Consider the following 144,179-nt stretch of genomic DNA (forward strand, 5'->3'; position numbering starts at 1 on the left):
CCCACCCCCCCACAGCCCTGCTTGGCTGAGCAGGACACAGCACCAAGGTGACCAAATAATTGGTTTTATTGCTCATTAGGTGTGTTTATCCCTGGTGCTGCAGAGTGCTGGGAGCCCTGCAGGTGAGGGGGTGATTTCGGCGCAGTGCGGAACGCTCTGCGGGCTCGGTACACGGACACGAGATGGACAGGGAGGGAGCACCAGCAGGTTTCCAACACTGACAGCAGCAATTGTGAGAAATGCTACTGCTGCTATCAGCCTGGCTTCAGACCAAGCTGCTGCTGTCCAAGAAAGCTTTGCCTGCTAAGTTTTTAATGGTGTGTCAGTTCTGAATGTGACAAAGACCTCTAAGCATCACTTACACTCTTTTTTTTTTTTTAGCAAACCTCTCACCCTGTCCTTGCAAGCCCTCCACTCTTTCCTTGTTTTTCCCTTATAGGCAGTCCTGAAAAACAGCCTGTGAGTAGCAGCAAAGGCTTCACTGATTTATTTACTGTACTAGTGAGCTGGAAAAACCCCACTAAATTTTTTAATCAGCATAAACCTGAGCTTAGACCTATGTCAGCAGCTCTGTCTCCTTTGCTTCCTTTCAAAGGAAAACACAATATCCCATCAGTGCTTCCCCTTCCAAAGTCAGAACAAGCCAAAGGATGCCCAACAGAGTGGGAGTCCATCTGCACAGCACTTGCCTTCCCCCAGCACTGCACAAGGTCGTACTCTGCTCCCAAATGAACATAATTACATCAGCACCTTCCCTGAGCTAACAGGGCTCTATGGATTCAACCCTGGCATGGTTTCTGATCCCATGGAATAATCCCAGAGAGATCTCTGAGAACTTTTCTTTTGCCCACTGGATCTTGAATGTGTGAATGGCCTATTGAAGCAGTCTGTCATAGGTAATGAGTATCTTGGACCAAACCACTACACTGGCTTATCCTTACCTTTGTTAAATAAAACACCCTGTCATAGTCACCAGCACTACTTCTCAAAACTTCCTGAGATAATCTCTCAAATAGCACGGAATTTCCTCCACATGACAACCAGAACTCGAAAACCCTCAGGCTGTCGCCGTCACTAACGCTATCTCTGTTGGAGTGTTGAGAAGACAAATTGCTTTTGCTTTAGTGGAGGTTCTGATTCATGAGAAAATGCACAGAGCTCTCATGTAAAAACTTGGTAAGAGCATCTTTTTTGCAGTCTGTGATGATCCTTGTATTGAAAATAGCACAAATCCTTAGAATTTTTTTTTTCTGGAGTAGATGAAAGCAAAACAAAAACCCATGCAAGCTCTCTGGCATTTGAAAGAGGAATGAGGTAAATCTTTTGGGAGAAAGGAGTGCTTCTCAGCTTGGTTTAGTTCTGCAGACGAGACAGCAGAATAAAATCTTGAATAAAATCCAAGAAAAATTCAGCAGTGATGTTTTTCCCTGCATGTAGCCTGTCAAATTCATCCCAACCCTTCCCACACCTGAAGCTGACCTCTGGAATATGGCTAAAAATGTCTGTTGTTTTCTTGCAAAGTGCTTTATGTCAGCTTAGTTGTACTGAAATAACAGTAAATTATTTTTATTTGGTGCTGCATTACCTCAGAAAATACACCCTTTTTGGTAGAACGTGTTGCTTATGGTAAATGTCATAGTAAATGATTTTTAGCATTTGTTTACAGATATTTATTTGAACTAACATTTTCTTAAATGTACTATACTAAATAATTCATTAGAGGCTTGGCCATTAAGTAAAAGAAAAGACTGAGGTAGCTCTGGCTTAAATTGCAGCATTCAGATTTGACTGCATCTTCATTATTTCTGTACAAACTCAAGGTTCTTAAACAGCAAATTCTCCTTCCTTAAAAATTGCGGAATCACTGAAAGGTCGGGGTGGGAAGGGACCTCTGAAGATTGTCCAGTCCAAACCCCATTTTTAAAAATGCATCAGAAAACCATAGTTTTAGAATGTCTTTTGTACTAATTAAGCCAAAATGCATGAATTATTAAACATGCTCATTTGCAGTGCTCATGCACTTGAAAGGTTTGCTTTCATTACTAATAAGGCACAAACATAGCTGAAAAGAGGTAATTAGAGCATCAAAGGCAATGAACCATCCTGAAACTTCATAATGCTTTGCCCAAAAAAAACATCATTCAGCTAAATAGCAAGAACCCAAAAAAATGCCTACACTGTTGTGTCCAGAGGATAAGAACCAAAGTCTTCCCAAGTAACTCCAGAGATACAGCAAGAAGCATTTTTTCTGCTCAAAAATACCTTAAGAATTGATGTAGGAATGGCAAAGGTGAACCCCTGTGGTTATAATTCAAAGATTGTGTTTTGAAGTCAGAAACCCATTAGTTCTTCTAAATCAAAGATTTTTTTTTTCATCCTGTAAGACCCTTTCAACCCTAGCACAGAGGAAAAAGTTGCATTCTCAAAATTTTCCTTTGCTAGTGATTTTAATAATGTGCTGTGCTGTATAAGCATTTGCAGGGAGAGATGCTCCTCACAGATAAGAAGGAGCACTGGCACTTTTTATGCTGGGAAAATGTGTACATCACATCAAATAATGAGGGCTCTGCAGAAGCCATGTCAGAGATTGTGCTCTGAGTACCCAGCTTTGGAGAACAAGTTACACTCTGTGGTTTCTCATTACTGAAATCCTAGTGGAACTTTGCCCCCAGACATTTTGAAAATTGCAGTAAAATGACTGCATCTTGTTTACACAGATTATTGACTATGCCTTCTTATGTAGATTTAAGAAGGGGGAAAAAAGGTCTTTTTTACATAGCCCGAAGCTCTTCAATACACTTGAGAAATGTCTAGACAGCAGCTTGAAAACCAGCCTCCATCTCTGTAAGGTTCAGTGCTCATCTTTTTTATAGTCCACTCATACCCGTGGCTCTCAAGAAGCAGCAAATGTGGCAAGGCACAGAAGCAGCTCCGTGAGGTATCCATGGGGAGCTGCTGATAAGCCACGCTCCAGCTGCTGCTCTGCACCAGCTCCTTCCTGGAAAGTCCAAAAAAGCAGAAAATGCAGCAGAAAGAGGGAGTGAGTGCAAAATGGCCTGGCTGGTGTTAACAAAGCAATGGCAGCCCCTCACAGGCAGTGTTGGGGTGACAGCACCTTTGGGAAAAGGCTGGTTGTTGAGGGAAATAGATTCATGGAGTGGTTTGGGTTGGAAGGGATGGCAAAGATCATCCAGTTCCAACCCTCCTGCCATGGGCAGGGACATCTTCCACTATCCCAGGTTGCTCCAAGCCCCATCTGACCTGGCCTTGGACACTGCCAGGGATCCAGGGGCAGCCCCAGCTGCTCTGGGCACCCTGTGCCAGGGCCTGCCCACCCTCCCAGGGAACAATTCCTTCCTAATATCTGATCTAACCCTACTCTTAGTTGAAAGCCATTATTCCTTATCCTATCACCCCATACCCTTGTGAAAAGTCCCTCTCCAGCTCTCTTAGAGCCCCTTTAGGCACTGGAAGTGGCTCTGAGGTCTCCCTGGATCCTTCTCCAGGCTGAACAACCCCAGCTCTCCCATCCTATCTCCACAGCAGAGAAGCTCCAGGACTGGGTTCAACATAGAAAATTTTTCCTCTTCTGCTGGGGCTGAGGGACCCCTCTGGAGCATAGGAGTAGGGGAAAACCCCCCCTTTCTGACCCCAGCAGTCTCTAAACATGCCTGGCAAGAGGGAAGTCATCACTTTGGCATTGTAATTACTCACAGAGTTCTCTGCTGTCGCGATCTCTGAGGTGCATTTTGCTGCCCATCTTCACTGGGGCCCTGGCAGTGAAACCCCACACCCCAGGCAGCCAAACCAAGCTCCTCAAAACCTTCATTAGTGGGCAGGAACAGGTATGGGGGGGCCTCACACTCACTCCCACACTCCTGTCTCGCTCCCACTGGGGAGGAGAGGGGTAGGAGCAGGGCTCCTTCTCCAGGATACGGCAATGCTGCACAAAAGCACAGCCACAGGGAGCAGTGACACAAGCACTTCCCATCCTGGCTGTCTCCTCCCCACACGGGGAATGCTCTTTGAAGCAAACCAACCCCACCACTGCATTTTTGGAAGGTCTTGGGCTACAAGGGGATGCAAAAGCAGAACTGAGGTGAGCAGGGGGTTGGGGCCTGGGTGCCAAGGGGGCAGGGAAGGTGTTGGACAGCACAGGTGTACGCACGGGCAGCTTGGCTGAACGGATAAGTGCAGTGAGTTGGTGCCTCCCTGCTCCTGTGTCCATGTCCTGATGTCCTTCACCCCAGCAGCAGCAACGTTGCTGTCTCAGCTGAAACAGGTCTGACATGCAGAATGTGCTTGGCATGAAAGGTACTGGAGGAGAATCAGGCAAACCAACGAGTAAAACCAATTGAAGTTAACACGACTCCTTTTTCAAGAGGCAATCAGCGTGATTATCATCACAAACCTCCCCCTCTCCCTCCAACTCCACGGTGTGTGTCAGCCTCATCTTGAGATACTCCCATCTTACTCCACGGGGGTAAAACACCACGTGACGTGAGCCTGTGCTGGAGATGCATCCAGAATAAAACATATGGTGTCAGACTGTGCCTGAGGGATTTCTGTAGGAATAAACACAGTTTCTGGCCTAATGCAACTCCTCAGCAATTCTCTGTCTGTGACCTGGAATTATGGATAGAGCAGATGCTGTTGGTCCTTTAGGTAAGACTTGCAGTGCCTTGACTGACGTGGGAAAGCAGAGGACCTGTTTTGTTTTAGGTCATGGGACAGCTTTTAGCTGGGCTAGAAAAAACCAAAATTGTTAGACATTGTTTTATTACGAAGAACTGCTTTCCTGGTCTGTTGTTTATGCCACTGGCACAGGTCAGCTTTAATTTCTCCTGCTCTAAATAGCTCATGGAGAGCTACACAGGTGGTGTGGTGCCAAGAGTTTCCTACTTTAAACATTCAGGATGCATCCCATCTGTAGATGAGACTCTGGGTTTGATATCAACCATAAAAAAAGAAGCTCCATACCTGCAGGGATCTCTAAAGAAAGGAAATTACTGTTCTGAGTACTCCTGTAACTGTGCTTTTTTTTCACACATAGGTGAGGTTACACCATCAAATATTTTTAGAAGGGAATGTCATTATGTGCCTGATTGCTTCTCATTTCCTTGAAGGAATGTCATGAATGACTAACAGGCCCAGGAATCAGGGGAAATAATGAATAAGAGGTTTTCTTGACAATACAGAGCAGAAGGAAGGGTTGATGCAAGAGCCCGGGTGCCAGTCCCAGTGCATTTTGTTACCACAAAGACAGCAGCATCTTGGTAGTGGTAAAAAATTAGTAGTGAATTAAACAGAGTGATGATGGTTGGCAGTTATATTTTGTTGTATGGGGACAAGAATGTTTCTGTTTTATTCAGAAATCTCTTTAAGACTACAACCTTAACACAGTTGCATCCATTTTAAAGAGTTTAGTCATTCTACTCAAGATTGAGGCTCATTAAGTGGAGTTGTGAAGGTCTCCATTTAAAATGTAAAATAAAAATTGGAAATTTACTTAGCCTCCACATTTTCCAAGTTTTTTGACAAATTAAAGCCAAGACTTTTCCTTTAGGATTTTGAGAAAAAGTTGTTGGTTTTTTCATTTTATCTCCTCCATGCCTTGAGTGCATGTAAAGCACATTGCACTCCTCATTCTATTGTAAATGATGCCTTAGATCTTGATCTTTGTGTTTTTCAAATCCTGTACTGCTTAGAGTGTAACTCTGAAGTTTCTTGTGGCCTGTTGGTTTCTGCTCTCTCAGGCTGGGTAGACATAACAAAGCCTCTCTGGGCCTGCACTCCAAGGTCACCCAGACCATCATAGGCCCAAAAAGTATAATCCAAAGAGCTTCTAAGGGGGGCCAGCAGAGGGGAAATTACATCATTGAACTGAAGCTTTAATTGGAGAATTAACCCTGATATGCAAATGAACCAAGCCTATAAAGTGTGAAGAACTCGTGACCCGTTGTCCATCTTGGGGTCCATTTTGGCAAAAGCCTCTGGCTCCCCAGGGGGTACCTTTGAAGGCCTTTCAAATAAATAGCTATTTTATTCTTTTACTCCTGTCCAGTCTCTGTGTCTAGGAGGCCTCTTAAGGCATCATGAAAACTAAACATTAACAGTGAATTCTTGTGGATCTGCCCAAAAAGAGTTTGTTTCATGATTCTGTAAGATCATAGCATGGTAAATGGCTGACAAATAATCTATCAATTATAAATTCTGATCACAGATCCTCCCCTTTGATGGCCAAACCATCTCGAGTCGCTCCCCCCGGGTGAGCGCCACACAACACACGACCCGAAATGAAGACTCATTTCTCCTTTTTGCCTCCCCAGGTGATCTCATGCATTTGCCACCCTACCTTAGGATGGACTTTTTATTGAACCGTGGCGTGCAGGGCACGAGCAGAGACCTGGGTTTGGGGCAAGCCTGCTTGGAGCCACAGAAAAGCCGAACCTTGAAGCGTCCCACCGTGCTGGAGCCGATCCCCATGGAGACATCCTCCACGAGAGATGTCCAGTCATGGCAACCTGGTGCTGTGGCAACGTTACCTCAGCGAGAAGGAGCTGAGCTAGGACAGGCTCAAGCAAAAATGAGCAGCTCCCAAGAATCCCTGCTGGACTCCCGGGGCCACTTGAAAGGCAACAACCCCTACGCAAAATCTTACACCCTGGTATAACGAAAAGAGCATGGCTGGACAGTGGCTGTAAATATTTACACTGAAAAACAAAAAAATCCAATGAAAGCTACCTTTTTTTTATTGAATTCCAATATTTATAATTAAAGAAGAAGATTGCCAAAATATTTGACAAAAAAAAAATAATAATATGAACGACAGACAGTGCAAAGACTCTCTTGCTTTTTTTCTGTCTGAGTGTGAGCTTCATCTGACTGGACATCTGAATTTTTGGGTAAAAGAGTCCAGTTTTCTGATCTTCACAAGCGTTTGTGTTTTTACTGATTTTCTACGAAGTGCATGGAGACTTAACAAAAACATTTTAACCAGAAGTTCCATCAGACAAGATTTAAAAGGGAAAAAAATCACAAAAAAAAAAAAAAAAAAAAAGAAGAAAAAAAAAAAAAGAAAATCACCCTCTTTGTGAATTCAACAGGAACATTGATTTGGAAAAACAAAAAGTCTTTTGTCATGTTTGCACTTTTTTTTTTTAATTAGACAATGGGTCCTTGATTGTTCTTTTTTTGTTGTTAATTAGGATGAGTGGTGTCAGTGGAGTGAGGAGATTGATTTGGGTTTTTTTTTTAATATTAATTTAATGAGACACTCTTTGCATTTTGTCTATGCGAAATAAAAGGGTCTTCTGCCTTTATTTGTGATGTCTGCTTCCATCACCTTTTGCTGTGGCTTTCCCTGAGTGTGATAATCATGTCAGTGCCGTCCTCTGAGCAATGTCTTCTTGTGCCTTGGGAAAAAAGAAAAGGAACTCAGGGGTCACATTTTTGGAAAAAAATTGGGGTTCACTCACCTTTTTTTGCTGCTGTGGGGCAAAGAGCCCTGAGTGCTCTGAACCAAACCCACCCAGGACTCTCAGCATTTGGTCCATCTCCTGCCAGGAGGTTTTGGTTCAGCTTCAATATTTTTTGGATCAGAAGAAATGCGCTGACGTTACTTCCTCCTTAGGAATGGATCTTTAGCCCACTTGGGAGCAGCTCTTATGGAAATCCCATTGCTTACGTAAGGACTGGGGCGGGGGAGGGAAAAACCCAACTTTTCCCATAATAGGAAAAACGGGGGGAAAAAGTTTTTCCAGGTCTTTCTCTAGAAGAAAAAAAAAGCTTGTTACGTGGGAGCTGTCAGCTCGTATTACTTTGTTGCATCTTCTGATTCCAGGAGAAGTAATATTGCTTGTTTCATGCAAAGCATAAATGATTGAATACTACAGTCGGTGTTTTTAACACAACAGCCCTGCAGCCGCCTTGCTAAGTGCCTCCTTGTGTGTGTCCTGGCCACATCTAGCCAAGGGAACACGGAGCAGAGCATCCCAAATTAGTGCCAACACGCTGTTCAGCACTGGCTGGAGGTCCCAGCCGTGGTCTGACAGCAGCAGAGCTCGGAGTGCTTGGGCAGGATGGGAGCTCCCTGCGATTTCCCCGGCTGTGGGCACTGCTGATGCAAACATTTCTGCACGTGCTCAACTCAAATAGTTCCAAAATAGAAAAGTGCAGCAATGCATGGTTGTTTTGTCACTGATTTTAATGGAATTATGCTGTTAAAAGGGCACTAAGTGAGCACAGTGCTTTAAGTGTTTTGAAATGAATCAGGTTGCACTTGCATCCTTAGTTTTGCAATGCTCAAGGGCTAAAGCTCTACAGAACCCAACAGAAGAGACCAAATTAAGACATCCTCAAGGTATGTACTTCTTCTAGACCTGCAGATTGCTGAGATGTCACTCAGTTAAGGAATCATTTCCCATCTAGTCTGCATGTTTGACCAATATGGTCGTAAAACATTAAAAAATTTAAAAAAGGACACCACCAAATAACCAAACCAAAACAAGCCCAAAAAGCCCCCCTCCAAAAATATCAACATCCAACCTTTTGCCTCCAAACCAAAAATTAAAACTAAACCATTAAGAATTACCCATGAAATATTTCCAAACAGAATGAAGTAACTATCTGTCAGTGCTATGGTTTAGTTGATATGGGGGTGTTCAGTCAAAGGTTGGGCTCAGTGATCTTGGAGGTCTTTTCCAAGCTTAATGACTCCATGAAAAAAAGATTAAGCTACTCATTTGCTTTGGTTTGATGTGTTATTTCTTTTTACTGTAGAGAAAAATGATGTTAATAAGAACCTAATTAAAACATGCAGATAGAAATGTCTTCTACTATTTCCCATTGAAAAAGCACAGAAAATGCAACTTTTATAGAAGATTTTGGGGCAATTCAGTCCTTTTTTATTCCCTCAAAAGTCTTTCTGCTGTGCTCAGCTTGAGGTGGATGGGGCATTAGCACTGCATGCAGAAATAAAAATTGATTTACGCAGTAGCATTCAGGACTTTTGAGTCTCCAAACACTTTCATATTCTATATTCAAAGCTTCCTCCTTGTCCTCTGTAAAAAGGTGAAAAGCTTTTGGACAAAACTGAGGTTTGATGCATTTGTTCCTGTGGCTCTTGGCTTCCCAAGCACAGGGGTGGTGGGTCCTGTGGCTGCCCATCAAAACTTCAGTGACAGGCAAGAATGAGCCAGTGATGAAGGGAGGAAAGAGCCACGTTTTAAACTCCTGGTGCCTGCTGATAGTGGAAATGTTCCAACATCTCCCTACATCTACATTTGGCTGATGATCTGGTAAAGTGTCAACCGTCCTTGACTTAATGAGACTTCCTCCTCATCTGTATTCAATGTGCCTGGTAATATCCATCCTCCTTATGAACTGAGGATGCCTTTGGGCCATATTCAAATAAATTCACTGCAAGTCTCCTGCTGGTTGAAATCAGAGTGGAACCAGGCTGCTGCTTCCCTCAGGAGGCTCGGAGCTGCAGGGAGCCTGGCTCTGTGCCCTGCATCCCGACGGATCTCCAGTGTGTGCAACTGTAAACATGTGCACGGTCCCCTTGGCTTGGGGCTTTATTGGCTTTTCATCTTCCCAGCAGCACTGGATAAACATGGAACAGGAGCTCTGAGGGACTGCCTGTCCTACTCCCATCTAGTCCAGGTAGAAGGAATCTTTTCTTGGATCAGTGCAGCCGGGAGCAGCCGAGCCCATGCTGGATGCACTGATCTGCAGGACCAAGGGGACAGGAAGAGTGCTGATGTGTCTCTGCCAGCACCATTTTAAATGCCAGAAGAGAACCATCAATATCCATGGATCCTGTATGCCTGTATCCTGGCACGTGATATGCTTAGAATCATGGAGTCATTAAGGTGGGAAAAGAGCTCCAAGATCATCGAGTCCCAGCTGTGCCCGATGCCCACCTTGTCCCCAGCTCAGAGCACTGAGTGCCACCTCCAGCCCTTCCTGGGACACCTCCAGGGATGGGCACTCCAAACCTCCCTGGGCAGCCCCTGCCAAGGCCTGAGCTCCCTTTCCATGGGGAAATTCCTGCTGCTGTCCACCCTGAGCCTGCCCTGGCCCAGCCTGAGGCCGTTCCCTCTCCTCCTGTCCCTGTTCCCTGGCAGCAGAGCCCGACCCCCCCGGCTGCCCCCTCCTGTCAGGGACTTGTGCAGAGCCACAAGGTCCCCCCTGAGCCTCCTTTGCTCCAGCCTGAGCCCCTTTCCAGCTCCCTCAGCCGCTCCTGGGGCTCCAGCCCCTTCCCAGCTCCCTTCCCTGCCCTGGACACGCTCCAGCCCCTCCAGGGCTCTCCTGCAGGAGCCAGAACTGGGCACAGCCCTCGAGGGGCCTCTCAGTGCCCAGCACAGAGGGACAATCCCTGCCCTGCTCCTGCTGGACACACAATTCCTGACCCAGCCCAGGGGCCATCAGCCTTCTTGCCCACCTGGGCACACAGCTGGGCTCGCCACTTCCCCCATTGCACCAAATGCCCACTTGGAAAATATTCATAGAAGTGAAAACAGCAGTTGGCATCAGCATGAGATTTCCAAAGAAAAGCCCTGAAGGTATCAGAACATCAAGGTATCAGTGCAAGCACATCTTGCACAAAACTGTGACTCCATCTTGGTCCCGAGGGCGATAGGAGACTTCACTTCAAAAGATGAAATTAAGAGCTAAAATTCTTCCCTGTCTTCCATCTCCTAGAAATCATACCTCCTGAGAGAGACTCACTCTATTTCACGTTACACTTTTCCTCATACCCCAACCTCAGCTAACCCTTTAATGACTCACAGATAGCAATTAAGTCTCCCTTTTTGTCTCAAATGAGTTAGCAACTCCCTCACTCCTGCCTTTTCTAAGAACCCTTTTATCCTTTATTCCATTACTGTTTCATTTAAATTGTCTGATTAACACAACTGCAGTTTAACTCAGAAGAGTTTTTTCCCTCTCCTTGTTTTCAGGTTGAAACTTGTTTTTCCTAACCAGAACCGAAGAAATTTTGACAGTTTAAATGTTTATCTTTTGGTCATTTATTTTTTTACCCAGGTGAGTTCCACAGCAGTGGTACCAAAGCTATGAAGAGTTAGGAGTTATGAGCAAGGTGAGGTTTTATTACACCAAATAATGTAGTTGAAAAACAAACAAAAGAACCCTGAGCTGCCATTTGGGATAAAAAAGAGTCCAGAGGAGCTTTGTGCAACCTGATTTCCCATTTTCCCAGGTAGCTGAAGGGATGATACCCATCCCGGGCTTGCAGGTGGGCAATAGGTCTCTTCCTGAATCCTTTCATTCAGTAATTAGGGGTAAAAGTCTCCAGACTTTGACCTCCAACACACTTTGCCAGCACAGTCAGGTGTGTACGAAGATGAGGTTTAGCTTGAGTTTTCATTTTGGGGGGTGTTTTTTTAATTCTGAAAATATGAATGGCAAAAAGGTGGGATGAAGGGGCAGCTGGATGGGCAAACTCTGCCAGCACATCTTCCTGAGCAGGCTGAGAAACTCTCCCAGAGAAGGAAGCTTTATTTTGAAAGGAAGGAAAGGTAAAAAGAAGGAAAAAAACCCATACAGCCTGTTCATAATTTTAGTGCTAGACGGGTTATTTTAGGTCACAGCAGTTGCTTAATGGGCTCTCTTGGTTGACTATGAAGCATTCCAGCAGGGAAAAAGAGAGTGCTTTTCACCATTAATTTTCTCTGAGCTTGCCTGAGCCTCCCAAGGGAAAGCTCCCCTCCCTCCCCAGAATGAAAATGCCTTTGCAGGAGCCCAGCACACGCTGCTCACTCTGCTGGGGAGTCGTGCAGAGCTCCTCCCTGGGGATGGGGTTGTGCTTTCCAAACTATTCCTCCTTTTTCCACAGCGAGTGTTGTGCTCATTTGTTTCAGGGTTTCAGGACAGAAGGTGCTAGAATGGACACAAAAAAAAGCTCTATAACTATTTTTAGGGTTGACAAGGGCCCTGCAAACTTCCCACGAGGAATTCAGCATGGGAAAATTTGGCACAGGACCTCCACACCCTGCAGCACCCTCCCTCTTGGCTCTGCTGTCCCAGGTGAAGGATTTTCCCCTTCACAGGCACCTGATTTTCAGGCCAGATGGTGGGCAAGGGGACAAGTGACAGGGATGACCCTGAGACAGCTGACCAAACACAGCACAGCCACGGTGAGAGGGGACAGATTTCCCTCCTGTTGGAGCAGCCATCTGAGCATAAAATGTAGGCCTGTCTCTGCAAAGTGCTTGTCAGGGGGAAAGCTGCTGCAGGTATTTGTTCTGGTGCTGCTGGGCACACACAGAGAATTTCTAGCCAGTGGTTTTTTAAATTAGTTTTTTATTAATGGGAAATATATGCACATAAAAGACTTTGAAATCTCTGGGACTGAGTGTGAGAGAAACTGATCCCTGCCCTTGCCCATGGGACAGTAATGCCAACACCAATTTCTGACAGCACCTAAACTGAAAAACTTGCTTTGAGTTACATTGGCAAAGTCACTTGTTTTACATTGGAACCATCAAGTTTTCATCCTCTGAGCCTGTCAGAAAGCACAGCCCTCCCCCTCCACAGTTCAAACCTTTGGACTCTTACTTAATTGGAAGTGAGAAAGATAGGTGTTTCATAAAAGGATAGCACATAGTGGTGAGAGAAATCCACAACACAATGGCAAGAAAAGGTGGGAAACCTGAAGAAATGCTGTCATTAAGGCACCTTGTCATCACAGCAGTAATATGATTTTGGAACATTGCCCAAGCTCAGTCAAGCTACATCTTTGCACCTTTTCTTTGCACCTGAAGTTTCTCCTTTCTTTAGGGGCTTCAGTCTCAGTGGGGTAGCAAAATCAACTGATTCAAGAGTTAGGCAGGGAAAGCAGATGTTTCAGGGCTATTTGTAGTGCAATGGATGTTTTGGATGGTGTGGGGAGGGAAGGGAGCATTGCAGCAGGGGCTTGGAAATAACGAGCACATATTGAAACAGGTATTGCCATAAATTTTCCTTGCCTGTGGCTGATCCTGCAGATTTTCCCTGAGGAAAACACACTGGGTTCACAAACAGCTTGACAATCATCTCTCCTCCCACACCCTTCCAGGTGTCATCCTTTCTCCCCATCCCATCCTGCCCTCAATTTTCAGAGCATTAAAGAAACTCAGTGCAGCTGCCTCTGGATCCTAGGGAACATCTTCCTTCATCTCAGCTGGCATCTCCAGCATCTCCCAGTCCTTCTCACACCCCAGGCTGAGCTCTTGCAGCCCTGGTGCCCACCACCCTGCTTCTGTAGAAGCAGAGAAGTGGGGCCAGGGGCTCCCCTGTGTCCAGGACAAGTCTCAGACCATTCCCAAACATCCTGGAGACAGAAGGACAAACAGCTCAGCTCTGATGGATAAGGGTCAGTCCAGAGGCTGGAAATCAAGCAGCCACCCTGCCTGAAGTGCCTGGCTTGCCTGCCTTGCCCAGAGCTGCAGCTCCCAGCCCTCCTAAGGAAAGCACTCCTGTTTTATTGGAGAGGATAAATAGCTTGGCAGTATTAAAGGCTTCACCTCTATCCCCAGGTGGGGATAGGTCTGTTGGAGCCTCTGTGCACCAGTGTGTCCCACTGCCACCTCTGGCCTGCCTGGTGAGCCACAGAGATGTGCAGGAAAAGTGGGAGCTCACTGGGACTCTGTTGGATTTAAATAAAATTATACCAAAAACACAAGGCAGGACCATTTCTGCTCATGAAGAGAAGCATTAGAGAGCTGCAAGGCTCTGCTCTATACCAGATTCTTCACCTCTGTGTAATTGCTCCAACATTAGTAATAGTAAAATTATATGCTTCCATAAGAAAATTTAAATCAAATGTAACCTAAATCAATTTGAACTTTAAAACACTGAGCTCATACCACTTGTTCTTCCTATAGAACAAATTATATTTAAGCCCCAGGGTCAGCAGCAAAGGGAAAGCTTAATTAAAGTTGATAGCAGACTATATAATCACACCTGAACCTACATACAAATAGATGAAGAAGCACCAGGAGCCATTTATTTTATTCTGATATCCTTGCCTGGGCTCTAATAAGATTTTCCTTTTAAAATGGCAACAGCTTCAGTTGCATTTCATCTTACACAGTACAGGAGGAATGGATACCTTGGCAATCTGCTCTCCACCAACCACAAAAGCTCGTTCATTAGTCTCTGACACATTGGGCCATAGCTCTTTGCACTTCTAATTAAAATATCATCTCTGAAGGTGAACCCTCTCCAGTATTGGTAAGCAGAATCACCTCAGGTGGAGGAGCCAACACGCTCAGGAACACAGAATTGATGAGGTGCTGCTAAAAATAACTCTGCAGCTACCTTGTCACTTCAAAGAGAACCAAGACAACGCTCCAGAGAGAGGGTGAAGCTCGTTTCAGATTTTATTTGAGGAGGATTTGGGACTGAGTAGCTTGCAACACGCGGGGTGGGTTTGGGATTTGGGCTGCTCTCCCCTGGCCCAGGGCTGGAGTCTGGCACAGCTGGATGTGGTTTTCAGAGCAAACAGGGGGAGTTTCTTCTCTGGAAAGGGGTGGGACTGTGGGTTATTTGTGGTCAATGTGGCACTACAGGGCCAGGTGTCACCTGCTGCTGTGAGTGGCTCATCTGTGATTCCGGTGTGTGCATCCCCACTCGTGCCCTTATCCAGGATCATGGGAGAGTGACCATCACAGCCCTTTCACTGCCTGGCATGTGGGGGCAGGGAGCAGGGAAAGATGCTGAAACCACAGCATCAGCTCCTTCCATCCATGTCACTCTCCAGGGTTTGTCTCAGCCCTGTGTGGGCGCACAGGCAAATCGGAATTTTTCTGGCCCACCCTTTAGCCAATATTGCCCTATCCAGGAGACAATGTCCTCTGGTTATCTTTATACATTTTTATTCTATTCTTTCCCCCTCACAGCAAAAAGTTGAGCTCCTTAATCCATTCAGTGGAAGATCACAAGTCAGAGACTTTTAGAGACAAAAGCTCAGGGCAAGGTGAAGGCAGTAATTTACACTGAGTAGAACTAGAAGAGAAGGAAAAGAATTGGATGAAGTCTGAGTGCTAGAAAGTCTCTGCATCAAATCTTAAAGGTATAGCAAGCCCATGATTTCCCTTCACAGCTGTGAACCACTTCTCAAGCCCACATGCACCCAGCAGGTCTCTGGGAGCTGCATTCAGAGCTGTCCCATCCCTCCCAGAGCAAACAGGAGCCCCACAGCCATTCCCATAGGTGGCAAATGGAGATGGTCAGTGTTTGCCTCCTCAGGAACATGCAGAAAACTTTATGCCAGAGAAGACAATGTCATGAAGAATGTGTTTGGCACAAAAATTACTGCTACTAGTTATGATTATTCTCAGTAGATTTGTTCCAGCATAGCCTGATGTTTAGGGATTTTGCTGGAAAAGATCACTCAGTGGACCCAAAATTTTCGTGCCAGTCTCTCATTTTCAGCTTAAAAACAACCTTGTCTCCTGCCAGTTGAATTAGCAGGCCCAAGATAAATGAGAGTTATCTGCATCTGAGGCTCTGAGGCCAACAAACCATCTCCTGGCATTCCAGGGCATCTCCCTGTTAGTAGCCTCTTTCTCCTGGATTTGGGGTCTAGCAGAGGCTTGTGGGGATTCAGTTGCTAGGTGGGGGCCTTTGAGAGTCCCTTCCCAACACCAGGGCAAATCTCCACCCTCTGGGTGACCTTGGCAACTTCCCTCAGTTTCCAGGAAGCAGCCCAAGCCACCATCTATAGCCACAGCAGGCCGGGATCGGAAAATAAACATTTGCATTTATGGTTGTGCAGGCTTTTTCCTTATAAAATGAAGTAAGGCAAATTTCAGAATTTCCATTCTCCTGAGAAGCTGCACACCTCTTTTCCCTGAGAGGCAAACAAAGGATTTCCAACACTCCCATTAAGAACTGAAAGTGGTTTTGGCCACATCCAGTGATGATCACATGGACAGATTTTCTCTGTGCTGCTTTGTCTGGAAACCAGAGCAGCCAGGACAAGGCTGGACAAGGACTGGGGCTCAGCAGGCTTGGTGAAACCAGCCCTTCCTGAGCCCAGGGTACCAACAACTTTCCTGGAGTTCAGTGAGGGTTCCCAAGCAGCACTTTTTTAGCTGTGCATGCTGGGCCTGACAGAAGCTTGAAATTTTGCCATGCAAGTTAAACAGTGCCCAAGTGACCAGGCAGCTGAACCAGCAGAGCTGGAGCTGGTGCTGACATGGTTGAACTCAGCAGGGAGATTGAGATCCACAGAGCTAAGGGTACATCCCACTCCCAGGGGCAACCTCCAAACACAAACAAAAAGCAGAGTTCCTGGAGGAAAACAGCACATTATGTGCAAGAGGATGAAACCATTTCCAACACATGAGATCTGGAGCAGCGTTTGCAGCTCAATAAAGAACGTTAGCCCAGATCATGTAAGAAAAGAGCAACTCTTGCCCATTACCTAGCAATATATTGACTTGTTTCTTACGTGGTTCCATAACAGAAACTCATCTCCAAAGCCTCCATACTTCCAGTTTTACTTCCCAGTAAAACACACATCTAGTTCTGACAGGGCAAAATCCATCTTGTTTTTACAGTCACTGAAGTCCCAAAGTCTTTAGTAGGGGTTTAGGATGAGAGAAGCAGCAGGTAAGTGGGTAATAAAGACAGAAAGTGACCCACCTGGGGAAGAAAACCAGCAGAGACCAGGAGTTAAGACACTGGCAAAATCCACCACAACTTTAAATTCACCAAGGTGTGCACAGCTGATGTCTGTGTCAGGTCAGGCTTGACAATACAGCTTCTATCTTTTGCAGTTTTAAGCAAAATTGAAAAATTCAGCATTTAGAAACAGGGGCAGTGCTAAATATTATTGTGACCCCGAGAGTGACACCATGCAGCCTCAAAGATGGCAGAACACTACAGTCAGATGTCTCTGAGCTTTTAATTTAGTCTTATTTGCACTGAAAAAGATGGTACTCCCTGCTGTATAGGCACAGCAACAATTCCTGTACTAAAGGCTCCGGAGCTGCAGACCTCAGAGGGGAAAAGCTGCTGGTAAAGTTTTTGTTGGCACTTCTACAAGACATTGTCAGGAGCATAACCAAATAACTCGGGAGCCTGAGTGCTTTATAGGCCCCCCACAACATCATTGTGGAAGGGAGAGCTGCAGGGATTAGATGATTTCTCCAAAGTCGTTCTGGAGACACGAGATTTCAGCCTTCATTGCTTTGCACAAAGGGCTTGATTTGGCTCAGCCTGAACCCAGTGGCAGGTTGCCCAAAAAAGTTGTAGCTCAAAGAATATCAGGATCTTGGAATGGTTTGAGTTGGAAGGGACCATAAAGATCATCTCTTACAGATCAGCCTGGCCTTGGAGACTTCCAGGGATGAGGCAGCCACGGCTTCTCTGGCACATCTGAGCCAATAGTTGTTTAATAAATGAGGAGAAGACCAGAGGAAAGAGCCTTAAGCTGAGACAGGGGAAATTCAGATCACATATTAGAATCAAAAAACTCACCATTAGGGTGGCCAGGCATGGAAATAAGTTGCCCAGGGAGGCAGTGGAGTTACATCCCTGGAGGTGTTTAAGAGGCATCAGGATCAGGTGTTGGGTGATGTGATTTAGTGGTTACAGTGTCAGTGCTGGGTTAACAGCTGGACTTCATCATCCTAAAGGTCTCTTCCAACTTTAATGGTTTTATGATTCCATTTCTAGGAGAATTGAAATGGAGGAGAGGAGAGGAGAGGAGAGGAGAGGAGAGGAGAGGAGAGGAGAGGAGAGGAGAGGAGAGGAGAGGAGAGGAGAGGAGAGGAGAGGAGAGGAGAGGAGAGGAGAGGAGAGGAGAGGAGAGGAGAGGAGAGGAGAGGAGAGGAGAGGAGAGGAGAGGAGAGGAGAGGAGAGGAGAGGAGAGGAGAGGAGAGGAGAGGAGAGGAGAGGACTGCAAGGGGCTCCCTTTCTGTCAGGGAGGGTGGATGTCCCCTCTGTTCTGTCAGGGAGGGTGGATGTCCCCTCTGCCATGTCAGTTTTCCAGAGCACAGCTGGGGATTCCTGAAGTTCCCCGTGCCAGTTCTCAGGACTCTTCTTGCTGTCTGACAGTGACATGATCTTGGCCAGCCCTGGCTGATACATTACAGCCATTCACCTTGGCTTTTCACATACAGAATGCTCCAAGTATTTTCCAGATATGACCATAATGTGAGGTCCCAAAAGCCAGGTGGGGTTTTGTCCTTCATGTGCAGACATTTGCTGCTTCATCTCACCATGACCCCGTGCAGAGAAGCTCAGGGATCTTTGTGGAACACTTGGGCACTGTCTGACAGCATCTGTGAAATGAAATTAGCATCAGGAAATCTCCAGGGAGACAATGAATAATTTCATGTTCATTTCAGCCTCTGAACAGTGAATTTGAAATAAAATACAGGTAGTAGAGAAGAAAAACGTCCCTTTTCCTATGATAGGAGTGGGCTGGGGGAGGGGGGACAGAGGGTGGTGGAGTCAAAACCTGTGTCATAACACATTCCATCATGGAAGAGCAAGAACCATTAATACTGCAGGGGTATCTAATTCTGGCCTTTCTCCACTTCAGATGGCTGCCTTTGCAACCCAGTTATTTTTGATGTGCTTTATAGTGTGCAGAAAGTTTCTGATGGGTTCCTAAGCAATGACCTTGCCTGAAAAGATCATTGATGGCATTTTAATGACTTTCAGATAACTTTTTTATAGCTGAGGTTTCCAACCAGCAGGGTAGTCTTGGGTCCACACCTAAATACATTCTGTCTGAAGAAGTGTCATTTTAAAAAAGCAGTGAAGGATGCCAATTACATCTCAACATTCCCCAGAGTGCTGGAAAATATCAATACATATATATACATTTGTTAAAAAAAAAAAAATCTCAACAAAACATCAACAAAGTATGTTACTCTGGGGAACAACTTGCAAGCCTGACTTATTTATAGAAATTGAAATATTTTCTATAGTTCTAGGAAAAGGTTGCTATTTATCCCTCTTTTTTTGCTATAGTATTTACTACATGATTTCTACAGACATTATTTGCCTTATGGAGGTAATTTTTTATGCTGTCTGAATATATTCAGAACATTCAGTATATGAACATAACCAGAATATATTGTGAACATATTCAGGATACATTCAGTAGGCTTTTACTGCAGGACACTTTTATCCCAATACTTTTCATTATCAAAATAACATTTTCACATATACAGAAAACATCCCAGCATTTTCAACAATTGGTCACATCAGAAGATTTCAGGTATAACTTAATTCTTCAAACGGCTGAGCAATCCCCTTAGAAGAAAATTTAAAGGACAAACACAGAAATTTCTTTGACACATGCAGCCAAATGCCTTCCAGTTGCAGAGACAAATCTGTATTTATGATGGATTTCCAGCATTAAAATGTCCCTGGCTGGCAGAGATGGGCTGGGCTGTGCTGGGTTTTCCTGGGCACTCAGCTCCAGGGATGGTGGATGAGACAGTGGTGCCAACCTGCTGCTGGTGGCACTGGCTGGTCCCTGCTGGGGATGCTCCAGGAGCAGTGGCTGATGCCACCCTGCACACAGAGGAGCAGAGGGGCTGATGGCTGTGGTGGGGAACTCACTGAAGTCATGGAAATGCTGCTGCAGGCTGCTACAGCCACGTGCTTTGGGGCTTTTATTCTTTTTTAAATGCAAAAAGCATTTTAAAGGTTACCATCTCTGTGACATTTCCATGTCTGTGTTCTTGCTGGTGGTGGTGCAGCTGAGAAATTGGAGCCAAAGTGTGATTCGAATAACTGTTCTCTGAAGTCCTCACGTTTTCTCTTCTTGGCTTCCTCTGAGAGCTGGGCAGTGCTCCTGGGGCTGCTCAGAAGTGCTACAGGATGCTGAACTCTATGGGATGCTGAACTGGACCCCTCACAACCCAGAGAGCATCTGTCAAATGGCAAAAACCAGCTCCCAACAAAGAGAAGAGCAAACAAAAATCAGAGTGTTAGGTACAGCTTTTAAACCCCTGTGATCATGAGAGAACATCCCATGAGGCTATTCCATGTTTTATGAAACCTTTAATAATTGTCATTACACTTTGGAGGGGGCTGCTCACAGCTGTTCTGTCCCAAATTTAGCCTCCAAAGAAGCTGTAATTCCTGCAAGAAAGCTTCCCCTGAACAGCTCCTGCAGAGAGAGATCCCTGCCTCCCTTCCCTGTGACCCATAACATGGGAGCTTGGGCTACAGGCCCAATCTCCAGCTGGTAAAACTGAATGCCACTTCTTTTCCAGCTGAGGACAATTCATTGATTTACACTACAAATAAATCCAGTCCTCTCCTTTTATTTTACTTTTTTTTTAGGGAAACAGAAATATTTTTGTTTCTCTGTAGAACACACACTCTTTTAAGTTACAGGCACCTGTGTATGCACACACATTCAAATGTATGTGTGCTTGCAATATAGACAGCAAGGCTTCGGATCAAACACAGCTATTAGGTAATATATTACTTTATACATAAACATAATTGAGGTGAAGGGCACGGGGAATAACTTTTGTTAGACCAAAGGCTGGAAAAACAGAGAGGTTTCAAGGCAGAGGAGTTTTTTTCAGGTCATTTTCAGGGCTCATGTACCCCCACACTTGTCTTTCTTCCCTTTTTTATGTTAGGTAAGCTAAAAATAATTGTATTTGTACCCCCCAACCCTTTTTTCATCTCATAGCCTGAACCCATCCTGGTTACCCAGGGCTAAGCACAAATTGTTGCTTTCTCCTGGACACATCACAGACCTGACACAGCCCCCATTTCCTCTCTTTTTTACCTTTCTGGGGTTGTGTTTGGGTTGTTTGTCCTCCCACAATCCCAGAAGCTGCAAGGCACAGCACAGCTCCTCTGCCTGGGGACTGTCTGGGGCCTGAGATCTGCTAATTTCTGTGGTGACTGAGGAGAGAAGGGTTAATTAAATCTGTCCATCAGTAGGTGAAAACCTTCCCTGTTTTTTTTATAATGGGAAGATACACAAGTAATTGCCTTTCCATGTGTCACCTCCTGTATCAGGGCTGCTGGCAGGCACAGGGCAAGGAGGAATCGTCCTCTGGGAGTCAGAGAGAAAAGGGGAGAAAATTTGGGGGATTTGTCCAGTTTGGAAAAGCATCTGGGAACAGCCTGGGAGAAATTCATCAGCTCTGCAAGATGAAGCTCAGAAACTGAAGCCTTTTTTCTTCTCTAAGAGCTGGCTAAAAGTAAACCAGATTCTGCTGCAATGAATTATTAAAAGCAGTTCATTTAACATCACTGTGATTTGGCTGGGGTACAGACAGGGCAAGTGGTTTCCCGAATCTTATTGACTTCCCTAAGTGTCCTATTAGAGGACAAAAATGTGAGTTTGTCAGCAAAAAGATCTGCTGGACAAAAGAACACAGAGGAAAATGCTCTTTGGAGGAAGAAGAGAGTTAAATTGGAGCTCCTGGCAAACAAACAAACAAACAAAAATTTTAAAACTGCGATATTTTATTTTTGAGTGGCTCAGTAGATAAAAGTGTTCTCTGATATTTGTGTCATACATCAGATTCTCCCTCTCCTTTGCCCTCTTCTGCCCTGGTCAGTATTTTAATGAGTCCTATTTCACCATCTGACTTTAACAGCTGACTGGGCAGTAACATGCAGGGCAGAATTCAGGGAATCACAGAATGGTTCTGGTTGGGAGTGACCATAAATATCATCCAGTTCCACCCCCTGCCATGGGCAGGGACACCTCCCACTAGACCAGGTTGCTGTGAGTCCCATCCAACCTGACCTTCAATGTTTCCAGGAATGGGGCATTCACCACCTCTCTGTTCCAGTGTTTCACCCCACTCATCATAAAAAATTTCTTCCTTTTATCTAATCTAAATCTTCCCTGAGTTTGAAACCATTGCCCCTTGTCCTATTGCAACAGGATCTGCTAAAATGCTGCTCTGATTCTTCTGAGTTCTTCCAGCAGAATTTTTACTTTCTCCAGTTGTTCCTCTGTGTAGTTCAATTTCTCACAGCCTTATTAGCTTTGTCAGCAGGGCTCTTCACTTCTGGGTTTTGCAGCCACGAGTCCCAGATCATTCACAAAACCAGGGTGTGCCTAAAACTCAGGCTGTGAAGTTCAGTCTCCAAGGCAAAGCACCCGATAATTCAGGATGGCCAGAACATCTTGGAATGGATCTCACATAAAAATGTGCAGGTAACTCACGCTCCTAAGTGCTTTAATAAATGGATAATGATGCAGAAAGGCTTTAGGGCTCCTCTTTTCTCTCCTTCCATTTTTCTGTGCTTTAATACATGACAGCAAATAATAACTATCTCTGAAACAATTGGTTAGAGAGAAAAAAAAAAACCCTGTAAATACACTTTACCAACTGAACTGTTTAATAAAGAAAATTTAAATACACAATCCCTGAAGACAGATCCAATACATTTTGCATTGCTGCTACTACCAGGAAACAAGTAAAATATGCAAAGAACCATACCAAGTTCATATCTGACTAAAGATTCAAAGGGCTCTGTCAAAAACTATTACCACAAACATTTGTCAAATTTTTGTTTCCTTCTAATTCCCAGTGATGCCATGAAGATTTTTGCCTTTTCTTTTATACCTCTGTTATACCTTTTTACAACTTCTGTACTCCTAGTGCTTTTTGCCTCCATTCTTGGACTTGTTTGTCAAGCTGAGAGACTCAACATTTCAGAAGCTTGGTAGCCAGGGATCAGTGTGCCCCAGAGCCCAAGGTCCTCTCCAGAACACATTCTGTAAACCAAGAGAGAACCATCCAGGGGAAGGTTCCTTGGGGAGGGGGGCTCACTCGAGCCTCTCATTGGGGAATCTTTGATAGATGTGCTAATTAGTAAAACCCATAATGTTATACCCAATGTTGGGGAGATAGACCCAGCAGGGTGCATCTCGATGCACATGACCTGGACGTGTGCACCTAAGGATCCTTAAAATAAATCCCAAGGTAAAATCCCTTTTCCCCTTCTAACCGTGTCTGACTCTTGGTTTTAAGACCAGGAAAAGGCATCACCAGCAGGACAGTCCAAAAAATGTCTGTGGAAAACTGTTGCATCTTTAACGTGAATTGTTGACCTCTGTAAGTCTAATCATGGAAAAGGCTCTGGATTTGTAGAAATCCTGGTGCTCTGTACCAGCTGAGTGAGAACAGCTGCTGAAATTCTCCATTTTCATCTCTTTTCTTCTTCATTTTTCCTCATATTTTATTAGCACTTTGTACAGCACTAAGTGATGGGATCTGTGGTGAGGGGTCTGCTCCTGTGCCCCTGTGCTCAGGTGAGAGCCCACCTGCAGAGCTGCCCCAGCCCTGGGACCAGCACAGGGAGGCCGTGGAGCTGCTGGAGAGAGGCCAGAGGAGGCAGCAGGATGAGCAGAGGGATGGAGCAGCTCTGCTGGGAGGAAAGGCTGCGAGAGCTGGGATTGTTCAGCCTGGAGAGGAGAAGCTTTGGGCTGAGCTCAGGGTGGCCTTGCAGGGCCTGAAGGAGCTGCAGGAAAGCTGGAGAGAGACAATTCCCAAGGCATGGAGGGCCAGGAGCCAGGGAATGGCTTCCCAGTGCCAGAGGGCAGGGCTGGATGGGAGATTGGGCAGGAATTGTTCCCTGGCAGGGTGGGCAGGCCCTGGCACAGGGTGCCCAGAGCAGCTGGGGCTGCCCCTGGATCCCTGGCAGTGCCCAAGGCCAGGCTGGACATTGGGGCTTGGAGCAGCCTGGCACAGTGGGAGGTGTCCCTGCCCATGGCAGGGAGTTTGAACAAGACCATCTTTAAGATCCCTTCCAACCCAAACCATTCCATGATTCCATTCTCATCTGTTCCTTTCCAAACCATGATGGCCAGTCAGGATTTTTAACATCTAGGGGCAGGAAGGCCCTTGGGAAGCCCCACAGCTGTACATGGGATGCTGTGCACACTAAACCTTGGACAGGTAGAAGACATATGGTGCTTTTAATTTCCCTAATGATCCTTGTAGTTCCCTCAATCTCGTCAAGAATCAGGGTAAATTAGTTTCCTAAAGAACTGCATTTTGCAGCTAATGGGGAGTCCTTGGCTACCACATGATTATTTCCTAAGTGGGAAAAAAAAAATGCACATTAACATGAATATTCAAATGAGATTGCAAACCATTAAAGACCCATTTGTTCTACAAATAGAGCTGCAGTGACTTTTTGAATAAATTCCTTGAGAAAAGCAGTTTTCTATAGATGTGAGGGGCCAGAAATTATTTACTCACTCACAGAAAAGGAGAGGTATCTGTTGTTTTGAAAGAGTGAGACTAAACACACCTAGGAGATCAATCTGTTTTTCTGCCTGGATTTTCAAAATTGCTGTTTTTTGCCATTTTCAACAGAATAATCAAGTCCCTAGGTGAACTTGAATAAAATTCTGTGTTCTTTTGAGTTTGATGGACTGGTTATTTTTAGTCAGGTTTAGATGCTAGAAGCAAATTGAGGTGTTTTTAGAGAGTTTGCACAGATCCTTAAGGATTTTTATAACACTTCAGAAGCACAGGGAAAAGCATTCCACTGCACTTATGATGCTTTCAAAGTATTTTAAAATGCTTTAATGAAAAACTTGACAAAATCTCACCAAGAAACAAGAAATATGCAAGAAAGATGGAGAGAGATTATTTACAAGGGATGGAGTGACAGGACAAGGGGGAATGGCTTCAAACTGACAGAGAGGGGGGTTAATTGGGATATTGGGAAGAAATTCTTCCCGGTGAGGGTGGGAAGAATAAAGGCACAAAAATGTTGTGGCTGCCCCTGGATCCCTGGAAGTGTCTTAGGCCAGCCTGGATGGGGCTTGGAGCAACCTGGGATAGTGGAAGGTGGAACTAGATGATCTTTAAGGTCTTTTTCAACCCAAGACATTCCATGATTTTATAAATCTGTATATACATATATGAGTATTTATATTCACATGTCCATGTGTACTGTAACACAAAAACTGTTGTTAAAACAAGAAAAAAGAAGAGGGGAGCCCAGGTCAGCATCCTCAGACCACTTCAAAGTGCTTTGGCCTGCAAAAATGACACATTTGGGTTGTACCCTTGCATATCCAACAGTGTTTGCGTGCAGCCAAAGGCTATGGGCATTTGTAAACCACAGCTCTCAGCTAATAAACATTGCACAGGCTCCTGGTGCACCCTGCAAATTTTCCTTCCTATTTCCTCCTTCTTTTCCTCCTGATTTTGCTGAGGAAATTTACACAGGGCTGCAGAGGCACTAAAACACGAGGTTTGCTCTTTCCTTCACCGAGGCAAGCTGGAAGCGCGTGTTTTCCTCGTTAGCTGGCTTTTACTGCTTGGAAAAGGGATATTGCAGTCTCAGTGCACAACTGATGCACGGTGCACAGATGCAGTGCCTTGGAAAACATTTGCATTGACTATCATGATGCTTTCCTAATTAGATGCCTCTGAATACAGATCTATTTCCAGCACGGTTTTTACGTCGAACTGCACAACAAATTCAGTTCAACTGGCAGTTTAGCTTATCCAAATGCCATCCATGGAAGTTAGCTGAAATAAATTAAAGAGGCAGTAATGTGCTCGTAGCGTTAACATTAGCATTTTGTGGCCTTTAGCGAGCTCAGGCAATAAACAAACCCGAATTGTGAAAACTTTCCTGCTGATGTGGACAGAAGGGTGTCTGATGGCTGAGGGCTGATTGCCGCCTCTCATCAGGCCCTGCCGTCACTCGCCTCTCCTGACAAGGCTCCTGAGAGCCTTCAGGATGCTCAGAGAGTGTTTTACCCTCCCAGAGAGGGTTAAAGGTGGGAAATCAGTGGGTTCATGGGAATTCCATGTGGTTTAACAAGGCCAGGTGCAAGGTGCTGCACATGGATTGGGGCAACACTCAGTATTGGCACAGGCTGGGGATGGAAAAATCAAGAGCAGCCCGGCCAGGAAGGACTTGGAGGTGCTGGTGGATGAGAGGGTGGACATGGCCCAGCCTGGAAGCCCAGAAACCCCATGGCCTGGGCTGATCCCATAGTGTAGGCAGAGGTGAAGGGGGGATTGTGCCCCTGTGCCCCTGTGCTCAGGTGAGAGCCCACCTGCAGAGCTGCCCCAGCCCTGGGACGAGCACAGGGAGGCCGTGGAGCTGCTGGAGAGAGGCCAGAGGAGGCAGCAGGATGAGCAGAGGGATGGAGCAGCTCTGCTGGGAGGAAAGGCTGCGAGAGCTGGGATTGTTCAGCCTGGAGAGGAGAAGCTTTGGGGCTGCCTAATTATGGCTTTTTAGTGCCTGAAGGAGTTGACAAGAAACCTGGAGAGAGACAATTTCCAAGGCATGGAGGGACAGGACAAGGGGGAATGGCTTCCCAGTGCCAAAGTGCAGGGCTAGATAGGATATTGGGAAGAAATTTTCCCTATGATCGTGGTGAAACACTGGAATAGGTTGCCCAGAGATTTTGTGGATGCCCCTACACTGGAAATGTCCAAGGCCAGGTTGGACAGCACTCTGGCCTAGTGGAAGATGTCCCTGCCCGTGGGAGGGATGTTAGGATGAGATGATCTTTAAGTTCCCTTCCAACCCAAACCATTCTATGATTCCCTGATTCCACAAAACAGAACAAAGGAAGGTAAAATGGGGGATGGATGTCAAAGCAACCTTGCTAATAAGCTGATGGAAGGAGCAGCTGGGGATGCAGCAGGTCCCCCTCCTGGCTGCTGCCTGCAGTGATGGAGGTTTGCTGACAGAAACCAGCCAGCATGGATTGCAATTAAGGGTTTTCCCTCTGGTTGTCCTTCAGCAGAGAGCTCGTGTGAAACACTGGCTGCAGGGACAGCGAGACAACCTCTGTCAGGATTTCTGGTGAAATTCAGAAGAAACCTCTGTTTTCTCATATCATCCTACTCCTTCCACAGCTGATGGAAGCAAAAATTGCTTTTAAGTACCTGGAGCTGCAGATATAAATTATAGCTGAATTAGGGTTTTAAACACTGCCTCAGGCTGGTTTCCTGGAGTCTCAAACAGGCAGGGACATATGTGGCAGAAAAATACCTGCTACCAAGAGAAAGAGGTTTTTCTAGAAATTACCCACCATAGAGAGAAACGTGATTTTGCCCAGGAATTAATGTCGTGACTGTATCAGATAATGGCACAGTGAAAAGCAGGCACAAAAGGGATGGAGGAGCTCTTCTGGCAGGACAAAACAGTGCCAAAAGCTGAGCTGAGTTGGGGGTTAGATGAGGAGAGAAGGAGAAAAGGAAAAATGTCACCTTTATGAAAGTCCAAACTGTGTGGAATTGCTGTCATTTTATATCAAATTGCCTCTTTTTCTTCTTCCTCCCTGAGGAACATGGATTGCTTCAAGTATTGGGACTAAAGAAGTACTGCAGCAAAGGAAAAGCTTGAAAAGGAGTTATTTAAATAGGTGAACCCTATGCTTCCCCAGGAATCACGTACTGGAGCCCCAGACTGGGGTAAAGAAGGAGAGCTGCTTTCTGCCATGGTTGAAGCAGATTTCCTGCCCCAGATTTAACTTCAGATAAATGGGTTCTGACAAGAAACCATTTTCTTGTCTGACAAGAAATCCTTGGGCAGAAGGGAGCAGGGGACAAGGGTGGTGAGTTTATGGCTCCTGGGGCCTCTGCCATACCCTGCTGATGAGCCTGGGGCTGATGGAGCACGGGAACAACAGCCAGAGAGGGGCAGGGACCTGGGATGAGCCAGAGAGCGATGGTGAGAGCTTCCCCCACCTCCCCTAAAATCATGGAATGGTTTGGGGTGGAAGGGACCTTAAAGCCCATCCAGTGCCACCCCTGCCATGGGCAGGGACACCTCCCACTGTCCCAGGCTGCTCCAAGCCCCAATGTCCAGCCTGGCCTTGGGCACTGCCAGGGATCCAGGGGCAGCCCCAGCTGCTCTGTGCCAGGGCCTGCCCACCCTGCCAGGGAAGAATTTCTTCCTAATATCCAATCTAAACCTGTCCTCTTTCAGTCTAAAGCCATTTCCCCTTGTTCTGCCACTAAATGTCCTTGTAAAAGGTTTCTCTCCACCTACTGAGTGTCTGAGGTGGCCACATGCTGCTCTGTTTCCCCCAAATGAGGTCATTGCTTGAGAACAAATTCCAGGATGTTATCACAAAAATTTTACATCTTACCACCAAAGAGCCATCAGTATTTCATTAATTTATATAAATACGCCTTCAGCCACCACGAGGACTGCAACTCCAAAGAGCAAACATTTTAATCCTGTTCCAGAAGATTGCAGTTTGCTCAAGCACCTGCCAGCTTTATCCTGGCAGGCCAGGCTAGGATTGCTCTGGCATTTTACTGTGCCTTGCTGTTTGATGATCAATTTATCCCATAAATTTTTTTTCGGGCAATAAATACTCGCTGTATGTGGCAAAGCATCTGGAGCCACTTGTTAGTCCAGCACACAAGGGATGGCAGAGCAGCCAGCACACCCACGGTCTAATTTTGAAGCTAGAATTTATTTCTTTTCTGTCAGCTGGTCAAGCTACATCCTTTCATGCACTGCAAAAGTAACTTTTATAGTTATGGTGCACAACTTTTAAAAGCAGTAATGGCCCATCAATGAGGCGAACAGAAAGGAGAAAGGGCATTGCAGTTCCTGCAGTGGACAGGTTTGCACAGCAGAGCAGAGAACTGCCCTGAGATTTAGCACAGCTCCAGCTGAAGCCATTGACAGCTCCTTGGCGTGCTGCTGAACCAGAGGGGCTGATTGCCAGGCAGCCTGCAGAGCAGGCCAGTAGCAGGGATCCAGCAGAGCTTGGGAGAAGAACAATTTAAAACCCACTTTTGTTGCCTAGAAATGTGGGAATACAGCAGGCAACATGATTGCTGTACCATCAAAAGCACAGCCTGGTGTTGTCCAGGCTTGAGCTCATCTTCTAATTAGACAATAACAAAAGGTTGTTTCCCAAGACTTTACACACCTTAAAAAATAAAAACCTTGATAAGAAGTGCATTTCTTGCATTACCAGCAATGTATCAGCTGAGGAAGGTAGCAAAGGCTTGCTGAAGAGAGTGGAGCTTGGTTTGGTGTGGTCCCCAATGACTCAAGTTAAAGCATATCCAAATGTTTCCAAAGTTTGGTGTACAATTATTTCAAAGGGGGGATAGGTTTGCATAAATCCAAGGCTGAAGTGGATGGCCAGCAGTGCTTGCAAACACAAACACCGTGGCACCAGAGAGCTGTCCTGGTTGGGCCTCGTGTGCTGATGCGCAGCTGGGAGCACTGAAGTCAACTTTTGGAGAGATGGAACAAATGGAAAGCCTTCAAATGGAAAAGGGAATTACTGAGTGCTTGTTTAGCTCAGGCACTGCAGGAACAGCAACCACGCTCTCTCTAAGACAGCAGTTCAACTTTAAAGAAGACAGGACAGGAGGTTTCTGTCACGCTTCCCTCCTGCCAGCAGATCGCTCCTGTCAGCCTTGATGAAGGGGAAACTTTGAGGCACAGAGTGCTCAGCTCTGCACAGGAGAGCACAAAGAAACTGAAAATTCTGCAGATAAAGCGACTCTTTAATATTAATTTGTATTTGCTAAGTTGTAACTCCTAAGCCTCGTAAAGATGGTGAAGATGCAGATGGGCTAATGCAGCTTTTTTAATAGTAAAGATGATGACAATCTTATAATTAGAACAACCTCATCTTGTACGTGCTGAAGTTTGACACAGCACATTACTGAAGGTTAAATTACAACAAAGTTCACCTGAAAAGTTCAGAAGAGTAAAACTTCTCTAAAAAAATTTGTAAAATTATTTAACTCACTGCTGCACATTTGTTCTCCAGTAGCTGAATTCACATTTTGATTTCTGGCAGGGAGATTTTTATTCCCTGTTCCGAGTAGTTTCTGAAGGAAGGAAAAAGGTCACTTTGAAAACTGTTGACATCTGCAAATGGGGGAAAACTCCTGATTGATTTATGTTTGTTCGTACCATGTGTGATGGGAACTGAAATATTAAGTAAAGGGTGTGGGGAGGGCATCAGGAATCCTGCATTAGAGAAGGTCAGGTTCTATTTTCAAACATCCTAATTTTTCAGGACTCTGGCTTTCTCTCACACTTAATAGTTATGGCATTTGCTGTGTAAATTCCTAACTCAAATATATCAGCAGAAAGATGACCTTGCCAGATTGCAGAAATATGCTAAATATTAAATCCCTTAAGGCTTAGGCTTCGCTCACACATGCAAAGAAGTTTCAAGAAATGATTATGAAATACAAACACACATCACAGCTACACTGAACTTACATAATATCTTAGACAAGAAAGTTAAGTTTTAGTAACTGACTTTTAGATGTCACTGCCGTAGGAAAACTCAGCATAAAAGCTCATCCTGGGATGCTAAGGGAAACATACTCCACCAAAGATCCCCTATTTTTCATCCAAGAAAGGCAGAAGCTCTCTTAGTTTCCCTAAAACTTCAGCTGAATCAAAATACCAAATCAAAACGCTTTTATCTCCCAAAATTTTTAAAATGTCCATGTGTTTGTGCCCACGTGGGCAATATCTGGAGCTGAACACAACAATTGGATGCCCTGGCCATAAACTCACCTCATATCTCAGAGCTGGGATCATCTTTAATTGATTGATTGTCCAGAAAAAAAGAGCTGAAAATAACCTGTGCTTTGACTGACAGTTCAGTTAATGAGCTTAACTAGATAATCCTGCAAGGTCTGACGTTAAATACCACAGCTAAGGAAAGGTATTACCCCTGGTTTTCTCCTCACTCTGACTTTACCAAGTGCACAGTTCCAAGACAAAAGACAAGGGGCATTGCCCAGCGCCCAGAAAAAGATCCCAACTACTTCAATTGTTTTGTTAATGAAGAACAAAGCCAACTTCCATCCACATCTCAACAAAGTTTTAAAAGGTGGCTTCTCATTTTTTTCTAGGAGAAACAGTGCTTTCTACATGACTCTTGAAACTAATAAACAAACTAAAAAAAACCCCAAACCCAACAACACACAAACAGGAAAAAAAAAAGAGAGGAAAAGAGCTTTTAACCCCAGAGATTGCACCTTGCTTCTTATTTTAGCAATGCAGCTCTTACCAAGGTAGGTAGCAGAGGTGCAGTGCGCTTTTCTAAAACTTCAGCTGAATGCAGAGGCTCTCATGTTGCACTAAGTGGGAAAATAGCACGGTTATTCTGCTGAATAGGGTGTTTAGAAAGAAATCTCCCTCAGATCAATTAATTTGGTTGACTGTATGTAGGCGAGAAACAGATTTTTCTGAAATATTTGGCCTTAATCAGAAAATCAGTGATCAGGCTGTGGCAGTGCCAGGCTGTAGCAATGAGCTCCTTTTCCTTCTTTTCAGGTTAGAGGAAGAAAGATCCTGTAAAAATTGTCAATTTCTCAATTATGATTCCCAACTAATTTTTGACTGCAGAATGAAAATCCCTAAATTGCCATGAAGTCATAAATACCCTGGGTTATATAATACAGCCTCATATCCTCATTAAAAGTGATGTCTTCAGTGTCATTTACTAATTCCTCATTTTCTCCCAACTCTGGTGAAAACTGCCTTGCAAGGAGCCCACCTCCAGCACCCGGCCCCTGCCCTTGAGGGATTTCTTGGATGTGCTTCCAAATCTCCATTAACTGTGACTTTCCAGTCTATTAACTATTTGCCTCTGGTACCCCATGAGCATTTCTAACATAAACCCTGCTGCAGTGAATGTGGATGCTCTATATAAATAAAGAAGGAGCAGTGGATTGGATCAGCTCCACCTGGGAATGGGATAAACTCCTCTCTATCTCAGGACCAAACTGAGGTGATTTTGCTGCAGAAGGAGGCTGGACACTTTCAAGGGTTGGAAGCCAGATTAAAGCCTGAGGAAGGGCCTAAATAAGTGTGGGTCAGCTTGTTCTGCTGTCCAAAAAAGGGAATTTCAGCACCAGGAAAAGGTCCTGTTCCTCCCGAGTTCCTCCAAACTCTCTTTGCAGGCAATTCCTGCCCAGCAGATAATAGATGCTGATCTGTAACCAGACAGAATTTGTTTGGCTGTGTTTCTGATGCAACAGACAGATCAAAAAACAATCAGATGTCACTGCAGCTATATTTACAAATGGATGGCTAATAACTGGAAGCTGGTGCAAATTAAGTCAGATTTATTTTGCTTTAGGTGAGAGCTTGTTAATAACAGCAAAGTGCACGAGGAACAGAGGCTCTGCTAAATCTCCCTGCTTGGCAGAAGCCTCATCCATCACGGACTTGCTGCAGCTGAATATGGCACATTTACACAGTCTGTGAAAGATTTGCAAAAGCACCCAGGGGATTAAAGTGCACGAGTGCCAATGACTTTAAATGGTACTTGCTTTTGCAAATTTCATCCCCTGAGACTTCAGTAAACCTAATAATGCACAAAAATACAGTCTGAAGTGCAAGCCAGCTTTACATAAGCTTGGCAAGTCTTGTTTTTGTTTTAATTTGACTATTTTAAGGGGAAAACAAAAATGAGTGGTTTTTTTTTTTTTTTTTTAAGAAACTATCAGACTGGAAAGTAGGTTTTATAACAATGCTTACTTAACTCCTAGGCTCACAGATACAAAGGTTCCTAACAGCCAACAGATCAGATGTATTTTTTCAGTGGGAATCAACAGGTTTTATGTCAGAGAACAGACAGGCAAAAGGAATTAAGTGGCCTTGACTAATCATCTCACCTAAAGAATATCGCTGCTGACAGAGCACAGGAAAAGGGAGTTACAAGAGGGAACAGAATAGCCTAAAGCACACAAACAAAAGTAACCTTTTAAAGCTGATTTGCATCAGATGCTGTGGACCATTGTCTAAAAATACTGATGTTGACTCCAGCAACCCAATCGAGCCTTATGTAGTGTATCAGGAGAAAAGCCATTCAGCTGGGAATGCCTTAGCAAGAAGCAGCAGGAAAATTGAGAGTGAAATTCGGTTGCTAGGACAAAGAACAAGCAACCCAAGTGCGTGCCTGCTCATGCCACGATAACTAAGGCATGCCCTGAAAGACTGGAAGAGCTGAGAAACCAAACTTTCAGTGTACATGAGCCTCCCCTGGCCATGTGGTTTTATATTCCTGAGCTGCAAAACATTTTTCAGTGGCGTTTTGCAAGTCCCAGATCCATCACCTGCATATTGTCAGCTATTTCCAGGGCAGAGAGGCAGAAGGACACTCCAGAAGTGGCAAGCAGGGGATGTCTTCAAGGTTTTCTGATGAATTATCCTTTTGGATGAAGCAGTGCCTTCCAGACCCACAGAGCGTGGCCTGCTTTGTTCATATATCACAATTTCACTCAGGTCTGGCTGGGTGGGAACACTGCACAACTCACCAAAGCAGCCCAAGGGCTTCCCCCCTGTGCCTGCAGAGTCACAGAATCCCAGAATCATCTAGGTTGGAAAAACCTCCAAGAATGAGTCCACCTTGTGACCCATCCCCACCTTGTCACCAGCCCAGAGCACGGAGTGCCACATCCTTGAACACTTCCAGGGATGGGGACTCCACTGCCACCCTGAACAGCCGGTTCCAGTATTTAACAATCCTTTCAGTTGGAAGACCTGAATTTCAGAGGAAATTCCTCCTGATGCCCAGCCTGAACCTCCCCTGGCACAGCTTGAAGCACCCTGCCCTCCCCAGCAAGGCAAGCTGAGCTCCAGTGAACTCTCAGCCACGGGGTGATAAATTTTGTGGTGATAACTCTGAGCACCAGGAGTGGGGAAGCAGCTCCAGGACTTGTATCTCACCTTTATGGAGCACACCCTCCCTCGTGCTGCAGCCCTGCAGCCCTGCAGTGAGGTGGCACCTGAGGAAAATCAAATTCCCAGGCAGGAACAAAGCACCCAGGGTGCTGTGCACGTGAGCCCGAGCTCTGACTGTGCACTGGCACCGAAGGAAATGCTGTGCAGATAAAAAAGGGATGTTTACCATTTTGGGGTTTGTTTCCTCAAAGGAGAATTATCTGTTTCTGTGCAGGCAAAAAAAAAAATGTCATCGAGAGAATCTCTCTCCTCGCTGGATACTTTCAGGATTTCCTTATTCTTTTACTTTTTGCTTTGTTGCTAGTCCTTGAAGCTTTGGCAGCTCTAAACTAAAAATACTATGGAAAATTAGTACTATTGCCTACAAAGCTTGCAGGATTACAGTTTCAATGTGCAGCACAGAATCAAGATAATGGACTTTTAATTCAGATGACAGGCACGAACTCGTGTACATCTGTGAGAGCAGAGCAAAAGCAGGTAGCTCTCTGATGCCAAGGAAACTTATATTAATGGAAAGTGCTTCTATGAAAGGACCATTAACTTCTTCTGTAAAAAAGTATGAAGAATATGATGCATAATCCATGCTTTCCCCTTGTGGGCATCCACACAGCAGTTCTGAAAAAGAGCAGAAATAGAGGAGCTAATCATCCATCTTTTTGCTATGTAGCAGATGTCAATAAACTGGAGTTTGTGTTCCATTCCACTAAAATCCCAATGTCCCAGGCAATAACCTGTCTTTCAATAAACCCAGGGCTAATGTCCACTGAGATGTGAGCTAATGCAGAATGGAAAATGACTTCTCTGTTTACCTACATCCAAATTGCATTTTATTCATTTTCATTTACCAGATAAAAACAATTGATTGCTTTGACTTATCCTTTGAAAAGAAAAGGCCTTTGTGAACAGAGCAACATCGATGGCCCAGGAATTCCAGTGGAATAAAATTGCTTCCCCTGCAAACAAAACACTTTTAATTCCTCCACAGATGATGTCTCCCAAGTCACTTTTTAAGCCCTCGGTGCAAGAGGTGTTTTGGGTGCTCTCCAGTAGGCACCATATGTCAGGGGGAAGTCTAGAGGGCAAACTATAGGCTGACTGATCGAACAGTGAGACTTTTATTTTTAACTCGGCCAGAATTTACCCGGCCCAGCTGTGATCCTCAGCTGCCTGCCAACAGCCTTGCATAACTCGGGCTCGCTGCAGCGCCCCAGCGCTGGCACTGCTGCCCAGGTATCCCTGAAGACAGCACCACGCTGCCTGGTTTTACATAACTGAAGGGGAAATCTCTAAGCAATTCATGCCATCACCACGAGAGTGAGTGGGAAATGAAGAGCTCCAGCTCCTCGGCATCAGGCAATCACCGCCCTTCCCTGCCACCCCTCCCGCTCCGCCCACCCTTCCTGCCAGCGTTCTCTGCCCACACCCTTTGCCTCCTCCATAAAGCGCTCTTACTACATCTGTCCCCTTCACCTTTTCTAAAACCCTTCCCTTTCCACTACAGAAATCCCCTTCCCTGCTCCCAGGCTCTGCTGACATCTCCCACCACTCACTCCATCCTCTTCCCTGACAAGTGGTACCCGATGCTGGGGCTGGCTCTGGGCTTTAGGGCAGGATGTTGACTCCACAGCCCAGTGCCTGCTCAGCTCAAAGCTCTAATGCTGATGCCTCTTTTTGGCCTTTGTTGCTGGTGTTTCGGCAATGAGATTTGCCTGTTCTGGTGGCTCAGCCAGGCAGGCAGGTGTGTGCCCCCACCAGCCTCTGAAAGAAGGTTCCACCTCAAGGTTTGCAGGATTGGCCTGAATTTTGTCAAAATAGGTGGTAATGAGAGATTTGACGCAAACAGAACAGTCCTACAAAGGGCACTGGTACATCCCCATGTGACCCTAAAGTGGGGACCAGACACTGCATCCATCCCCTGGGCAGAGGTGGGAAAGTGGGATGGCACCAGCCCTGGGCAGGGGCACGGCACAGCAGGGACACGGCCAGAAATGTCCCTGGTGCCAAGGGGAGACAATTTGCTGCCACTACAACTGGGTTTGGCCACAGCAGGAGGAGGGTGACAGCCCATGGCACACAAAGGAAAGTGTCACTGTGGCTTGTGTGTATGATCTGAACCATCTTAACGTGTTTTGGAGAGATCACAGAGTCCTGGACTGGTTTGGGTTGGGAGGGACATTAAAGCTCATCCAGTGCCGCCCCTGCCATGGGCAGGGACACCTTCCACTGTCCCAGGCTGCTCCCAGCCCTGTCCATCCCGGCTTTGGACACTGCCAGGGATCCAGGGGCAGCCCCAGCTGCTCTGGGCACCCTGTGCCAGGACCTCCCCACTCTCATAGGGAAGAATTTTTTCCTACTATCCAATCTAAACCTGCTGTCTTTCAGTTTGAAGCCATTGCCCCTTGTCCTGTCACCAGCTGCTCTCGTGATGCCAGGCTTCTGGAAACCTGTCAATTTTCCCCTTGCTGTAGTAATTATTGTTTCTGTTATTAATCATCACCATCATCTGCTGGTTATATATTTTTTTCCAATAATTCACTCTATTAAATGCAGGCTTGGCTCCCAGCAAGAAATTACAATGGTTCAAGGGATACAGGGATTTAATTTTGCCAAGATCTGCAAACCAAGCACAGAAAGTCACTGTACTTTGTGTACTTGATGAGGCCAACAGATCATGTGCTCACACCCCCTCCCTTTGTCACATTAGTCCTGAAGACTTCTACAGGAATATTCATGCTGGAAACTACCACTGAATGTGAGTAATAGTATCAGTTTGGCCTTTGTGAAAAGATCATTAAATCACAACGCACTGAGAAGGGACAAGAGTCCTCAGGCTTATTTCGAGAGCTATTTTTAGCCGTGGATATGAAGACTTTTCTTATCAAATAATTAGTCATCACCAGTAAAGGCAAGTTAACTTTTCAGAATAAAATAGGAAGTCATTGAAACCTTTTCTGAGTTTCCAAAAAAGGTTGATTTAGAGATCATTGAAGCCTCTGCACCTGACTGCAATTATTTAGTAACAGAAAATGGGAAAGCACAAAAAAATATAATTGAAACTATCACAATTCCTGCCTTACTTGAAGGACAAAGTGCTGCAGATAAAGACATTTACCCAGATTTCTGTGTCATCCCAGTACTGCAGAGGTGCAAGGGGACTGTAAAACTAAAAAAGGTGTTTTACAGCCAGAGTAGTCCCTTGCAGAAAAAAAGGTGAAATCCTGACCAGCCAGAGAGATCACAGAGAGGCTCCATATTCATGAGAAATGATGTTCTGACTACAAGCCAGCAAAATAATGCTGCCACAAAAAATGCCAAAAGCCATGTAAATTTGTGGTGAGGGGCTCGTCACTTGTAAAATAGTGGAGATAATTATGCTGCTGTGCCTGGCACTGGGCACATTTCATCTGGATTGGCTGCATTTCATTCCAGGCACACAGATAAATTGGCAGAGTTCAAAGGAGAGTAACAAAAAATAATGAAAAGGGTTGAAAAGGAGACCTCCAAGATAAGATTAGGGAAACTGGGTATAGCTGGACTGGAACAAATTAATCTAAAGGGCAGGAGGGAGGATTTAGGTTTTAAGTACAAACCAACCTTTATGGCTTTAAGAAAAGTTCAGCCATGGAACAAGCTGCCAAGGAAGGTTTTAGCCTCACCATCACTAGAGATACTAAAAGGCAGGAGACCATCTGTCAGGGAGAGTTTAGGGATTAAAAAAAAAGAGGCAGAAAAAAAGCACTGCCACAATTTAAGAGTTGAGCTAAATAACCCATTCGTGACTAGACTTTAATGGATTAGAAGTGGCATAGCTTCTCTTTTGAGGGGAAGTTCCTGCATCTTTCCACTCTGAAGATTGTCTTGATCATAGAAACCAGTACAAGGGATTTCTGCTGTTTTCAGACTGAGAAGGATATTTGCATTTAAATGCTTCCAGGAGATAGATGTCTAAATATTAATTTAATCATATTGATAGTACACTCTGCTTTTTCCCCATCAGGCTTTGAACACTTGTATGGAGCGAATATTGGAAAAAATAATTATAGAATCATGGTCCTGAGTGGGAAGAGACCCACAGGGATCATCAAAGTCCAGCTCCTGGCCCTGCACAGACATCCCAAAATCTCACCCTGTGCCTGAGAGTGTTGTCCAAACACTCCTGGAGCTCTGGCAGCCTCGGGGCCGTGCCCATTCCCTGGGGAGCCTGTATAACAAATTGTCACCTCACTTGTTTTTCTGTGGGACCCTTTGTTCCCACACCTCTTAGGCCCTTCAAGAGGCACTCAAGGCAGTCCTGTTTAAACTTCTGGAAAATCCAGGTGTCCCTGGGTTACCATCACCCACCTGCTTACTGCACCAGCAGCAGGTTTGTGAATCACAGCTGCCACGTGGCTGGCAGTGATGTATTGTGGTTGTGTTACATCATATCATCATTTCTCTCTCAAGACCCTTAATGAAGTTGCTCTTTGGAAATCTCTGAATACTACTAGAGCCCTTTTAAGTAACATTTCTAAAATATGTTAATTATTTCCTCTGGCATTGAGGCCAGTGGGAGCAATGGTTTGAAGAAGGCAGATGTGTATCTGAGCTCCTCCGCCAGCCCTGGGCGACCCTCGTGCAGTCCTGGTGATTTGTTGTTGTTAATTTGTTGTTACTAAGAGGGTCAGTTCAGATGGAATATTGGGCAGGAATTGTTCCCTGGCAGGGTGGGCAGGCCCTGGCACAGGGTGCCCAGAGCAGCTGGGGCTGCCCCTGGATCCCTGGCAGTGCCCAAGGCCAGGCTGGACATTGGGGCTGGGAGCAGCCTGGGACAGTGGATGTTCCCTTCCTATGGAAGAGGAGGTTGGAAGGAGATGAGCTTTAAGAACCCTTCCAACCCAACCCATTCCATGGCTTGATTCTATGATTTTGCCAGGTTGCTCCAAACTCTGCCTGAGTTGTGGGAGCCTCTGCTCTGGGCATTAATCCAAGGCTCATTTCTACTTTCCGTAAAACCTCCACTTCCCCGCTTTCCCCACAGATTTGGCTTTGGCTTGTTTTTCTGTTTAACTTGACAGACTCCCCATTCTTTGCTGTTTTCCTCATGTGGGCATTCCTGTGCTTTTTGATGGCTTTTGGTTCCTTCTATTGGTCTCCCTTGTGCTGACTTCCACAGGTGATTTCACGGTCCAGGCATCGATGTGAACTAAGGATTTCAAAGGCTCAGGCAATTGTTCTGATCACTCAAGGTTACTCTCTTTTGGGATAATCTGGCAACAGTTTGGAGCAGAAGCAGTGTGAATATGTCTGGGGAGGGTGTGGGTGTTGGTGGTGGGAGCAATAACCCTGTTTCCTGCAAAATCTACTGCTCTGAATATTCTTCCGTGTTACCTATGGGAATTTTGGGGTTACCAGCACAGATACCCCCCTAATTTAAATCTTCCTTTCCATGACTTGGTTAATCACCATTAGGGAGAGCTCAGTGAGTGTCTGAAAGTTAAAAAACCCACACTTGTACCTGGAATATTTAACTGTTCTCTTGCATCCATCCAGGTTAAATCAAACTCTTTGTCCTCACCTCAACGAAACCCAGAAAGGTCTTTGGGATAGCATGAGTTAGTGGTAAGACAAGAAATTAACAGCTGTCACTTTGGATATGGGCAAAGGATGAGTGAAGAGCAAGACTCAGGAGCAAGCAAACTCTCCTGGGAACACGAAGTGAATTTGTGTGCAAACACATTTACATAAAAAGGAAATTGTCTGACAGAGGCAGTCACGATTATTCCAAATTTCATGCCAGATCACTGTTTCCTCATTATGTTTCAGTGTACATTAGGGCTGTGCCTGTAAGATGCACTCTGAACTCCACATTGAAGAGAAGCCCTGCTGCTGAAAGAGCCACAATTCATTTACTAACAGCCCCTGCTGCTGTGCTTCAATAATGTAATCATTTTCTGTATCCCAACCATATGATTATTCCTGTTGTGTAGGAAATTTAAGTCTAAGGAATGTCAGATCAAATATAAAAGCCTAGTGCTTACCCATAGTTTTTATTCAATTAAGTAGCCATTACAGAGCTCATGCTGTTTCAAATGACATAATGCAGAACACAAATGCAGTCTTTTATTACAAATATATGTTCATCTAAACAAAATGGCACCAACACAACCCAAAGCCATGACAATTTTTAGATTATTATGCTTAGGCTATTATTATATGGTGAGCAGTCGCTGTGAAACACAACTGGGGGAACTGGGGCCTCCACAAACCACACTTGGAGCACAGCAGCGCTGTTATTTGAGGTTTATTTGTGAAATTCTTAAATGCAAAGGAACGGTGCTGCTTCAAAAAAATAATGAAAGCACTGAGCTGCAGCTTGGAGGATGATGCTGACTTTGCAGGTGACGAGTGGGAAAGTCATGCCTAGGGCCAGGACCTGACACACACAGAGGTGCCACAGGCAGGGTCTGGGCAGCATGTAGATGTTTACCCCCAAAGTAGGTTCTAAAATGCCCTGTCCCTTCCCACCCAGCCTCATGCACCTCACAAGTCATGTTTGCACAAGCTTTCTTCACTGCCCACAGGATTTCTCCTGCTCAGCATCCCTGAGGGCTGCCTGTAACCAGCACGGGGCCAGAGCTCTTGGCACCACCACGGAAATGATGCCCAGCACCACAAGTGCCTTAAGCTGCAGAGGATGAGGGCTTCTCCCTTGTAATCCCACAGCTCTGCACCTCTCCAACATTGCTGCTCTGGTGGGCTCCTGTGGGAAGGGCATAAGATCCCTCCTTTCCCTCCATTCCTGCCCCCTGCTCATGGCTTTCTGCTTAAAGGTGACTAATGATGCACTTGTCCCTTGCCCTGGTGATCAAACACTCCTGAGGAAGGTGGGAGAGGAAGGAAAGAATCCCCCTGGGCAGAACTGGGAACGACACCTGGATCTGTTCCCCCTGAAGGAGGGAAAGGCAGGCAGGCTGTCACCACTCACTTCCCAATTTAGGACACATCGCTGTAGCTACTTTTTGTTGATCCAAAGCTGGGCTAACACAGTGATAAAGGGGCTCACAGTTGAATACAGAACAGGGCAAATGGGCACAGGAAGCCTGTTAGGATTTACTCCTCAAATACGGAAAATAATATGGAAATAGACAGATGGCACAGAAATAGTTGCTGATTATGTAGAGGACTGAAAAAATGCATCCATAAACAGAGTTTAGATGGTCAGTTTCTATTTTTATAGACAAAAATCAATCCCAAACTTCCAAAGGTGTTTTGTGTCTGGTTTATTATTTTCTTTCCATAACAGTCAATGTGGTCCAAGATCTCTGAATGTTATCATGCAAAGAGGAAGGACAGGCACAATTTCCCCACTCAAACCACTTCATTGACACTCTTGCAAGACAAAAATAAACCGCTCCCTGCTTCCTACACCCCTCATGCCAGCTTCTGTCTGCAACTTTTTCTTTTTTTTTTTAACTTTCAGCTCATTATGAGAAAGTAGTTTGATTTTCACATTTTGCTGGCAGCTGGAATTCTCCAAATGAGGGAAGCAGGGCTGAGATGCATCTATCTCATCCCTCAGCAAAAAATCCCTGCAACATACGGTGCTGTTACGACTCCAAGCTTTACATGGAGAGGGAAACAGGCATCTGGGCTGGGTTCATTTGTAATGCTGCACTTGCTGGATTAATATGGAAAGACAGATGAAGGCAGACACTTTAATTACTTCACCCTAACTTTTATTACAACATCAAGTAAAATGGTGAGTTACAGAGGATAATGGGCGTGAAACATCTGGGATGAAGTCGCACACAAGCTCATGGGTTGTTATCTGCCAATGGGGTTTTAAATATTGATAATTTCTGTACATGCATCTTTGTGTTATTTCTGATATTCTTGATAAATCATCTCAGGATTACTTTGTTTTACGCTGTGAGGTAGCTACTAGGACTGGGACCCCGCTTTTTTCTTCTGGAATTTTCTGAACTGGGACTGTATCGCCACGGCCGCCCGCTCTGTCTCTGGCGCGTCCATGTCTATGTCAAACTCCTCTTGAACCTTCTTTTGCCCATCTGCTCAAAAGAAACAGAACAAAAACATCAGCAGGTTTTTCAGACAGGGATAATCACTGGACAGCACAGGTGGAAAATTCTGTTTCTTCTTCATAGACACAGCCATGTCAACGGGGAGCAGATTCAGGGAAAAAACCTGGGACAAGTTTCATCAAACCCCTCCCAGTGACGGAGTTTGTGACAGACTGTGGGGAGCTGGGCACTAAGGAGTGGCATCCAAAGGCTGCTCAGCACTCATCCAGCATCTGGGCAAGTGCCCCCCAGCCCAGGGAGCCAACGGTGAGGGATGGAAGGACTCTTCTGTGCCACCCTGCAGGGAGAACTTAAAGGACTTTTCCAACTTAAATGATTTGATGATTCTGTGTTTCCTCTAAAAAAAAAGGCAGCTTAAAATATTTTAAAGTAGAGGGATTAAGACCCTGTTCTTATCACACCTCCAACATGAGAGGAAGAATACTTCCTAAGATACTTCCTAAGTCTAATTTCCATCCTTCTCACTCGCTTCCTGCCTCATCCCTTCCAACACACACCACTCTTCCTCTTTGAATCATTTATGTCCAATCTCCCCAGCACTGCACTGCTTCCCTCACTTCTCTCCAGGCCCTGCTGTTGTCTTTCATCCTCAATCCTTGGCTCTCTGCCTTCCTTTATTCCCAGGCCTCAGCTTTCCCTTCAGCTGCATTCAGCCTCCACGTGGACAACCCAGCTGACTGCTGAATTTTCCTTCAACCACCTACAAGTTAAAAGTGCAGGTCTGGGAAAATTCCTGCCATTGTTGCAAAGATAACCCTAAACTGCCTGGACTGAGTTAGTGGGGACACACATTTACCCCACTAACCTCATCACAGCACCGAGTTTTTCACCATAACCTTGTTTGTTAAACTCACTTCTGTAACTGTTGTGTCCCAGCCTGCAGTGAGCGTCACTCCAGGAGTCTGCAGGGAGCTCTACTTAGCAGCTGGGGGAATCCACCCATTTTGAACCACTTTGCTTTTAATTCTTGACATTAATACCGCCAGGATGCTCATCCCCAAGTACTGTTCATGCAAATAAAGTCAACACCTTCCATGTATTATTAAAATGAAAAGAAACTTAAGCCCCATTGTCTCTGTCCTTCACAGCAGAGAACAGGGATGCCATTCCATGACTTCAGCATGCGTCTTGCAGTAGTTCTTGCTTGTGCTTCTTGCTCTTACTCAGAACTTAACTTTTGTGTTCATTTCCCATGGACCACTCTAAACTGAGCAAATATTTAAAGGGAAGGTTCTGCAATATTCCATATTGATTTAACTACAACCAAATAAATGCAGCTATGCTAACATAAGAGAAATGTTCACTTAATATTTTGTTTTACTTAGAAGAACATTGAAGAAGAAAGATGAATGGAAGAAGAAAGAGAAAATCTTGATGAGAAGAACAGCTTGAGAGCTCACCAAAAGTTTGATTATACAAGCTAATGAAAAGCTAAGCTATCAAAACAAAGATTTTTGTGGAAGGCAATCAATCCATTAACTTTATGTCATTAAATCACAGAATCATGTCATTAAATCCAAGAATCTGCACAGTTTGTGTAACTATTCAAGCAATACAACCACCCTAAGTACAGAAATACAATTGTAGTTGATTTTCCATGGGGAAAGGGACGTGAAGGTTGGAAGTGACACAGCCAAGGAGAAATCTGAATGGATTTTGATTTGGTATTTATGGGTTAAAGGCAACCTAACAGTAAAAGTAGAGTCTATCCATTGATTTTAGCCTTTCAGTGTATTAATTACTGTCCTTTGGAAATGCCAGTTGGGAAAACCAGATGGGTGGATGAATAGACACAATTGGGTTTGTACCTCTTGATGAAATCTGGCTTGTACAGCTGATTTCCTATTACAGCCAAGTTTTAGCACTATCTTAACTTGCAACAGTGACTCAGCAATCTCACGTTAAGACTTAAGAAAATGCAGCATTTAGAGTAATTTGCCTCTAGAATTTCCAGGTCACCTTAATTTTTGCTTGATGGCATCATCACTGCCTTAAAATCAACTGTAATACAATAATTTACAATTATCTTAAGGTTTGACTTTCTTTTACTTTTTTTGACCCATTCTTGTTGAGAGATCAAAACGAAAATTCCATGTGAACTCTTTCTATATTCCTGTTTTCCTATCACCACAGAGAAATGGTAGGATGAAAAGTTTACAGCCATGACTTAGACTTGTAATTAAGAAATTAGAAGTGTTCAAAAGGGCCAAGACATTTATATGAATGAAGAAATTCATCATTAGCAGATGGTATGGAAATATAAATATAATGATTACACATATATGCATAATATAAATTATAAAACAAAACATGTGGTATCTATATATAATGTAATAGACATACCTGTATCATTTTCTTTCTCCCTATGTCCATATTTCACTTTTTTTATACATGTATGGTTCATCCACATTTGAATACATAGAGAATATATATTTATAATATTTATATATATATATAATTGCATAGACGTATTTGCTTAAAGAGATGAAGTCCTATGTTAAACTGAAAAGAGCTGGATTGGGTATTTCCCAAATTTTGGGAGTGGATTTTCTTGGAGTTCTCCCCAAACCATTTTCTATTGATACCTGTCACAACACAGATACTTTAACAGATGGATTTTCAATCTGGAGAGAAAATTCAGTGGGGTGTCAGCTCGGGCTTTGTCTAAGGGAGAAAGATTTTAGTTTTTACCTGATTTTTAGCTCTCCTAAAAACAGCCCAGTGATTTTAAAAGTATCACACCCTGCAAACTACATGATTTTACTGGTTAGGAGCAGGAGCTCCAACTCCCTCGTGACAGGGGAGACAAAACCAGGTGATCTTTAAGGTCCCTTCCAACCCACACCATTCTACAATTCCATGAATTAAGAATTAACCAATTAATTACTATGAAAAGCCAGCCTGGGCTCAGGACCTGCACAGACCAGAAATCACCTCACTGCACTCATAAAAGGACTAAAAGCCTTTTTGCACCTTTCCTGCTCCATATCCACCCATGCCACAGTAACTTTTACCTGTCAGTAGTTGTTCAAGTATCTCTGGCGTGCAGGCTGTTGGATTTGAACCCTCAAATCATTCAATTTCTGCAGAGAGCTGAAAGCAAGCCCATCAAAATGTCCCTCTTTCGTGCCCTGTCTCCCACTCCTGGTTTTCCTTTAGCTCAGAAATGGTCTGAAAACCCAGGAAATTCTGGCTCTCAGCAGGCCAGAGCACAGGTTATACTCCTGGACTTGCTGTTTTCATTCCTGCTGGCAGGGGCCAACCATTCTGATAATAAATAACCTTCTTCCAAGCTACCTTTATGTACTAATAAAGGTGGATCAGGATTCCCTCCCCATCCTCAGTCACACACAACCTTTTGTTGATATTTTCACTTTTTAAAATACATGAAGATTCCTTCCACATGGATATCTGAAGATCCCTGCACTACACCCACCCACATGAGGTAACTAGGGAAAACAAAACTGGTGCCAGTAGACTTAAACTCACAAGCTTCTTGTGATTTTACAGCATTCAGAGATGGTTGATAAGCCCTGGCCTGCACTTTCTGCTTTCTGAAGGGATCTGGTTTCATTAGCACCATAATAAATAACCCCCCTAACCTTTCCCACTAAACTCAGCTATTTCAAGGCTTTTCTTGAAAGATTTCTTCACACTTTGCTGGACTCCCACTCTTCCGAACACACCCTGACAAACGAGGGGAGTGAGTGCATGTCCCTGCTGAGTTCTGGTCACTGCCAACAGCGGAGGTGAACAATCCCATACCAACAGCTGTAGGCCATAACAAAAGGCTTCATTATCCCATGAGTTTTCCAAAATCACCTGTTTAACATGGACGGGCTCTGGCGCCAACTGAGGCAAATCTGATCAGTGATGGGACAAATCTTGGAGCATAATATCAACTGCTTGCTGACCAAGGACACCCCAGACCCCAGCACCGTTACACTGCAGGGCTGAAGTCGGAGACAATTTGCAGGGTACAGGTTTTCCCTCACCACAGGCAGCACTCATCCCAGCAGGAGAGCCTGAAACAGCAACTAATGAGCTGCTTTCCAAGTCTACCATCATTATGCACTGTTGCAACTGAAAAAAGATCTGTGTATTCCCTTTCCAGATGAAACACTCAGCATCCGAATGCTGTCTCCATGATCTGCTACAGCACCTCGTGACCCATGGCAAACACTGGATGGATAATGAAGCTGAAGGAAAACAATAAAAACTTACACACCAATCTACCCATCAAACTCTGAAGAAATGTGGTGCAAATATAATTATTCACAAATGTGCCTCCAGCTATTTCTTTCATTTACTTTTCAACTATAAAGTAAAATGAATTGTGACAACGCTGGGAAAAGGAAACACTGCTTATTCCATATGGGCCAAAAGTCTAAAGCAGTCTTTTGTGACATTTGAACACAGCCTAAACAGACTAGTCCTTCCCAAAACTGCTCAGGGAAGGGAAAAGGTTAGCAGGGTGGAAAAGGGGACTCAGTCTTTAGTCTCAGAAATTCCCCATCTTCCAGATGAAACAGAAATTGCTCATCACATTCTGGAAAACCATTCAGCATGAAAAATGGCACGAGCTGAAGGCTCTAACTGGCATTTCCTGTCTCAGGTGCCATCCTCTGCCCCTGCTCACCTGGCTCACATCGAACAGGAATTATGGGACCAGACTGAAGATGGAACACACTTATAAAAATACTGCATTTTTCAGGGGCTAAACTGCAGCGTTTGGGGAGATTAAATGGAGTGTGGGACAGAATCACAGTGCCCTGTAACAGGCCAGAAGCGGTATTTTGCCTCAGGCAGGATCATTACCTCCCACTGCTCCCAAGATTTTTCAAGCTGTGACAATCTTTACGCTGCCGCTCGGATCCCAAGCTATTACACCAGCCTGTCCAGTGAGGCAGAACAGCCCCGAAATAAAGAGGACCAAACTGGGCAGGAATCACATGGATGTTGACATCCATGTGGAGCATTGTCTTTATGTGATGGGAAGAGTCATTTTATCTGACCAGAGTCCACAGAGCAACCAGCCAGCTCGAGAAAACGTGGATGCTCAGAGGTGTGGAGGCCACACTTAACTCCTCACAAGCAATCGTTTTAAAACCTCTGAGTTGATGTTGGCCATTCCTCCCCTCTGTATCTAATTGAGGGTGAGGAAGTAAAAGACTTGTTTTCTAGGGGAGTTACAGAATCACAGGATGGCCTGGGTTGGAAGAGGCCTTAAGAGGACATCCAGTTCCACCCTGCCACAGGCAGGGACACCTTCCACTAGAGCAGGTTTCTCCAAGCCCCATCCAACCTGGCCTTGGGCACTGCCAGGGATCCAGGGGCAGCCCCAGCTGCTCTGGGCAACCTGTGCCGGGCTCTCACTGCGCTCACAGTAAAGAATTTCTTCTAATATCTAACCTAAACCTACTCTCTATCAGTTTGAAGCCATTACCCCTTGTACTTGTAAATAATCTCTCTCTTCCCAGCTCCTTCAGGCCCTGCAAGGCCACCCTGAGCTCAGCCCAAAGCTTCTCCTCTCCAGGCTGAACAATCCCAGCTCTCGCAGCCTTTCCTCCCAGCAGAGCTGCTCCATCCCTCTGCTCATCCTGCTGCCTCCTCTGGCCTCTCTCCAGCAGCTCCACGTCCTCCCTGTGCTGGAGGCAGCAGAACCCCACCACCCTCCTGTCAGGGACTTGTGCAGAGCCACAAGGTCCCCCCTGAGCCTCCTTTGCTCCAGGCTGAGCCCCTTTCCCAGCTCCCTCAGCCGCTCCTGGGGCTCCAGCCCCTTCCCAGCTCCCTTCCCTGCCCTGGACACGCTCCAGCCCCTCCAGGGCTCTCCTGCAGGAGCCAGAACTGGGCACAGCCCTCGAGGGGCCTCTCAGTGCCCAGCACAGAGGGACAATCCCTGCCCTGCTCCTGCTGGACACACAATTCCTGATCCAGCCCAGGGGCCATCAGCCTTCTTAGCCACCAACACTCAGCTTCTTCATTAATAAGCACAAAATTTTTCTCTAATTAGATTAGGAACAACAATAATTTTTCTTCCTGCTCATTAGAAGTGCTGCAGGGTGAGATGCTCGTTTTGTGACAAGGACTCCATCCCTACAGCTGTTCTCGTTTTGTCACTCCAAAATAAACCCAGACATTCCAGGGCCACCTTCCAGAGTCCAAGGCTCCCTGTTCTGTCAGGAGAGATGCACTCGATGGTGGGGAATTACAGCTTTACACAAGGGGTTTTTGGTTTTGGTTATTTGAAGGTAGAAGATGCTGGGGAAATGGAAAGTCCACATGGGAACCATCTCTGAAACAGAAAAGCAACCCCTGGAGCTCAGCAGTCTCCTGAGACTTCAAAAGCTCCATGTGGAAAAAAATAAAGGTTATCATTAATGATAAGACTAAATGTAACAGCTGTTTTTATCTGAACTACACCAACTGGCCCCAGAATATCACTCAAAGCAAGCCAGGAATAATTAATATCATTTGATTCAACTGTAAATTACAATTTGGTATAAAGAACATGACCTTATTAGGCAACCAGAATCTTTTATTTTTCAAATTGACCTTTACTTTTGGAATATGGTGTTGCTATCTCGAACTCGAAAAATTAGTTTTGCTGTAGAAAATAATGGTTGTTCTTCTATAATTTTAAAAATGTTATTTCAGCATGAGGCTTTTGAAATGTCTGATTAATCTTTTTTTTTTTCCCTAGTTGTAATAATGTTTGAGAACAGGAATATTATTTCTGACACAAGATAAACGAAGTAGCACAAAAAATATGTACATTGGGGTAACATAATGGAACAGAAAGGAATAGCAATAAAATTCAGTTTACAGAAATTGCATTCTCCAGTAGACTGTAGCCAACTACAGATGAATAGATTTTGCTCAACAATTAATATAGAGACAAATATTGTTTTTCCTTAAATGCTAATATTATTTAAGCAATCATTCCTCATCTTCAAAATAATTAATGGATCACTGCCAGCCTTTTAAAATGGTTTACAAACATGTAACTGATGCATAGGTAGGTACATAACTCATGGGAGGTATTCTGGGAATGAAACTAATTCACACTGCCACTTGGAGATCAAACTTTCTGGAGTTTAACTGGGAACCTAGCAAATAAAAATGGCCATTTCAGCTCTATCATCTCATCTCTTACCAGCCAAAGCTGCGTCTGAGAAGTGCTAAACTGGCAAATTCAGTGGGAGCCTCTGGGAGCTGAAAGGAAATGGTGCTGGGGATCAAGTGCTGGCACTGTCACAGAATCTCAGTGTCCTGAGTTGGAAGGGACCCACAAGGACCATCGAGTCCAGCTCCTGCCAGGTCCCTCTGTCCCTGCAGAACGATGCCCCACCAGCAGGGATAACACACCCAGCCCTAGCCCAGCCTCTCCTCCAGGTCAGGATGCCAAGCTCCTCCTCACAAATTCAGCCCAGAGTTATGGGAGTCTCATTCTGCAGCTGCCCATGATCCCCAACGCCCCAGCCAATTTTAAATGGGAACTGTTACGACGCAGTTTTAATTTCCTCTGCCATTTCCAGTTCTCATTTCCCCAGTTAAACACTGTGCCTTTAACCAGCTTTGCTGTGGAGGGAGCTGCATTTCAGCAATGCATGAAGCAAGCTGCCCTCCTGACTCGCTTCTCGACGGCTTGATTAATATATGATCAGTTATTTCCCTATTATGGTAGCATCCAGGCACTCCCAGCCCGAGCTGGGAGCCCTAATGTGGTTACAAATGCAGAACAATAAATTCTTTCCCCTCCACCACCCCTCAGTGCTTTGACCTTTGCAAAAGTGTCTTCAGCAATAATGTTTAAAATAACAACGGGAGAACTTCCTCAGGGCTACCTCGACACCAGCACATTATCCAAGGCCCCAGCACAGCTCAGGCATCATCCACAGCTTCCCTAAATATGTGAGAGTCGGTGCAGCCACAGGCATGGCTGGGATTGTTCCAGACAGACTCTGCCGAGGGACTGTGGTGGCAGAGTGTGGGACCCCTGGGGCATTGAGGCAAACAGAGTTCAGCCCTTTTGATTCAAGCCATGCTGCACCACTTTGCATCAAAACCATATAAAAGGCTCTAAACCCATTTTGTTTTCCAACAGACATGCTGCCCCCAGCACTTCCAAACATTTTGCTGCTCCAGACTGCAAGGGAACTGCCTCAAAATGAGTTGGCACTCGCTGTTAATTGTGGGATGACGGACGGTACCTGAGAGCACTCACCAGGAAAACACGAAACAGAGGATTTTACCTTCCAGTGTGGCACTGTCTCCCTTGGCTTTGCTTTCCAGGGATGCTCCCTCACCCCACCACCCCCCTAAAGAGCAGCAGGGGAAGAAGCTCGGAGAAGTGGCAGCGATCACAACATGCCTCACAGGAGTGGCAGGAAAGGGGGATCAAATCCGTGCCTGACAAAGTGAAAAGAGCTGGGGAAGGTGGCACGGGTTACAGAGCAAAGCCTGTCAGTCACAAAAAGGAGAGGAGTCAATCAAAAGCACCATGATATGGAGTCATAAGATGTTTTTTTCCACACACAAAAAAGAGCGAGACTTTGCCCTGCTCATCTTCAAAGTGGAAAATAAGGGCATTTTCTTGGAGTCACTGGATACCAGCAGATCTGTTAGCAACTAATGAGAGCCTATTTTAAGTTTACAGGGTAATTTTAATAAAAATTGTTATATGAGCACTTGGAAAGTCACAGTGAGAAAACACTCTCCTCTTGTAAAATCCATCACAGGTTTTAATTACAAACAACTAAATCCCACACTCACAGGTGCAGAGCATAAGGTACAGGAACTGAGCTTTACCATTCAATATCACATTCTTAAGCAAAGGAGTTATTATAGAGGAAATTGTTCCTTGGGAGGGGGGGGAGGCCCTGGCACAGGGTACCCAGAGAAGCTGTGGCTGCCCCATCCCTGGAAGTGTCCAAGGCCGGGTTGGACAGGGCTTGGAGCAACCTGGGACAGTGGATGTTTCCTTCCTATGGAAGAGGTGGTTGGAACGAGATGAGCTTGAAGAACCCTTCCAATCCAAGCCACTCTATGATTCTATTTCAGTATCTCCTAAGCCTTGTAAATATTATCAGTATGAAGCACTCACTTTACTGCACAGATTAAGAGCAAGAAACAAACAACATTAATAATGGCCAAACAGTGCAGCTTTTATTTGCACAACCATGGGCATTGCTCTGTGCTGTGATAGGATAGTTAATTTAGCACAATTACATCCCAAAAAAAGCCACTGCTTTAATACATGTACCATGTTTTTTTAACATCTTGCACTACCTGCCAGTTTGGGAATGTTTGTGGAGGCAGCCGGGCAATTATTGTGTAGAAGTGGAGCTTGTGAGGTTAAGAATGCCCAAGGAAGTATTTGGAGCCCTTTAGTGACAGAACAGAATCGTCACAGGGTAAAACCAGGCTAGGATGAACAAACCTGCTCTAAGACATTCTTTCAGGAGAGTGTTTGGCAGAAGAAAGTTTGTCACCCCTCCATAACACCAAATTCATCCCTTCAGGAGAGCCCTAGAGATGTGATGGATATAAAAAGCAGGCTTCTGGAGCAGCTCCAAGGTAGTTCGCCCTGAGCAAAGACCAGGATACTCTAAAGGAAATCAATTTACCATGAAACTTGGCCTGCCAGTGGGTCTCACATGCTCCTGCATCACTTGGCTTTGTAACTTCTGCTCCAGCATCCACAAGTTCAGCCAGAGTGCTGGATAGATTTGGTCTGACCAGAAGTCTTACTGAATGTTCCACAGAATGAAATTTTCTCACAAAAGGTACGGAATTTTGACATCTCTGACTCCTGAAAGCAGTCACCCAGCTGTAGTTTTCCACCGTAAAGCAAAGAAAACCTGTTGCAGGAGGGCTGGTTCTAGGAAAATTCCACTGCTTTCTTTTGCTTGGGCTGTTACCCGAACAGAATCATTAATTTGAGTTTACCGTGTCTCCACTGAACGCAAAAAGCCACATTCTGTGTTTATTTCCCCTGCAGGCTGGCTTGCTTAACTTTCTTAGGAAGAGAGGAGGGGCTCCTCAGGAGAATGTAGGATAACACTGAAACAGCAGCACTGGGAAGATAAATTAAGATCCAGTGGCAATGTGACTCTGAAAGAGGATGAGAAGGAATTATATGCTGGAGGGTATTGTCAGTGTGTTCCAGGCTGTCTTGCCCAAGAGCCACTCAGCCATGTTACGTGTTCTGCAGAAGCTCATTAAGCCAAATACTTCAAAACCAGATTCTAGGTAAAAAGCTCTGGCCAATTCCTAAGGCAAAAAAAAATTTCTTAATCTAACTTAGAATCATAAAATCATTTAGGTTGGAAAAGATCTTTAAGATCATCAAGTCCAGCTGTAAAGGAAGCCAAACTTGCAGGTGTTTAGAAAGACACCAATGGAGCAAAGCAAGGACTCCAAGGGTGCAATTCCAACATTAGTGGACAGCACAAATCTCACCCTTGAATCCCCTTCCTATACTGCTTAGTTCTCTATTAGTTATAAAGGCAGCTCAGAGGGACTGGTTCAGATGTAGATAATGTTCTTTAAGTGAGTTACATTGCCTGAGCCTGAGTGGTGCCTGAACTACACATTGAAGAATTTCAGATGAACACACTTATCTGCTATTTCATGAGAAATTCTTTCTCATCAAATGAATTATTTAGCCCTTATGAAAGGTACTACACTGAAACTGCAGCAGCTGAGAATTCTTGTTTGCTCCAAGAAGGAAGAAAATAAAATAAAGGTAGGCACACCTTCTCACACAACTCCATCTGTGTGCTCTGATCCCATGGGATGGAGAGGGAGAGAACGGCTCACCTTCAGTAGAGGGTCATAATGAACATTTGTTCCCTCTGCTGAGATGGCCAGGGAAGCTGCCAGTTGTGCAGCTGATCTGGATCCTCTCACGTTCCCTCAGGAGCTGACTGAACAGTGTGCATACATTTTTCTTTTTATAGAAATATAGCTGAACAGACAAAAAAAACTGTATCAGCACCTCTCGCTCTCCTTTCAATTTAATTCAAAGATAGTGAATTTTTGTGTACACTGTGTGCCTTTAAGTGCACATCAATAAGATTCCTTCTACACCTCTAATAAGGGATTACAGTTAACACCAAGACAAGCAATATCAAATGCTTCATGTGAACAAGCAGCCAAATGACAGTTTCTGTGAGAACTGTAATTGAATTCACCAGGTACTGCAAACACCAAACCTCTGCTCTGCTATTTAGCTAAGAACGAGCCAGGTGATGGCTGCTGCCATCCTGAAGAGTGGAGGTGCTCTGAGGAACCTTGCTGCACCCAGCATGTGACAAAGGCAGCCAAAACAGGGCTGAGAATGCAGGAAGAATAAAATGTGTGAGTGAGATGTGCTGGGTGTCCGTGTGTAGAAGATAAGAACCCTTTAAAAGGTATTTCCATGATTCTTGTGGCTGATCCAAGCCAAGGAACACTGACATGAGACTGGAATCTGCACGCAGAGCTCAGGAAAACAAAGTGACCACCTCCTAGTGCAGTTCCCCAATGTGGTGCACTCAACAGAGAATTCAGATTTTACAGCACCATTACACACAAAAGTTACTGCTTCATCATTCCTTAATGGAAGAAATACAACCCCACCACACATCCTTGACATGTTTTTTTTCTCTCCCCTCCCCTACTGTGGAAACTGATGCTGAGGTGGACATGACTATTGGCTCTGAGGCACAACTGGAGCACAGCTCTGCTCTCCCACTGATTTCCTCTCCCAGCGTAATAGAAAAGACCTTACTGTCACATAGGACAATTTACTGTTTAGCATAAGGGAGTAAAACATGGCAGTGAATAGATCCTATAAAAGAGGGGGGAATGAATCCAGAAGGGCAAGGTGTCCTTCTGAGCAGCTTGTTCATTACTTAGAGGCAGTTACTGTACTGGGAGGCTAAAGCCTGGAATTCTAACAAGTCAATACCAAAGCTCAGTGGGATTTCTTGTCCCTGCCTGTAGCCTCTGTATTTATTGAGTGACGACTGATGGTTGTAGGGTAATATAATTTTCCAAGCCTTTCCAAAGCAGCAAAGATAATGAGCAAGGTCGGGCTCCAAAGCCACTACACAGTACTTCAAATCCTGCTTCTGCATTTTTTTTTCCTCTTCCCCCATCTCATAAGAAAATATGAGTGCCAAACCTTCTAGGTCCTAGGCACTGATTCAGCAACATCCTCTTTTGAACTGGATGCCATTTCAGACAAAGGGTAGAGGGGTTGTTCTCCCCTAAGAGTGCAGCTCTGACAAGCATCTGACAAGCAGCTGACTAATGTGTAGATCATTAAGGCTGGCTTGCAGTGGGCTTATTCTCAGGTGCATAGCAAGGAGGAGTATCCACCTTTTTATAGCCTGTGTATTGATTATTCACACCCACACACCTTTTTATTTTTTTAAATGTGGGTAAAAGCAAGCATGCTTTTCCAATAAAGCCCCTGCGAAGGGAGAAAGCAGGTCCGTATTCTGAGCTCTTTCACTACATCAGGAGGTTATGGAGCAGGGAAGTGAAAATGCTCTCATTATCCTGACAGATGGTGCACTTAACAAACCCACACAGAACGCTGAGGACACAAAGAAGGTTGTACGTGCTGGAAGCGGGTGCATTTCCGAGCTGCCAGCCAAGTGGTGCTTGTGAGGTACCACACTGGCCCTCCAGCCTCACTGCCTTCCAGTCCTCAGAGCTGGAACAAATCCCTTTTATCACCTGGAGCATTCCCTGACTCCCATCCTGCAACATCTTAAAGGAAGCTTAGAAAGTGTCCTCTGTAAGTTCAAATTTTTTTTTTTTTTAATGTAAAAACATGTTAAGGCAAAACAAAACAAAAAGCAAGCTTTATTAATATGAGCTGTCTAGAAGAAAAGGAGGGCTCCTATTCATGTTATCTTGCTTTTCACCTCACTAAGTTTTCACCTGGTGCCTTTTAACAATGGCTATTTAAAATCAGTTTTATCCAGAGGGGTGGCCATTGATTTAGCTAAGTGCTGCAATTGCAATTAGAAAGTTATTAAACCCAGTGCCAGATAGACTAATTGACATGAAAATCTAACCGAGGCTGGGGGATAAAGGTTTCCCTCCTGCTTCAGCTGTAAGTTTATTGCATGCATAAAGCTATCTTAAAAGAACATTCAGGCTGCAAAGCTGAACATGAGAAAGTTAATAAATGACAAAATGAACCGATACCATTAGGCAAAATTAACTGAATCACTGAGTGGACAACTTTAATTTTTGACATTGAAACTTTCATGGTCTTAGGAGTGCAGTGTTTCCTAGATTTAAAGCAAAAAAAAAGGTATTTTGATACAACATATGGACACCCACATGGCTCCTCAGCACGGCTGCCTGGAACTGTTAAATCCAACACCAGTTTTAATGGAGTAACAGGCAGAGGCGGGAGGCTGCTGTCCTGTTCCTGAATCAGCAGGAAAGGGAATGACTTGCAGATTTTTTGGGTGGGATTCATAAAGCTGATGGGAAGGGAACAATCAGAAAACTCTGATGCCTTCAGATGTGGTGGCTACTCCTGTTCCATCTCCTCTGTCCCAGCTCAGGACCAGCCCCAGCTCTCCCCCAGCCAAGACGGTCACCACGGCTGCCAGCAGACCTCAACAATGCTGTGTCTTTCTTTTGCTACCCCTGCTCCCCAAAACTGCACCAGGACATTCCCTAACCTCAAAATTCCAGCCCAGCCCCTTCCCACACCAGCTGACTCCTGCTCTCCTCCAGTTCTCACATGCCTGCTCATATTCCTCCCTCCCCATCCCAGCTTCCATCCCATAAGTTTCAAATGCTGCCTAATCCTCTGTGGTTCCAGCTTCCTGATGAGACCTACTGAACTCCTTTGTCATTCCATCCTTTGACCTCCCTGCTCCAGCTTCTGGGACCCTCTGCTTCCAAGGAAGGAGGCACATTTTTTCCTAAGCAATTGTGATGTTTTAGGAGCACAGAAAAGGCACGACCCTTCAGCTCCTGGCCAAAGCATCGCTGAATGTAGCAGCAATTAAGGAAAACGATCATTTCCTTAAGCCTTTCAAAGACAGTGTTGGTTTAATTGCTTTCGTGTTTACTATTTGGCTCAGTGATGTTGCGTTTTCATGGGAAAAAAAAATAGTTAACTGCTTCACTGAACTCACAGAAACGTAAGGCTTGTCCTTCGAAACATTTATAACTTGGCCTCTATAACAAATAGAAAAGTCACATCCCAGATGACAAATCTTACATTTCTGTTCAAAATGACAAAGGCTCGAAGCAGTCAGACAAAAGGCCATCAGAAATTGTTTTTAATTTCTTGATGTGCTAACATTTTGCTCAAGCCTCATTTTTGGAAACTACTAGAACGACTTTGCTGAACCCTTCCGAAATAATTCTGCTTGAGGCAAGCAATCAAAATAACAAATTTCAGCCCAAGCCATTGGATTTTGGCAAGGTTGTGTACAACTGAAAAGGGAGCTTTTAGCCAGCAGAGTTCAGCAGCTGTTAATCGGCCCTGCCACCAGTCCAGATTGCAATAAACAAAGTAAGTGCATATAATACCAGTGAAGGAATGTAAACTAAATGAAATAAAAGTTATGGATAGCTGGAAAATCGTTAAAAGGGATCAAAACCAGAGAGTGAATGTTACTCTGCTGGTGTTTTGAGAGTTGCCAATGATTTCTTGAAGATTTAAGCACAGGAAAAAAATTGAAAACAGTCGAGTCACTTAAAATGATTACATGGAAGACAAAAATTAATCTGAGTAGTCCTTTACACATTCTATGGTGAGGATTTCTCTCACATTTATCTCTGCTACTCATTTAAAAATTCTCTAGAAAACATTTTCCCTTGTGTGAATTTAAACCCTGACAGGCACCTTTTAAGGTCTGTCTGGATTTACAGACATGTCAGATTGTCAATAAAGCTGATCAGAAACAGCATCTGGGCTGACACACGCAGCTGGCCAACCTCAGATCATCTCTCCAGCCTGTATTTTCTGGTCTAGAGAGACCCATTCTTCCTCACCCTGTTTCTGAGGATTACAAGGACATGAGCTTACAAGCATCTAGAAGGACTAAACCTTTCATGCATTTCCTCTGCTTCAGGAAACACAGGCTGGGTCGGTGCAAGGAAGGACCTAAGTTGGGATTCACATCCCTCACTGCCTCCAAAGTGCTGGCATGTGCAGAATGCACAGGACACAGCACAGCCCACTCCCTGTTCCACTAAAACCCACCTAACTATCTTTACTGCTCAAATTTTAGATCTGCATGTAAACAGAACCAATTTTTTTCTTTCTCCTCTTTTGTCAGGAAACCCAATTATTTCCTTCCTTCCTTCCTTCCTTCCTTCCTTCCTTCCTTCCTTCCTTCCTTCCTTCCGAATTCCTTCCTTCCTTCCTCCCTTCCTTCCTTCCTTCCTCCCTTCCTTCCTTCCTTCCTTCCTTCCTTCCTTCCTTCCTTCCTTCCTTCCTTCCTTCCTTCCTTCCTTCCTTCCTTCCTTCCTTCCTTCCTTCCTTCCTTCCTTCCTTCCCAGAAAGACAACAACTAAAAGCCTTCTTGTTTCTAATTCTGCTCCTTTAAAAACTGTTCTGTCTCTTACTCGTGTTTCTCTTCTTTCAGGTGACTCCTCACCGGGCCCTTGTTTAAACCTAGTCTTGGTAATGTTTTGTGAGACTGGAGAAAAATGAAAAAGTTCAGCTGAGGGTCACCATGACCTCTAGTTAGAGCATTAGTCAGGAACCTTCTTTTTGGCAAATGAATATTTTTTACTAATGACCCAGACTGCAAATTTGCCTGGGAAAATAGGAGGGAAAATTAGGCAGTTAGAGGGAGAAGCAGCACTTGACCCCCAGCTGTGCTGAGGAGACACAAAATTCTCGGGGGGGGGGGGGGGGGGGGAAGAAAGAATGAGAGGTGAGACACAAGAAATGAGGGAGACAGGAGAGACAGGAAGAGAGGCAGAGAAGACCCTACTTGTGGAAAAGATGAAAGGAAAACCACAGGTTTTATGAAGAAAGTAAGAAATAACTAACTTGATCCATCGTGGAAGCCTGGCCTGCCTGGTAGGAAGGACCAGGAGTTTGGATTCACCCCGGAGCATCCCACTGCACCACTCCTTGTTGCTTGTGACAAGGAGTCACAGGGGCAGTAAAATATCAACTTATACAAGCCAGTGACTGGTTAAGACCTTCAATATCATGAGTGAATGTGTCTTGGGCCTTGAAAAAACCAGCAGTAACCACTTCCAGAAGAGCTCTGCCAATGGGCACCGAGGATCTGAGTGTTTTCTAGTGCTTACCTTAATCTGTGCAGCCTCTCCTGACTAGCAAAAAGCAAAACTTCCTTTTTTTTTTAACCAAATCGATCAGTTTTTCTCCTGAAACATCTCAATGGTGGGGGCAGAACACCCTGCAGTTTTTTGAACTGCCTGGACTGAAAAGTCCACATTGCTTTTTGTTTTGTTTTCTGGCATGCTTGGCCAAGCTTATCAAGTGTTTTGTCACATTCAGACAGCATCACTTACAACAACAAAAGGTATCTCTGACACCAGCAAAGGAGCTGGCAGCTCTGGGCTGCATCACTCCCTATCTCAGCAATTACACTGAAATAAACAAAAGTAAACTCAGCCTTTTGCTGGCAGGCCAGAAACCCCACAAACACACAGCAGAAGAGAAGCAGCTGCTCTCTAACTCAGCTCAGGTTAATTGTTGGTTTTTCTACTCTGCAAGTTCAGTCAAGAAATTCAGCCCCAAATACGCATCACAGTACTACAGAGTCCTGCAGAAAACTACTTACAGCCACAGAAAATCACTGTGATGTCCAAAGAGTTGTGGGAAGCTCGAAGGGTCAAATTCATGGTAGTTATAAAACATTTCCATGCCAAGTTTCAAGTACATTTGGATCTATTTATAGTTATAGAAATTTATAGAAAACAGTAACTTCTTAGTGGTCTCACATAGTACCCACTCAAAAATAATGGCAGTTGTGGATGTGCTTATATTTAATTTCATTTAAACTTGAAACTTAGAACTGAACTGAGCTGGAATTACAAGCTCACACAAACAGATATGTGGGGAGAAACTACAAAGAAGCACTGGTATCCCTTGATGCAGCTTTCTTCACTGGCTTTTTTTGTGTCCATCATCTTCTACTGCAAGAAGAAAAAGAACAGTAAAAGGAAAGAAATAAGTATTCTAATACCAACCCAGTCTGGACTTCAGCCAGTCCACCATGTAATAGCAAAAATGCTAATGTTAGCTGCAGTAATCTTCTTAAGATGATGAATAGAGACCAAATAGCTACACCAATTCTGCTGCATCTGAGAACAGCTTCTAGACTCTGTTGTTCCCAAGGTTTGCCCGTGGCACAGGGAGGAATGGGGGGAATTGCCAAAAATTACATTTTCTTTTTGATGTTCTTCCATACTGGAACGGTTCTGAGCTGAGGGACCTCCAGAGGATGCCATCCCATGACTTAAGTCTTTTGCTCTTTATTTCTGTGGTCCCTCCTGTGAAAACCATAAATATTTAAACAAGAATTGTGACCCTTTTCTCTGGCACAGGGAAAAGCTTCAAAGAGGTCCAGCAGTCAGAGCAGACAACGTCCACCAAACCTCCCACACCTGGTCTCGCTGGGAAAATGACACAGGAATATATGCTATTGTTTATGGATCATTAATCTCCAAACTTCTTCCCACTGGGGTCTAGAAAAGCCATTTCTTTCTCTTTAATTTGACAGAGGAAGGAATTTAAGCCAAAGAAGTTTGTCTGAGACGAGACCAAGTGGTGCTGATGGAGGGAATGATTGACTGGCAAAGCCCACGTCTTGCCCTCTGCTGACAGCATCCATCATCCTTTGACAGAAAAGATCCAAACCTACACTTCTTCCATTTGTCTTCTTCCTTCTTGGCTAAAATAAACCAGGGATTCTTTTTCCCCCAGTTTCTCCACATCTTTGCCTGCCAGAGGCAGACCTCACACGAGAGACACAGAGCTCTCACCAGAGACATAGAGTTTTGTTGGGAACAGATCCACTGGAAAGGTCACCAAGAAATTTCTGCCAGTGACAAATACAGCTGCCTGCTTGATGAATACAATCATTAGGGGAGACCACAATGCACGTTTTCTGCTAGGAATTATTCTGCTGGCTGCTAGACCCAGAGGTGGCTGCTTCAGGACACCAAAGAGCCTTGGATCCAGCTCTGTCTCAATGTCCTTCCCTCAGTGGGTTCTGTCCCCTGGTTATTTGAGGTGAAAAGAAGGAGGTTATCTGATCCTCACCTGTGCTGTATGACCCTGGATAAGCCAGGATGGGGGTTTATGTGCTCCCAACATTCCCCAGGATGGGCCCCAAATGCAACTGGAGGTTTGGAATATACACAGGTGTATCCACATCTTCCCTCAAAGGTACCACACCTGATAACCTACACTCAGCTCTGAAATCAAAGGCCACAAGAATAAACAATTCTTCAGGCTTAATTAATCTCACCTCTCCCATCCTTCTGTTTGGTTCTGTTACACAACAAAGGATGTAGCCCAGAATTTTCTCTGCAGCTAATCCCTGTTGCCCAGAATTATCTCCATGGCAAATCCCTGTTTCCTGTCAGACACCTGGGTCAGAAACTCTGCAGTGTCTGTAGGCCCTGTAAACTACATTTTAGGCGTCTGTCAGTAAACAGATCTTTAACTTAGATTAGGAGCTGCAGGGATAGTTACTGTTGGATCAGCACAGGCACATAATGAATTCCAAAATCCTGCAATAACGTGTTGTGTTCCTGGCTATTAGCCTGGGTTTTAATTAGTTTGAGCTAATGAATATATTTGTACATGTCCTTTTTTATTGGCAGCTTTTACAGGAGTAGCAAATTGGTCACTGTGGAGTGCCAGTGTTTCACTAAAACCTAAGGAATAATTAATGCTTTCTCCACCTAGAGTCAACCAGCAGTCTCAGGGGGTTTTAGGTATAAATTAGAATGAAAGATGAGATACTCAAAATACAGTTAGAGAACTCATTCATCAACGGCGATTAAATAATGTCACTGTGAGACCCTGGAGAAGTGCTGAGAGCTGATTTCCAGCTCTGGAATACCCACATCATCTCCCAGGAGCTGCCAGAGCACCCTGCCCCACTTTTTTTACACTATGACTTTCAAAATGCCTTTTCCATATCCGGTGCTATCCAACTTTCTTCTGTTCTTGGAAATTCCTCCTTGGAAAATATGTATTTTTCTCAGTCTTTCCTACTCATAACCCACTGTGGGCTGGGGGAAAAATGAACCAATACTAAGAGTGCTTGGCTAAAGCAAATGCTTCCATCAAATCCAGTATCCTGGCTAACAAAATCCTCAAGCCAGAAAATATTTTGATGTTTTCACATCCATATTTCCACTGAGAAAATGGCTGTGAGAGCTGGCATGAGGTGGTCAGGATAAGTCAAACCTGAATAAGGATAGAGCTGCTTGAGATGGATTTAAGGAGAAATTAAATGTCCAGGTCCAAACCAGACATTCTGAAATACCCTGCTGAGCATCCACTTAACTCCAGAGATAGACAAAGAATTATTTTATTTATTATTTATTATATAATTTTTATTATTTTTAATGTTAGTATTACCCACAAATTCCTCAGCCTTGAGAGAGCTAAGCAAATTAGAAGCCTAAATCAGATTAAGATCTATGAACACCAGGCTCTCCAGAGGAGCTCATTCTGATAAGCACCACGTCACAAAAAACCACATTTTTCTCTGTTGAGAACAAACAGAGCTCTAGGTCTCTCCCAGAGATGTGCACCCAGAGAGCCAGACATGAAGAATTTCACCCCAAACTTAGAGAGAGAGGCAGAGAACCCAAGACACGTGTGGGGCTGACTTTGAGACACCCCTCTCTTCCCTCGGACAGGTGACCTAAGCATTTTACATAAGGTCCTGAAATAATCTCTGAGCACGGGGACTGAAGGTGAAGTGTTGTGCTGGTTCCTGATGCAGCATCTAATTCCTTCCTGCAGCCCTGACTGCTTTTTGTTCTGGCCACCAGTTCAGCAAAGGAGCACATTTTCATCATGTCTGTAACACTCCTGCTGTTCTAAATTCTGGTGCCTGCTTACACAAGGGAGCCTGATAACACCAAATTACAAGCTAATTTTGGAGCATCGAGCTAAGTGCCGCAAGACAGCTGTGTGCTACAAATTAAAATCTTAAAAACCTTCAGAAAAAACCCGAATGATTAATCATTTGCCGAATTTCTAACGGAGCAACTCGTAAGTAGAAAAGTATTTTCATTCCATTTACAAACCCAAGTCAGAAGGAAACAAAAGCCTGTGGTGTGAAGTAAAGCAGGTCTGTGTACAGTCGTGCGTGTACAGTCAAAAAGAAAAGTGATGTTTCCACAACAGTAAATCCTGGTAACCACTGTTGGGCATTGATTGTGTTCCTCTTTCATTTTTCACTTCCACGAAATTAAAAAAACATGCTGCTCAGCTATATGCACCTCTTGTAGCCTTTTAATCATCTGTTGTTAGTGTCAGGGAATGTGGAGAGAGGAATCTCCAAGTTGTGCCAGTCTGCCCAGCTCCATGGATTCCCAATGTAAATATTCCATCTCCCACATCCCATTGACTCTGATCCTGACACACCCCAAACCATCCCTGATGATGCAGGGGCAGATTCATTTCAGAGGAAATTTTATAGGGTTATTGAGGGGCTGGCTTGAGCTGTGTCCTCCCTTTGGGTCACCACCAGCACCAAAGCAGAACTAAAGGCTCCTTCTCCCAGGAGAGCCCATTTTCCAGGCAGTGCACATTTGTGGCAGCCAGCCAGTTATGTGCCAGTCATGGAAAGAAGGCTCCTTCTCCCTGGTGCACAGTCAGGCAGCTCACTGATAATTACAGACTGATTTCCAGAAGAAATATGGCACTTGTCAAAGGCATCATTTCAATTCTGTCTTTCCTCATTAACACTTGATGGGAACTCCAGTGTATTTATGACTCATCCAAAAGGCAAAATCCACCAGCATCACCACAGCTTTATTTTCTTTCATTTAATTTGATTTTTTCTTCATTTCTAATCACTTTTTTTTTTCCCCCTAATGATCTTGGCTAATTTTCCAGCCAGTTTCTCAGGAAGGAGATGGGCTACCACTACCTTTCAGGTGCTCAAATACCCACTTACTAAGACACCTCATGATGATTTCCTTGGGCTGCTCCTGATCTCAACACTGCAGGAATGCTGCAGTTCTGCTGACTTCTACCTCCTGCAAAGGAGCAGACTGTGAGGGACCATACAGAAATATATATAACTCCTATACATGTGTTCATCTCTCACATTTTTAGAAATGCAGCCGGATTTTTGGATGCACTCGGTTTGAGAACATCGCATCCACGCAGGCACACAAGCTTCCCGAGCTGTGTGCAGGCACTGTGTGCAAAACAAAGGTCCCACAAATTAATCAAGTTGTTCTCCTAGCAAGCTGGAAAGAAAGAGGTGGACCAGGGCAAGAATTGTTATTGTTATCTCTATTTTTAAATACTTGGAAGACACTCAGTTACTATGGTGGTGAGGACCATATAAGTACCTAGACAGATTCATTGGTGGCAGGAGTATTAAGTGTGAAGATTCTCCATGTCAAAGGTACCAGTTAATAGGAGCTTTTCCCTCTATGGGGAAAAAAAAAAAAAAAAAAAGATAAATCTCTTTTGAAATAATTTCCCCATTTTTTAAGCCTTTAATGAGCAGGTTTAAAAAGCTGAAATTGTTATTCTATGCTTTTGCTGTTCGGCTCTGTATTTTTTTTCCTTGTGGGACTTCTGCACTAAAAAAAGAAAAAAGAAACCCAAAATGTGCAAGAAAAAGCTGCATAATTAACATTATATAGCAACATACAGACAGACATCCTTCATGTGGATAGTGCTATATTTTTTGTGTGGGAAGATGGACTTATTTGGGAGTCACGAGAGTGGTTAGAAATGATACACAAAATGAAAACTTGTGGGGAATTCCAGAGCCAAGACACAGGCCAGACTACAAGAGCACAGCTGTTAATTGATGAAACGTTTAATAAAATCCTTTTTTTTTTAAGATGCTTCTGCCTAAACATTTAAAAAACGAAAGCTCCTCATTAGCAGATGAGGTGAAGCTGTAATGCACAGTGTCAAAGCCAACTTGTCAGATAACAGAAAAATAAGAACAATATCTACTCTTTTAGAAGTATTTCTTCAGTTTAGTTCAGATACATTGATTAAACTCCTCCAGAGGCTCCTCTCCATGAAACCAGATGTTCACTGCACATGGACAGGCACACAGGTGAAGTTTCAGTGCAGAAGGTGCCCACATTATCTCAAACACACATAAAAAACATCACTTTAGAAGTTTTTGTTTCTGAATCAACACCAAAAATTGTGTGTCAGAGAATGTTTGTGAACAGTCCTTCATTGCCATCACTGCCCCAAATAAAGAAGCACACAGTATCCCTCTGGAGAGGACTCATGCTCATCCCTGGCCTCCAGAAATGGAAATTCACCTAGGAGAGGAAATAAAGTTCATGTATAATTCCCTTCTCTTCCTTTCAGCATCCTCTCTAGGGAAGATCTGTGAACAATCCCAGAGCCTTGTTATTAAAGGCTCAATCTGCCTTCAGCTGAGCCCTGCTGGCTGCCTGCAGGGACGGGCACATTCCTTGATTCCACACACCAGGCTGGGCAAAGGAAGAGGAGGGGACCTGAGACATCTTTGGTTTGGTTCTGGGCAAACTTTCTGTGCAGCTGTCCCCAGGCAAGTTCCTAAACTGAAACTCAGCAGTTTCCTGCAGTGTCTTTGCCATGTCTTGAGATGGGATTCATCTAGAACTGTTCACTTGGGACTTTTTCTCCTCTCATCTGATCCACCCTCAGCTACAGATCAGAGTGTTGAGTTCTCACAGGATTTTTACACCTTCCTCTGAGCCTGAGTGATCTGTACATGACCGAACACAACTTATGTAACCATGCTGAGGGTTCAGACACTTTTGTATTTAGGCTCTGTGAAGGTGTTATGGTATTTGGTGGATGCAGACTTGTCTGGGAATGTTGCTGAGGCACAGACTTTTTATTTTAAGAGATGTGGGATGAGGTACAACAAATCATTCTCATTTCACTTCCCAAATCCCCACTAGTACTGGCTAGACTGGATGAGATAGGACAGAATTTGGCTTTGGATATAGGCTGAAAGTAGAATGAGAGAGACTGCATTACTGGGAGATCATATCCCTTGAAGCACCACTTAAAAGGGATGAGAGAACTTTCACCATAGTGAAAAGAGACAACAAGACAAGCTAATTTCTGTGCCCACTCTCAACCTATCACCCAGGAAAACTCAATATTATACCTTCATCCAGTACTCCCCATCCTAACTTCTGATTAGTGCTGTGGAGGTGAAATATCAGAGAGCAGCAGTTTGAAAGGGTTAGGGTGGTTTTTTTTACATTGATTCAGCAGTTGCTTGCAATACTTAAGATTCATCTTTTGCTGCACAAGCAATGTTTTGTGGGAAAGAAAATGTATGAGCATTGCAATGCAGCAGTTCAGGCTCTGTCCCTTCCTTGGAATAAAAAATGTGACCTCCAGGCCCAGGAAGATACAGCAAACTATGTTCCATGAGGCTCTTTGAATATTTATACAAATTACCCTCGTGTGTTCCCCTCCCTTCCTCAAAATCGTTTTTTCCACCAGTAAGTTTATTTGCAGGGCTGTTCCCAAAACCAGCACATTTTTTACGCAGTCATTGGAGAATATTAGTGGAAAATTAATTTTGAGTTCTTAAAGAGATATTTATATTAGCCCATAGTACAATAAAGATCCTGGCCTCTAGCCAGGAACTGAAGCTCTATTAAGCTAAGCACTCTCTACATAAATAACGATGAAGATTATTATTCACTCTGTCGGATCTGGCAAGATTTCTTTTTTTATTCCTGAGTGCAGTGAGCAGAATTTCCCAAATTTCTTGAGCAGAGGAAGTGGGTGAATGGACTGTTGATAATACTGCAAGATGCCTACCCCTCTACCAGGAAAGCTTACTAGAGAGAGATCTCTATTCTCTCACACGGGATTGCTTTACAATTATTTACCATTACCCTAAATGTTTTCTAGAAGCATTCAGACTGAAGTGACTCCATTTTAGATGCAAAATATAAGAATTTACTTTATTAACTCTACTGTTTCTTCATCTTTATGTACAGGCATCCCATGGACAGGATGAAACACAGAATATTTATTCATGTATAATTTTCTGAACGTCCCAAAGCAGAGCTCATACACTGACAAGTGTTTGGGAATGAAAAGAAACTGAAAATACAACTGACCATCTTGCTGTGATCGGATTAATCCACCATGACATCTCAGTTCATGAAAAACCCACTCATTTTCATTTCACTCAGAGCCAGGAAGGCATAGAATTCATCCCATGAAAACACTTATTTTGTTATTATAAATATTCATGTTACTGAATGATAAATCTCATCTTCCAAGAAAAATTAATAATACCAATTAATAATCACATGCTTTATGTATTTTGAGAAGAAAGGGCGAGATCTATTAATAGGAAAAAAAGTGATTCTAAATTTGAAGATAGAAATAATTGGTTCTGATGCAATTGTTTCCCTGGCAGTTGTGCTGGGCTATTAAGGAGTAGATTGCATGAGAGCAGCTTGCAAATTGCACCACAAGAAAAAACACAACACAGGGCAATGTGAAACACAAGAAGTGACAAGTGTTAACCTACAAAGGAACTTTGTGACATTGCCAAGGTCACAGAGAAGAATCATTTATTCACTAATAGCCAGGGGGGAACATTCTGTTTTCATATTTGCATCTGCAAATACGATTGTCCCGACTAATCAAACCAGGTGAGCATAAAGGAAATTACAGCTTCTTATCCCACACTGAGCTGTGTGGGAATAGTAGTGCTGTCTTCCCTTTGGATTTTCTTCCACAGAGAACAGCGTTTATGTAACAGGTTTACAAGCTAAGTTTGCAGTTTCACAAATACGTATCTCTTGGGTTTCAGGAAGACTGAGGTCCTTCAAGGTCCCTGTGAGGTTATGGGTTCAATACTGGGCCCAGATTGTTTAACTTGTTCATCAGTGACTTGGATGAAGGGGCAGAACCTCCTCAGCAAGTTTGATGATAACACAGAGCTTGGAGGAGCAGCTGATCCCCGTGAGGGCTGTGCAGCCCTTCAGAGGGATCTCAGTAGGTTGGAGGGATGGGCAGAGAACTGTCTGAAATTCAGCAAGGGCAAATACAGGCTCCTGCACCTGGGAATAAATAACACAGCACAGGCTGGGGGTGACCTGCTGGAGAAGGATCTGGGAGTCCTGAGGGACAATGAGCTGTCCCCAAGCCAGCAGAGTGTCCTGGGGGACAGGAATGCCAATGGGATCCTGGGGTGCACTGGGAAGAGCATTCCCAGCAGGTCAGGGTTATCCTGCCCCTGTGCCCAGCCCTGGGGGCACCTCTGGGGTGCCGTGCCCAGCTCTGGCTCCTCAGCCCAGCAGGGCCAGGGAGCTCCTGGAGCGGGGCCGGCGGAGGCTGCGCAGCTGAGGAAGGGCCTGGAGCAGCTCCGTGCCCAGCACAGGCTGAGGGAGCCGGGGCTGCTCAGCCTCGAGAGGAGCCCCAGCTGAGAGGGGCCCTCAGCCCTGGGTGTCCCTGGCTGCAGGGAGGGCTCAGGGCAGGGCCCGGGCTCTGCTCCGGGGCCCAGCAGCGGCCCCAGAGCCACGGGCAGGGCCTGAGCCCGGCAATTGCCCTGCACAGGAGGCAGAACTGCTGCCCTGGGCAGGGCCAGCCCTGAGCAGATTGGCCACAGAGGCTCTGGGCTCTCCTCCCTGGGGACATTCCAGAGCCATCTGGACACAGCCCTGTGCTCTGGGAGCAGGGAGGTGGCACCAGATGTCCCCCTGTGGTCCCTTCCATCCTCATCCATCCTGTGTGTGCAGCAGCACAGCCCCTGCTGCTGATGGGAGGTTTGCTAAGAGCTGCCACTGCTGCTCTGGGGTAGGAGCTAAATAAAATTAAGGATGGACTGTTCCTGTCTAAGGAGGGTCAAACAAGAAAATGCATTTGTGTCTACCCAAACTATCCCTGCTATAAAAAGGAATCCTCAGAGACTGAATTTCCCTGAGTGCTGCATGGTGACAGCAAGGCCATAGATGTCTTCAAAGAGGGAGACTGCTGATTGCCATGGTCATTATTTTATTTTCCTCAGTTTCAACCTAACCTAGAGGCAGGCCCAAAATTCATTTTCTACTGCAATGCACGAACAAAGCTCAACCCCACAGTGTCTCTCTGTGTGAATCAAACCCTGAGAAAAGCCAAGCATCTTTATTTGTTGTTTGGGCCAGTTTTCAGCAGCTTTTCCTAATCTGTAAACAGAGCAAAGACAGCAACCAGACCAGTTTGCCTTTGCAAACATTGTCAGAGCATGACTTCTCTTTCTTTTGCTTTCTTTTTATAAGATGAAAGAGTTTGTTTGCTTCTCCACCCTCCCTCCTTTTCCACAAGAGGGAAACAAGAGGGAAAGTTTCCTTTTGACAGGGAAACAAACACTTGAAGAAGAGGCTAATAACATTTAAGACATGGACATATTGCAGACTTCTGGCCAAAAAACTGTGGAACAGAGGATTTATATTGTGTATGTAGGTTTACAGCACACCCCAATTTTCAGAGCAATAAATCACTGCCTGGGTTCTAACCACACAGAGCTAATAAGGACAAAGAGTTACACATTTCTGCCTCTTTGATTTAGCATTCAATTTCAGGTTCAAAGTTCTGATTCTGCTTTATTTTTATGCAAGCATGTGGGCTGGGGAGATCAGAGGACTCTATTCCATCTCCCCTGCTGCTCCTGTGTTTTATGTAGGTGACAGCTTTTCTGCTATAATTTCATTACAAAAAATAATTGGTATCTCTTTGCCCAAGATTAACTGTGCATCTGCCTGTTTGTTACACATAAAATTATGCCACAACTAGAACCATATATATTTTTGAATTAATGATGTAGCCCTTGCTCACTCAAAATCCCCACTAAGAAAAAAAAAATTGCTTTTAAAAAGGCTGCAGGATCAGTAAATCTAAGCTAAACTTGACAACAGGACTATTTTATTTGGGAAGAAATTTTTATTTGGGAAAGAAATTCAAGGCAAATGAGCTGAGTTCATAATGTGCTCAAACAGAAAAGAGAAAAAACATGCTCCCCATGCTGCCCGAATGGCTGACATAATTTTGCTTGCTTTCCTTCCCTGTTAACTTGAAAATGCAAATTGCTTTGCTGTCAGGGTACATTTGTTCCCACTAATTCAAGACACTATAACAAGCCAAAATATTTATTTGGTTTTTTTTTTTCCACTCCAATTTGTGTTTTCTCATAGTGGGAGCATCATCTATGGATTTCATTTACTGAAACATTATGCAAACAGCCCTTACGGGAAAGTCACCTCCCTGTAACAGGAAAACTATCCATAAAGAAGACTCTTAATGCTCTAGGATGTGTTGCTTCAAAGGGCCCAAAAATTCTACTCTGACCAACGTAAAAGGCCAAGACACACATCCAAAATAATTGCTCAAATGACCCATTTGGAAAAGCCTTGGCTTTTCAGAGAAGGGACTCGGATTCTTCCTGCTGTTCAGGGGATGGGATGGACACAGAACACATTCTTTTAATTAGAACTGGATGAGCAAACAGAAGCAGAGAGCACATTTTATAGTTCAAGCCTCTTTCTGATGCTCTCTCTATTTTAGCTGGGTATATTAAAAAAAAAAATCAAAATTGTTTAATCTTTTCCTTTGAAAAATGTTTCTGATGGTAACCAGATTTTAATCAATTATCATTTGTGTGAAAAGCATTTCTGCTCCTATAGGAAATAAAACAAGATTTCTGCTTAAAAAAAACCCCCAAACAATTACTGTTTTTCTGAAAATTCAGTTTTGCATTCTTCTGGGGAAAAAAAAAAATCAACATTTTTTAATTAGAATTGTTTGTGCCCCTTGAAGGTCTGAAATTGGTTTCTGCCAGCCCCTTTATTAAGGTCTGAAAAAGGACCATGAGTCACCCCTTGGAGGAGTGGAAATGAGTCCAGCCTCACTCCAATGACGAAATTCAGAGCCTCTTTGCCATCTGGTCCTTCCATGGGAGCTGCTCCATCCATAGCTTCTCTCTAGCAACACTCAAATAAGCTCTAAACAAGTGGATTCTAACTTTGGTATTTTAGTTCTGGGCCTAAAATTACGTGGGATTAATCACACTGCAGAAACTCTATCAGCAAATCCATTTCTCTTCACCTTCCTCATTCATGGAGCAGCTCATAATACCTCACCTTGTTTTTTGGTGTCCTTTTCACACATATCTAATCTTGTTTTAGTCTCATTTGTCTCTGCTCTGACTTCTTTGAAGTCCTTAAGTTTACCACTTACACACTCAGAAGAGAGACTCTACTTTAGCAAAGGGCTTAAACATACAAGTAAAAAGAAAACAAACCCTCTGAAGTCCTTCCAGTTTCTCAAACACAATCAGAAGGTAATTTATGACACCAAAGCCTTCACTACGGATATCTGTCATTAGAGTAAAAAGTATTTTGGCTCCATTTTACTCAGTATTCTCCATCCAGAAATAAAGTCAACCCTTACCATTCTCACCAGACGTCTTGTCTTTCCCATTTGTAGCTCCGGTTCCTTGTCTCTGTTAGGGGGAAAAAAACACAAAAAAAGAGGTTAGAACACACTTGAACATGCATTTTCCCCTTGGAATTCCTGGTAATTACAGCCTGATTTCTCCTCAGTATGTTGGATTATCCATTCACCCTCATGCAATGTTGTTTTGAGACGCTGCCAGTGACACAGGAATGTTTAGTTCCATTTAAAGGTTGGACTCAGTGATCCTGGAGTTCTTTTCCAATATAAAAGGCTCTGATTTAGGTCCAGCTGCATCACTACGTGTGCCCCTGGATGTAATTATAGCAATGAGTGATATATATGTGTGTAATCAGGTTCCCAGCAGTGAAAGGGAATGAGAGCTACAATGCAGCATTTCATTTCTTCAGCTCCCTGCTGTGCCTCCCCTTCCATGACGCAGGAGGACTACAGGGAAGTCATGAGGTTTTGCAGGGACAAAATTACAAGGGTCAAAGCCCAGCCTGAAGTAAATGTGGCCAATGACATAAAAAAGACACAATAACAATGTTCCTAGAAATACATTAGCAACAAAAGGAGGGCTAGGGAGAATCTCCATCCTGACTTGACTTTGGCTAGAAGATCCATTTTCTGCTTTGGCCACAAGAGAAGATGGAACTTCCCATTTTAACTCACTGTCCAAGGAAAAGCCTCCTGAATTTCCATGAAAAAGAACTGATTTAAATCACTCTGCCAACTAACAGGAGGCAAAACACCAGGGCAGTCGAAATAGTCACAGTGGCAGAGTACTGGAGTGGTCTCAATAGTAGGGGACTTTCTGGCTTAGGAATGGTCACTTTATGAAAATTATTCTGCATCCCCCAGAGAAAGCACCTCAAGGTGGATTAAGGTACTTCAGCCTATGGCAAAATTTACATTCCTTATGCAAAATTATTCATACTTGTGTGTGTTACTGAAATAGAACTGAAGAAATCGTCCTCTAGGGTTGTCCACGTAAAAATCTGGGAGTATAAAACTCAGAGAATAAATCCAGCTGCACTCAGCCATCAGAGGCAGCACATCCTCAAGCACCAGGGAAGTGAACAGGTACAGGAGCACTGCAAACCAAATGGTTTTTACCAGCATCTGGACAGTCATGTGGATTCTCCTATGAAAATGCATACAGCCATACACTTGTCTGAAGGCATTTTCTTTAAAATTTCTGGTTAAAACCTTCTCTGCTTTGGCTTCTGTCTTTTGCCTTCCCAAGCAGTGGTATTTCCAAGGTGTATTTTGTATATAGAGCTAATAATGAGGTAAGTACAAAATCTTCATGTGTGCTCTTAGCTCTGATATGGACAATGAAAATACTTTTTTTTCTCCCTGGCGCCTCAGAGCCAAGACAGAAACCTGGCCAATAACAGAGAATGGGATTCTAAAGGGATAAACACCTTTGACAAAAGCATAAGTTACCAACAGCCAGAAATCAAAAAATCCACCCAACAAGCAGTTTTGCCTTGTGCCTTTATTTAAAGTTTGGTTAATACTTCCATGTTTCTATTCTAAACAGCATTTTAAAGAAGATTTTATTGTGTTCATTTACAAAATAACTTATTTTTTCTATCAATAAAAAAGGTACCCATATTCCTTTTTCCTCCCCTGCATATTTTTAAATGCTTTTTCAAGTTGTCTTATTTCCTGAGCATTTCAGGCTGTGCTACTTAGGCTTTATGAAAGCTTCTCTTTCCTCCCTAGGCTATACCTGTCAGGTTCAGTCTGCTTATGATGGAGTGCTGGAATATGGATTCACACATTTATTTCGTGTCTCGAGATTTCCCCTCGGGGAGAGCAGAATGTTGTCAAAGAAAAAGAATAAAAACTTGGGTTTGGTAAATGAAGGTTTTTCTATTCATGAGGTCATGGTATTTTTCTTTAAGTCTGAAATCAGTTGCAATATTCTGCAGCCATTTTTTTGATTGGTGACCACTGGACTTAAACAGACGAAACCTGAAAGTCTGCCAAACCAGCTTCTAAGAGCTTTTCCTTTAGTTATAGACGTATTTTGATCTACAAGTCCTGTGCTTTCTTCCAAGTGACTGCAATGGATTTGAAAGTGAGAATCAGCTTCTCATCAACAAGGTACTGAAACTCTGGAAAAAGCCAGATACAATGGGATCATCCTCCTGCAAAGCCTTTAGTCTTATTTCAATACATCCAGTGGACCTACTTTTCAAAACATTTTCAAGGTGTTGGTATTATTAGCAGCTGGAATTTCTTTCTTCTTTCATCACCTTTCATGATGCTACTGCAGGTTGCAGAACAAAGCTGAGTTTTTTTAACGTGGTTCAGAGAAAAAGGGGACTAAACACGAGGAGGAGTTGCTGGGGGTATTTTCAAGAAGCAATGGATGAAATGCTGGTATAGCAGATATTGTCCATAGATAAAACAGATGGAATTAAAATCACTGAAATACAGGAAAAGTAGTATTAATTTCTGGGATCTGATAGGCTGAAGAGCCCCAGCTCCCTCAGCCTTTCTACATGAGAAGATTCCCATTCCCTATAACTTGCAGCCAGCTCCCTTCATTCAGAGATTGCTTCTGAAATTCCACAGTATTTTTAAGGCAAGCACCAGGACAGAAGCATTGAATAAACTTTCCACCAGGCATCAAAGAAACATCAGAGCTAAAATGAACATGAGTGCAGACCCATAACGATTATACAGTAAAACATGATAAACAGTTTTGTTGCTATGTTGCGTAGGAGGAAACAGAGTTTATGACTGCTTCGGGCTATATTAATTTTTAACTCCGTGGTTTTACAAAACACCAAAGGCATATAATTAAAAATGTCTCCGAAAATCAAAGTGACTCCCAATTTGTCAGCAGAGGAAGTAAAAAAGACTTCTGCCATATGCTCAAAAATCCCAGCAAGAACAGAACAGGTTTGCTTTCCTGTTAAATTCTCAGAGCTATATGCAGAGGCCAGTTAACGTGGTATGAAAATCTGTACTAAATTAGTCCCCAAGGCGAGCAAACTAAGGTTAAAAGTGAACTTGCAGCCAGGAGGACATTTCAAAAAGAATGTTAAATTACTGCAGCAGCTTTTCTACTCATTCTTCTAGGCCCTGTTGCACCCCCAAGCCTAATTTTTGCCTTTAATCTTACATTCTGTACTTGTCTTGAAATAGCCTGACCTTTTCAGCTATGCTTTTAATTAGCACCTCAGTGTTAGGGATTGCAGCCAGGTGTTGATTACAGAATTTTTGGGGGCAGAAGGGTTGCTTGTTTTATAGTGAGCCACAGAAAGTCCAAGATCAGGGACATGAAACTGCCAGAACGTTCTGAAAAATGGGCTCTTGCAGATAATAACATCATCCTGATGCTTTGCCTCAGTGCAGGGTCAACAAGGTACACAGAGCTGTATCCCAGGAAAGCAGTGGCTGCAGATTTTCAACAGGATGTGTTTCTACATAAAAGAATGGGGAAAAAGAAGATCCAAGAGCGGAATTAAAAGAATAGAAACAGGTGGAAAGTTTCTGTAAAGTGAGCAGCAGCAAAAGTCAGCGTAGACTGACAGGGGCGACACATATGAAATGTTATTAGGATGTTCTGTATTGGCAAGAAGGACAGCAGGGAATTTTTGCTTTGTTTTGCTATGCTAAGATGTGACAGGAGGAAACACACATTGGTACTAAGCAACACAAAAAAAGCTGTGGCTCTGCCAGCACGGTGCCAAGCAAGCCTTCCCTCTGCACCACCACCCATTCTCCATACAAAGATTTCCCTCTAAGAAATTGAATCAAACACAACTATTTCATAAGGACCTTATTTTTTTTAGTCTTCTGCTTTAATTAAAAAAAAAACTCAGCTGTTTCAGCCTTAACGTGAAAAAAAAGTACTGAAAAAATACATTTCAAAGATTTATGAAGTTCATGATCTTTCTGCAAATAAAAATGTCGCTGAAAATATCTGCTTAGGGACTCGTGATGTTTTCCGAGCAAAGAAAGCTTCCTAATCACAGCAGAATAATCAGGAGATACATCAGAATCTAAATGAAGATCCAAAATTTAAGCAGGGGCAAGAACCAAGCAGCTATGACCTGGGATGAGTGGGTCCACTCTGCAGAACTTGGGATTTCAATAGGATTATTTAGGTTAAGTTCTCCTTTTCTGGAGATTTCTGTGTCACTACCTCTTTCTGACGTCATGTACCAACTTGAAACTATGGCACTCAGCATTTCACATGCTGATGTGTGAAAAACATTTCTCTTAGCCACAACACAGTAATAATTTGGTTTAAAAAATGGACAAAATAAATGACAATGCTTAAAATAAAAAGAGCAGGAAAAGCAATGTTGCTGTGATAAAAAGCTTTTTGTTTGCTGAAGCTGCAAGGGCCTCTAAGTAATGGGACTGGAATTTTAGCACCACTGTATTTTTCAGAATTATATATCAGAAAGCATGGAAATGAACAGCTGGGAGAGATAAAGTGCACTGCTGGAGAGCCAGCCACAACTTCTATCATTTCACTCATTTCCTTCTAATTATTTCTTCTCCAAACTGGTCTGCAGCACAGATGGCAAATCCCAAACCAACTTTGTGACGTACAGGTTCACTCACATCAGTCACCTAAAGAACATCTGCAGACAGAGCTGAAGAACCCCAGACAGAAGCTTGGATAAAGGAATGAAAATTGCACAAGAAACGACACAAATAAACCTTCCTCACTCGTCTACTTGTGCCTCCTTTACGAGCTCCTCCACTCTTCCACCACATCTTTATAGACATGGTACTGAATATTTATGAGATGAAAGTGTCCTTCAAAGGCCACATTTAAGGGAATTGCTCCAGGTACAGAAGATCTAGCCAGGAGTTTGTTGGAATGACGGATAAATCTGATAACATGTCTTACTGCTGTCTTACTTTGTGAGAAATCGCAGACTGCATTTCTTGAGCAACCTGACAGAAACAAAAATTATTTATCAACTTCTTCACCTACGGATCCCCTCCTCCCTGCATGCTCCTCTACTCCGAGGGAGTTCTCCACAGCCAGTTTTCTGTCTGTTCTGTATTGCCAGGGCAGCACAATGTTGCCAGAGGAAGAGCACCAGAATCCATCTTTCCATTCTGGCTGTCAAAGCTAAATGATCCCTGGCACTTCGACAATTCCTGTAATTATCCTCGTGGGTCAGACAGTTTTCTACTTGACTGGCTCCGGATTGTCCCTAATTTTATTAAGGCTTTCCTATAGCTATTTTAATAAATTAGAACTACACAGGTGGGCTGAGATGAGCCAATGGGACTCAAACTGCAGTGGCTAAAAGCTGACAGAGGGACAACGGGTTTTTGTGACTTTTTTAGTCACTGAAGGCACATGGTCATGCACACGAATGCACACTGTCATCCTGGAAACCACAGAATTATCTGTCCAAAATTGACAAGTTTCTGATAACTACAAATGGTGTTGTTTGCAGTGTGGTCACTGCCCATGTGAAACACACATTTTTATTTACCTGTCTACACAAAATGCACACAGAGTGCCTTAATCAAAGGGTTGCTCACAGGCTTAGGGCATTTGCTTCAGTTTAAGACATGTGATTTGTTCACTTTTGTCCAGACAGAACTTCTGGCTTGAGGTAAATCCTCAGAACAGGAATTTCTCAGCGCACACAGACAGCAGGAGGCCCTTCAGCACTGAGCACACTTAGAATCATGGAATGGCTTGGGTTGGAAGGGAGCTTAAAGCCCATCCACCCCTGCCATGGGCAGGGACACCTCCCACTGTGCCAGGCTGCTCCAAGCCCCAATGTCCAGCCTGGCCTTGGGCACTGCCAGGGATCCAGGGGCAGCCCCAGCTGCTCTGGGCACCCTGTGCCAGGGCCTGCCCACCCTGCCAGGGAACAATTCCTGCCCAATCTCCCATCCAGCCCTGCCCTCTGGCACTGGGAAGCCATTCCCTGGCTCCTGGCCCTCCATGCCTTGGGAATTGTCTCTCTCCAGCTTTCCTGCAGCTCCTTCAGGCCCTGCAAGGCCACCCTGAGCTCAGCCCAAAGCTTCTCCTCTCCAGGCTGAACAATCCCAGCTCTCGCAGCCTTTCCTCCCAGCAGAGCTGCTCCATCCCTCTGCTCATCCTGCTGCCTCCTCTGGCCTCTCTCCAGCAGCTCCATGTCCTTCCTGTGCCCGGACCCCAGGGCTGGAGGCAGCTCCCAGGATAAATTAGGAGGCATCTGATGAAAATGGACTGAGGGAATCACTGTCTGGGATGGAACCTACTTACAGTGCTGATTTTAAATATTCTAATAGCATAGAAAAGAACTTTAGCTGTGCCCCACTTTTGCTGATGCTGGGCTGTAATTTATAAATCAGCACAGTGAGAACCTGCTGATTTTGTATTCAGATTCCATATAATGTTCTAAACGGAATATTTACACCAACACCAAATGTAATCAACGTAATTAGCACAAACAGTAGCTTGCTTAATATTTAGGTTATTAGCATATTTTGAATTAAAACATTATTTCTCCAAAGACATTGTAATCACTTTTTTTTTTTTCAGAGGCAGGGATTAATGGAATCTTTGAAGTTAATTTTGAAAGCAGCTGCAAAAATGTGTTTCCCAAATCCTGTTAATTACCATGCCAGCCATAAGAAGTAATCCCTTTTTTTTTCCTGCAGGAAATGGAAGATTTGATCCAGCATGGTTTATTTACAGGGCTAACTCAGACATGGACAAGTAATTGTCTTCAACTCAGCAGAATTACTTTTAAGAGTGGAACTGGAACCTCAGTGTGGCACTGTGGAATTTCCCTAAACTGCGTGTTGGGATTTGTTTAGCAAAGGGCAAAGAGAGTAAAATCAGCTACAGAAAAAACCTTCTCACACCACTTGCCAAAAAATGACCTCAATTCTCATTTGGACATGGGTGATCCAGCCCATATCCCAGTGACGCTGAGGTTTCCTCTTTATCCATTTCCAAGGTGACCTAAGAAGAATATTCGATTACATAAAAATTGATTAAGCTAGATGGCATAAACAAAAAGTAACTGTGGTTCTTACAGTGGACTCAGCCTTTTTTTTCTCCTATTATTTCTTATCTATTGGTAGCACCAGACCTGGCATTACAGATTCAGAAAGGGCATTTTTGGGCAGGAAACCTGCCTTAAGAACTCCTACTTCCCATTAGAGCCCAATCCAGCCACACCTTCCCATCCCCAAGGCCTCGTTTCTTTGGAAACAATTGTTTGCAAGGTCACACGGAAAATAGGAACAATAAAATTATTCAAGTTAAAAATAACCCTTCAGCAGAGCTGTGTTGAAAACAATCATTGAAATGATCCAGCTAAAAAAAAAAAATACATATTTCAGCTGTTTCTGTTGATCATTTCAGTCGTGTAGTTGATGTCTCTGATCCACAAACAGTTGTACCAGGGCAACCTAAATTCTAAACCTTGGACCTCTGTCTGGGAAATACAGGCAGGGCACCTGATTAGGAGCAAGAGAACCTTAGGGATCTGGAAACATCATTTGGATTCAGGCAATATCCTGGGTATCCTTTAATATCAGCATCCCCAATAGGAAGAGTGTCCTAAGCCAGTTACAGGGTCCCTGCCTATGCATAATATAACAGATTATGGATGGTGGTGGTGTAGCAAAAAATTTACTTTATATTTCATTCTTCCAAGCCCTTGTGAAGTTTTGGGTAACGCAATTTGCTGAGCTCTAAACCCAGCTGTAATTGAGTTAGAGGTTGTCTTCAAGGGACAGCTTGGATTATTCACAGCAAAAATCTGCGCTGACAAATTGCTTCATCTCTGATCATATTGGCTATCATTATTAAAACAGGCTGCTTCTTCCCAGACTGCAAAAATTCTCCTGGTTGTTTTTTTTTTGCGTTGGCACGTTTTTATTTCCAGTTGTGCAATTAAAAATAATCTGTTCTTATTTCCCTGCTGTTTCCCTACATATTTCAGAGGTAAACAGGTATTACCACAGTCAGTTAGGCTGCTCTAGTAACTGGGCCAGCCAGGATTTTCCAAAAATATTAATTATGGCAGTTTCAAGCCACCATGCAAAGGAACTTTCTGCCTTCAGCCTTGGGCAAAGCCTTTGATTTTCAAGACAAGAGCAAGACCAAGTGGCAGGGATGTTTCTGCATCACTTACTCTGCTGCTCCACCCACCCCAGGCAGCCCGTCTGGTCGCAGGGAGTGACTCGGAGCAGCCCCACAGCCATCTGTCTGCAGGGATGACATGAACTTCTCCAGGGTCATTCCAGCGGCAGGGAATCACTGGACTGCGAGTGTGCCACAGCCTTGGTAGCACAGCCTTGCCCAGGGGCTGCACAGCCAGGCGATGCAAACCTGGCATCCCTGGCTCCGTGCCACGGGCACATCCCTGCCAGGGGGACCCAGAATCAGCCCTCGACATGGGGCATCGCTCAGCAGAGGATTTGTCCTGCATTGTCCCAATCTGGATCAGGAATGACCTGCTGAGGGCTTTAGGGGAACTGCTTTGTTAGGGGGGGGATGTGGTTCAGAGCAGAGCTCTTGGCACTGGGAGGAAAAACCACAGCCAAGGGATTAGAAACAACCCTGCCGCAGTGAAAGGAAAATGGGCAGGGTGAGGCACAAGGTCACCTTGATCACCAGGAATCAGGACAGCAATCAAATAAGCTCACACGTAGCAAGCAGAAGACAAGTCAGGTCACTACCTCTGTCCAAGAGATGGACAGAAAATCGGGATTTCCACAAATCAGAAACTCCCAGGACTCTGCAGCTGCTCGGGGAAATTGTTGCTGCGATCCATTTCATTGCCAACAGCAGAAGGGAAGATAAAGCAATTTTCACAGGAAAGCTGTAAGAGTTACCAGGCTCCCTGGCCCCAGCAGAGACACACCAGGTTACCTGTCCCAAGACTAAATCCTTCCCTGGGAGGGTGGGCAGGCCCTGGCACAGGGTGCCCAGAGCAGCTGGGGCTGCCCCTGGATCCCTGGAAGTGCCCAAGGCCAGGTTGGACACTGGGGCTTGGAAAAACCTGGGACAGTGGAAGGTGTCCCTGCCCATGGCAGGGGTGGAACAAGATCTTTAATGACCTTTCCACCCCAAACCATTCGGTGGTTCTATGAACTGTGTTTCCCAATTCAAGTTCAATGAAAACTTTCAAGTTTCTCCAAGTAGTCCTCTTCCATTCCCTCTGTCTTCAGTCTCACATTATGAACCAGGCTCCATTCTGCACTTTGTGCCTTGCAGATGGAGCAAAAGAAAAAACATTACCCATCTAAACATTTCCAGCTTATTCACAAATGAACATGGCAAAACATCCTGCAATGCCATTAAAAATGGACCTTAGGTGCTCCTACAAGAAAAGTCATGCATTTGGTAATAGTCTCACTTATTTATCCCGTGATTACAGAGAAAATAGTTTCCTTAGAAGTTTCATGCAGAAAACAGATTTAGATCCAGCTGTGCTACCTGACACACTGCAGTCAAACAAAAACATCTATTAAAGACTGACATGGCATGACTGCAAAAGCTGTTACTAGAATTCAGGTATTTGCAGCTTGGGTTCTCTCCAATTCATAACATTAAGGACAATCCTTTGGTACCAATGTTCCCACACCTGCAGATCCATCCCCTAAGTCCAATTCCAGGATGGAAGCGCATGAAGCTTTTGATCCACACAAGGAATATGAAGTGGTGCTCAGAACAAAAGCCTTGTGAGAAAGAGAGGAGCTCCTGTCATCTATCCTGAGAGGTTCATTCAGCTTGGTTTGGGTGTTAGTGCTCTCCAGTAGCTTGCAAAATATGCTGAAGGAAAGAAGTGATAACTAGCCAAGTCTGACTGGCAAATTAAAATTGGCATCAAGCTGGCCTGCCTTAGGCATTTGGCTGCCCTGCTTAAACTGCAGCACATGTGTGCTGGCACATGCACTCTGAAGCGTGCCAAGCCAACAATATGTTTGCTCTCTTCCAGGGGTGTGGATCTGACAGCTCTGACTGGAGCAGTGATATGTGTGAAGCAGCCATGAAGCCACATGGCTCATTTTCCCCCCCATGTCATCTGCCCACCCAGCCATCCTTCCTCCTCCTTCCTTCCCATCAACGTAATGCTTCTAATTTTCGGCAGTTTATCTTCTGCCTTCCTCGACCTCACATTTTATAAGTACTCTTTTGGAATTCCAAGAAACAGATTTCCATGTCATTCAGATTTCCTCATGGAACACCACAAGAAAAAGTTCAAATAAAAGTCATTCTTCAGAGCATTTCCATTAGAGTTAAAATTACGTGCTTAAGAGTCAACGTGCAGAGTGCTCAGTATTTTAATACAAGAATAATTTAGTGCTGGTTATTGCAAAGAGAAGCCTATTTCCTCCAAGGGAAAAAGAGAAAGAAAAATCCCCAAGAGAAAAAAAGAACCCAATTTCTTGACACATTAAGGCTAGACAATGAAAATCACTAAAATTCAGATGAAGAACACACCTGTGATTTTTATGAGGATTATTTTTCTGCCTCTTTACCTCTCACCTAAACTTGGACTTTAGCCTTTTAAAACGTGTTTTCTTATTTCTCTAGGCATTACAGCCTGATACTCACCTGATCAACTCCACCTCACCCTACTGCCTGGTGAGGCAACCATTTCATGGGGAAATGCTATGATGTCTGTGAAAACCATTCTCACAAATCACTGGTCTTCCTTCACGTCCTGAGTGTCACTAGGAAAATGTCTAATATCATCAAAATCCTAAGAAATCAAGTATGTCCTCAGATGTATTAATTTTTGCTTCATCTGCTTAGTTACACACTTGCATTTTGAGGAAAAGGCTGTTGAGATCATGGCACCTGATGGGTAACAAGGCTTATTTTGTTGGCCACAGTGGACACATGGAGATGCAAATCATGCCCAGATACTAGCAATGGGTGCTGTCTGCTTCCCAACACTCTGCCCAGGGATTTTGAAGCTGTGCACATCCCAAGTTTTCTTTTAAGATCTCTTGCACCCCCTGATTCACTCCAGAAGAGCCTGCAAACTCTTGTCAAGCTGATTTAGCATGACAGGCATTTGTCCCATTTCCAAGGATAGCCCTAATAAGTGACAGCTTGGGCATTGCTGACCAGTGCTTCATCGTTCCCAGACCAGGTGTACCCCAAATCCCTACAGCTACATCCCCACCAGCGTGTGCAGCCAGCCAGGATCCCCACATGGATCTGTCTCCTTCACTTTCAGGAGACTCCTGCTGTGCAGCAATCCAACATGACCTCCCACAGCCCTGCACGCCCTTTCCAAGTTTAAATCATCATAACCTGACCACACTTCAGGTTTCTCTGGTTCTGCTGCTGCAGCTTTCCAGGTCTGCTGGCACCATCCAGCAGCTGTGGCCCCACAACCCACGAAGAATACAACTGCCAACCAAGGAACACCACTTAAGGCTGGTGACAAAGCAGCTCAGTCCTTTCTGTCAGGCATTTGGACACTAAAATTCAATGTTAAAGACATTAAATACACACCTGCAGACTTCCTGGCAGTGTTAGTCTGTGTTTCCAAGATATGATGCCCTCCTACCTGGTGCCACCCTTCTCACCAGCTCTTTGTCTCAGTCCACGGATCTCTGAGGTCTCCAAGGTCAGACAGAAGGAGACCAGATTTTGCAGGTTTTTTTCCTTTCTTCTTTCTCCTTTTGTTTCTTACTTTCATCTTTCACAAAAGAGCTCCCTAACATCATTCTGTCTACTGTTACAGCACTCACAGTGTCAGCTACACCACTGGTTAAGGTCGTATTTCATGCACTCTAGACTAAGGTGATAATGCAAGAACATTCAGTGTCTGTAAAGCAATACTTTTCTCTTTAAGAGGAAAGACAGTTCAGCTGAAACTAATATACAAGTCATGTAGGCAGACAATTTTCATTTTGTCTCTGACTAAACTTGTGCTTCTCCCCCCAAATTTCATGCTAGTGCATCTATAAGGCTTTATACCTCTTGGTATGAATTGATGAGATGAGACAGCACCAGCCCAAGACCTGGTCTGCGTGACACTTGCCCAATTTACCTCTAAGTAGCCTTAGTGTGGTCTCTGAGGAGGCAGACATGGAGAATGGGGATAAACTGTGACCCAAATCCTGTCATTTATAATGTTTCACAATTGGTTTCCTTTGCAGTTGCTTGCCCTTTATTTTCCTAATAAGACAAATGCATATAGTCTGTCTTCTACCTCTTTCTGTAAGAGAGATTGTCCTCCAGTTTTAATTCAGTAAACCAAAGTTTAAAAAGGATTATTTATGATTTGACCTAGTTTACAGATATCTACCATACTTTATTTATTTAGAAACCCAATATCCAAACAACTAAAGAAACAGAACATCTTTCTTTAGAAAGAGAGGGAATGTATGTTTTTCATCTTCATGAGAAGATCCTGTGCCTTACAAAGGACGTGGTACATGGCTCAGGGAATTTAGGGCTCTGTTGCAACTAAGAGGCTGAAGGAAGGTATTCCTTTCCCCTGCTGCTTTCTCCCATCCTCTTCAGCCAAGGGGGTGTCTCAGGATTTACATACCCCATGTTAAGCCCACTCTGTTACAAGCTCTTCCACAGCAGAGTTAAAGAGGAAAAACATGCAAACACATTTTTCAAGCTTTCCCTACAAAAAACTGACACAGACAAGAGCAAATGGCAGTTTGGAAATCAAATATTTTATTCAAATTAAAAAAAAAAAAAAGAAACCTTTGATAGAAATGCCACTGCTGTTCCTGCTGAAGTTAACGCTACTTTACACCACATTTCATCATTGGTATGATCTAGATAATGTAATAACTGCTGGATGACAACTCCTATAAGCCTGCCAATTCATTACAAATTTAGAGATATTGGACTAGAAACTAATATTCCTTTGCAACCTGAAGTTATATTGTATTGTCAAGTCCTGCAGCACAAAGGTTGGAGCAAGTTTGTCTTTTACAAGGAAACATGATATCTGAAGCATACTATTAAAGCTAAATGTCCTTTTTTAGTGTGTTGCCTGAATATGTTGGCATTCTATACATGGGAAGAAAACCCGTGAGCTTCTGCCAGTGTCATCAAATTAAGATCAATTTCCAACATCACTTCTAAATGCTATTTTAGAAGATGCTTGATCCCACTGAAACCACACTGATGGAAAGAGTAGGCAAAGTGACAGATGTAAAACTTATTGTTCTCCCTTCTTCCTCCTCTTTTGAGCTGCAATTTACCACTCAGCTAATAAATAGATGTGAGTTAAAATTAAAAACTGATGTTCATGTGCTTATCGATCCCACCCCCATCCTGTAACAGCTGCAGAATTTCCTCCTCCACTCTGCCATGTTCTCACTGTGGTTTTTAGAGCTGCACAGTTTTTGTGCCTACTGTGGGTAGAACCTTATTGAGGGAAATAATGAACACTTGGGGTCATGGCAATATCTGAAAAATGCAACCAGAAGGGCCCCCCTACCGTGAGGGGCTGGTTCAGACACCCCCCAGGACTGGAAACACCAGAGCAGAGAACAGGAGCTGCTCTAAACAAATATGGTGTGTTCTTCCCTTAAAAACACCAGTTCTTTGATTTAGTGCCATCAGGATTATGGTTGTATAATCCTCACTTGTGTTTATGTGGTTCCAAGATGCCAAATATCATTTCAATGGAATGGTTTCAAGGGAATTCAGGAGAACAACCCAGGAAAGAGCCCCAGTTTTATCATTTAGCCACCTGAAGCAGCCACAGTTTCAGCCAAAAGCCTCCACTTACACCTAACATTTCACACATTCTCTGTCCTCCTCCAACAGCCTCCTGCTGAACACACCTGTCCAGAGGGATAGGGACATGTTCCAGGTTCTCCCTCAACCCTGACAGAAAAGGACACCCTCTAGAAGTCTGCCTGCTGTGGGACATGCCCAAACCACCATGTGTATCACCTGTTGGGAAAGCAGAGGCTGCCTTGGTGATGGGTGTCTCACAGACACACCTCAAGCACGGGGGGAAGCTCCATTTTCAGGAGAGCACCTTTGACCCCAGAGTTATCCCATGTCAGCATCCACCTTTGCTGAGTTGGCTGCTTGGACACCTCCCAGCGAGAGTGGTCTGAGTTCCAAAGCAAAGATTCAGCTCTCCAGGCTGCAGAGCAGAGTTGTCTGCATGAGCACGCCCATGAGGACAGCTCATTCCCCCAGGAATGCCCTGCACCTCCCAGTTACGGGACACACAAACACTCTCCATGATCCCTTTGAAGGTGGACACAGCACAGCAGTGGCTGCAGGATTCCAAAGCCAACCTAAGGCAAAGGGAAAGAGCTTGTTGTAGCTCACAGAAGCAACATTCGGTGTTCTTTGCTTTCAAAGCCTGACCAAAAACTCTGCATTTATGCAGAGATAAGTCCCCAGCTCTTCACCTTCCCAACTAAGCAAGTCAGATCCCTAACAGCTCTTTGAATTTCATGTGCTTGATCACTTGACACCTGTTTCCAAAGGAAAGCCAGAATATTCTTGCTGCTGTCTGGTAATTAGGCTGATTCTCAAACATAAAAAGCTGCTGGCTCAAAGCACACACCACTTAAGGGGGGCACATCAGCACCCTGGCAATCAGTGCTGCACTTCACTCACATTGCACGAGGCTCTTGCAATGCAAGTTCATCAATCACAGGTGCCTCAGGCAATCAAAAAGAGATTTCCCAAATGGCTCCCCCAAAGTCAGACACCTAAATAACACCTATTAAAGCTGAGCTTGTCCCCTACACCAGCAACACCACCCTGATCCTATAAAATCAAAAGGAAATAAATGCATCCAAGGCAATCTCTGCTAGAGACTCCTCATCCCTGAGCCACTGGAACAGCACCCAGGGCTGCAGGACCATATTGTTTCAGTGTTCTCCTTCCCAAGCACAGACCTGACTCCTGATGACATCCAGGAACATTCCACACAGAAGGCAAGAGTGAACGTCATAAAAATGTCTGTGTGATTGAATGCTTCTTGTGAACCCTCATGGCAGGGGAATGCCACAACCTAACATCATCTGCAACATGTCAGGATAGTTAAATGACTGATCAGATGACAGGATTCCCTGTGGTGAATTGAGTTTATGCCAGATGTGAGTCTAGAGGCTCACTGGTACAACTACTGATTCTGAATAGAGATTTGGCATTGGTCTGTGGGCTCATTACCCAAGATCTCTTCCCCCAGTTTATCCTGTGTGACTGGAGATCTTTCATGGAATACAGGCTGCATCTCATGGCTGCTCATTGACAGTAGCTGATATTTCTCAGCACTGCTCTCCTCTCCAGGCTCATTAAAAACAACAGAGAACACCTACAGACCTAAAGAAAAGGCTCCTCAGTTATCTGAGGACAGACTTTCAGAGCTAAAAATGTATTTCAATGTACATTGACATTCTCAAGGAGTTCCCATACAGCTAAGGGACCTGTCTGCCACTAAACCAGGCACCAGGAAGCACAAATCACGATTTGCAAAGTCACCAGGTGAACTCTTAGACCTCACATTCCCACTGACTACTTATGGGGCCAGGCTTCTGCCCAGCAGACAGAACTCATTAAACACATTTTCAGACAAATATTGCAGAGAAAGGAGTGTAGTGTTCTTCTGTAGAAAAGGTCCTTATCCTTCCTGAAAAAATATAAGCTAGCTGCTAGAAAATAGAAAAGTACTACAGTCCAATGAATGACTGCTTCCTTTTCAGCTTTTCCTACCAGAGACTGGTGATCACAGAATGGTTTGCATTAGAAGGGACCTTGAAGATCATCTTGTTCCACCCCCTGCCATGGGCAGGGACACCTCCCACCATTCCAGGTTGCTCAGAGCCACATCCAGTCTTTCCTTGAACACTTCCAGGGATGGGGCAGCCACAGGTTCTCTGGGCAACCTGTTGAAGTGCCTCACCACTCTCACACTCATAAATCACCCTTATCACTGTCCATCAACAGGGAAGAAGTTAATTCTGCTTGAAGCAGTAAAATGAGAATTCATGCAAAGTCTCAGTAAATAACTCAGGGAGATGAAAGCACTTTTCAGAGATTTCTGCGACCACATTTCCAGTGCTGCTCAAATCCAGGCAATTGGTAACAGAACAAAAAAAACCCCTTCCCACCCTCCCAACACTGTTGTATGTGGGATAATCTTTTGATGGCTCAAATTGAGCCTCTTTTCAATCACCCTGTCCACAGATTTTTTAGCAGATTAAGCCAAAAAAATAAATATCTTTCAATTACAGCATTGGAAGTGAAAACCACCAAGACCCCCCCAACAGCAAACAGTTATTTAAGAGCTTCCCTTCTGCTCAGGGTTTTTTGCCTCATTTTTAACAACAATCTTTTGCAGTGAGGTGGTTTGGGGTGGTGTAGTTGCTTTCATCTGCCTTTTGGGGGAAGAGCTGACAGCAGGGAACAGCAGGGAGGCTTCACTTCACTAGAGCTGTAAGCGATAAACTCCCCAGTTTTGTCAGGGGAATGGCAGTAGCACTGAAGACACCGAGTGCAGTGCTCAGTGGCACAGGACACAGCTCTGCGCCAGAGGAACATCTCCCAGCTCCAGGAGTTTGCCAGGAATACAGCTGTCAGGCACAAATAAATGCACTTTTAATAATGAACCGCTGTGTTGGTGGCAGGGATGATCTTTATGTTCACTGGGTCTCTTTAAATCCAAAAGGCAATCAGTCTAATTCAAATTATGAACGGTAATTACTGAGCAAATACAACCCAGCACAAAGCTGTGACAAGAATGCCTCGTGTAGTTATAGCAGGTACAGCAGCAGCACCCAAACATTATTCCTCTCCATAAGATTTTCCCCCAAATGATAAATTTACAAGGTGGAATAGTGCTGCTGCCATCTCACAGCACACTTCAGCCAGCCTGGGTGGAAAGTCACAGTGGCTGGGAATAAAAGCAACAAAAAAAACCAAACCCACACTGCACGAACTCCAGGCAGGTGACAGAAATACAGGCAGCAGCAAAGGAGAGGTCAGGAGAGCCTGGTGCATCACACCTGGGCTGCCTGATCCCTGCAGGCAGCAGTGATGAGGATTTCCTCTCCTCTCCCCACTTGGCATGACCTGAAAGCCAAAATGTGAGCTGCTCCTCAAAAATCCCCACACCACAGACCAGGCTGCTCCTGCTCTTCATCTCCGGTTTACACCTTGTGGAAAACCACAGCTGAGTGTAACACCTGCACAGCAAGTAGTCACAACTTATCCGGTGTCACTCAATTTTGCTTCTAAAAAAGGAAAATCCCATTTGTCAATGGAGTAGCAGGTGTTTTATAACAAACAGCCTCCAAAAATAGGTGCTGGGTAAGGCGTAGTTACAGGTACCTCAGCTGATTCCCACAGAATGAGCTGCACTAGAGAACGTGGGATCTCTCAGCTGAACCTCTCAGCATTTGACGGTCTACACCAACAAGGAGTCGTTCTGTCTAACAGTACTTTTAACTAAAAAAAAAAATCTAGTTTGAACTTTTCCATTGCAGAGAGAAAAGAAAAAAAAAAAAAAGGCAAGCAAAAAACCCCGCAAGTGCAAAATTTCAGCTTATTTATTTACAAGGGTACAAGTGATCCTTACATGTTTGGCACTATTTACATTTTTTCCCCTCGACTGTAATCGTTCTCAGGACACTACTTATAAAGTTTACATCAACACCCAAACACAAACAGGGCGGTTTTTTCCATGAGCTCTAGCAGGCAACTTTCCCACAACTTACTAAATCCTCCTTTCTGCATAGGAAAGCGCTGGGTAGAACAAGAAATTATTGGGGTTTTTTAATTAAGACTCTCCAGCGGCGTGCCTGGTCCTTCAAAGGGCAAAAATACCACCTTGCCTTATGCTCTGCAGGCACACACACACCTGTGGGGATGTATTTATCAGAGCTTAAGAGGAGATGCTGAGAGCCCCCCCCCCCCCACTCCCGGGACCTCCGGAGCCTCCGCGCGTCCCCAGCCCGGGATGCGCCGCTCCCTCCTCAGCCGCCCGCGGAGAGGCGAAGGTGACGTTCACCCTCCGAGGGTGCTGCTGCTGCTGCCCCGTGTCCGGTGCCGCCCGCCCCGCTCAGCCCCAGCTCACCTCGCTCATGTCGCGACAGTGACAGTGGCAGCGGCCCCGCCGGCGCTCAGCGCTCCCGCTGCCCCGCGACGCGCGTTAAGAAGCGGCGCCGCGCGCCCGGCCCGGCCCGCGCCAGCCAATCAGCGCCGCGCGCGCGCGGGCCCCACCCAATCCCCGCGCTCCCCGCATCCCGAGAGCGCGCGGCGCCCCCTGGCGGCCCTCGGCGCTCATGGCCCTCACGGCCGGGAGCGCTTCTCGCGTCCTCCTCATCCTCCTCTTCCTCCTCCTCATCATCCTCCTCCTCCTTTTCTTCCTCCTTTTAATCTTCTTCCTCCTCCTCCTCCACCCCCCCGCACTTCCCCGAATGCCCGGCACCATGCGCTTCCCTTGGGGGCGGCTTCGGGCATCCTTGCAGGGGTGGAGACACGAACTCCAGGTGTGCTGGAGACGGCCTGGGAATGGGGAATTATTGCGGCAGATCGGATGAATAAATGATATGGAGAACGTTGGGGGTTTTTTTTACTGTGAGGATGGTGAGGTACTGGAACAGGTTGGCCGGGGAGGCTGTGGGTGCCTCAGCCCTGGCAGTGTTCGAAGCCAGGTCAGAGCCCTGAGCAGCCCGGTCTGGTGGAAGGGGTCCCATGGCAGGGATGGGACAGGATGGTCTTTAAGATCCCTTCTAACTCCTTAACATTCTGCAATCCTATAAACCAGGCAGAGAATCACTGCTCTGCTCACCCCTGGCTCTTCTCTCTGTCTCATCAGTCTTGCTGCCATTCCTGTTAAAATACATGGCGTTTCTTCCACAGATACATGGAAAGCAGCCCTTTCGATCATTTCTCTGAATGGTTAATTAAAGCAAAACTTTGGGATGTGTGCTGTTGTGCTCCAGCATCCGTCTTTTGATGGAGCACAATTGCTATATTTGGCAATATGCACTCAGATGCTCTGACTCATGTATCTGTGAAGAAATATAGGTTCAATTAGCTTTGGGAATGCACTTAACTCCCTCAAATTTTTCTCAAATCAATAAAAAAGTTAAAATATTATATTGGAGAGCCCAAGAAGCTTGACAAGCCCTCCCACTTCCAGGGACTACCTTGCAGCAGCCTCTTTTCTACGCCAACATCTGTCTTCAGGGCCAGTATTAATAGAGGCAGGGAAATAAATTTCATGAGAAACCACATTTTCTCTTTGAGCTGCAGAGGTAGGAGGGGCTGGGCTCCTTCACCTGAGGGTGAGGAGGCTCCACAGGCAGTGGAACCAGGGATGTGTGTCCTGGGAAAATTTTGGGGATGCTGGCCAAGTATGTAGGGATGGGATCAGGAAAGCTGAGGCAGAATTGGAACTGAGTTTGGCAAGGGATGTGAAAAATAATAAGGGTTTCCACAGGTGTGCTGGCCAGAAAAGGAGGAGAAAAGAAAATTTACCCTCCTAGGAAAAAAAACCAGGAAATTTTGGGTACTGAAGAGAATTTTTGCCTCTTTCACTGTACCATTATTCCCAGGACCTCCACCAGCATCTGGCATTTTTTAAAAACTGACATAATTTGTCCCTGTTTTTGTTGTGAGTGGCCCAAGCAGGCAACAAACATGGTAAGAGTTCATTGCATGAGCAGCTTCAGGAGCTCCCCTGCAAGGACCCAAAATAAAGATGATGCAGTTAAGCCCCTGAAGAAGGTGTGTTTCATGTGACACCATTTTCCAGTGAAGAGCAATTGCAGGTGCATTGCATTACTATTCCTATTCTGACAGGAGTGCCATTGGTCTGTCAGCTTATGGATACAAGGCACAATGCTAACATGAATTATTAACAGAGTGTTCCTGATCAAAGGGCTCCCAATCACATGGGAAGAGACACAGGCCGCTGAGAGGAAATCTTTTCAGGTCCTTTTCACTCTGAGAGGAGTCATATCAGTCTCTCTCTTGAGCATCAAAATAAATGTGTCAAATCCAAGCAGAAAATCTCCTGGTGATAATTCAGGCTGTGTGCCCTGAGAAGCAGGTTAGCAAAGAAGGCTCTTTGCACTAAATACTGCAGGAGAACATACAAAATTCTTGTTTCCTGACCTGCTTGGAGGAGTTCACAGTTTCCAAGAGAGGCACCCTGGAGGGCACGCTGAGCTGTGTCTGGGAGGTGGAACTCTTTGGAAACACAGTTCCCAGGCTGGTGTCTCTTCTAGAGGAACGATGCTGATGGTGGTGACAGTGCCCTCCACGCTGTGACTGCTCTGAGGACAGCTTGCACATTTAGTAACATGCAGTTACAGTATAAAATGCATTATCTGCCCTCAGACAGGTTCCTGAGTGAGCACAGAACTCCCCTCTCCCCAGGGAAAGCCTTTGACCTGCAGAGATGCATCTGTTCTCTCTCTCTCTCCTTCTGAATCTTGTTCCCTGCCTCCCAGGGAGCATTGCAGAAATTTCCATAGCCAACCAAAGCAAGCCAAATATGAACTGTGGGCTGAAATGCTCTGTGCCTCTCCTGCCTCTCAGTGTGGACCTGCTCAACAGCTCCTGAATGCACACACACAGACACCTCCAAATCCTGGGTCTAAGCCATCTTAAATGGACAAATCCTGAGTTCTGGAAATGCAGCTGCAACTTGTGCTTTTCAAAAGGATCTTACAATAAAGTTAACTCTAGTAGTTGTTTTATTTATACCCTGCCATTTATGCTGTCTGATGGCATCACATTTTAGTTTTGAGGTACCCCCTTTCTCTGTCAGCCTTTCTAACCCATGGCAATCCCTCAATTTAAAGGTGTCCCAAAGTTCTGCTTTTACTTAAGTGCACAGCTAAGTAATGGCACTTCTAAGTAGAGAAAATATTCTAAGCAATCTATTTTCAAGAGCCATTATATTCTGAAAATTGACTATTAAAATACCACCTTCTTATTCATCAAGTCTGCACTCAGTGTGTGTTCAATCTTGTCTGCTGGCATATGACTGCAATTTTACTGCCTTTTACTCCCACTTACCTGCAAGATTCAGCAGAGAGAAGAGAATCTGAGCTGGATGTTGGAACAGAAAGGCTCGCAGGCTTCCAAGGAGCTTCACCTGTTTAAGGGAACTGAAGATGGCTCTTGTCTGCCAGACTGAGCAATCCATAATTGGAGAACCGTGTGTTAAAGTCCTGCAATGATTTGGGTTGGAAGGGACCTTAAAGATCATCTTGTTCCAAACCCCTGCCATGGGCAGGGAATCTTCCACTAGATCAGGTTACTCAGAGACCCATAGAGCTTTCAGTTCTAGGTGCAGGGAGTCCACAACCTCTTGGGCAACCTGTGCCAGGGTCTCATCACCTTCACAGGGAAGAATTTCTTCAGAATATCTAATCTAAACCTGCCCTCCTCCAGCTTGAGGCCATTCCCCCTCCTCCAGGCGCTACATGTGAAAAATCCCTCTCCAGCTCTCTTGGAGCCCCTTCAGGCACTGGAAGGGGCTCTAAAGTCTCTTCTCCAGGATGAACAACCCCAAATTTCTCAACCTTTCCTCACAGGAGAGGTGCTCCTCTGGTGTTGTGTTTGTGAAAGGAGAGAGCTGATGGTGTGCTCAATCTTTGTAAGTGACACTGAAACACAACTGCACAGTCTTGCTTTGCTTTAGACCCCACCTCTGAAGGTGTCTGCAAAGTGGTTTGATCAGAAGCACAATGAGCTGCAGAATTGCTCCAGAAGAGACAGAATCACAGAATCCTTTCGGTTGGAAAAGCCCTCCCAGCCCATGGAGGCCCAGCTGTGCCCGATGCCCACCTTGTCCCCAGCCCAGAGCACTGAGTGCCACCTCCAGCCCTTCCTGGGACACCTCCAGGGATGGGCACTCCAAACCTCTCTGGGCAGCTCTTTCCAAGGCCTGACCACCCTTGCCATGAAGAAATTCTTCCTAATGTCCAACCTGAACCTCTCCTGGCACAGCTCAAGGCCATGTCCTCTCATCCTGTCACTTGTCACCTGGGAGCAGAGCCTGACCCCCACCTGGCTCCAAACTCCTTTCAGGAGGTACCACAGAGTGCAGGGGAGGATAACTCCTTAGGCTGTTGTATTTTTCAGTCAAAATTTGATTCAAATCAAATCCAAAAAGATCAAAATGAAAATCCGGCTGTGCCTTGAACGGCACTCCACATTCCATCAGAGCAGAACTGCTCTGTTTGGTAGAATATATTTGAATTTTGACTGTGACTGCAAAAACTGAAGTCTCCCAGCGCTTGAAATTGGTACAGTGAAGTGAAACCTCTGCCTCTTGCTGGTTTTACACTCCATGAATTTTTAAAGAGAAGGAATGATTTCACACAAATTTTCTACAAGAGAAAAAAGTCCATGTTGAAGCTGAAATCAAGGATGTTGATTTCAAATGGAAAGCTTTTGTTTCAGAAAGATGTGTGCCTTTGAATCGTAGAAAATAGGAGAAGGTCTGGAACACAACCTTAATCACAGAGAATGTGCTGTGATCATAGGCTTTGGTTTGTTCCTTGGCAGCAATAGATTTAACAAGCACAGCCTCAGATGTTGGATGATGGATGGCTGGTCATCTCAGACATATCAGCTAATTTGCCCAAGAAAAAAATCTAAAGAGACAGTTTCCACAGCTGAACTCCCATTAGTATGCCTTCTTACCTTTAAATTAAGAAGCTAATGGCTGTGGGTAGTTAATCAACAAAATACCTTTAAAGATCTGGGCCTGAGCTCCTTTGTTACAACCTAATCTTTTTTTCCCATGCAAGAGGAATGAGTCAATGGTTCCAACAAAATCTGATCACTGTCGGTGTCACAGAGATATCAAATATAATTCGAAAATTTGAGTCTTTTCTCAGGAGAGTTACAAGACATGACTTACTGTACAGTGTGAGTCATCTTCCATCCTAAAAAAATATAGCCTGAAAACCAATCACCCAAATATATGTGTCAGTTCTCCTGTCTGGCCAAAGAGTTTTGATGGATTAATTCAGAGATGTGTCCTTAACTTGGGTGTAAAGAAAGCCATCCTCAGTTTAAGCCAAACTCCCTAAACTTTCAAGAATGTTCTGGAGTTTGACTCTTTGACTGGCTCAGCTCTGCAGAAGCCAGAGGATGTGAAGATGTGGAGCATTCAGATGTTACCTGGCGCTTACCCGTGGCAGTTCCCCTCTTAATTAGAAGGTAAAAAGACATAATAATTACCAGTTAACAATTTTCAATCTCTGTACAGGCAAAGGAATTGATGTGATTTAGGAGATCCACAATTATAACTTGTGACATGGAGAGATAAGGAAGTTTAAAGTATATTGGTTCCCTTACTTCAGTGAGTTTGGGGAGGTTAAGGGCAAAGTCACAGGGAGTCTCTTCCCTAAATCCTTGTTCAGAGAATGGATTTAGAAGGCTCCCAGCTTCAAAAGGGCTGAGGTAGCATTCCTGCCAGTATCAGCCTCTGGGAGAGCCTCAGGGATCCTGTCATTTTCTCCTACCCCAGCTGCAGAGAGCTGGTTTGGCCAAAAATGAGACCCCTTTCACCAAGCAGCACCGAGCAGTGCTGCTGCAGCTGGGGGAGCTGCTGGATTTTTATTTTTCTTGGTCTCTGTAACAGCAAAAAGCTGAGGTTCAGAAGAGCTTCTCTCCTATTTGTCTTTTCATCTTTTAGACAGAGCAGAGCCCCCCAAACCGCCTCTGATCTTTGTGTCAAAGCAGTCCCAAATTTTGCCAGACATTTTACAGGAAAAAAATATTGAGTTGAGACATCCAAACCCCTTCTTTCCACTTACCCCAGAAACCTTTTTATTGCTGTGTTGACAGTAATGACCCATAACATATTCCAGTAAAAGGAAGCTAAAGTCACCAGGTCAAGTGATACAGAGTTAGTGGCTGCCGAAGGAGGAAACAAGTGTGAGCTCACTTCATCTCTGCTCTCCCCTCATGCAAATGCACATTGGAGGTCCTCACATTCTCAGAGGGCACAAAAAATGTCTCTGCTGTGCAGGATGGGCTGGGATAGGGCATGGATCACGACAGAGCAGTTTGCTGGAGAGGGAAAACCCTTATCAATGTAAGGACACACGCATAGGAAAATCACACATAGGAAAAGCCTCTCTTGCTAAATACCTTCTTTAAAATATATTTATGGACTGATAAGTGAAGTTTTGCAGTTCTCAGCCTCAGCTGCTGGAGCCTTTTTTCCCTTGCATACCTGGTTTTTGAAAGGAGCCAGTTAGAATTAATGTTACATACGATGTTGGCCGGAGGTAGGAAGCATGAAATGGGCTTGATGCTTCGAGAGGCCATATCTAGGCTTATTTTCTACATTCAGTTTATTCACAAAGTGGAATCTCTTCCACTTAGCAAGGTAAAGATATTTACTCAACATTCAGAAACTGAGCCAGTCAAGGGAAAGGTGAGCTCAGCACTTTTTAATTTCTGAGCTGTGAAGTGCAACAACAGACTGAAACAGATTGGGCTGCCTTGTAGAAATACCCATTTAGCAATGGGCATAGTCAGAGACCCAAAACCAGGCACTTTAGCACAGCCTGTTCTGTCCCACTGAGTTAAATCTCTCCTTTTAGCAATGGTTGGTTTGCTGAGAGGAGTGTGAGGCATGGAAAGGAAAGGAGACATAAAGTATGCTACCAAAAAAAATGATCCTGTTCAGCATCCAAAGACCTAAGATGATTAATAGGTGCAGCTAATTTGGCTGAATCTCTTTTAATGATAGTCTTTGTAATTTTTTATGTTAAAAATGATAAAATGGAGGTGGAAATAACAGCAACTCCCTGCTGAGTGATGGAAAAGGATGACCCCTCACTTTTGACAGAAATAAATGCTTAGTTCCCTTTCCTTCATCTTTCTTCTACAATGTCTGTGTTACCAATAATAACACCTCATTTAGCTATTTCCTATGGGCTTATGGTGACATTTCAGTTCAATGGTTGATGACTTTTCTGAGGCACTTGCCCACCTCTCCTTGCTAGAAAGTGCTCTCTCTGAGCCAGTCTCTTTATCTGAGGTATTATTAAGTGAAGGTTCTTGCAAAGGTCAGCATAACTCTAAAATAGATTCATGTTCACAAAAGAGAAGTGGTTCTCTGTCCTGGTTCACCGTGGTGCCATTTTATTCAGAGTTTTCCATGGTGGTGTTTCCAAAGCACCATCAGAAGGTGAGCTTGGAAGGTCTGGGCTCTCGGGGATCTCTCTGTAGACCATGAAAGGAAAGTTTCCCCTAAGGTTATTTCAGGACATGACTGACCATCCTGATTTATGCCCTGCCAAGAGCATCTCCCACTCCCTCCCCCTCCCTCTCCTTTAACTTTCCACTCAGGTGAGGGAAACAAAAGAACCCAAAGCTACTTTTTTGCCATTGTGGATACACCCCTAAGGGCTGACACAGAAACCTTTCTCCTAACAGATGCAAGCCTTCTACGGATGGCACTGGAAGAAGGTGAGAACAAGGCCAAGCTGTGGGATCCCCCAACTCCAACCTCCCAGGCTGCATGTCTGCCACTGTGCTGCTTCTACAGCTTTTTTCTACTGATGTTACCTCTTTAAAATGCAAGTGAGGTCATGTGGAGCTTGTTTAACACTTGCTGCTGCACAGAAATTAAAAATAGCTGCACCGTGTTACCTGGGACTAGGAAAAAAGCACAGCTGGGTTTAATGCATTCTTGGGTAGTTGGTTTGTCCCTGTGCACCTCAAGTGCCCTGAAACACAAAGGAGTCCAACATTTACACCAGGATCTGACCAGAACAAAGGTCTAGTCAGTGCTCCCTCAAATGATCTGAAATAAAATAATTTTGACTCAGTTAGAAGAAGTTCAGGCCCTACAGTGGCCTTGGCAGTGTGATGGAGCACTGGCTATGAGCCTATTGGACAAACTAGCTCTGGTCTCAGCTGTAAAAACCAGGAGCAGTCTTGCATTTACATTCTTTACATGCATTTTATTTGTGTGAATAATAAGTAGGTTCATTTATATGAATTACTCGAAGGAGTTTATGAACGTCAGAGGAATCTAATCCCAGGTTCTCTTAAATGTTTAGTTTATCATCTCTTTGTATTTAAAGTTTCAGAAGCTGAAACTTTACTGATGTTATGCAACTGTAATCAGATGAGTTCACCTGATATTGAGGAAGGGAAAGGTGTTAAATAACATAGTTCTTACCCAGGAAAGACCAAAAACCTGCTGGCTTATTTTACAGAGTGCATTGCCATTTTTCTGAGTGTGTATCTGCCTTGTTTCATGTTTCAAAGCAATTCAATGGAATTCAAAACAATTCATAGAATAAAGAAAAATTTAGGTCAAAAAGGGATTTCTGGAGGTCATCAGGTTCCCCAGCTCAGTGGAACAACAGTTAAATGCTGAATACAAGTAAGAAAACATAGTTCAACTGTTTAACACAAATATCTGGACACCATGTGCAAGGGTGACATAAAAGGGTGACCCTGATCTACAGCCTGGATTTTTTTTGTTTGTGTGTGTATTAATTTTGTCAGTAACACATTGTTATGCTGCCAGGTAGCATTCAGTATGGGACTGTGTTTTTATACAAATTTCAGATGAGTAAAGAGGGCTTCTTTGAGAACTCAGTGTAGTTCCAAACTCCAGCAGGAGATTTCAGCAGCCCTAACACACACTCACAAGGTTCCTGCTGCCATCTGGTCAGGAGTTGTTCCTCGGTTAGAGAACCAGACTCTGGAGTTCCTTTGAAGTATGGCCAACATTTTGGGAGGCAGAAAATCTTTGAATCCAGGGCCAGGACAAGGGCTGCCCAGTGCTGGACCTGTCTTACCCTGGTGCAGGAGGAAAACTCTGCCAGTCCTGCTGTAGCCTGTACCAGTGACTCGGGATATTTAGTGGTATCTGAAGCTTTACTTCCTAATGGGATTTTCTGTTGTTGTTTGTTCTGGAGAGCTCAATTTGATGAGCACTGATCAGGGCAAAGACTGAGAAGGAGGTGAATGCCCACTGTATACACATCCTCACTAATACCTCATTAAGCAGGATGGTTAATTACACTCTCAGTGCCACATCTGTAAACAGTTTGTTTCTTATCTGCTTAGGCCACATTTAAACGCAGGATGAAAAAGCAGTGACAAGTACTGTCACTAACCTGTGCAACGGGTGGTGCTTGGTGGGGAAAGGCTCATGATTAGTGTAAAACTGGGTGACTTGGCTCTCAGGAGAGCTGTTGGCAGAACAGGCCAGTATCTGGTCTCAGTCTTCTTCAGTGTAGAGTCTTTCAAGAAAACAGTTTCAAATGATTGAGGTTTGGTCTACAACAGCAGAGCTGACACGAGAGGCAGCTTCTTGCTGCTGCTGAAATGTGTCCTTCCCTCCCTGCCCGTGTTCTCCTTCCTCCCTCACTGCTGCTGAGTTCTGGACTGTGACCAAGAGTATTGCCAGAATGTTTCTTGCTACTTTCTATTAATGTCAAGCAAAGAAATGTGCAAGTACATAAACACCCCAACAAACGTCCATTTCCATAGCAGATGTTTATTCCCCCTGTTCTGTTACACACATTTCTAATTTAAAGGAGGACATGACTGATGCCTGGAGAACAAAGCAGCCACTGTGTCCTTTTGAGGTTTTGTGTTATAAATTATCTTAGCCATAAAGTAAATTAAAATTGCACTGTTCCAGGACCTGAAGGGAGCCTACAAGAAAGATGGAGAGAGACTATTTACAAGGCCCTGGAGTGACAGGACAAGGGGGAATGGCTTCAAACTGACAGAGAGCAGGTTTAGATGCGATAGTAGGAAAAAAAGCCTTACTGTGAGGGTGCTGAGGTCCTGGCACAGGTTGTCCAAAGAAGCTGTGGCTGCCCCTGGATCCCCTGGCAGTGTCCAAAGCCAGGTTGGATGGGGCTTGGAGCAGCCTGGGATGGTGGAAGGTGTCCCTGCCCATGGCAGGGGGTTGGAACTGGTTGATCTTTAAGGTCCCTTCCAACCCAAACCATTCTGGGATTCTGGGATTCTCTGAGAATCACCATTCCCTGCACACTGAAATGCCACTTCTAACCCAGGGGCTGGAATCATTAATTGGCTAATGAAATCGAAAGCATGATAATAGATTTATTACTTAAACTGCTGATTATGCCAATTGACCTTTTACTTAGAACTTTAGGCCTTCATAAAACCTTCTTGCTCCCTGACAGGAAAAAAAAGCAGCAACCCTGTGCTAGCAAATCTGTTCATTTGAGAACTGTGGCTGAGAAGCAGAAAACAACAAATGGAGCAAACTGAGTTCAGTGAGGTCTTACCTATGGAGTCTCCAGCATAGCATCAACTCAGGCAGTGTGAACTGAACACTCAGCACCCTGCACCTGTGGCAGGAAAACCAGCCACAGCCTGGCACTTCCATGGAAATTGTTGCAATTAAAGGCTGTTTAGCTGACGTTTTTAATTGCCTTGGTTGCTGACCCACAAGTGTGGCTGAAGGCAGTGCATCCCTGAAAAGGAAACACACAGAACACGAGAGATTCTGTGCCCTGACACTCACTTGCCCACGGTGAACTTTCATCATTAAGCAGCTACAAAAGGGCACAAAGGACACAGGTGCTGCTTGGCAAATCTTGCTCGGTGGCAAAATAAACAAACACAAGCCAAGGAGTGATGTAAGTGTTGTAATGTGGGTAACCATAGCTTGTGGCTCTTCTTACAGTTTCCATTTCAAAGCACCATCAGTGCCTTCATAATCGTCTGACATTAATTGTATCCACCTCTGCCCTACCAAAAGGGATTAGCAGTTGGAATCAAGGAAACCAAGGCTTCGTAACTTATTAGCTGTAAGCTGCTGAGTGTAGCAATACAGCAAAAGAAAGAAAAGCTCCCTGTTTTGGTGGATGATCTTCCCAATATGCATTAGAAAGTCTTCATTAATTATTTCTGATTGAGTTCATTGAAATAATTGAATCGCATCTGCAATGCAGGACAGACTTTGTCAGCAGCCTGGCCAGTGAGGGAAAAGGATATAGATTTCCTTCCTTATTTCTTCTGCAGTGCCATGTGGCTGCTCACAGAGCTTGACAGCCAGCTGAGGAGTCAAGGCACCTACTCTGAGGCATTTGGGGTCCTGATTAAACAAGTAACACTCTGAGAGTCAACAGCAAACTGAAGGCAGAGGGAGAGAAAAAAAGTATCTGCAAAGAAAGGCGAGGAAGAAAACTTCTCTAGAGGGAAATAAAACATCATTGGCAGTGGTGCTGCATAGGTCAGCAGTGGCTTTGTCGCAGCAGGAAAGGAGTTGCAGTGAAAAGGTTTCTGAACACTGAAGCAATTTTCTTTGGGCATCTGCTTAGGGGCAGCAGCGTGGGGTGACAGGGCTGAGTGGTCTCTGCATTGATACACACAGGTGGCTCAGCAAACACACAGTGATAAAGGCAAACAGCTCAGTAAACACACAGTGATGAAGACAAACAGCTCACCTCCCTCTTCCCTGTATGACCACGGGGTCCACTGTTATGTGGCAAAGGGAGCTCTGCCCCCTCAAAAAAAAGCCCAGCCTGTCCCTCTGGGAAAAGGATGCTCCCTCCTGTGCCCTGCAAGTGACACTGTGGTCGTTTCCAAAGGAGCCCCTGTGGCAGGGACACCAAGGACCACAGACAGAATCCCACAGAGCATCATTTAGGTTGGACAAAGCCTCTAAGATGACTGAGTCCAGCCTTTGACTGAACACCATCATCTCAACCAAACCACAGCACTGAGTGCCACATCCAGTCATTTCTAGAACATGTCCAGGGACAGTGATTTTCCTTTCTTGGGCAGCCCGTTCCAATGCTTGAGCACCCTTTCCATGAAGAAATTCTTCCTGATGTCCAGCCTGAACCTCCCCTGGCACAACCTGAGGTCATTCCCTGTTGTCCTGTTGCCTGGGAGAAGGGACCAACCCCCACCTTGCTGCAACCTCCTGTCAGGGAGTTGTAGAGGGTGATGCTGTGCCTCACTGCCTGGTGGAAAGATTGCACTTAAATCTGGAATTAACTCTGCCCCAGAATGGATGGGGTTAATCATCATAACATGCAACCAGTGGAAGCTACAGAAGGTGCATTAACCATTTAGTGTGTGTTGTCTGTAAAAACAACTTTTAAATCTGTCCCCAAAATAATCTGTTTTACAATCTGAGGAATCCCTTTGCCAGGAAATAGAGCTTCTCTGCAGCTCCCAAAGGGTCTGACAGCAGCACACGGGGTCCAGGCCCCACCAGGCAGGCACCAGAAGCCCAGGTGACCACACAGGTCCAGAGGGACAGGCAGGCGCAAGGTCCAGGCAGCCCAGGAGGACTCCAAGCTCCCTGCCAGGGACTGACCAGAGTTCCTGGCTGCAGATTCTCACTGCTCTTTCTCACAGCTCAGCTGTTCTCACAGCAGTGTGAGGGAAGCATCACCTCAAACACCAGCAGCAAACCCGTGCAGGGCGGAATTCCCTGCAGAGGAGGATTACAGGGAAGGGGGCTCCAGTGGCTGCTGGCACTCCCAGGGTCCTGAGAAGCTGCACTGAATGCTCTCAAAATTGCAGTTACAGCAGCTAAGTCATTTCAGCAGGTCCCCCAAGACCTCAGTTCTCAGGTATCAGCTCAGAGCAGTGGAAATATGTGTATGTACCACAGCCACCTCCTCCCTTACCTTGTACTTTCCAGCCCTTGCACTTCCCAGTGTTCCATCCTCTTTAGTACCTGCCTCTTGTAAACACATTTCATACACTCAGCTAAACTTTAGACGTAATGAAAAAAAGTAAAATATGAAAGCCTTGGAAAGAATAAATTTATTTGTAACTCTGGATGGTCCTATTGCATAAGAGAGGTATTTTAGTGTTAAAATAGACTCTACCCACTGAGATCAGCAAAGGTTTTGCATGAGCAAAGGGAACAGAATTTTGACTTGTCATTTAATACGAAGTTATAAAATGTCTTTAAATTTTGTTTCACAACAGAATGTAGAATGTCCCAATTCAGGATCTGTAGGGAAAGGCAATCATGGAATCATAGAACAGTTTGGAAGGGACCTTAAAGATCACATCTTTCCACCCCTGCCATGGGCAGGGACACCTTCCACTGTGCCAGGCTGCTCCAAGCCCCATCCAACCTGGCCTTGGACACTTCCAGGGATCCAGGGGCAGCTCCAGCTGCTCTGGGCACCCTGTGCCAGGGCTTGCCCACCCTCATAGGGAAGGGTAAATAATCAACAATTAATATTAGTAGCAAGCAGCATGACAGAATCCATGATGTAACCATCATATATAAGTTATGGGGAAAATGGTTGATTTTCTTTTAAACTGTGTAGCAGTTCCAGCTGTTCTCCCAAGTCCTTGCTCCCCTCCACCCAGCACAGCAGTGTGAGCACTCCTGGTGAGCAGCAGCCCCATCCCAGTAATTCTGTGTTTGTCCTGTGCTCTGGCAATGGATAAAAGGAGTAGGGGAAACTAACTGTTCCTCTGCCAGCTCAGATGCCTCTCCAGTGAATTTTGATGGCTCGGCACAGGCATTGCTTCCCTGTTCGCTACCTTTTTGTTTTCATTTTGCAAATGGAGATGGGGAAGCAGTGATCACATTTAAAGTGTTTTCTCAGCTCAGGCAGCATCAGAGGGCTTGGCTGACAAGCTTAAATCTTCATGAGGATGTTTTTAGAGTATCAGGGAACAGACTTGCAAATTTCCAAGATTAAGAAACACAAAAAATGTTACTAAATTTGCTGGCATTTTAACAGAACAGTCTCTGTTTTAGAGTCATAGGATCCCAGAATGGTTTGGGTTGGAAGGGACCTTAAAGATCAACCAGTTCCAACCCCCTGCCATGGGCAGGGACACCTTCCACCATCCCAGGCTGCTCCAAGCCCCAATGTCCAGCCTGGCTTTGGACACTTCCAGGGATCCAGGGGCAGCCACAGCTTCTTTGGACAACCTGTGCCAATGTTTTGCACAGTTTGAATGTGTGTAATTGCTTTATACTGAAAAATATCACAACATAATGCTAATTTTCAAGCAGGGATTCTTTCCCCAACACAATTCCAATGTGGATCAGATTTGTCAGGAAGATCAGGCTTCTGCATAAGTGCTGCAACATGCAAGAGGCAAACCTAAAGGGAGCAGTGTTCATCAAGGGGGATTCACTGTCTGTCAGTAGGGTGACACCTAAATGAAACCCTGTGCCATGGAACAGTCCCAGCATCTGGCAGATTGTAGCCCCATGTGAATCCTTGCTCTGCTGGGAAAGGAAAATCCATCCTGGCAGCGTCTCTGGAAGAGTGTCAGCTGTGGGGCAGCAGGGCTGAGCCACAAGTCTCCTTCATCCTTCCACAGGAGGTGTGAAACGGGTGCTGTTTGCAGTGGAGAGAGCCAGGGTGCAGGAAAGCACGGCTCAAGTAGGACCTGAGCCCACAGCACCAGTATCTGATGGGAAGGTCACTGGGATTAAGGGAATCAATAGCACAGAGGAGCTGATCCAAGGTTGGAGCAGTCCCTGGGCCCTTTTGATGGGAAGGTAATGAGTGGGTGGCAGGGCTGAGATGGATCTGGTTGACTTCTCTAATAAAAACCTCCCAGTATTGTTTTCCCTTGATTTTGGCATTCTTCCCCCAAAACAAAACCAAGCGGAGCATTTCGCTGGAACGAGGTTTTTTTTAAAAAGCCCTTGGTGTAAGCCTCATTTGAGGGAGTGATCATAGCACAGGGAAAAATGAACAATATAAATAACATCTGTGTGACATGAACTCTGCTATCAGAGCTAATGCCAAATGATGCTGGGAGCTCCCAAACATTGATTCTCTGAGCTGGAAAGGAGTAGCCCATTGCAATATTCCTCTGAGCCTGCAAAGATGCATCATTTAAATAACTATCTGTGCTAATCTAGCATAAATAATCCACAATTTCCAGGATAATGGGAAGGAGTCGACAGCAACCTGCACCTTCCAAAGAAGAGAGAGCAGGGTGAGGAATGGGTAAGAGAAAACTGAATTCCTCAGGGCAGAAGGGCAGAACTCTCACACAGAGCTACAAACTGCAGTAGTGTAGAACACTCCTGTCAAATCCCACCTTTCCAACAACATGGAGAACTTCCCTGCTGGCTGAGGAGGTTTGGTGCAGACATATTAAAGCAGAACTGATTTGGCTTCCATTTCTTTCTCTTTTTTTTCCCAGCAGCAGTTCAGAATGGTCAGCCGAGGTGTGCACAGTGTCCTCCTGAAGTCCTGGTGTATGGGATGATGGGAATACACAGCCACCAGTGTGTGTTTTACTGGATCAGCTGGCATTGCTGGAAATATCAGGCAAACTTTCAGGTATGCAAGCCCTTATTCAGGTCTGAAATAGAAGCAACAATTTTCAGAGCTGAGTACAAGGTGAGAACAAACGCTCAGATGTTAATTAGGTATGTATCAATTAGGCCTTTGTTTAAAGGAAATGAATTTGGGAGCTGCAGAGAAGAAAGGATGGGGAAGAGGGCGGAAAATGAGAGACAGAGAAAGTTGAAGTTAAATGAAGCTGCTTGTCACCTGGGGGGAGGAAGAGGCAGGTAGTTTATAGCCTGGGGAACAAGAGTCAATCGTGGTGAGTGGGAGGAGAGTAATCATAAAAGTCACATCTGCCGAGAGCATGCTCCTCCAGATCAAGTGGCTTTATGAATTTCAATGCTCAGCCTCATCTTTAGGAGGGGTTTTGGAGGCTGTTGGGATGAAAAGTACTGAGATGCCAAAGGTGTTTGGGGAGCAGTGTTCTCCCCTTGGCAGCTGAGGTTGTTGGGGTTTATTATAGCTTGAAAATATGAGCCCACTTTGGTCTATCCTGCTTGTTCAGTTTTACTTATACAGTTACCATGAGGCCAGTGGATTAATTCCATGATATTGTTGGGAATGTGGGTGTGGGATTTAGAGAAACTCAGAGAGAGGGAGACTTGGGGTGGGCCCCATGTCCCCACTTTAGATGGAGTGGAGAATTGAGAGGATGAGTTATCCCTGACACTTTAAGGAGACCATATTCTGGTTTCCCATGAGCTTCTGCTGGGGAATTTGGTAGCAAGCTCTGTCTTTCCTGCCTCATGCAGGATCCTTTTGAGGAAAGGGATGGTGAGCTCTGCAACCAAAGAGCTATTCCCATCTTTGTCACTGGGAGGCCCAAATCCTCAAAAATGCTGCGTTTTAGGTTAGCAGCACCCCACATCGTACATTCTACCAAATAGATATTGCAAATAGAAGCTCTGTTCAATCAGATCAGTAAGAAACCAAATGTTCAGTCAATATTGTGAGTACTCTTCAGTAAGAGTTCATCTGTTGATTCCACTCAGCCCACACAAACCTGAGGCGCATTTTGTTGAAACAAGAAACCTCCACATGGAGCCAAGTGTTATTTTTAAGTGGCTTTGTATTAAAGGTAGCCTGAATTTTCTGTGAAACACAAAACTGGTGAGATAAGTTTAGGAAACCTTACTGTGGCATGAAAAACTGTTTATCTTCAATGCATTTTTTTCCCTGCATATACAAGCACAGAATTCAAATTAGAACATTTTGTAAGGAAACGTGGAAGGGTTTTATATTATCAAACTGTGCACAGTCTGTGAGCTGTAAAAAGCTGGATACTTCTAGATTACTGAAATGTCCCTCAAGTCATAATTATAAATCAATATGCATGTGTACAAAAGATTGGTGTCTCCATAAAGTGCCTGAAATTCAATATTTTTAGTCTACTGTGCCTTCTGAAAGTGCCTGCATATTTTATATTCCCTGTGAGCTGAAAATTGTCTCTGTATTTTATGTATTGTTATTTGTGGAGCTCTATTTGCAAACATAAGTAACAGCTAGTACTGGAGATGATATACAGGCTGTACAACATGCCCAAAGAAAACAAATCTGGAAGGAAATAAATGCCCCCAACCATAAATTCCAAGGACACGATGAGAATTTTTTAACCTCATGCCAACGCTGTTAGGAGCGTTCCATAGCTGTGTGGGATGCATTCTTGTAGCTGGCAGGAAGGGAAAAGAGCTCCAGACTCTGGGTAATGTGCACGTTTCCGTGGCTGTGGTCAGTACCTGTTTGTGCAAAAATCTTGGTTTGTTTGAGTCGGTGAGAGGTGCAGTCAGGGAGGTGTTAATTCCTCCTGCTGCTGTGGGATGTGCACGGGCATTTTCCTGCTGGCTGGTGGTCCCTGAGGTGAGCATGGCACCTTGGAGCACTTTTCCAGCTGCCAGGCAGGATGCACAGCTGGAGGGTGACCTGTCTGGGCTGTGCCTGGGATGTCTGACTGAGACAGCTTGGAGCTGTCAGCAGGGAAGGGGCTCCCACATGGTTCCCAGGTTTGAGCCTCACTTAAAATCCTTAAACAGTTTGAGTTTGAAGGGACTTTAAAGATCATCCAGTCCCTGCCATGGGCTTCCACTATCCCAAGTGGCTCCAAGTCCCGTCCAACTTGGCCTTGGACACTTCCAGGGATCCATGGCCAGCCACAGGTGCTCTGGGCAACCAGTTCTAAGTGCCTCACCATCCTCACAGGGAAGAATTCCTTCCCAATATCCCTTCTAACCCTACTCTCTGTCAGTTTAAGCCATTCCCCTTGTCCTCTCATTACAGTTCCTGATGAAGCATCCCTTCCCAGATTCCTTGTAGCCTCTCTTCAGATACTGGAAGGCTGCTATGAGGTCTCCAACCTTCTCTTCTCAGATTGTTCATTCATCAGGAGTGCCAGGAAGCGCTTTTGCCCAGCCACAGCCTGCTAACCAATTTTGGGAACACTGCTGGCATCCTCTGAAGAGCCTCGAGCACCAGGCAGCACAGCCTGGGAATCTTAGGGGGGGCTCCCCAGCACAGAAATCTCCTTGTTGCTGACACAGTCTCAAGTTTGTGTCCTCTGACCCATGGCATCAACACAGAAATTTGCTTGAATAATGTGGAAGGATACAGATTAACTGGAGAAAAGGTTTTCTTCAGTTCTAGGTTGGCTGTTTTACTCTGACACCAAATAATATCGAAGCTAAGCTTGGAAACAAGGGCTTGGAGATAAACAAAGGAGTACAGCTTGATCCCTCTGCAAAATACATCCCAATGAATCAACATTTTCTGCTGGGGAACCCCTGTCTCCATACAGATTACAGGTTTTATTTTTCTGACAACCAGAAGGCCTTGTTAACAATGCACATGCACAGAAAGCCAAAGCTCCGTGGTTTTTACCCCTCAAGTCACAGGCTGCCATTACCCTGGGCCTCCCTCTCCCATGCAATGGACATTCCTCTAATGAAGTGGATTTTTGTTTGTGTTTAGGTTGCACTCAGCCACAGGGGTAACAAGGCAATGTCAGCAATAGGAATACTTGTATCAGAATGAGGTAGATGTTTTTCTCCACGAGTGTTTAATTCAAAACAAGGATATTTTCAAGGACAATTTCAATATGCCACAATGTAAATTGCTTATATTTCTGTCTGTATAACACTACAAAATTCATTTCAAAGCTCCTCCTTAGGCAAACAAGATAGAAAGGCTGTAGATGGTCAGAACTCGAAACAGCTTTGTGTACAAACAGCACATGGCAGACCCTGCCAGTTCTGACAGACTGGCTGAAAATGCCACCAGCAGCGCAAAATCTGGCACGAGTTAAGGAGGTGCCAAATGCTAAACGTGCAAAACAACTTTTCCTTCCTGAGTTCAGGTTTCAAATTCCTCAGTTTTGTTGCACAGAGTGTCACTGGAAGTGATTCTAAGCAGGAGCTTCTTTCGAGAGCACCTGCGTCGGTTCATACCAAAGATTACCACGAGACACACTGAATAATTCAGAATTCTTTGAGTGGGTAGAAAGAAGAGTACACTGAAAATAACTTGTTTTTCTGCAAGAGGTTTGCCTTTTTGTAAAAGAAAAAACAATATTAAGCTTGAACTTTTTTATTATGAAATATAAAATTTCAGACAAAATATTTCATTAATTTTAGATATGGTTCATGTGCTGGATCTGCTCTGCTGAGAAGCTGCTTTGTTGAAGCATTTCCCATGGTCATTATCAACTCTATCCCTGAGGAAAAAACACTGTTCAAACGGAATTCCAGCAGCCACCATTGCTGTGACACAACTTGGCCCACAAGTAGAACAGAGACATAAAACATTCAAGCAACTCTTCAAAGTCAAGAGTTTCAAATCTACATTTTTCAGCTTAAGATTTCTGAATTTCATTTTTTTTAAAAAAGGATTTTTTTTGGCACATGGGTGATTGGGTTTTATTTTGAAATGGAACATCAGATTTAAGGCAAATAGCTCTTATAAAATAATGTATTGAAATGGAGAAATGTCATTTCTGATCCAAAGAGAGTTTTGTTAGAAATTTTGAAGCAGCCCTCATGAAAACTTGCCTTGATTTTATTACAGAATAGGAATGGGAAAATGTCGTTGATCTGAAAGCTCAAGATGATCAGCTGTACATAAAATACATTAAAAAGCATAGATATTATATTAACCATTATTATTATTATTATTCACCAGTTTTTCTGAAAGAATAAATATCTTGCATTTCCAGTCCTTGGTCTTGCTGTAACATAACATTCCTGTCTGACAGGAGTTTTGCTGATTTCCTTGGGACCCAAAATGTGGATTCTTCTTCCACAGTCCCATCAAACTCATTGTCTTGGAAGTTAAGGCTGTCCATTTAAGTCATTCATGTCCATTATTTTGCTGAGATATCACACGCTGCATTATAAAGGTTGCAATTTTATTTCATTGTATGAGGGGAAAAAAAAAAAGAAAAATAACTTATAAGTTATAACTTAAACTGAGAGAACTGGTTTTAACTTTTCTCCATTGCAGGAAGGCATCCAAATGTGTAAAAATGCAACTGCTAGAGAAATATCTTGGAGAAGTACATCCTACACGAGTGTCACATTCCTGATTTTCTTTGGGCTGATCAGATAATCAGTACGTCTTTGAGGTCGCACCTAGGGGAGAGCAGAAACAGTTACAGAACTAAAAGAGATCCTGGAAAAGCAGTCCCACAACGGGTCTCAGGAGGTTACCTGCCAAGCCCTCACCCCAGAGCATTACAGCAAAATGAAATCTATCATCAGCAACCCACTCAAAATCCAAGCACAAAGGAAAGCACGAGAAGCAGAATGAAACAAAAGCTTCGCATGCAACACGCTGCTAGCATCTGGGAATTCATGATCTGATCTTATGCTGCCCAAAAACTTCTTGTGGCCTCTGCAGTCTGCGTGCTTTTAAGCAAAAGGTGATGTTGGGTGTTTCTCCTCTGGTTGTCTTAAAGGAAATACCTGTTAAGCTGTAAAAAATCTGAACACTTGCTTTCCAAATCCATTAGAAATCGCAGCAATCAGCACACCAGCATTTCCCGTGGCTGGAAGATCACTCTCAACATCTCAGTGTTTATTCAAGGCAGGCTTTTTTTAAACTTCCCAAGACTGGCAGGATTCCACTTCCACTGACTGCAGCCTGTTCTCAAACTGCCCCTGGTGGGATCAGAGCAGGGCAAATGCTCAGCAGTCTTGGAAAGCTTTTCCTCATCTGAAACAAGTGCAGTGCATCTCCAGTCCTAATTACTTGTGTGCTTTTACAAAACATCAGTGGAGAGGAAAAGACAAGGAAAAATTCTCTCTCAAATGCATCCAAGTAACATAAACTCTGGATTTTTAAATGCAGTAGCAACATCTTCTGCAACTCCTCACCTGGTCTCAAGCCCTTGGAAATTAATGGAAATGCCACTGTTTTTTCTCAGTGAAATCTTTTCTCAAGCAAACGTGGTTCTCTAACTATGGAGCAATCTTCTGAGGTTTGTTTCTGGAGCATTAATCATGCACAGTCTGTATTGCTCTGGTATTCTTCCAGTATTAAACATCTTCAATAATGCATTTGGTACATATACATTATTGAATAACACACAGAGGCAAATGTTAGATAACAAATGTGGACAACATGTCTCTGGTATTTAATGAGTCCCAGCACCACAAGGAAAACTGTGGGATAAATTTAACTATCCTAGAAACATTTCACAAGACAGCTGCCTTCTGTTTTAAACACAACTCTCTTTCTCCTCCCTCCCATTCCTTCTGGTTGCTAGAACATGCTGCTGTTTTCTAAATTTACCCTTCTTTACTGTTTATTTTTGCAGAGAGGAGAGGTACTTTGGGGAGTAACAGGATTGCCTGGCTCTGCTCAAGGACCTTTTCTAAGATCCCTCTGCTGCACTTAATTTCTTGCATCTCAGCCCAAAGACCTCAGTGGTGCTGAGCAGGGAGCTCTCTACTACCACTCCCCCTAAAATAACAAATTTACAAATAGAATAGAAAAAAAAAATCTGAAAAAAAAAGTCAAAGGCAAATGTTATGTTTGTGGAAAGCAAATAATCCCAGATACTGTGGTCTGTGAGAATAAAGGATACTGAACCAGTAGCATACTGAGTAACCAGGAAGTTTCACAGGGGGCCCCAGAGCACACAGTCTCTAAAACTCCCTGAAATAGGTCATGGTTTGAATCCCATGTTTAGTGAAATACTGAGGTGAGAATATTTCCCAGAACTTGCTGCAGAAAAATACCCTATTGCACCAGATTTGCTAAAGGTAAAAAAGACATTAATCACAAAGTTAATCCAGCAGTGTTGGAAAAGGAACGTGGAAAGAGGCATTTTTGGGGCCATTTGGAGGCAATGTTACAGGAGATTTAGGGAGGGGATGGTGTCCCTGTGCCCCTGTGCCCAGGTGAGAGCCCACCTGCAGAGCTGCCCCAGCCCTGGGACCAGCACAGGGAGGACGTGGAGCTGCTGGAGAGAGGCCAGAGGAGGCAGCAGGATGAGCAGAGGGATGGAGCAGCTCTGCTGGGAGGAAAGGCTGCGAGAGCTGGGATTGTTCAGCCTGGAGAGGAGAAGCTTTGGGCTGAGCTCAGGGTGGCCTTGCAGGGCCTGAAGGAGCTGCAGGAAAGCTGGAGAGAGACAATTCCCAAGGCATGGAGGGCCAGGAGCCAGGGAATGGCTTCCCAGTGCCAGAGGGCAGGGCTGGATGGGAGATTGGGCAGGAATTGTTCCCTGGGAGGGTGGGCAGGCCCTGGCACAGGGTGCCCAGAGCAGCTGGGGCTGCCCCTGGATCCCTGGCAGTGCCCAAGGCCAGGCTGGACATTGGGGCTTGGAGCAGCCTGGCACAGTGGGAGGTGTCCCTGCCCATGGCAGGGGTGGCACTGGATGATCTTTGAGGTCCCTTCCACCCCAAACCATTCTGAGATTCTCTGATTTAGGTTTGCACATGATTCTGAACAGCAGGGAGCCAGAGGACAAGCACCAGCTGGATCCAGGCTGCCCTGTGAGAGCACTGGTGAAAGGGTAACCCCAACAGGCCTCTTTTTCTTTAAAAATCTCATTTTCAAGAATGAGCCATCCATCCCCAGTCCTGTCATGGCACTTCTCACCACCAAAGCAGGAACTGAGCAGAGTTTGCTCCCACAGTGGGGATGATGTCCATGAGGGTTCACCCTTGCCCTGCTGCATCTCTCATAGTTATTTGCTTTAGAATTACTTCTATTTCATGCTTACTGTGCTCTGGCATCAATTAATGAATAATTTCATGAATTTCAATCAACTCATGCTGTGTGCTGTCCCATTTTCTGGGAAGCTTTCTCTGAAGCAGCAGAACCTTCCTGAGGTTGCACTTCACTGAAATGGAGGCTGCTGGCTCCTGGTCACTGACCTAAAACTCATTTTGTGATGCTATGGAAGATCTCATACAACACATTACAAATAATAATGCAGAGGAGCAGGACTACGAAAACCATTTCGTATTTATATCTATTTATATATTTTGTATTTATATATATTTTTATATATTTTCATATATTTATATATATATCTGCTGGAGCTCCTGCTTGGTTTTGATTTCAAACTTGTTTCCTCTTTAGATTAAGTCAGTGCTCTGCTAGTCCTGCCAGTCCCAGTGTGAGGAAAAATGGCTTCATAATTCAATACATCCTACAGAATGAAGGGAAAAACAAACCATCTCCAGTGGCTTGCTGCACCAGCACAACATCACAGGGGTGAGTTTCTGACGTGGTCCCCCCATCAGGAAGGATGCACTAACTTTTCTTTTCTACAGTTTTACATCTCTTTGTACTGTCAGCTTGGCATCCAGTTAACCAGGGATATCTGACAGTCACATGCTTCAAAGCCTGCCTGTTGATTTATCACCTGCCCTGGGTGCCTTTTCACAGGGATTACTATAAAGGGATTATTATAGTGGGAAAAGCTTCAGAGAGTTTGTTGGTTTGGTTGAGGAAACAGATGCAGCACAGATCTTTTCATCTCTTGCAGCTCTTCAGCCAGACCAAAAGAGAGCTAGCAACACATGGATGAATCAGAAGGTAAATGGAGTGTGTATCAGCTGGTTTCAGGGTTGAATCCTTCAGTGGTGCTTTGAATACTGATCTTCAGTCAATGAAAGAAGGATTTCTGCTCTTACAAGCATGTTTCAGTCAGTTCTGCAACCCGTGTGATATCAGTGATGTGAATGATGAGCACACATCTGGCACTACGAAACAGGACTCTGATCTCAACACTGACTTGACACATGGCAGCTCCTCAGACACTGATGCTGTGGAAGTGTGTGATAAACTGAAGGCTTGGTATTAGCCAGCCAAAAGAAAGTCAAGTCTAACTGCATTAGAACAGACTGCTGACATTAATGTGGTAGGAGTACTCCCAAATGTGTCTGCATGCATCACACACTGGGCTAACAAAAACAGAACAAAAAATCAGGGAGACACAGCTTCCTGGTTCTGAAGGTTATTTCCCCCCCTGCCCTTAGTTTTTAATTTTCATTCCAAATTCACTTCATTGACAGGAAAAACACCCACCCCTGTAAGTTCTGGATACCCTCAAAATAATTCGGATACACTATTACTTTATGTAGCAAACCAGTTCCCTCCCATCAACTTTCTGGACACTCACCACATTTCCCTGCCCATCAATACAGCCTGGAAATTCCCCCTTGTTTCTTCATGGGTTAATCCCACCCAAATGCCTTCACTCCTCCCCTTCTCCCAGAGACATTTGGAAAAAAACCTGCAAACTGCACCTGCCATTTCGTCTATCTGTATCATCAATATTTATTGCTCTCTTAATCAAGATATGCTAACCAATGGATATCATAACATGACATATCTGCAGCACATTTCATCAGCAGGGGCAAAATTGTTTGCTTTCATTGATTTATATTTCTATTTATTGACCTTTTAATTCAATTTCGATTGCTTAATTTTTCTTTCCAACAACCCTCAGAGTCAGAGCAGTTCTATATGGGGCAATAAATGGAGCTGCAATTCATCATTTATTTCCTTCTCAGTATAAAACCACAACCACAACTAAATAATATTTCCAGTTTATAGAGTGTCATTTGGAGTAGTTAAGGAGAAAAATAGATCCTTCCCCATTAAGGGAGCCATGACTCACCCTGGATTGGAAAGGAGGAGCGAGGCTGTGGAAGCTTCCTGGAGCTGTGCTGGAGTCACAGCAGGAATGAATCCAGCCCATTGGAAATGAACATTCACACCCTCTTATGGAATGGGCTCCTGATTTATCAGAGATGTTTATGGCATATTAAATGGGCTAATTATGAAGCTTGTCTAGGAAATTGTCCAATCCTGCAAGCTGCTCAGTCCTTAGAGCTCCTTCTGTGGGAGCTTGGAAAACGGAGATCCTTGGAGGTGGCACTCAGGACCTGGCAGAACTGGCCCTGTGGCCCTTGTTCAGGCACAGCTGTCTGTGGGGCTGCCCCAAAATCTGCAAAATCCTGGGCAGGGGATCCCCCTCCCTGTGCTTGGGTTTTGGAAGGAGCACTGTGGGTCAGGGAATGAGGAACTGCTCCCTGAGTAGGATGTTGCTCCCTCAAACCCATTTTTCTGGCAGCTCAGCCCCGGTACTGGGAGCAAGGATCACACTTCTCCCATCTCTGACAGGAACTACATTTGCAATTAAACAGAAACATGCACCTCTGCTCTCAATTGACCTTTTCTCAGTTAATATAATCACAATGAAGACCTTCCAGCACCTCTGACTGATGCTTCTGCCTCCTCTCCCAGTAGCTGGTAATTTTTCCCTCAGCTCAATAATTTACTTCGTTACTCATCATTTTTTAAATGTCTTGTGCACACCTTTGATTTTCCTCCTTTCTTCTTTGCCAAACCTTTTGTTGAGGTTGTGAATTGATCAGTGCAGTTACTGGGCAGCATTTATCTTCTGTGGACACTCTGCATTAGTTTCTGATTCAAAGAGTTTGAATGGCCAAAAGCTGAGCTCAGTGTTTTCCTGTTGTCACCCTTTACAACAACACACACCAGGGATTTCAGGTTTGTACCCAGCTGGGTCCATGGGTAACAAATCCTGAGGAAGCAAAGCCTGTGATAGGAAGTCTCCCTCAATCTCCCAAATTCTTTAAAATTGTAACTTTTTTACATATGGGACAGAAGGGATCAAATTGGAAGCCATTACCCTCAGAGACACGGGAATAGATAAGGTTTTAGGTGTTCAATCTGCAGTTTTTCTATCAGTAGATGCACTTCCTGCTCCTCAGGGAGGACTTGGATTTTCCTTCCTTCTTCTTGACCTCTAAAAAAGCACTGCAAGGACTTTTGCTCACATTTCCTGATTATCCAGGGAGAAAGAAGCAATTTTCTGGAGTCCACCCCTTCATGACCTCCATCCTTCACTATGGAAAAAAATTCTCAGGATAACTTCTTTTCCTCCTGGGTTTTTTTTACCCCCTATTTCTCACTATAAAGTCCTGAAGAATAAAGATGAAAAGTCTTTGGGAATGTTGCCCATATTCAGGCAGGGAAAGCCAACTGAGAAACACAACTTTCTGGGCTTAGAAGCTACAGTGGCAGGAAGGCAGGTGGTTTCTGAGGAAATTGTTTGATTCAGCACTAACCTGCAAACATCTAAAGGAGTTAACATCTGATTTCTCCTACTTGACAAGAAATATAATGAGAGAGCACTACAATGCTTATTAGGCAATATATTGGCATCAGTGGTGATTAAACTTTATTAGAATATATCCAGGGACACCTTTAGTGAAAAAAACTTGTATTATGCAGCTAACAGGGAAGGTTATGAATGTAAAAGGAAAACACTTTTTGTCTGGGAAATCTTTTACTGTGTTTGAATATATTGCCATAAAATTAAATCATGGATTGCAAATCCACAATTTAAGGTAAAACTTCAGCAGCCTTTGATCAGTTCCTGCATACACAAGATGTGGCCATCACGACACACTGAGAAGCCCTGTTCAAACAGAAGTTTGTCTTCACCAAGCCGCTTTTAGATTGCAGAATATTCCTCCATGTCATGGTTTAGCACAGCTTGGTTTTTAGTTAAGGAGAAATGTGAACTAAACCACTACACTCTAACATAGGGAGAATAGCTCTAAATCATTTTTACCTCTAGATTCTCTCTTTGTATTTTCCAAGAATGTGTGTGCAGCTACTGATGCAGGTAGAAGCCACTGTAACTGAGTTTTTATATTGTCCAGGGACAACTGGTTTAAAAACATAACTATTTCAATTTTATGCTGTGTGCCTGTGATGGATTCAGTGTTTCCCTGGCCACTTAAACTCCTACGCCATCTAACCCAGGGTTTCATGAGGAGGGCTGCACCTTTCATGTCTCAGTTTGAATCAGGACAGCGAACAGAGTCTCCTGATAGTCCCCACTCAAAACTTTATTGTTCTCACAGTGGATGGAGCTGCCTGAGAACATCCAAATTCGATGCCTTTCAGATGTCACTAAATGGCTTAATGCTACCCCAAACATCAGTGCCCATGAACCATCAATGAGCACCCAGTCACTAGGAAATGGCCAAATGAATCCCAGAATCACCAAATCCCAGAATCACCGAATCCCAGAGTCATCAAGGTTGGCAAAGACCTTCAAGATCATCCAGTCCCATCATCACCCCAACATCACCATCATCACCCCCAAACCACATCCCCAAGTGCCACATGCAGATGCCTCCTGGAGCCAATATCCTGCCCTGAAATGTGTCCAGGGTGCCCAGCACAACCTCTCCTGATTGTCAGAGCAGACAGCACGTGCCACGTGCCTTGTGCATGGAAGCACAGCCAGTGCCCCACAGTCCTGTTCACAAGCATCCCAAACACTGTCTGAAAGTTGCTTGGGGTTATAGATCCACGCTGAAGCCTCCACTGGTTTGTGCAGACTTTTCAGCTTTGCTTGAACTGTATTTTGTTTGACAAGTAACTAAAGTCAACCATCATAACTACCAGGCACAAATGCATCAGTGTCACTGCTCTTATTTTTTACGGGTATTACGTGATCCTTGTTTTAATTGCTGATTGAGTGCTCCCTAAATCTCATTGTGTGCCAAAAGAAGTTGACACACTCTGCTATGATTTATGTGCAATGTCATCCCCAAGACAGATTTCTGCACTGTACATGTTGAAGCAGCTCTTCAGCAATAAATGAGTTATCACTGTGTTGAGGAGTGAACTCAGTACCACATCACTGCCACCTTCTCAAGAGAATATTGGCAAAAACCTTCCTGAGGTGCTAAATGGATTTTACAAAAATATGGCATAAATTAAGATTCACATTCCTCTTGGGCTGGAAGCTGAGAGAGCAGCACCAGCCTTCAGAACGAGGCCACTGAGAATGGAACCAGTGGAAGAATAAACACTGAGCTCTTCTTTTTACATTTTAGCCACAAAGAAAAGGGGCAAAGCTGGGGGGCACTGGGTGTTGGGTGTGTGCTTTCCCTCCCAGCTCTTACTGCTGAGATACCAAAGGTTTCAAGGTCAATGTAAAGTTCCTGATTGAAGCAACTTCTTCAATATTGGAAAATACAGTCAAAAAATGATCCAGAGAAAATGCACATTTATTTACTCTCTCTACACTAGATTTTGCTTGCAAAGGAACCTCAAACCTTCACAATGCCTCCATCTTATATCCACATCTCCTTCAGTCTGAAGGAAAATACAGTCAAGAATGCTGAAGGGACATTCCACTTACCTAATTACAGCTCTAATTGACTTCTAATTATCTACTTCCACCCAAAATCTATGTTTGGCTATAGCACAAATACATACTGTATTGTAAAAACCAAAAAAAGTCAAGATATTCAAGATATCAGCATTACCTTTGGCACAGAACTGATGTACAAATTGTCATCGGGGCCAGCAAACTTTGAAAACATTGGGGGAAGAGAGGCAAGTCCTGCAACAAGAATATAAAAGATTACTGATATTCAGTGTCCACGATGGCATGAACCACAAGGCATTCAGGAATGGTTAAACAGGATTTAATATTGCGAGCCAAACCATGGCTAATTTTTTGGGCTAACATGGCCAGGTTTTTTTATTGAGGGAGTTTGCAGGGGTGGCTTCTGTGAGATGACACCAGAAGCTGCCCCCACGTCAGACAGAGCCAGTTCCAGGTGGCTCCAGGAGGGTCCTGCCTGAGCTGTGACTGTGGAGGCTCCTCTGCCATAATGTATTTAAAGAAAGGTAAAAAACACAGGCACAGCAGGACCTGGGAAAGAGGAGTGAGAAAGTATGAGGGAAACAGTCCTGGAGACACCCAGGTTAGCAGAGAAGGGAGGTGACCATCCAAGGCCAACCCAGAACACAAACAAATATGAAACAAGCAATCTAGGACTCTGCAGAATCAATTTGTCCAGGTTCACTTAATTTTCCTTTTATTTTTTTATAACTCCTTCATTTTATAATGCCACATACTCTGGAAATCTTTCCCCTGTGCTTATTTCTTCACCACTTGTATGTCAGAGAGGAAAGTATGTGTGCCTGGATTATAGACTCTGCACAATAATTTGATGTCATTAAGTGATTAAATGTTTTGAGAATAATGTGGTTATAAATGCAAGTGGTGAGTAACAATTTGGTGGAGGTTTACATTTGCTTTGAAGAGTCTTTGTGCTTAAGGACAAGAATTTATAATGCCTTAGTAATTTATCAGTAAAATAATAGTTCACTAACTGCCTTTATTCTTTCCCTTTTTTTTGTTGTTTCTTTGGGGGTGTTTTTTTTGGGTGGGTTTTGTTTTTTTTGTTGCTTCTTTTTTTGTTGGTAGTGGTGATTTTCTTTTGTTTTCACAGACCAACTGCAAAATATTGCCTAAATTGCTGCTTGTATGAAAATCCAGTCCTCCTACATCTGACCCCAGAAGACAATTGGAAAAACAAAGGCATTTTAAAAAACAAACGCAGGACTAAATCTAAATTCAATTGCAAGGAACTTGGATGGTTTTTCAATATTTTTGGGGGATTTTCCTCTAAAAAATCAAAAATGTTTAGGAGAGGTCCAGGTCAAGCACAAGTCCTTCACTAAATATTGTGAAACCTCGTAATTTTAATTGCCTGTTGTCCAAAAAGCCCATGTTGAGAAGCAATTTGACAACATGTGATTCACCAGCTTAGACTCACTTGGGCTTTGTTCTGTGTTCCACAATTCCTCTGGAATGTATCCCAGATTTTCACTGCCACTCCTCTGCCCGTTTTCCACATCGCCATCTTTCTTCTTCTCAGCTGAAACTTTTCTAGAAAACAAAAAGGTGTCATTACAAGTTCACCATGATGGGAGAACTCTTGCCTAGCAGACTACAGAGAAAAAAGTGCATGTCTTACTTCCCAAAATAATAGGTGCAAAACATATCTGGACCTCCCAAGCAATTAGCTGGCACAAATCCTGTTCCATCTAAGTATTGTCCATGGAATTCTGTTTGGAAAGTTTCCATCAGCTGCAGTATCAGAAAGCACAAAAATAAAGCAACCTTCAAAGAGTGAGGACTCTCTTCCAGATCACAGATTTTGTAGAAAATTAATTTTGATCTCTGATTCTGAATTGCAGGATATTTAGGGGCCCGATAATGGAACACCAACCAGGTCACTTATGACTGCTCATCATTTTGGTGCCCAGTTGCAAAAACAAAGCATGTCCTCTCACATCCCCCCAGCCAGCTCCCAAGTGATTTGTCTGTACACTCCAGAATTAATCTTTCACTCTGAAATTCACTTTACCCATGAGAGAAATTCCTTGGTTAAAGTTACACATCTCTGAATTTGCAGAGTGGTGCCCTCACAGCTGCACAGGGAGAGAATGGTGCTTTTTTACCCAAAACCCTGATGTTAGAAGAGATGCTACTCTTGATCTCTTGCTCTCTGGGTCCCTCTCCAGGATAGTCCCAGGTCCATCTCTGCCTAGGTTTGAGGTGTGGCAAGAACAAATCGACTGTGGCAAACCAGGAATTTTCAGTGGGAAGGGGTGTTAGTGATGTTTGTAGAAACTGCTGCGTGTCCTTGTACAAACGTTGTAGTGAGGGTCGGGCTCTGCTGCCAGGGAACAGGGACAGGAGGAGAGGGAACGGCCTCAGGCTGGGCCAGGGCAGGCTCAGGGTGGACAGCAGCAGGAATTTCCCCATGGAAAGGGAGCTCAGGCCTTGGAAAGAGCTGCCCAGGGAGGTTTGGAGTGCCCATCCCTGGAGGTGTCCCAGGAAGGGCTGGAGGTGGCACTCAGAGCTCTGGGCTGGGGACAAGGTGGGCATGGGGCACAGCTGGGCCTGGCTGGGCTGGGAGGGCTTTTCCAACCTCAGGGATTCCATGATTCTGTAATTCTACTTTTTTTATGCTTAGTAGGAACCACTTTGCAGGCCCACAGAGCATCAGAGGGGCGTTACTAATGCACACACAAATCTGGTGAGTCAGCCATCAACTATGGGGCTTTTTTAGGAGATAAACAGGTTAGATACCACTAAGAAACTTGCCATGGTTGCTAGAAGACAAAAGCAATTGTTTGGGGCTACCACCCCCACATGTTACATGACACTGTGCAGCCTCTTTTATCTGATCCTTAGATCCCAACAAACTCAGTGGAACAGCCAAATAAAAAGCAGCTACAAAAAAAAGAAAGGTGTGGGAGGTATAGGAAGATAGCCAGCCAAGTTAAAAATAAAGGTGGGAAATAAACCAGTGTATGTTTGGTCTCACTACTTCTTTGCTACTACAGCAATGCAGCTTCCAAAATCTGGACAAGCATCGCTCTTTTTACTGCAGGGAGGTTCCCCCCAAGGAAAAAAACACAGAGCCTACAAAATCTGTGATTGTTAATAATCCTTGTGAGTTCAGGGTCATTGTTTAGACATGCTGAAACTTTGCAAAGCTGTCAGCACTGAGTCTCCGAGTCCAAACTGAGCATCAGAGACTGACCTTATCCCAGTTTTCTTAACTTAAAGTGTAAGCAAGGTTTGTAAAGTCAGTGAGACAGCTCATGTTTAAAGTTAATGGAGAAATAGTAACTATATTGTACTGAGAGCTAAAAACATGCATTCTGCCATGAAGGTAGAATTGTATCTGCCCAGACCAGATGCAAAAGCATAGAGGGAAAGTAAAGTTATGCCCTATTGTCAACCTATTCAGGTTGCCTGAAAGAAAGCACTGCAGATCCACAACAGCAAGGCAGGGATTGGGAAGGACATGGACCTGAATGTTCCAGACCCCACTGCTGGGCACGTCCTTCCCTGCATTTCAGCTGTTTTTTCCTTAGTAGGGTTGATCTTTGTGGAAGTTTTTGGGATTCTGAACCAAGTCAGAATCCAAGCAATCCCTGCTGATTTAGTCCTGCCCTATTTATACAGCTGCATTTGGCAAAATGATGACTTTAGCCCCACAAAGTAAGAAATCACACAGAAGTTTACATGTATGGCATGGCATAATAAGCATCATTTCCTTAGGAGAAAACAGAGGGTATCTAATTTCCTTATTTTGTTTCCCATCAATAAAGTGCTCTACAAACGGAAATCTGTCAACAGACCTCCACAAACTTTCCCCACAAGAGGCTGCTAATGAAACTGGGAGTTACTGATGTGCCAGGCAACGGGCTGGAACATTTTGTAAACTCATTAAGGGACGGGGAGTTAAAAGCCCCACAAGCATAGGCAGAGGATGAATTTACAATGCTGCCCAAGTATAACTAATAATATAAATAACCCCACTGCCATGGCTGTCACAGCCACACAGGTGCTGATAAAAAGGATCTTAATGCCAAGAGCCACCCGTTATTGATTTCTAAAGTTTTGCAGCTCAGTGCAATCATGGTCCAATGGCTTTGTACTGAAACAAATCCAACAATCACTGGAGGAGGTGCTGATACCCATAAACGGAGCAGCTTTATTAATTTTTTATAGAATTATATAATAGCTTGGGCTGGAAAAAACCTTAAAGGTCACCTCGCTCCAAGCCCCTGCCGTGGGCAGGGACACCTTCCACTACCCCAGGATGCTCCAAGCCCCAGTGTCCAGCCTGGGGCTTGGACAGAGAGTCCACAACCTCTCTGGGCAACCTGTGCCAGTGCCTCACCAGCCTCGCAGTCAAGAACTTCTTCTTAATATCTAATCTAAACCTGCACTCTAAACCCCCTTTTTACCGGTTTATCCAGCCTTAAAAGAGCCGGGGAGCCGGTGGGATTCGCCTGCCCCGCTCCGGGGCTCCGCCGCTCCCAGAGCCAGCCGCGCTGCCGGTCTGGCAGTGACACCCTGTGGCGGCGGCGGCAATCGCCCGGCGGCCTCTGGTCGCCAGCCATCCTCTGCCTTCCCCGGGACACCTGGGGGCACAGTCAGCTCCGAGAGATTCGCTCTGTCTTTTAGGTTTAACAGAGCGTCTGCTCAATTTGTCACCTCTGCGCTGGATGCATCAGCGAGGCGGCGCTTTGGGGTTTTGATGGGGCTTTGATGGGGTTTTCACCATTGCGGGATCAGAGTTCGCAGGCTGCTGCGAGCTCTGGCGCTCGCCTTTCATCCCTAAGGTCAGTCCCCTCCCCTGGATGCTGTCCCCCATCCCTCTGCTGTCCCCACAAGCTCACACAGCCCGGCAGCACCGGGAGTTCTGGGATGATGGATGCCAGGACAAGGACACTGGCACGAACCTTTTGCCACCCTGCAGCAGCCTCAAAAAGTCCACTGAACACAAAAAGTTTTCCCACATCATCTGACTTACCTTATTTCATTTTGATAAGTAGACTCTGAAAAAGGGGGGAAAAAAAGTGTTAAAAATGCAGGAAACTAAAATACAAAACTTCTGTAAGTTCTCTAAGAGCATGCCCTGAGTTCCAGCTACCCCAGGAGCATCTCTCCACCCCGTTTACAAAATCGGGCAGCCCTGTAGAGGAGCTTACATGGAAACTGGAATGAGGCACACAGCACTGAAAATATTCTTTAATAAAGACCCTTTAAATGTCTTTAAAAGTGAATGTACTCCCAAAAAACATGATCCCCTGGTGGTTAATGTGAAGGGCTGACACTGATTGCTCCGGAATCAATTTATGAGAGAAGCAGGATGGAGAAATTAAGCAGCATCTTAAACAGGTCATAGTTAAGAGCAGGATCTGCCTGTTCACTCTTCTGCTTGCAGGTCTTTACATAGCACCAGAGCTGACACAAGTAGATTTATGTCTAACCAAAGATATTTTTTAATGTATAGACCAACTGTGAAGGTCCACTCACCTCTCTTCTTTAGGCAGCAGCGCACAGCGACCACAATAATAACGATCAGGAGAACAATACCAAGAAATGAAAGCACAACTGCAACTACAATAACCCAGGTGCTCCTGTTGTCTTCACTGTAATCATTTTCTGTTAAATCAAATGGAGAAACATTGGACTATCAGAGCCTCAAAACATCCTTTCCAGAATATTTACCTTTTCTGTGAGATGCTATTAAGTGCTTGGTGAATATTTAACAAGGAGTCTGTGTTTTCCAAATGACAGACTCTGTATTTATGGATGGCGCCCAAGAACTTAAAATATTCCCGAATTCAAATCCTTTATTGCAGTTGTAACTTTTCCCACTGCTACTTCTCCTTCGACAAACACAGGGTTGCAATCTTGTAGCTTAACTTTATTTTATAATTACACCAGGCCTCCCAGAGTCCTTTGGAGACACTCGGGGAGAGGTGTTAAGATTCAATTTAGGTGTCCATACTGCAGATATTGAGTGTCTTGCCTGGCTGCTCTTGTCAGTGGAGAGAAAACAGGTATTTTGGGCTACAATTAATTTGACCAAATGTGTATTTGTCCCTTTCAATAAGCTGAACTGATCTGAAAAAATGTCCATTTCTCCCCACAAACCAGAGTTGTAAGTGATTAGTAAACTTGGTGATCTCTAGCCTGGAAATAGGATTTTCTAATCAACTCTGTCTTGGGATTTCCCTCACTGATTTCAACAAGTGTTTGATTTTGGGATGTGCTTGGGGGGACACCTGTTCCCCATTTAAGAGCCCCAAAGAGCAAAACCTGTGAGTTTTGCTGACTGTGAGCTACTGACCCATCTTCTCTACAGCATTCTCACATTTAACTTATTCCTTCATCTTTGCTGTAGTCTACAGGGTTAAATGAGGGGATTTAATGATGATTCAGTGTCTTGCTGAAATCAGTTGCTATGACCAAACAGGGCTCCCACGTGCACAGAATTTTAAAAATATCTTGCATTTAGAATTATAGAATCCTGGAATGATTTGGGTTGGAAGGGACCTCAAAGATCACTCAGTTCCAGCCCCTGCCATGGGCAGGGACACCTCCCACTCTCCCAGGTTGATCCAAACCCTGTCCAGCCTGGCACTTCCAGGGATGGGTAATATTTCTCAGGCAGCTGGATGTACAAGGAAGATGTCAGTTCTGATTTCCATGTCATCCTGCCCCTTGGTTTGACCAAATATTCCAGAAGCACCGCCACTGACTACGCCTTGGAAAGCAGCCCCAAAACACTTTTGGCAGTTGTTTAGAAACAATCTTCCAACCCAAATTACAGGTGTGAGTCACATCCAAATTTGGCACAGCTCTGTCCCATGGGCTTATGAATGTCTTTTCCTCATTAGAGGTCCCAATTAACAACTCCATGGCCACACTTGGCTGGCAGCCTCTGGGAAAGGTACAACAGGAGGGAGGGTGACTGGGAGCTGCTCAAGGTTGGGGCAATTCCCCTGATGTGGGAACCAGCTTTACCTATGGCAGGCAATAAACTAAATCCTTTCTATCTACACATTTTCCTGGGTGTGTGTTTGGGGTTTGGAGGTTTCAGACTGCAAAGATTCAGTACCAGAGCCTCCTACAAAGCTTGAACCTCTGCCAGGAATCTGCATTCTCCAAAGCTCAGGTCATTATCCTTAAGGAATTTGTTCCAGTCTTCTCTAATCCTAATGCTCAATCAGCATGTTTAGAATGTCTTCTATTAGGAAAAAAAAAGCACTCAGTAACCCAAAAAAGCAGAAAATCCTGTAGGCTGGCATCAACTGATGATAAACTTGTTCCTAGTATTTCTATCTAGAAGTACTGCAACACGTATCTACATTTTAGCGTATTTTGTTCCATTGAGATGCCACAGGGATTTCGAGATGACTAAAATATGAAAGACAGCTAAATAGCTAGAGGGGAAAGCTTAACCCTAATGAGAAGGGAGGAGTTAAACACACCTGCACCGGCCCATTCCTGCAGGCTGGCTGCCACACCAAGGTATTTCACTCCCTGTCAGGGTCAGGTTATGTGCCAAGAGATTTATGGAGCTGAAGCCAGAAGGACAGGGTACAACACAAACATTTCCCAGCACTTCAGCCTTTTAGTGTCTGCAGTTTTGGGGGATGCAGAAAGAAACTGGAGCTGGTGTGGATGAGGAGCTGCCAGGTGAACACACAAGCAGGGCTGCAAAGGAGGGGCACTAAATCCAAACCAAGTTACATTAAGTGGACAGAGCCACTTCCTCATTCCACAGGGCCCATCCTCTGCTGCTATCCCGACCACTGGCTCCTCCCAAAGTTGTCTAAACGTTTACTTTGACAAAGTGTCTGCACAAAAGGGGATTTTCCCTGGCAGGTGCTGGTGACCAGTGAGGAATGAGAGACTGGAAAAACCTGCATGTGGCTTCTTGGACACTTTGGAGCTTTCTGGCAGAGTTCAAAAGCAAAGGAAGTCTAGGCTTGTGGGAGACTCTCTGTCCTCATCTTCTGCAGGTGAAAAGCCACAGGAATTCAACACCAAAGCCAAAGATGGCTTGGACCCAGCTAAGGGACTCCACCATGGATCCCATTCCCCAGTCACAGCTCTGTGAGTGCATCTCCTGGGATAACTCTGCAGGAGTTCCCAAATTTCGGACTCAGCCAAACACCACTGGGGGCGAGGTAACTCTGCAGGAAGAGCAAGTGACATAAAAATGCATCACTTTTTAAGGAAAGACTGACCCAGAGGTGCAGGAAGGTCGGACATTCCCTCACTAGGAGCTGGCTGGTTTGAGAGGGCTCAGATTTTTGGTAGTTGTTGTGTTGCTTGAGAGGAACAAGGAGGAACCTGATTCCCCAAGCTTTTAAGTGAAGGGGGAAAATGACATTGCAGTAGTTTTGGGAAGGATTTTTTTACATGTTTGAAGCTGGTTGTGTTCTTTGCTGACAGCCAACTAAAGCTGAGCCTGTATATGAAAATGGGGACAGCTCTGAGATTTTGAGTGTGATATATACATTATATACCTTCCTCTGTCGTGAATGCCATGCTTTTATTTCATTCTGATCATTTAAAGACTTCAGATTCTGCTATCCTGCCAAATTTTGAGTGCCTGCTGCTGCTCCACAATGGTATTTCCAAAGAGAAATGAATGATGGTCCTATACAATCACTAATTATACACTAATAGTGCTTCATGACATCTGTTTTTCTCCTCTTCTGATTTGCAGTGAGTAGCTATGGAAACACCACAAATGAGTAGGCAGGGGAATTTATTAATTTCCTCAGGATAGTCCTATTTTGCTTAGTCAGTAATTAAGATCAATGTGACTACAAAAGGCCGTATTAGGAGTGGTAAAATGACCTTTTCCAACTGCATTACCAAGCAAGCACTTCTGAAAAAGGCCTGCTAATAATGATTCATACTGAAAACAAAGGGCACAGCTACTCAATCTTCTCAGTTGTTTATGTGTCAAAATGTCTACCAAACCCCTCATTGATACCCTGTAAGGATGTTTTGTATGGGCCATGTTCACCCGTTGCAGAAGGAGAATCAGTTCATCAAGAGAAGCTGTCAGCATGATTACAACCTTGGTGAAAATATTTAGAGTTCTCAAAGGCCTTGCTAACTGCTCTGGAGAGATTTGCACGAAATCCAGGCTTGGATTGAAGCAACTTTGAATTTCCTTAAGTAAAAGTCAGTAAAAAGCAACCTAATGCACTGCTCAAAAAATTCCATATCTGTTAGTACAGAAATTATTCCTGTGTGCAGGAACTGAGAGGGTTTTTTCCCCAAGTCAGGGTAAAACTGGTATTGGATATTATGGAGAACAATTTCACATGAGGGTTTGGCTTTGTACAAAATTAAGTTAATATGGCAGGCATGGTCTGATCAAGGATATTTAAGATCCAATTCCTTAGGTGTTTTCTTGGTCAAGGAGCATAGGCTGGTTTTCCTAGCAGGGAATCCCCAGGAGTCAGAGGCAGATTATTTGTCAGAGGCTTTGTTTGTCTTGCTCAGTCCTCCACTGGGCTTCATGGTTCATTAGACTGGTACCAGTGCATTTAACCCTTCCTATACATCAGGCTGTGACTCCTGGCTCTGAATTCCACCTGTGCACACCCCAGAGGATTTCATTTGCAAATAAAAGACTTTTTAAAACAAAACAAACCGGACCAAAAGGCGCAGCTCTGAGTACAGGCGGTACAGTACGGGAAAAGTACAACAAACATTCACTTACCCGCAGCAGAGTTGTCAAAAATAAGAGTTACAGTTGCATTCTGAGGGCTGGGGAGTGCTTCTATGTCAGCTAAACAAGTCAAAACCTCAGTGTCCGTCGGAGTCAGAGTTAAGGTGCTCAGGGCATTGTGGAGGCCATTAGATCCTGGACTTTGCTGGTTAACATAGCTCGACTTATCAAGGAAAGAGTCATTTGTCATCCAGGTAATGTCTGGAGCCGGAGCCCATCCTAAGGCTTCACAAACAATCTCAATTGTTTGGTTCTCTTTTACTGTTAAGGTGCTATTTTTGATGAGTAAAGATCCATTAACTGTGGGAGGGAAAAGATGTTTTTGTTCCTTCAGAATGTTTCTTGGCATTGCTTTCCTGCTGGTAGCTTTAAATCTTATCTCACTACCCAGAAATAGCTATGCCTTGAGATATGGAGTGGAAAACAACCATTATTAACACAGATATACCACATGCATGATGGAAGCGTGCAGTCATTTCAACGGCATGGGCCCATTACCCAATATGTCTAAAGCACAAGTCTCAACTTTCAGTACCTTTCCAATAAAAAGCAGGAAATTGTACTTTTTAGCCATCTTGACGTATTTCCAGCTGAAGGAAATATGAAACATGAACATGATGAAAAAACAGTGTTTCTCTCTAAGTTTTAAATATGCTCAGGTTTACAGGTAGGTGATGAGATGTTACCACTGCACCAAGCACCTCCTTGACAAATGGGCAGTGCCTGGTGGTGAGATCCTGCTTACCTGGCTGGAGTCTGATAAGGAATAAGAGATGAAACAGGAAAAAACAGGGGCAGTTATAACCTTTGTTATTGGCACTCTGAGTGTGACTAAAATCTGCTTGGACAGGAAAATTAAGATGAGGAGGGCAGGAGGCAAAGCATGGTAAAAGAGAGCATGTATTCCTTCCCAAGGATAATTTGAGCAATTCCTCAGAGGATTCCTTTAAGTGTAGCACAATAAAACAGCTTTTTGTTGATGGCTATACACACCTTGAACAGAAAGAAAAGCAAAGTTGTTCTCGCTGGGTTGCTGGATGCTGCACTCAATCCTCCCAGAGTCACTCAGCTGGGTGTTGTGGATGATCAGCTCTGAGGTAAACTCGTTGCCAGTGGTGTAGTTGTGGGAGGTGAAGCGGTCTGTGGTTTCAACAGAGCCCTGGGAGTTGATGACAGTGAGGACAGGGCTGCCCTTGGACAGCCAGATGAGGACTTTCCACCCTGCAGACACCGTGCAGTTGAACCGGGCCTCTGAGCCAGCCAGGACTGTGGCATTGTCAGGGCCTTTTGTGATGGAGTAACAAAAGCCCAGACCTGCAAGGGAACAAAAATCAGTCCATAAACACATATACAACACCAACAGAGGTGGTTGTGTAGTGTAAAACATCTTAACCAGTTCAGAGATGGAGATGTGCAATCCCATCTTTCAGATTCTGCTTAGATCAAGTGGTTTTTTCTTTAAAAATGCCTTTAATTATTTCATCTCTCCTTCTCCCACTCCAAAATCACCTGTTTCTCTTCAGTAATTCACTGACTACCATTCTGCTGGCAGAAAAAATTCCACTTTTAAATAGGAAAACACACGAGTTGCTTAGACTTTAAATAATTAAAGGAGTGTGTAACTGGTCCCTTTTCCATATCTTGGATTGCCACTGATTTTTTACAGCCCCATCACTTATCCTTCTGTGCTCTTTCCCCTATTTCTCAATCATTCATCACATACATTGTGATGTATTTCTTCTAAAGCCTTTGTCAGGCTTTCTGTTAACTAGAGGTGCTGTAACTCATTAGTTTTCATTCCTTGAAAGGTAGTGTGAATTTTGGCTAATATTTTTCAGAGCTGACAGCTCCTAACAAAGTCATTCTGGTTTTTTTTCCTCCTCCTGGACCCAGGGCCTCCCATTGCCAACTCCACCAATTGCACAGGGCCTCATCCAGGAATATTATGAGTCCAAGGATGGACATTTCACTCTCTGCAGACCAAGCAGTCCTGACAGGAGGACCAGCCTCACCAGTGAGCTCGTCACGACTTCCTAGGGAACATTCCTGCTGACAGAGCATCAGGACTGCCCCAATGCTTCCAGCTGAACTCTGCATGATGACAGCAATTAGACACCACAGTCCACAGCAGACTAATTAAAACCTCGTGCCTGCAAATCTGGCCTGAGAATAAGTGCTCAATTATGTTCCAGAGAAAGGAAGTCTGAAATGGTCATGGCTGCCTTGCTAAGAGTATTCAGGACAATGAAGTCATTTCTAAAGGTTTCGTTCACACCAAGTTTTTTAGGTAGTTTATTCATTAATGGATTAGCTATAAATTACTGAAAAAGAATATTTTGCTTTCAGTCAGCAGCTGATGTGAGAAAGGAAGGACCTGCTGTATTGTTCACACAACAGGGGTGTTTGATGGTTGTAGAAATGGAACCAGAGCCCAGTCTCAGCGATGACACTGCAACCAGTGCCTCAGTGAATTGCACCCAGGACACAGGGTCTGGAATCTCACTGCTCCATTGTCCAGACCCTTTTGCAGTTCCAGCCCACATTTAACCTGAGCACTCTATATCCAACCAGGTTTGTGCCAGGAATTGTTCTTTAATATAAATAGCTCTTCTCTTTCCTCCCACCCGCTGCAAGCATTTACAGACTTCTTTGTTTTGCAGGATTGTACAAACCTCGCTCTCCCTGGTTCTCTGTATGGCTGACTCTGAGTCCTCTCATGTTTACAAAAATCTTCACAAAAATTTTTCACCTCCCTGGGTTATGCTACCTCTGCCATGCACCTCAATCTGCGAAGTATATCTATGTGTGAGCAACAAACCATTAAATGAAAAGCAAACTTTACCTACTCTGATAATTAATAAAGCCAGATAAGATTAAGTAAACCATATTTCTGTTCAAATTAAAATTTACCCACTCTGCCCCTCTTCATGCAAACTGTTCTTTGTGCACTTGGAATTTATTTCCATGCCTGTGCAAACACTTCACTTTTTCAAGGAGCCGTGGTTTGCCAGGACTCTGAATAAATGATGCAGCTTTCAGGACAATGCTTGCTGTTAATTAATCATTGAAATTTATCCCTAAACAGGAATAATCAGTGATCATTGGCTCTAAAAATAATTGGCTTTTGCTTTCTTCAGACATTCAGGGCAGTACAGGCAGGTTGGTATGAGTTCATTATTTATCTATGATAATTATCTTTTATCAATCCATAGGTAGGGTAGGATCTACATCTTCTTCCCCCAACCATGTCTGCTGGAGCAATAAATGGTCTTTCCCTGATTGCTGTCCCATAGGGAACAGGTCCCTGAGCCCTGCATTGGGGATCCTTTGGCAGGCAGAAGGAGTGGCACATAACCTTGCCTCCATTTAGATCCCAGCCCCAGCACAACCAATAAAGGAGTTTCATCAGCTTTCTCCACCTGTTGCCTGAATGGTTTTGGTGAGCTCACCTTTGCCTCTTTATCTTCTTGCTTTTATTGTTTATCCTGCACATGGAGTCCTGAACCAACAGCGTGTTCCATTGTCCGAGCCATGCACAAACACTGATAAAGTCACTTGTGTGAGGTCAAAGAGGACATTCAGGGCAGAAATGGGATCTAAACTCCGCTACCAATGCCTTAAGCCAGTGCTGGAAGTCCTTTTGCTGGACCTTGCTTCATGCACTGGGGAGAAAATGTTAGTACTGGTTTCATTTACATCCTGCTTCAAAAATACCTTGCAGATGGTTGCTTTTAAGCAAATTAAGGCCTCGGGCTAGATTTTCATTGCACTTTACAGGAATTACGTGTTCAGCTCTTAACAGCTGTTTTAACATCTGCTTCCCCACACACGAGCAGGGAGACAGCCCACCCAGGCAAACACCATCCCTGCAGCAGGGAAATGTTGGCTGTCTCCCTGATCACCCCTTGGCTTTTGAAGAACAAAGTGAGGACACCTTCTTTGAGGCACATCACTAATGTCTATGGAGCTGTCACCAGAGGTGAAAATTTGCTTAAATTAAATGCTTATGGTGTCCCAGATGCTCAGTCCCTCCCAGCAGCATGCAGAGCACAAACCAACTCCTTTATGAGCTGGTGTTTTCCCTCCTCTGCCACACAAATTCACTGTCACACCACTGCAGGTTGTGAAGGAATGAAAACACATCTTGTGCAGGATGATGCCAGCACTGAGGGAACCTTATCTGCCACAGAGCAGCCCTTGCCCTTCATCAGCAATGTTTTTTCTTCCACACTTGAGTTAACTCCAAAGGACCACTCTTCCATGCCGGAGTTTTCAACAACAAGGGCATTGAGATGTGGCTACCTTCTCTTCCTTCCCTCCTGTCCTCTGCTGGCTCTGTCTTTCCTCTTTTGTAAGTGACCTATTTGGACGCAGCACAGAGAAGGACAGGATGGGCTTATCCTTTTGCCATAATGATTCCTCTTTTTTTTTCCAGCCTCATTATCGTATTTCAAAATAATCTCCCCCTCTATACCCATACTGCCCTTCCATAAATGCTGTTTTTCATCCTTCAGTTTTTGTATCTAATATCTCTCTTCCTCCCTTGCCCCTATGATCTGTTTGAATTCCTACATCTCTTTCCTTCCAGTCTCTTTGAAATTCTTTTCTCTCTTCACTTTTTCTTTAGTCTCTTCCTTGCCCCACCACTGTGGCCCACTGCTCCAGCCACAGCTCTGCTGCGAACTGTTAAACAGACAACAATAAATAAATAAATAAATAAATAAACAGCTCAAGTTTATTTCAAAACCCAACAGCCCTGCAGCTGAGCTTTTTGAAAGCCAAAGTAGGTTAGAGCTTGTCAAAGCCTGCAGAGAGGGACTGGCTTGTTCGCTTATGTTAACAAGATTTTTTAAATGCTTACAGGATGTTTCTGTCAAGTAATACCAGACTCCTGATGCTCAGCAACACTGATTTCCTCCCACCTGCACACAAACCTCTCCACAGCCCCCAGGCGAGTCTTCCTCTCTTCTCTTACTCACTGTTTGACAGCAGTCCCTGGTAGAACTTCCCAGTGCCCAAAAAGAAGAGATCCAGGGGCTTCCTGAGCCAATAATTGCTTCTGCACCTATGGATCTACCCTTTATGATATTTGCTTCTAGTTTTTTTCAGCCTGCTCATAAATTGGGATCCCCCACACCCACATGAGCTCTACTATTTGACTACAAGCTCTGAGAAAAGAACAGGCTTTGGCTCGCCTTAAACCTTCAGATACTTTTACTGGTTGCCACTAATTCTTTTTGTTATGAGAAACTGTGAATAATCATTTCACCATTCACTTCCATATAATTAATTATTTTAATACATTTTTACTATCTATTCTTTTTCACAAGCAGGAAAATATCCCAGTCTAATGAAGCCTCCTCATCCTTCCCTCACATGGATGCCCCATCCCTGGAAGTGTTCAAGGCTGGATGGAGCGTCGAGGAACCTGTTCTAGTGAAAGGTTGGAACTGGAAGATTTTTAAAGTAATTTCCAACCCAAACCCTCCTATGATTCTTTGATTCTCTACCTTTGATCAACTCTGTCTCACTTTGTAGCTTCCTCAAACCTAACCTGTCCTTTCTGTAGTGGAAGGGTTAAGAAGACAGCCAATATCCAAGATAAAACCTTTCTGTGGATTTACATAATGCCAGATTTCATTTTACCAGCCTTGCTGAAGACATTAAATGGTGAAATTTTCTCCCTTTTCCAGCAATTTTCTCTCTTTCCAAGACATCTATTCTTTTCCCCGCTAGACATTGCAGTTAAGAGATGCTTTGCATTGAATGCTTTCTCTGCCTTTATTACTTACTCATCTGGCATCACGACATTTTCTGGCAAATCTTCCAAGTCTCTTTTTGGATTTGGCTGCCCTAAGTAATTCTGCACCACTCGCAAAGTCTGCCACCTCACAGCTCCCTCCTCTTCACCAGGTTGTTGAATACCACACATCCCTGTGCAGCTCCACTGGGAACAGCACAGCTCAGAAAACTCAGTGTTTATTCCTGCATTGTGTTTCCTTTCACTAACTGTTAATCCATGACAATACCTTTCCCCTCATCCCACTGCAGCTCGTTCCTGTCAGAGCCTGTTAAAATTCCAGCTAGACTATAATTAAAATAAAAAATCAGCCTCATCTCCATTACCCAGCTAGTCACTTAATATTCACTTTTCCTCTAAAGCTTTGCCACCAAGACACTTTTAATCTGAATTGACTTTGAAACTCAGGCATGTGGAGTGCACATTGGTGGTAAACCAGCAATGTGATAATTTGCACTTACTTCTGGAAGTAAAAAGCAGCTGCTGATATTGAGTTCTCTACAGATGCACTCTCAAAAGCAGTCCCAAACAGGAGGAAGAGAAAAACAAGGAGAGGGAGAAACTGGAAGTGAAAAAGGGTGGCCTCCCCATCTCCTCCCCACCCCACACACTGCTCAGTCCTTCACACTGAAGCACACTTTTAATCATCAGCTCATTCAGGCTTGAAATGCAAACATCCCCCTTTCCAACAGTTCAAATAATCCTACTCTGTGACTGACTGCTCAGTCTGAACTCATCAGCAAAGGCCATTTACACCACATTAAAATTAGCTCCCATATTTTATCCATGGTGGCTCATGTCACAGGTTATGAACATGTCCTACCTGGCAGCGAGGCAGTCAGGATTAGGGGAAGTAAAATGGATTTCTGGAAGCTTTCCATTGGAGCATTCTCTCCTGGTCCCTGAGACAGGAAGCCACCAGTGGTCACTGCATGCTTGAGAAGAAGCTGAAGGACAGAACTTATCGAGAAACTCAGGAATGAGCTGCTGCTTTGGGTCCTGTGACAAGGCTGACTTTGTGTGACCTGTATCGCCAACAAGGGGAAAAGATTGAATGAAGGAGGGCTGGGAAGCAGAGCAGAATCTTTGCTCAAATAACTGTTTCAAAAGACACAGAGGAACTTTCTTCAGCAGAGAAAATTACTCCTGCCGATCTCACATCCCTCAGTCCCTCCTGGCTGTTAAAACACTCCTGCTTCAGCACTGACAGGGCCAGGGCAGCTTCAGCTGCATCATTAAAGTTACTTGTGAGCAACTGGCAAAATAATTCTCTGAGCTGCTGCATGTGTGAGGCTGAGAAACATCAAAATCTCCTCACAGCTCCCCCGACTGAGCCCTCAGAAAGGCTGAGAGTGCAAAGAAGGTCCCCACAGTTATTCCTCAGAACATGAGAGTGCCTTCTATACCCCAAAATAAACCAGGAGCAGCTCTCCACCGTGGTCAGAAATAATATACTGGGTGTGAGACACCACCTTACTTCCGTATTTTCTGCTTTTTCAGTGTTTGTGATTCACCTGTGGGATATCATTCTCCTCCCCTTCAAAATATGTGGGAGAGGCTTTGACTGAGCTTGGTTTACAAACTCCTCATCTGGGCAACTGAAGCTTGCCTTTATGAAAGGGACCCACGCCAGAAGATGGGGTTTTGTGGCCAGACCATATTTCTTGTCAGGAAAGTGTTTCTTGGTTCCAGGGGTGTTCTTTGCGGCAGCACTGTGCAGTGCATAAAAATTAGTGTCACCACAGAGACACCCTGAGTTTCCTGCTCAGCTGCAGCACCAGGCTGTGCCGGAGCTCCGTTCCCTGCCCGGAATCTGGCAGGCTCAGCCAGCATCTTGGGCCACATTTTCCTGTTTTTCAAGCTTTCAGTTTACCTTGGGAACCTACAGGACAGCCCTGTCAACGAATCAATGTCTTAAGCCAAACCTGCGGGATGATTTCTTCACCTGCTCGTTCAAAGGCTGGTTTGGGTTTTCCTAGTGCATTTTGAAAGGTTTGGGGGTTTTTTACCTCCACATTTTACGTATGGAGGAGTCCCCAGCAAGTGGGTGGGGAGGGAGGGTGACTGTGCACAGCCTGGAGGGATTTCTCCTTGCTCTGTCACTGTGACAGCTCTCGGCATATGCATAAACCAGTCAGGATTACAGGAGCAGGTATCATCTGTCATATGAAGTGAAACAGCCCGAGTAAAACACCTGGAAACAAATCCAAAACACAGGGCTGGGTCCCTTTTCCAGGAAGCTGTAACACCAAGCAGGATTTCCAGCCAGCGCAGCAGCCTTCATACCTCCACTTACAAATCCAGCTGCACCAAAGCAATCTGAGCTGGGCAAAGTTTTGTATGGTGAAGAACACTGGCTAGAATATTGTGCCAAACCCAGGACAAAAATCAGTAAACAGCTTAGGGTGAAGTAGAGCAAGACAGGAAAGGGAAGGATCTATAATATTTTGTTTTACTTTGTTTCAAAATGGACTTTTAAAGGGCCGGGAAACACTATCCGATCCCCAGATGAAACAGGATATTTTGGCCAACGATGAATTAAATACCTGGGGTTTGTTCTGGGCTGCTTTTCCGCTCTTCTGCAGGTGCACAGAGTGACTCATGTTGCCAGTGCTGCTCTGAGCCTGCTCCCTCCCTCATCCACGACACAGGTAGGGGATAATAACAAGGATAATACCACTCTAGAGGAATGGCAGCTGGATCCAGAGAGGGGCTTGGATGCTTTGGGCACCCCACAAAGGACACTGACCCCAAATGCCAGGAAGCAGAATAAGAGATAGAGCCACAAAACGCCCCTGCCACCCCAGGGCAAGCTCCCTGTTGAGGCAGGAGCAGGGACAAGGGTTAAATTATCTTCCAGCCACCAGCTCCGTCTGCTGGGAAGCAAATAAAGGCAGCAGAGGGTTTACCTGGCTCACATCCCTGGTGCTGAGATCCCCCACCGCTTTCCGTCTGACAACAGGTCCGGCTCACTGCCCACGCAGGAGGCTGGAGGTGTTCCAAGCGAGGATCCTGGGCCAGCCCTCACCTGCTGTCCCAAGGAAGCGTCCCTCAGGTGTTGGGGACACCGTCCCTGAGGGCAGGGCGGCCGATCCGAGCTGTGCCTCGCTGCAGGCCGTGCCCGGCACCGTCCCGTGACACGCAGGGATGGCCTCTCCCTCTCTCCCTCCCTCCGCCCCGTCGCCTGTCAATGTTTAACCGGGCCCCGGGGAGGAAGTGAGGCACGGCCGGTGACACACGGAGCGAGCTTCAGGCCGCCCCAGCCCGGCAGCTGCGCCATGCCCGCGCCTCATCCTCGGCAGGGCCGCAGGGCCGGGACGGGACACGGGCACGGCAGCAGGAGAGGGCTCTGGGCCTCCGGGTGTGCAACCACCGGAGAGCGCGATGGTGCCTGAAGGAATGTCCCCTGTTACAGTGACACCGAGGAGCGCGATGGTGCCTGGAGGAATGTCCCCTGTTACAGTGACACCAAGGAGCGCGATGGTGTCAATTTCCCCCTGTTATTGATGCCTTTTCCTGGTCTTAAAATCAAGAGTCAGACACGGTTAGAAGGGGGAAAGGGATTTTACCTTGGTATTTCTTTTAAGGATCCTTAGGTGCACACGTCCAGGTCATGTGCATCGAGATGCACCCTGCCGAGTCTATCTCCCCAACATTGGGTATAACATTATAGGTTTTACTAATTGCAGATCTATCAAAGATTCCCCAATGAGAGGCTCGAGTGAGCCCCCCTCCCCAAGGAACCTTCCCCTGGATGGTTCTCTCTTGGTTTACAAAATGTGTTCTGGAGAGGACCTTGGGCTCTGGGGCACACTGATCCCTGGCTACCAAGCTTCTGAAATGTTGAGTCTCTCAGCTTGACAAACAAGTCCAAGAATGTAGGGAAAAAGCACTAGGAGTACAGAAGTTGTAAAAAGGCATAACAGGGGTATAAAAGAAAAGGCAAAAATCTTCATGGCATCGTTATAATGACACAGGTGGGTATGATGGTGCCAGTGCCCCGTTACAGTGACACAGGTGAGGGTGATTATGATGCCATGAAGATTTTTTGTCTTTTCTTTTATACCCCTGTTATGCCTTTTTACAACTTCTGTACTCCTAGTGCTTTTCCCCTACATTCTTGGACTTGTTTGTCAAGCTGAGAGACTCAACATTTCAGAAGCTTGGTAGCCAGGGATCAGTGTGCCCCAGAGCCCAAGGTCCTCTCCAGAACACATTTTGTAAACCAAGAGAGAACCATCCAGGGGAAGGTTCCTTGGGGAGGGGGGCTCACTCGAGCCTCTCATTGGGGAATCTTTGATAGATCTGCTAATTAGTAAAACCCATAATGTTATACCCAATGTTGGGGAGATAGACTTGGCGGGGTGCATCTCGATGCACATGACCTGGACGTGTGCACCTAAGGATCCTTAAAAGAAATACCAAGGTAAAATCCCTTTCCCCCTTCTAACCGTGTCTGACTCTTGATTTTAAGACCAGGAAAAGGCATCAATTGTACCAATTTCCCCCATTTTACTGACACGGGTGAGTGCTATGGTGGCAATTTCCCCCTGTTATAATGACACAGGTGAGTGTTATGTTGCCAGTTTCCCCCTGTTATATAACACAGGTGAGTGCAACATTGCCTGGCGATGATGTTCCCTGTTATAATGACACAGGTGAGTGCAGTGGTGCCTGCAATGGATGTCCCCTGTTAAGTGACACAGGTGAGTGCGGTGGTGCCTGGCCCCAATTCCCCCTGTTATAACAACACAGATGAGTGTGATAGTGCCAATTTCCTTTGTTATATAACACAGGTGAGTGCAACATTGCCTGGCAATGATATCCCCCGTTATAATGACACAGGTGAATGTGATGGTGCCTGGAATGAATGTCCCCTGTTATAATGGCACAGGTGGGGTGAGTGTGATGTGCCTGGAGCACATCTCAGTGCTAAAGTGCATCAGGCAGCATGGCAGAGAGCAGAAGTGCCTGTGCCAGCTGTGTCCTTGCCAGTGGTCCCTGTCACCTACAGCCGTGGTCCATCAGCAACCCTTGACAGGGCGAGGGGCTGGGAGCTTCCAGGGGGCCCAGTTTGCAGCTGAAGGAGATAGGGTAGGGCTGGAGACCAGGCTTTGTAAGACTTGTTTTGTAAGACTTTTCAGGTAAATCTTCTGTGTGTAAAAATAAGGTGCCCATCCAGGGCACAAGGCCAAGGGCAGCGATGGATCAGGCTGTGGCGTCACTGGGGAGAATCACAGACACGGAAACAATTAGGTTGGAAAAGACCTCTGAGATCATCAAATCCAACCTTTGACCAAACATCACCTTGTCAACCAGACAAGAGCACTGAGTACCATGTCCAGCCTTTCCTTGAACACCTCCCGGGATGGTGACTCCACCCCCCTGGGAGTGCTTTCCAGTGTTTAATCACCCTTTCCGTGAAGAAATTCCTCCTGATGGCCCCAAGAGACTGAGGGGGTGTGTGTGCTCCCTGCTGCCTCTGAGATGTTCTGACAGCCTTTGTCTTCCTCCAAGAACTGGATCCTTCATTTTATGCCATTGTTGGTCAGTGAGCTGAACTGATGTGACACATGAGGAGATTTTTATGACGAGTCCATCTGCCAGGAAGCTTAAATTGTAAAAAAGGGATCTACAACTTCTCTGCACTGTATTTCCTACTAAGCACAGTAACAGTAGCAAGTAGAAATTAATGCAAAAATGACTCAAATTGGAAAGGTTCAGTTCAGCAAAGGGAAATGAATCATTCAGTTTGGGGAATTGTGAAAAACTTCTGAAAATAAATTTTAAAAGCTTTGCTTTATTAGAAAAAAATATCACCCTGGCTTGTTAAAAGAAATAGCTGTGAAACCTGCAGGCAGAGTTTTTTTGACCAGTGATAACTTTTGTTACTATTTTCTTGACTTTACAAACACCTTCTTTTTTAAAGTCTAAAAATCTCACACTCTTGTTCCACCAACTTAAATACCAGTATTCTTGAAATGCCTTCCATACAGGTGTGTCTGAATAAAGCTAGAGCAAGAAAAGGAATAAATAACATCTAATGAGCACGTTCCATCTCTGGCTGCCCAAGCAGGAAAAGTGCAGAAGGTTAAAGTGAATTTTCAGCTTGAATTAATCAAGATAACTCTTCACAGAAACGCTTTGGAAAGGATTATAGCTGCTTTGAAAACATTTACAAAGCTATCATTTGGCACTACTGAGGAGAGATTGGCTCTGTCATCTCTCTAATTGCTCTTCAGGTAGGCTTAAGCTGCTCTGAGGTTCGTTCCCATCCCCTCAGTGTAGAAAGGACAAAATCATTTGTGTTAGAAAAGACCAGCATGAGCGTTGATATTTTATTAATTATTTATTACTGCCTTTGTCGGTTCCTTCCTTTGGCTTTCCTAATGAACCATAATGGTGGATGAGTAAAACCTTGGGTTGGGATGCAGTGGGATAAGGCGTGGTGAAGTGTCTGAGTCCCCAGCCTCTGAGAACAAGGTGCATGCACAAGGTTACCCCTGTTCATGATGTTCAAAAGACCAGGTCCTAAGTTTGCCAGCCTGATTTAAATGGAAAAGCATTTGGGTCACTTTGTGAATCACCAGCCTGCACACCAGGCAGAGTCCTACCTCCCACTCCAGTTCCCTTAGACGCTTCTTTCCAATTTTTCCTTTTTCTTCTGCTGGTGAGTAGGATGATTTTCTCCCTTTTTTTTTTTTCTCCCAACCCTTCCAAACCCATTTCTGGATGGTGTGTACACTGTGAACTCCTAAGCAACCCCCCCCATTTTTTGTTCTGGGGTGTGTGAGGCTGGAACATATGTCTGCACAGCTTGCTGTGCAATCCCACGCAAGGAGCTCTGAGGGAAATGGACTTCCTGGGATTCGCTTGGTGAAACCTTCTGTCACTGCCATTGGGGCCACAAGTGTGATTTCTTTTTTTGGGGGACAAATTGTCATGATGGGAATGGTTTCAAACTGAAGGAGAGTTGGTTTGGATTGGATATTAGGAAAAAATTCTTCCCTGGGAGGGTGGGGAAGCCCTGGCACAGGGTGCCCAGAGAAGCTGGGGCTGCCCCTGGATCCCTGGCAGTGCCCAAGGCCAGGTTGGATGGAGCTTGGAGCCACCCGGGATAGTGGAAGATGTCCCTGCCCATGTCAGAGGAGTTGGAATCAGATGATCTTTAATGTCTTTTCCAACCCAACCCATTCTATTCACCTGTGACAGAAAATTAACACACCTAGAAAATTTAGACACCTTCATCTGTAAGATCACCAGGCCCTACAGTTCCATGCTGTATTTTGGCTTATTTAGCTGAGTCAAAGAAAATATGGTCAGATGGTGTGAGCACTAGAACAGCAGAGAACAGCCACTTACTGGTTAAAGCTGATTTGAGGTCGATGCTAGAAACAGGAATAAAATTCTTCATTTCTTCATGAAAATGGGCTTGAAAGGAGGTTTGACCATTACAAGGATTTTGAGAAATGGCTCCCTATCGAAGAAATAAATGTTCTTTTCTCTCATGAAGTGCAGGGGAGTTGAAACACCTAGAAAAGGCAGGAGGAAAGCTGCCCTAGGGACTGAATTAGCTGTCTCTATCTTGCTGCCTACAGCATGCTGCTCTCAGTAGCAACTCAGCCCAAGGAGATGCTAAGCCATAACTTTTCCAACTCTGCTTTTTTCCCCTTTTTCTATGCTCTTACTCCTTTTCTCTGCTGTTTGCCAAAATATTTGGTGCTCTGCAAGTCATGTTTCTCATTCAAAACAGATTTTATTAGTGTTAGCTGTAGAAGTCTAAGTGAGACACACAGACCCGTCTCTGTCTCTAACAGGTTTTTCAAAATCTTTTTAATTCATCTGTTAATGTAGCCACATTTTTTCCTTAATCAGAAGGTTAGAGGAAAAGCTCTGGAAATAACAGGGCTGGGCCATTTCCTTTTCGTGTTACCATTGTGAACATTGAGATGCATTTTCCCCCATTGTCTCCCTCCTTATTTTGACTCCAGAGGAGTCTGAAAGCCTGGGCTGGACTTGACTTCTGGTTTAGACTGCAGGAGTAGCTGAGACCAATCCCACCAGGATGCTTCCCACTGATCTGAGGAATCCTGCTTTATCTCTTTCCAAAGAAGTCAGGTAATCTTTGCCTTGATGTAAAGATTCATGAAATTATGCTGCTATGGATCTAGGCCTGGATAAATTCTCAAAAACCTTGTGACACCAATTTAACTCATCTGATTTTTTCTTATATTTCTTTTTTCCTTTTTTCCTCAGTGATTATAATTAAGCTATAGCTCTGTGCAGAACTGCTGTGGACCCTTAATGAAGAAAGTTTTGGACATAATCTTCTTCCAGACTTTTACACCCAGGAGGCCACAGGATTAAACACTTTTTTTTTTGGCACGAATATCCTTGCAGTTTTTATTTGGCCTGAGTAAATCTGCAACACTGGAATGTTGTTCTCCAGTCCTTCTCTGCCAGCACTCCTTGTGAACCACATTCCATGTTCCATTCCACCCTTTGCCAGGTGCATTTCTCCTCTCCAGCACTGAAACCGGTGACTTGTAGCTGGGAAAATGAAAATGTCATCATCCAGGGAAGGTAGATGAAGGCATTCATCACGGAGTTCAGGCAAGATGAAGTAAGAAAGTTTATCACAGAATGACAGAAGATGCAGCTTTGGTGCTGTCAGAGGGAGTGTAAATCTGAGAAGGAAATTTTTAGTGCTCTTTAATACATCAGTTCCCCTGGCAACATTTTCTTTAGCTTTAGAAATGCTTTGTCTCTGGTTCAAACAGCTTTAATTGCTGTGGTTATCCTTTGGTTTATTCTAAAGAACTTTTCAATGCGTGATAATGTGCCAAGGAAATGGAAACATTCTCTACGCTCATAATCATGATTACATTTTTCATTATTGCTTAGGGTCATGGTTTTTAGACTTCCTGAGGCTTACATGGAAAATGAGATTTTTCAAGGAGTTCAGGTAAAGTGCAAATCTATCCAGAGCTCCTTTAAAACTGGTGCTCAACACCTCTCTCTGGCAAGCACAGTAAGTCCAGCTCTGGACACATCAGATGAACAAATGGGCAGCTTTGTCAGAGGTATGCACACACAAACACTGTGTCCAGGGCTCCAAATCCCACAGGACTTCCCAGGAAACTTACTGTGGGGCTATGGAATGAAACCCCTTTTCACACAGAATCACACAGAATTGTTAGGGTTGGAAGGGATTTCTGAAGATCATCTTGTCCAACATCCCCAAGCTTTTCTTTTTTTCCTGATGATTTTGCAAGGGCTGACAGTTATGAGAAACATTCATACTCACACCTCTGAAAATAGAATATTAATGAATATTCCCCAAGTGACCCACAGGCACGATCCAGAGTGGCACTGTCATGATGAGAGAGCAGATTGGCACCAGAAGAGTAGGTGTGATATTGGAAGAGCTGCTTCCCCTTTGCATTTTCATGAAGTACATCCTTGTGACTGACATCTTCCTGCTCCCTTTGGGCATTCAGTTAAGATCACCAAGTAGAAATGCCAAGGGTTTTTTGGTTTTTTTTTGAAATCAGTGTCTCCTCTGCACTGTGTTTGTGATACCAGGTCTGTGACTGAAAGCTGCTCTTTTTCAGTAAGACACGGTAAGGCTCTGGCAGAGATGGTTTCAGACATTCAATTTCTCTTTGTGTAGCAGAATCACTGCTGTATTTTGGCTTTCTCCTGTAGAGGAGCAGTGAATTTTATTTTGATATTCAGGCTGAGAGAGTTGGGGCTGTTCAGACCAGAGAAGAGAAATCTCCAGGGAGACCTTATTGCACCTTTTCATTATCTGAAGGGGCTACAAGAGAGCTGGAGAGGGATTTTTTACAAGGCCTTGTAGTGATAGGACAAGAGGTAATGGCTTTAAACTGAAGGAGGGTCAGTTTAGACTAGATATGAGAGAGAAGTTTTTTACAATGAGCGTGAGGAAAACCACAACAGGCTGCCCAGAGAGGTGGTAGATGCCCCATCCCTGGAAAAATTCAAGGCCAGGCTGGACAGGGTTCTGATTGAGTTGAAAATGTCACTGCCCATGGCAGAGGGGCTTGGATTGGGCAACTTTTAAAGGGTTCTTTCAACCCAGCCACCCTGATTCCATGATTCTATTCGGTCATTTCCTTTGCAACACTTGTACACAAAATGAGATCTCCTAAAAGCTGAGGGAACTGGTGAGCACTAAAAGATCTCAAGAATACAGTAAAGATTGACATATTTAAAGGATAAAGTTTCCAGTCCCTTCCTCTTTGCTCAGCAAAGTTGCTGACAGTAGCATCACTCAGTTTCCAGCAGGAAACCTCCTGCCAGAGTCACACCCACAGGGCTTGGCCTCAGGATAAGGGGCTGACATCCCCAAAATGGGCTGAGGTACACCACAGTTGCTCACCCTGAGCTGCTCCACTCCCTCCTCACCCTGTCAGGACCCAGCAGCATCACTCCCACACCAGGTCCTGCTCCCGCTCACGGCTCAGCTCTCTCTGCTCTTTAATTCCCCCACTGACCTTTTAGGAGCAGCAACACGTGTAAAAGCTGCAGGTCCCTTTGTGTACTCGAGTCAAACATTTACTTACAACTGCTGTTTCAGCAGTAATAATTAAATTAAACATGAAGGGATTAGAGCTGCCTGGAAGATCCACGAGCTGGAGGTGTAAATCACACCACATCACTAATTTATGACATTCTGCGCCTCCAGCTGTGCACGGGGGCTTGTGGAGTGTAATTGTAAATGTAACTGTGACTCCTGAGGAGCAGCAAGATGATCACAGGCCTGTGTCCCTGCACCCAAAGGCTTAAATTAAACGAGGTCGGGTTAGGGCTGTAGCTGAACACAAGGAATGTTGTGTACACAGTTCACTTGGAGAGACTCTAAGAAGGGGCTTGGATTTATTTTTTTTTCCCTGCAAAAATAACGCATTTTTGAGCATGTGAAACATTATTTCTCAGCCATTGAAATTGTCCAATTACATTTTGCAGTGAAAACGTACTTAAGTGAACTCTTTAGAAGAACAGTCTCAAATCCACTGCATTACCAGGCTTTGAAAAAAGTCTCTGTTTGCTCAGCCAGAACATGTGCAAATTCAAGTCTGCTTTTTTCAGGCTCAATCTCCTATGTGCTGCATATGTCTAAGTCCTGTGAAAATATTTGTAGATATTTCAGGGAATATATTTCTGTCATGAACTAATGAATTTAAGTCCAGCTGCAAAAAAAAAAAAAAACCCAAGCAAAATACATCAGAAATGTAAGCAAGAGAAAATAAAAGATAAAGGCAGTAAGGGAGAACTTCTCTCTTTATGGTTTTTGGTTCATAAGTGCTTGTGTTTGGAAAACAGTCTGACAGTCTTCAGTTATTCCACATTTCTCTTTTAAGTGATAAGAGAATAGCCCTGTACTTCCAGGCCCCAGAAGGACCACGATAGCCATCCCCAGGCACACAGTGGGGCAGAAATAATTTCAGGTTGGTTCTTGTTCTTCCCAAAAGTATCAGCTGTGGTTAAATTTATCTTTTTGTTTCAATTCCCTCGCTGTTTACTAAGTCATTTTTGGGAAAGGGAGAAAATTCAACAGTTTCAGATTTAACAAGGCCAAGTCCTGGGTCCTGCCCTTGGGTCACAACAACCCCATGGAGCTCCAGGCTGGGCAGAGGGGCTGGAAAGCTGGGAAAGGCCCTGGGGGTGCTGGTGCCAGCGGCTGGACACGAGCCCAGGGGTGCCCAGGTGGGCAAGGAGGCCACTGGCCCCTGGGCTGGGTCAGGAATTGTGTGTCCAGCAGGAGCAGGGCAGGGATTGTCCCTCTGTGCTGGGCACTGAGAGGCCCCTCGAGGGCTGTGCCCAGTTCTGGCTCCTGCAGGAGAGCCCTGGAGGGGCTGGAGCGTGTCCAGGGCAGGGAAGGGAGCTGGGAAGGGGCTGGAGCCCCAGGAGCGGCTGAGGGAGCTGGGAAAGGGGCTCAGGCTGGAGCAAAGGAGGCTCAGGGGGGACCTTGTGGCTCTGCACAAGTCCCTGACAGGAGGGGGCAGCCGGGGGGGTCGGGCTCTGCTGCCAGGGAACAAATGATAGGATGAAATGGTGTCAGGTTGAGCCAGGGGGAAGTTTAGATTGGATATTAAGGAAAATTTCTTCCCTGAAAGGTGCTCAAGCCCTGGCACAGCTGGGCTGGGCTGGAGTCCCCATCCCTGGGGGGATTTAAAAGCTCTGTGGATGTGGCATTTGGGGACAGGGGTTAGTGCTGGACTCAGCAGTGCTGGGTTAAA

At 44.6% G+C, this 144,179-nt stretch overlaps 3 protein-coding genes across 3 annotated transcripts in view; 1 reads left to right on the plus strand and 2 right to left on the minus strand.

Annotated features, from left to right (window-relative positions):
* DSCAM (DS cell adhesion molecule) overlaps positions 1-6,673 on the plus strand; it is a gene marked incomplete at both ends in the record, with an annotated part of 439,009 nt that extends 432,336 nt beyond the window's left edge. Inside the window, one exon of the mRNA XM_082279051.1 lies at positions 6,330-6,673. Coding sequence (XP_082135177.1) covers positions 6,330-6,673 — 344 coding nt within the window. The remainder of the gene's footprint in view (positions 1-6,329) is intronic.
* Positions 6,674-41,392: 34,719 nt separating this feature from the next.
* Positions 41,393-88,529, minus strand: PCP4 (Purkinje cell protein 4). The gene is made up of 3 exons (XM_082277376.1): positions 88,476-88,529; positions 70,426-70,477; positions 41,393-41,747 (listed from the first exon to the last, which is right to left on the minus strand). The coding sequence occupies exons 1-3, from the start codon at positions 88,482-88,484 to the stop codon at positions 41,620-41,622; spliced, it is 189 nt and encodes a 62-aa protein (XP_082133502.1). The 5' UTR covers positions 88,485-88,529; the 3' UTR covers positions 41,393-41,619.
* A 19,187-nt stretch (positions 88,530-107,716) lies between these two features.
* IGSF5 (immunoglobulin superfamily member 5) lies at positions 107,717-132,794 on the minus strand (the record flags this gene model as incomplete). The annotated part of the gene is made up of 8 exons (XM_082277373.1): positions 107,717-108,305; positions 116,511-116,587; positions 117,813-117,925; positions 121,377-121,401; positions 121,883-122,011; positions 126,105-126,413; positions 127,107-127,427; positions 132,737-132,794. The coding sequence occupies 8 exons, from the start codon at positions 132,792-132,794 to the stop codon at positions 108,237-108,239; spliced, it is 1,101 nt and encodes a 366-aa protein (XP_082133499.1). The 3' UTR covers positions 107,717-108,236.
* Positions 132,795-144,179: the final 11,385 nt, after the last annotated feature.

This window comes from Coloeus monedula, assembly GCF_965178545.1.
Source record: "Coloeus monedula genome assembly, chromosome: 3".
Taxonomy (NCBI): Eukaryota; Metazoa; Chordata; class Aves; order Passeriformes; family Corvidae; genus Coloeus; species Coloeus monedula.

Excerpts from the sequence above, each read along its gene's own strand:
- PCP4 (XM_082277376.1), bottom strand. Across the intron at positions 41,748-70,425 it reads CAAGACGTCTGGTGAGAATG|ATGGGCAAAAGAAGGTTCAA; the intron begins GTAAGGGTTGAC and ends TCTTTTGAGCAG.